The sequence below is a fragment of the Thalassophryne amazonica genome, chromosome 20 (assembly GCF_902500255.1).
Source record: "Thalassophryne amazonica chromosome 20, fThaAma1.1, whole genome shotgun sequence".
Lineage (NCBI taxonomy): Eukaryota > Metazoa > Chordata > Actinopteri > Batrachoidiformes > Batrachoididae > Thalassophryne > Thalassophryne amazonica.
In genome coordinates this window covers 15195850-15323822 of record NC_047122.1, presented here as the reverse complement: position 1 = coordinate 15323822, position 127973 = coordinate 15195850, and the positions used below count along the sequence as shown (strand labels likewise).

Below are 127973 nucleotides of genomic sequence, written 5' to 3'. Positions count from 1 at the left end.
AGGCAAAAAGCCTTCCTGATATCTTTATCCGGAATAGCAGAGATATAGAGGAACATAATAAAAACAAGTTTCACTGAAATCCATAGGGGATGCACTGAGATATGGCCAAATGAAAATCGCCAAATATCGCGTTCTTAACATAAAGAGTGCCACCTATGCAAAAGCGCCCTAACTAAGCCACCGCCATTCATGCAAATTTGGAAAGAACTTGTCCCAGTGTATCCAAATATGCATAAATGAGCAAGGCTTATTCAGGTCACAGGCCCAAATGTAGCCCAAAATGCCAAAAGTTGTGACTTGAAGCACCACCTATAGGCGGCGCCCTCAGTTAGCCTTGAAAAATATAATGCTAAATGGGAGAACTCCATCCATACATTCATATACCATAAGATCAATGAGGCTTACTGAGGGTGCACAAAGATATTCAAAGGTCAAAATCCACATTTTGACTATGTCACTGTTTTGGCCCCTTTAACCCCTACACTAAAAAGGGCTGTAATTTTCCGCCCGAAAGGATCTTTGGATAAAAAAAATGTAATTTTTTTTCCATTTGGACAATATATCTTCCCCTAAAAAAAGCTTCAGTGGCACTGAAACATGATCTATCACCCCCTTCTATAAACCATTCCACAGTTACAGACTATGGCTCTTAATGAACTTGGACAGACAAATAATGTGGGGTAAATTGTAAATTATCAAAAGTAGCCAATAGCTAATAACTGCCAACAGTAGCGAGCATTATCAATATTTAGTTTGCTAGCACCGGTTAAAAATAATATTAATGGATAGCAACAGTAAGAAGTTAATAGGCCTACTGGGTCTTGCACTAGTGTAAATTTAAGGTGTTTTGTTGTTTAGGCTACATATATTTATATATGATGTGATTAAAAAATTATTTTTTATTATGTGTTAGCAGAAAACCAGGAGTTCAACAAGCAGGGGATGGGCTGCTTGAATTCTGTTTTTATGAGATGGGTGAGCAAAGAAAATGGGAGGTGCATTTTCTGTCAAAAAGAAACTGAGGAACACCTTGTTTGCCCTCTTGCGAACCCAGTTGCCACTCATAGAGCGGGAGCCTACAACAAAATAATCAACCTTGTGAGTCAGTTCAGAGCTATTGGTGCTCCTCCCCACCCAGATATTGAACTACCAGATGAAGAATTAATGCAGCTAAGTCTCACTTTTATGAGTCTCAATTTATCCTTTTTTAATTAGCCTTGGGTTTTTGTTTACTTCACATCAGGTTTTCCATCATGAGATATTCTATAAGAGCAAATTCATAGAACGGAAATGTTTTTTCACTCAATTTGACATTGTATATTCAACTAAAATACGAATGTACACGAATGAGATTAATTTCTCTGTGATATACTCCATATTCCAGTGTAGCGTTTCAGATTTTTTTCAACCTGGTCCAGTAATTACTGAATAATAATCTGGCTGTTTCATGCTCCTTGTCTGCTTTCGACGTGCTGAAACCTACAAGCAAGTTGCAAAAGTTGGACATAAGCAAAGAGTTTATGATGATCAAACTCAAAACCATAGATTTTTCATTTTAAAATTACAAATGTTGAACATTGAAATTAACATTAACATTTCTGAAAAGAGTGCCCTGAACTTATAAACTGTGAAACTTACATATGGATGCATTCCTTTATGATAAAGTGCGGCGCATGTTTCTGTCCAAACTGTGGTATCCAACATCCTTTACCTCTTTGTAACTCGCTGAGGCTCTGGGACCAGTTGAAGACCATCTTTAGATCTGTACCAGAGCACGTTCATTCTCAATGGCCAGAAAATCCTCTTCTTGCCAACACGACTCATGGGTTATATCAAAGCACAGCCGTCAGAGCCAACACCCTGTATGCTGTCTGGATAAGGATCCCCATCATACACGACCACACACCATTTTCAAATCCGTCCCTCATGAAGGTCTGAGCTGCGGTGATAGGTGTATTTGTGGATGCAGGAGTCTCCGTATCACCAGTTACTTCCATCTCTGCTGTCTGGGGACACCTCACCCGTCAAGATCAGCTCCACCACCGAAGAAAACCCATGTAAGTTTTGTCTTTACATAAAAATACAGTAATAACAGAAAACTTTAGCTTTGGTTTACCACATGACATTTCAATAAAAATGTAAACAGCTGCTGACATTGACAATCAATGTATGTCAAAATGATGGATAGAAACTTTGCTCAAAGTCTCTCCCAACTATTCCCACCCCAGTGAAACACAGTTTATTTTGGGTAGGTCAGTTTAGCTGAACCTCAGTTTCATTTTATTTCCTTTATATAGCACCAAATCACAACAGAGTTGCCTCAAAGCACTTCACACAGGTAAGGTCTAACCTTACCAACCCCCAGAGCAACAGTGGTAAGGAAAAACTCCCTCTGAGGAAGAAACCTCAAGCAGACCAGACTCAAAGGGGTGACCCTCTGCTTGGGCCATGCTACAAACACAAATTACAGAAACAATTCACAGAACAATTCACGGACGAATATACAAGAATTGCTGTTGGTGCACAGGACAGGAGGGTCACCAACACAAATACAACTCCCATCTCTGGATGGAGCTGCACCTTAAACGGAGAGAAAAAACAGAATCAGGCATCAGAAAGACAAAAAATACTGTATAATTTGTCAGCATTAATCAACAAGAAAAACAGAAGAAATACTAAGGTGATCGCCGGCCGCTAGCCCTAGGCTTCACTAAAAGACCCAGAATTTAGGTAAAGTTGAGGCTGCGGCCCGCTACAATTACTAATAACATTAATTAAAAGAGTAAAAAGCGTAAAACAAAACTGTACCAGTATGCTAGCCATATGAAAGGGAAAAGAAGTGCATCTTAAGTCTGGACTTGAGAGTCTCCACAGAATATGACTGTTTTATTGACGCAGGGAGACCATTCCACAGAACAGGGGCACGATAAGAGAAAGCTCTGTGACCCGCAGACTTCTTATTCATCTTAGGGACACAAAGTAGTCCTGCACCCTGAGAACGTAAAGCCCAGGCCGGTACGTAAGGTTTAATCAGGTCAGCTAGGTAGGGAGGTGCCAGTCCATGAATAATTTTATAGGTTAATAGCAGAACCTTAAAATCTGATCTCACTGGGACAGGAAGCCAGTGAAGAGATGCCAAAATGGGTGTAATGTGGTCGAACTTTCTGCTTCGTGTCAAAAGTCTGGCTGCAGCATTTTGAACCAATTGGAGACCCCTAATGCTAGACTGCGGTAAACCAGAAAATAGAACATTGCAGTAGTCCAGACTAGAAGAGGTAAATGCATGGATCAGGGTCTCAGCATCAGCCATAGACAGGATGGGACGAATCTTCGCTATATTTTGCAGGTGGAAATATAACAAAATACCTCACCCCAAAATGCAGCTGACCACTGCTCCTAGTGGTTGGATTGTGTCCATCTGGTGAAGTCCAGATTGAAAATTTGTTCCTGCTGGCTTGGCTAGCAGGGAATTCCCCTTTGGCTTACCTGGTAGGGTTTTGTTTTTCAGTTCAAGCAGCCTGAGCCTGGTGTTCGAATCCCACTGCCATCCCAGCCACAAAGATCGATCCTCCGGTCACAAACATATATACAGTTGTAGGTAAAAGTTTGGGCACCCCTGATGATTTCCATGATTTTCCATTATAAATCACTGGTTGTTTGGATCAGTAATTTCAGTTAAATATGTCATATAGCAGACAAACAGTGCTATTTGAGAAGTGTAACAGCTTGGTTTACTGCTGCTGTGAACATCATGGATGTGGACTATCTGCACCAGCTGTTTTTACAGACTGTTTTTACAGACTGCCTGAACATGCAGATGTATGTCTCATACTGGGAAAAACTCAATAGATGCTACAACCCCTGGCAAAAATTATAGAATCACCGGCCTCGGAGGATGTTCATTCAGTTGTTTAATTTTGTAGAAAAAAAAGCAGATCACAGACATGACACAAAACTAAAGTCATTTCAAATGGCAACTTTCTGGCTTTAAGAAACACTATAAGAAATCAGGAAAAATAATTGTGGCAGTCAGTAACGGTTACTTTTTTAGACCAAGCAGAGGGAAAAAAATATGGAATCACTCAATTCTGAGGAAAAAATTATGGAATCATGAAAAACAAAATAATGCTTCAACACATCACTAGTATTTTGTTGCACCACCTCTGGCTTTTATAACAGCTTGCAGTCTCTGAGGCATGGACTTAATGAGTGACAAACAGTACTCATCAATCTGGCTCCAACTTTCTCTGATTGCTGTTGCCAGATCAGCTTTGCAGGTTGGAGCCTTGTCATTGACCATTTTCTTCAACTTCCACCAAAGATTTTCAATTGGATTAAGATCCGGACTATTTGCAGGCCATGACATTGACTCTATGTGTCTTTTTGCAAGGAATGTTTTCACAGTTTTTGCTCTATGGCAAGATGCATTATCATCTTGAGAAATGATTTCATCATCCCCAAACATACTTTCAATTGATGGGATAAGAAAAGTGTCCAAAATATCAACGTAAACTTGTGCATTTATTGATGATGTAATGACAGCCATCTCCCCAGTGCCTTTACCTGACATACAGCCCCATATCATCAATGACTGTGGACATTTACATGTTCTCTTCAGGCAGTCATCTTTATAAATCTCATTGGAAAGGCACCAAACAAACGTTCCAGCATCATCACCTTGCCCAATGCAGATTCGAGATTCATCACTGAATATGACTTTCATCCAGTCATCCACAGTCCACGATTGCTTTTCCTTAGCCCATTGTAACCTTGTTTTTTTCTGTTTAGGTGTTAATGGTGGCTTTCATTTAGGTTTTCTGTATGTAAATCCCATTTCCTTTAGGCGGTTTCTTACAGTTCGGTCACAGACGTTGACTCCAGTTTCCTCCCATTCCTTCATCATTTGGTTTGTTGTGCATTTTCGATTTTTGAGACATATTGCTTTAAGTTTTCTGTCTTGACGCTTTGTTGTCTTCCTTGGTCTACCAGTATGTTTGCCTTTAACAACCTTCCCATGTTGTTTGTATTTGGTCCAGAGTTTAGACACAGCTGACTGTGAACAACCAACATCTTTTGCAACATTGCGTGATGATTTACCCTCTTTTAAGAGTTTGATAATCCTCTCCTTTGTTTCCATTTACATCTCTCGTGTTGGAGCCATGATTCATGTCAGTCCACTTGGTGCAACAGCTCTCCAAGGTGTGTTCACTCCTTTTTAGATGCAGACTAACGAGCAGATCTGATTTGATGCAGGTGTTAGTTTTGGGGATGAAAATTTACAGGGTGATTCCATAATTTATTCCTCAGAATTGAGTGAGTCCATATTTTTTTCCCTCTGCTTGGTCTAAAAAAGTAACCGTTACTGACTGCCACAATTATTTTTTCCTGATTTCTTGTAGTGTTTCTTAAAGCCATAAAGTTGCCATTTGAAATGACTTTAGTTTTGTGTCATGTCTGTGATCTGCTTTTTTTCTACAAAATTAAACAACTGCATGAACATCCTCCAAGGCCGGTGATTCCATAATTTTTGCCAGGGGTTGTACTTTCAGGAGATAATGGACTCTCTAATTTGCCACAATAGTGACAGAAGTTGAGCTCGCTCATAATGTCTGATCACAACTCTGCCTTCCTGAGGACAAGTGGACCTGGATGTTCTCTGGCTGGGCATTGTAAAGAATAAATTAAAATATATGCTATTTTACTCATAATTAGCGTTGCATGTTAATAATGCTAAAAGTTACCGAACTGAATAAAAGGTCTTGTGTTCATTATTTTCAAAAAGTAACAAATGTTTTTGAAGTATGTACAATATACTTAAATGAACTAGGTATTGTATGGAATGAATGAAGTTGAATAGAGTGTATAGTTGTGCTATAATGTGTTTAAGGGTTTTATCATGATGTCAAATGAATGAAAATGTGTATGCCTATGCTTTGATGGGTGTTCAGTTGATTTATGATGGTTTTGAAATGATACAATATTATGCGGTTTGATTAATGACTGAAATATATGCTTATGATGAATTGTATTGAACATGTGGAACTGCTGACAGGTGTGTTGACTCTTAAATCAGTAAAGTGTTTAGTAACATAAGTAACATAGTAAGTGTTTAGTAACATATGCTTAAGTAGGGTGTAACATGGTTTTAAAACATGTCAGACATTGACTATTTTTAATAAAGTCATGAGTAATGCCTGACATGTTTCATGATATGTTCAAAGGTCATGAGGTCAAGATGTGTACTGCAAATAATATTGTTGTTGCCTCTGTTTATAATCAAAGGCTTTGTACATTTGTTTGAACTATGGTGATCAATAATGTACAGTTGAATGATTGTACTGTTGAAAAATTAATTGCTGCTTGCTGTATTCTGTAAAATGTGAGTGATCTCATACTTTGACTGTGTGAAAAAATTTTGCTTCTAGAGAGAAACAATGACTGGGTTATTTCTTATCTGAAGCCAACTTTGAGAGTGTCTGGAGAAATACAATAACGTCACTGTGAACTAAACTGAACTGAACATGGACCTGTTCTCATACGGAGCTGTAACAAGCTGAAGAGAGTAATTCTTTAACAGCCAATCTACATTAATTAGTTACACTTGCCGTGAAGGCAAAGTGGGGGTGTATGTGCTGGCAACCTCTGCACCCAGGGTGATTATCAAATCAGTTTCCATCACAACGAGGGACTAAGGATTAATAACAATGTTCCATCTCTACCATGAAGTACATTTTTGTGCTCAGACCAAGGATGTGTGGGACTGGGTGCCCCACCCTGACAGATTTCTGTACTACAAGTTTAAAAACAGTTTTTTGAAGAGTATTCAGTCTGCTGCACAATGCTGTGGATATTGGTTTTGTGGCATTATTAAAGATGTGTATGCATTCTGAATCCATTTTTACACAAAGATGAATGATTTTTGGTGACTGATCTGCTCTGCTGTTTTAATAAATCTGGTAGGATTAACTTGAATTCAGTTTGTCTGTGTTCTCTTGCACTGCCCATGGACTCACGAGGGGAAACCTGAGATTTTCTGTGTTTTAAGAAAGGATTTTTTCCCCCAACAGCATCTGTACCTGAGGAATAGAACTTGAAAATGTTCTCTGGCTGTCTATCTGTGCGAGGACTACTGGACCTTTAATCTTTTGGCTGGCAATCACATGTGTGGGGGCTTCTTTGATGTTGTGGACTTATTTTTCACCTTTTGCTTTGTGTTCCTTTCAATGAAAGTAAAAAAAATACATTTTTACTAAGCGTTTGATTTTAACAGGCTGTGTTCATGTCTAAATGGCCACAGGTGTACTAAACCTTCTCAGGGCTGCTGTTTTTACCATGACTGCATCAAAATTAAGTTATGACTTAAAAAGTCATCACAACATGAAATCACACTTATGTAAACTTTGGAATTAATCGGTGCCTCAATGTTAGCAGCTACATTCCATTGAAGCTGGGACGCTTCTAATAGTCTTGTCACCAGTGTCGGAAACGATTGAGTACTCATGAGTACTTCGTTTTTGGAAGTCTCCACAACTGTTTTTTGCGAATGGCGTATACCTTGAAACCGGTCACGGAAGTGCACAAAGTAATCCCGGTGGATCATCGAATGGTCACTAACTCTTCTAAATCTTAATTGTTATGATTTTAGTGCAACGTCCTTTAAGCAACCATGGGCTTAATATGCATCATTTTATGGCTTAAAACATCTTAACCTTAGAAGTTAGAAAAAAAACCCCATCACTCCCATGCAGTTGACATGGAGGAGGAAAGTATCTATAGAAACCAGGACTGTTTTTTTTGTACCAGAATGTAAACATGTTTATTGCTACTCCAAAGTTGGACATTTTAACGTGGACTTGTATTGCACCCTGCTCCCATTCAGGGGTGGTGGCCAAGTGGTTAGTGCACTTGCTTGCTTCAAACTCCACCCCTGCCACTTTTCTCCATGTAATATGGAGTTATATCAGGGAGGGCATCCAGCGCAAAACTTGCGCCAAATCAACAAGCAGATCCACCTTGCATCTGCTGTGGCAACCCCAAGTGAAAACAAGGGAGCAGTCAAAGGGAACCAGTCAAGGAACTGCAACATTTTCTTCCGAGACCATCTTTTTGAGACCTTTCTCCGAGACCATCAAAGTTTACCACTTGGGTGAGAAGAAAAGTGAAAGTTTAGGCCTCTGTGTAATAGGACATACCCACACAGCATGAACTCATGCCCCTTTCAGCTCGTGTATTCAGACTGTTCATAAAGTTCAAATTCAGATTGACCGCTTCTTGTCATTTATTCATGATACAGGTGTCTTTGAAACTAAATAAACGGCACAACCAGCAGACTCTCCTAGACATAATTACTGTAAATTATAAACAGACACAAAAATTACAACAATGACAAATGCAAAGAAAAAGTTCCACAAACAAAAATGTTTTTAACCCATTACAAATTACAGTCCATAATAACTAACAGAAGAGCATGGGACACTCACAAAGACAAAAATGTCCAAATAATAAAAAGGATCCAAAATAGTAAAGGGGAAACCATTAATAAAAAATAAGCTCATGAATAAAAAAAGCCAAGACCACAGCTGCATCAAAGATTCAGAGTGAATTATATGGAGGAAAAGGAACAGGAGAAAAGAGACATTCTTCAATAGGTGACTAAAAATCAAAACAGACATCATCCTCCAGTCTAAAATAACAAAAAACTATGCTTTCAGAACAATGATAAAGGACAGAGATAATCATAAGTCAGGAAAATGCATTACACCTGGTATGAATGTGGTAAGCACACAAACCTTCTCAGTGATGCACTTTAAGATTCAAGCGTCAGACATTCAAGATCAACTTTATGAACAAACCACTCTTCAATTACATAGTTAAAAAAAAAAAAATGTTAAAACACCCAGTCTGTTGCAAATTTGTTTCACACCACAATTAACATTAAATCTGACCTTTAATGTTCATGCTTCAGAAAATATAGTAGTAGTAAATATTTCCTTAATGTGATGAGATGGTCTGTGCCTGTTTCAAGACTGTTGTGGAAGAAGATGCGGATGATTTGCCAATACAAGAGAGAGAGAGAGAGAGAGAGAGGAAGAAAACAAAACAATAAAATGGACTAAAAAGGTGTTGAAAGTTTTGCAGGATGGTGAAAAATAAAGAAGTGTGTGAGGGGAAATGTGCATTATAATGACATTTCTGCAGCACAACAACATGCAGTCTGTGCAGGTCTGCAGTCAAAATAATAATTCCACCCTCAGTTATTTTCTGTGAGTGTCCGTGATATCAATTAAGGGATGAAATTGTAGGTGGGGAGAGTCCTCCACCTTATTAGACAAATATTAAGCAAAAAATGTTAACACATTCTACAGAATGCAAAATTAAAACAACTCTGCATATCAATATACTTGTCATGGCAGATTAATTATTGTTACAGAAAAAGCACACTATCAAAAATAAGAAAAGGTTCTCAGTACCAAGGAGTTTCTGTCCACTGTCAAACGGTGTTACATTTCATCAGGAAGTCAAGAGGACTACAGATTCCAGACCTGCACAGGCTGCAGTTCACTGCCATACAGTGGGACAGACAGATGAGGGCGCCAAATCTGTAAAACGAGTCAATTTCATGGTTCTCTGGGCAAAATATCCCATATTTTCCTCATTCCTGCTCTCGCTGAAATGAGTAAAACAGTGATTTGACTACAGCTTATAAATACGACCTGTTGTTCAGGTCAGTTGACAAACTAAAAGGAAGTACACTGGTACAGGATTAAATTTGTAATTTTAAGTTTGTTCCCTCACTCACACACACGCACACACACACGCACACACACACACGCACACACACACACACACACAAAAAGTTCACCCTTTGAGTTTGTTCAAATACTGAAGGATTATTAACTGAGCAAGCGAGGTTAATAATTTGTTTATTATATGGTTATTATATATACAGTGAGGCAAATAAGTATTTGATTTCGCAAGTTTTTCCACCTACACAGACTGGAGACGTCTGTAAAGTTTATTGTAGGTACACCCAACTGTGACAGAATCTAAAAAACAAAGACAATCACATTATGATTTTTAAGTAATTAATTTGCATTTTATTGCATGAAATAAGTATTTGATACAATAGAAAAACAGACCTTAATATTTGGTACAGAAGCCTTTGTTTGTAATTACAGAGGTCAGATGTTTCCTGTAGTTCTTGACCAAGTTTGCACACTGCAGCAGGAATTTTGGTCCATTCCTCCATACAGATCTTCTCCAGATCTTTCAAGTTTAGAGTTTCAGCTCCCTCCAACGATTTCGTATTGAGCTCACATCAGGAGACTGGCCAGGCCACTCCAGGACCTAGAAAAGCTTCTTACGGAGCCACTCCATAGTTGCCCTGGCTGCGTTTTTCGGATCATTGTCATGCTGGAAGACCCAGCCATGAACCATCTTCAATGTTCTTACTGAGGGAAGGAGGTTGTTTGCCAAAATCTCGCAATACATGACACAATCCATCCTCCCTTCACTACGGTGCAGTCGTCCTGTCCCCTTTGCAGAAAACACCCTCAGAGTATGATGTTTCCACCCCCATGCTTCACGGTTGGGATGATTTTCTTGGGGTTGCTCTCGTCCTCCAAACACGATGAGTTGATTCCAAAAAGCTCTATTTTGGCCTCATCTGACCACATGACCTTCTCCCATGCCTCCTCTGGATCATCCAGATGGTCACTGGTGAACTTCAAACAGGCTTGGACATGTGCTGGTTTGAGCAGGAGGACCTTGCTGCCTTGCAGGATTTTAATACATGATGGCATAGTGTGTTACTAATGTCATCTTTGCGTCTGTGGTCCCAGCTCTCTTCAGGTCACTGACCAGGTCCTCCCACATAGTTCTGGACTTTCTCAGAATCATCCTTACCCCACAAGGTGAGATTTTGCATGGAGCCCCAGACTGAGGAAGATTGACAGTCATCTTGTGTTTCTTCCATTTTCTAATAATTACGCCAACAGTTGTTGTCTTCTACCAAGCTGCTTGCCTCTTGTCCTGTAGTCCATCCCAGCCTTGTCCAGGTCTACAATTTTGTCCCTGGTGTCCTTAGACAGCTCTTTGGTCTTGGCTATGGTGGACAGGTTGGAGTGTGATTGATTGAGTGTGTGAACAGGTGTCTTTTATACAGGTAACAAGTTTAAACAGGTGCAATTAATTCAGGTAAAGAGTGCAGAATAGGAGGGCTTCTTAAAGAAAAACTAACAGGTTTGTGAGAGCCAGACTTCCTGCTGGTTTGTAGGTGATCAAATATTTATTTCTTGCAATAAAATGCAAATTAATTGTTTAAAAATCATACAATGTGATTTTCTGATCTTTTTTTTTTTAAAGATTCTATCTCTCACAGTTGAAGTTTAACTACAATAAAAATTACAGACCTCTGCATTCTTTGTAGGTGGAAAAACCTGCAAAATCAACAGTGTATCAAATACTTATTTACCTCACTGTATAAACACTAGTTTCTCTAAAAGCTGATGGCAGTTTTGGGCTCGTAGTCAGACCTGTTCGCCTTCTTCACCTCCATGAAGAACTTAACAGATGGTCCAGCTGTTAGCTGGTAAACTTTAAATCTGTGTGTTTCTTCCTATGTTGTTTAGATATTTATGGAGTATGTTCATTTCCAGCTTGGTTTTTCTAATCACATTTTTAGCTTTCTGGTTTGTAATTAAGTTTTCAATCTGTTATTGCCTGCTCAGAGCTGTGTATTCATTTTGTTGCATTTCATTTTACACATCCACTTTGAGCTCATTTGCTGTTAATTCCTCCATTTTCTCTGTTCGCTTTTTGTTTTACTGAGTGTTGTGGAAATTGTAAACAAAGTCACAAATCTAACACGCGATCCAGACTGACTGTCATGGTAACGGTCCCATATGGGAAAATATCAGACCAGAAATCAGCCAATCAGAGCACGCGTACTGCTGTAACCATATAATAAAACAATGTACTAAAATAAAAAAAGATTAGACTTTATTCTTCTTTTCAGTTTCAATATAACCGAGTCAGACCAATTTTTTTTTTTTGAATATCCTTTTGCTTTTTCATTCAAACATTTTTTTCAGTATTCAGAGCTTTTCCCCACTTTCAGATGATATTTTTCCTCCCGTTTCAAATCTCCTGTCCCTTATTTGACTTGGAAGGGTCTCTCAGGTAATACCACGCCTCCTTTCAGTTTCATTATTATTATTATTATTAGCATTATCAATTAATTTTTTTTTTTTTTTTTAATGGGTAAGAACAAACTTCCAAGTTCCAAATTTAATCCCATACAATTGGGCCTGATTACACAGTTTAAATATCTGATCACAGAGAAAGTTGGAGGTTTGAAAAAGCGATCAGCTGTGCAGTCCTTTGGGAAAACCTCAGGGGTTTCCCCCCCACAAAATTAAAATCGTTTTCAGCTGTGCACACTTCAGATGAAAATCTGAATACATATATATGTGTAGTTAATTTAAAATCAGTATTTGTAGCTTGAGTTGGTTTGGGGGTGACCACTTTGGGTCATTAGGTACACAGAAAAACAAGGTGGGTAATTCAAGCAAGTTATGCTTGTTGATGAAAGACTAATCAGCAACAGACTGCTGTATTTTTTATTTTTTTAAACCATGGTATATTTAAATCTGACGTAGCGTTTCTCCTTCTGGAGGTTATTTCAGCAGGAAGGCCATGGGCTGCAGGAGAAGCAGATTTCGTTTTGCAGTGTGGCTCAAACCATGATGTGTAGAAGAGGTGTTGCACATGGCTGTTTCCTGTAGGTGGATGGCAGTTTGAAGGTGAAAGGTTAGCGTGCTGGGGGTCACAGTGGAGATGATGGTGTTGTTAGATTCGAGGCAACTGCTTCTCAATGAATTCCTTTACATCAGACATCTCCTGCAGAAGAAAAATGGTTTAAGTGTTGTCAGGCAAAATCTAGTTTCTATCCGGAAATGATGCAGTCAGAGTAAAAACATGACATCAGACAAAGAGATTCAACTGACACACACTTCAACCTTTGAACTTTTGCAGAAGAAAAACAAGGTTTACAGGTGAGAGTACCAGGATTCAGTGTTTCAGGTTGTTTGAAATGATCCCCTCCTCCACATAGCACCCTCTAAAAAATGTTGAGAGCTAATCAAACCTAATCTCATTTTTTTTTGGGGGGGGGGGGGGGGGGGGCAGACATGTAAACACAAAGACAGACAGACAATCACTCGATAATAAAATGACTGTAAAGCCCGACTGTAAGATCATCATTCATTTTAAAAATCTGAGCAAAGGCCTAGTTTGTTTTGTGGGGCAATAAATGCATGAAGATGAACAAACACACACGGACACACACACAGTAACGGTGCAGTACCTCAGGACAGGAGCAGTGTACGAGCTCTGGGTAGATTCTGAAGCTGATCTTCTGAGGGTTGACTATTTCCTTGAGTTTTTTTGCTGTCCAGTCACCGTAGGCCACAGGGATCAGGGGATCGATCTGCCCGTGACACTGCAGAATCGGTATGTCCCTGTTGCCGCTATTACATGCTGCCTGGGCAGCGGAGACAGTGAAGAAGTATTTATGCAAACATTCATTCTATGCAATAACACAGACATGTAATTTAGTGCTCATTATAAAAAAAAGTTGCTCAACTTGTAGCCTGCAGAAAAGTGAATCAGTCTACATTAAACATTTTAAAATTGAAGTAATCCATGCATCATTTTAAATACTGTATTTGTGTGTCTGGCAGCCCAGGGTCATACATAAGCCCACACCCTTTTTTGAAGAAAGTTAAACACCACGTAATTTTTTTTTTTTTTTGGTCAACTAAAGTTTATTAAATGCCCACTTAAAATAAATGAATTCCACAATCCTCAACACATTGTAAAAAGCAATGTTATGTTTTTCTAGTCTCTTCTGCATGTGATGCGATGACGTCCTGTTTGACTCCGTCCTCTGTGCTCTTATTTTGAAAGATTCTTGTGCAAGAATCAAGTGTTCTGGGACAATGGCTATCTTTGTACAAGCCCCAGTCACACGGACTGATCAAGGAAACATATGAGTAGCGGATAATATCAAGTTTGCTTTTGTATCCACAAAATGAGTTCCTTGTCAGCTGATGTCCACAAAGTTCGTCAGAAAATTTTGTGCCTGTTCAAAACTTTGAGCGGAGTGGTGCCCACACATTTGTTTGCCATTTTGTGCTCTGCTTGTCTTATTTTTCCTGCTGCTGTCCAATAGATCATTCTGAGCTTTTGACTGATCAAATCTAAAGCAAGGGGACAAAGGACCAACACAACACAGGAAAGTAGGGGTGCGCAGTATATGTGGTAGACAGTATAAATGATATAAATTTGGCCTACAGTAGAGATTTGGACTCCACCGACCAATCACGATAACGCTTGTTGATGTAAGCACAGAAACCACGGAGCAGTGGTGTGCACTTCAAGCTCTATACCAGTTTTTAAATTCTGTTAATAGGCCTACTATAATGTGAATTATGATTAATAATTTCCGCAATGTTTTTTTTTGTGAATTTTATGGTCATATTTGATGCTTGTATTTGCAGAAAGCCTCAGCAACAAGTCTCCTTTCCTCATTCAGCTCCATCTCAGGGCAGGATTAAAAAAAAAAAAAAAAAGAGAAAGAGAGAGAACAGGCTATCCTCTTTGTCATTGGTGGAACCGCATGAATTAAGCCAATAAGGATCACCAACTCATATGGGTGGTCTCTGAAGACTTTCTTCCAGCTGGGCAGAAGAAGGAATGACAAAGTGTGATGTCATTCAATGTTCAAAATTGAATGTACAACCCAAGTCAGAGAGGTCTTGTTTTGGACAGGAATTGTTTTTCTGAGTGGAACAAATATAATTTGTGCGGCATCTTATTGTATATAACTTTTTTTTTTTGCTACATTTGTTCATGTTTTTGAAATTTACGATTTATATTTGCATTCTAAGTTATAAAAATGGTGTTTGTCTTCATTTGCACTGTTTTGCACCACAGAGTGCTGAGTTTTAGTTTTGAGATCTGCACAATAAATGTTCCCAAAATTACATTATATCTGTTTTGTTTTTGTTTATTTATATCAATTTAGCTTTGCTAAGGCACTATATAACCCATTCAGAAACACTTCCATTATAATTTTTACACTTAAGTTTATATCGCAATATATACTGTTACTGTGAAGGGATTCAATTTATACCGCAATATGAATTTTAGGTCGTATCGTACAGGAGAGCACTCTGTCTCTCTCAACAAGGAGCTATGGGCGTGCACTAAGTGAGGGAACGTGATGCCATGCTTGTAGACAGCCATACGCTGCTAAAATCCAGGATATTTGTCAATAAACTGGGAAAAACATTTTGCTACCTGCAGATTCTACATGGAAATGTGAAGTGGTCATGAGTGCCCCAACTTCACGGGAGAGTGGCGAGTTTGCCAAAGGACAAAATATTTAAATACTTTAATGTTTTTGCTCTGTCAGTCAGAGTGTGACACAGTGTGAGCACACGCATCGCTTCTGGACGAAAATACGGAGAAAACTGACTTCACGTTTTGACAGTCAGTGACAGTCTGGATGTTCCACTGTTTCACTTGAGAGGCTGACGGGAAAATTATGGATGTTTTATCTAACCAGGGGTCACAGACAGCAACAAAGATTATTTAACTCCAGCGTCACCTGAATTTAAACAAGGAGTAACTTTAGAAGCTTCAACGAGTTTCTGTCTTTAACATAATGCTGTGCAAAATGTTTCAGTGAAGTAAATTATCGTCCTCGTGGTTAATATTAAAAAATGACCATGCACAGCACGTTTTCTTGCTAAGGCCGAGATGAAAAATCAGTTTAAGAACTAGACATCATGTGACAAGGAACACATTTAATAAATGACAAAAGGACAGGACAAAAAGAGACACAGACATGTGATTTATTCTTTATTTGTGAGGAAGAGAGACATTTTATTGAAATGGGCTGTCTGAAAAATGTAATATTTGGTTCGTATATAAGTTCGTGTAAACGGCCACCTCCACTTCAAGCAGAATTTTGCCTGAAACGCTCAAACGCGCTAAGTATTTTTTACAGTTTTAATTCAGAAGGCAGAGGAATTGATTGATTTCTCTTCCACAAAACTGTGACTGTACCTGTGGAAAAGACTTGTATAGTGGAAGCCAGCAACTGAGAGCCACAACGCCAGCAAGCTGGTGCTGGCATGTCAAGGCGGTATACAAGGATAAAGCTCCACCCTGAGGGGAACAAGGCAACAGGAAGTAAAGTTTATGACAAGCAAGCCACCAGATGCAATATATTATTAAGCAACAAGAGAGACCTTCATTTCCTAATGTCCCACAAGGTGTGTCGTTAGACATCTACAAGACGATGCAAATATTTCATACACAAAGATTTCACCCTTTAAACATATCTCTCTCACACACACACACACACACACACACACACACACACACACACACACACACACACACACACACACACACACAGTAATATGATAAAAACTTTAGACGGTTTCGTAATTCTACCTGAGAGAAGCCACCGAGCAATATTCGGTTTGGAGGAATCCCATTTTTGACCTCATGATCAATTATCTCCTTTACTGCAGACAAACATGCGATAAATACACTTTATTGATGGGTAACATTCAAAACATGATGCAGATTGCAATTACATTGACATTTAAGTGTATCCACATAATAATGAGCAAACGTATTATTAACAGTCAGTGAGTCTACAAAATGTCTGTAAGCAACTCCCTAAAAACAACTGCATATTCAGCTCTGAAATTTTGGGTTCTGATCGATATGGGTGAGGACAGAACACAAGAGCTTATTTTAACAAACCCAATAACTACAACATACAATACAGACAGAAAGGCCACTCTTATTGTTTGTAAAACTCTGTTGCTAATCACAGGGTCACTAAATTCAGATGCACACTACACAACAATGTGATATGTAGGGAAATTCATGCTGCATTCCAGCTGATGGGATGTGTGTGTTGATGACATGAGTTCCGACCACATCGCAACAACTCAGCCATGCTCAAAAATCCTGCAATACAACCAGCACGACATTTGTCATTACATCATGACACACACTGCACGTGTTACATACCGTATGTGCTATTACAGGAAGAGAGATGCACATGCACCTTTGCACTTGATGACACAGACGCTCCATTTATTCCAATTTAGCGTGAGGTCCATGTGGCACAGCGCAGAGATACACATGTTGACTGCAAAAACTAATCAAACGTGGGAACTAATTTATCAAACTGGGGGAATACACTGCAATATTGTGCACACACATTTGAAGCACTCTTATTATTGCACTTTTTTGCAACACGCATTTGCTTTACGCCGGCGCCACAGTACTGTATCATATTATCGTGTCACATAGGACCAGCAAAAGGAAACCACTCCACTGCTTGTTTATTACATACGGATTAAAATGAGGTGGACTGATACAAAAGGTGCTACGTTCCATGTCATCTAACTCATCTAAATGTAAATACCAGGGGAAAAAATGATTACGTTCTGAACAGGAAATCATCCATTGATCGCAAACACAAATATCTTCAGTGTCTGTAAACAGACAAACGTAGCAGAAAATATAACCTCTGCTGCAAAGCTAATGAGCACACCAACAAACAATGGAAAATAATTAACTCACTGCTTTCTGCTGCCCCCTTGATTCCAGCTTCATCCTCTGGAGCATCGGGGCTAAGACCCTTTAAATCAAACCTGCACGTAATCAGATGTAAGGGTGGAAAGAAAACAAGCTGTAGAATTGTCAGTCATAAAACAGAAGCCCTGCTGTGGTTTCTAGGGGACAACGATGTCCACTGTCAAGCTTCTACAGATGTTTCTTTCAGTACAGCAACTCACCACGAGGGCATCGTCATTTTCCCGTTAAGAGTGACAGGGATTCGAGGCCTGCAGGGGTGAGGGTAGGAGGACGGGGAAAATGAGACCATGAAAGTCTTTACGGAAACTAAAAGCATCCAGAAATGCAGACAGATTGATTCATTACCTCTAACAGACAGCAAGGTCATACAGTTTAGAGTTATCGGTAAAGAAAATGTCAATCTAGGCAGCAAACAGACTGAATTAGCAGAGCTTCTGTTAATGAGTGAATCATTAATTCATTAAAACAGCAACAGCAAAATATCCTGATGTGCTCAAAGTTACAGTTATAGACATAAAATGAGATCTGTACAATGACTTACGCATGGGGGCAAATATATTTAACATGAGGAATCCTGATCCCTGCCATAGTATCTGCCCACCCATGACTGACAAAAAACAAAAAGAGAGAGAAAGTTTATCAACCAGTGTCAGAGAATCAAATCAGCATTTTTTAATCACACGTACAGAGGCTGAGCTGAGTGTTGGTGCTCACTCACTGGTGTTTTATTACGCTTCAGAATCAACAAATTGAGTGGAACGATTCAAAACATTCTTCTCAAAACTGTTGGTGACATAAGGCCCCGTTTAGCAGAGCGTATGAGGTGCTCCTTTCAAAACGGACAGCGTTCTGAAACATTCAGGAATTGTGATTGGAGTTGGCCATCATTAATCTGCAGTGCTGATAAAATGTTCTGCTATCATTCTCAACATAGTGCAACTTTTGTCTGATGCATCACCCATTATACAGTACAGATTCATGGTGGAGCAGCACAGAGAAGGGTTAAAAAAAAAAGGGGAAAACAAAAGACATTAAATTTCAGTTTGCCAGAAGGCACATGGGAGAAAGAAACCTCAATATTTTTTGCATGCAAATCAAAACAAAAACTGCACTGTGTAGTTTCAGAGTTGTCTGGGTGTCTTGGTGGCTTCCCTCACTAGGCTTCTTCTTGTATGGTCACTTGGTTCTTGAGAACCAGGTTAACACAATGTTTGCATTTCTTATCGAGTGAGGTAAATTAAGTTTGACGCATATTCAGAGACTTGGAAATGTTCAAGTATCCATCCTCTGGCTAGAACGATGATTCCTATTTACAATAACATTTAGCTTGTCCAATTACTTTGAGCTATGAAAATGGAGGTGATGTGTATTAAAATGGGTTTAATGTGACATTTTTGTTAAACCAATTGACTCAAAAGGACAAAAACGGCACCTCTGTCCAAATCCTTATGGACTTGTGCTTGAAAATGTCACTCACCCCGTGTCTCCCAAACCATGAAGAAAGATGACCTGGAACAAGGAACAAAGCATCAGTTTGGATTTTTTTTTCTTCACATCATTCGCAAATAAGTCACTGCGATGAGTCGAATGAGATCGGACACTTTATTTGTCATCATAGCTAAACAACAAAACCATGTTTTGTGTCTCAGCACCTGGCAGTGAGATAAACACTAAAACAAAATAAGGAACAAAAGGACAGATTACAAAACAAGCTACAAGAACTCAGATATAATATTAGTGTTCAAGGAAGGTCTGTGTGAGTGTGAGTGAGAGACAGAGAGAGAGAGAAAATGCAACTGCAAATGGACATGAGCTCAGAATGTCAAACTGCTTTCATATCAAGAAGTGCAGCAGTGACATTTCCTGCTCTAATGTAAATTAGGAGTGGATGGTATGAAGAGTATGTGAGTCGTGCGCTAACCAGCAGAGCAGGCTTCCACTTCATCAGCCACAGCGTCAGAGCTCACGCTGTTTTGTTTTGCAATTTATAAAATGCCAGAAAATGATGTGCAGGATGGCAGATAGGTGTACCATCTGTTACATAGACATGGTTCGGGCTTAAAGCTGCACAGCCTTTATTTTTAAATGTTCTGCAAAATTGCAGCTAATTTTAATGAAGAACATTTTTTAAAAACATTTATCATTTTTTTTCCCCAATCAGAAACAAAACACCAGCACATCGTCTTCAAAAGTAGAAGGACAACTAAAGAGAAAACAAACACGTACTACAACTCAAACACACATGAACATCCGATCCCAACATACCAACCATAGGCTCCACGAAACAACAAAACACACACATATGACAATCAACTCAATCAGGTCCAAAAGTTTTCAATGATCCAAGATAAATTATACAAGGCTGCCACAGTTAAACACAAGATCTTTCAATGATAAAGAAATGGATGGGGGACACAAAGTTTTCCAGGACAATAATATTCTGCATCGTGCTAACAATGAGGTAAAGGCAATTATGTACATCTGCCTGCTAGTTAGTAAAGGACAGTGGGGACTCCAGGAACTCCAAAAACAGTGATCAGTGGACAAGGATCCAGCCTGATGCCAAGAACGTGAGAGAAAACATCAAAATACGATAGCCAATATGGCTGAAGTTTGGGTAAAGAAAAACATCATCATCATCATTATCATCATCTTCAACTGCTTATCCAGGATCGGGTTGCAGGGGACCCCAGACTTCCCTTTCCCAGGCCACACTGACCACCTCTGACTGGAAGATTCCGAGGTGTTCCCAGTCCAGTGTGGAGATATAATCTCTCCACCTAGTTCTGGGTCTTCCCCGGGGTCTCCTCCCAGGTGGATGTGCCTGGAACACCTCCCTAGGGAGGCACCCAGGCCCCAGGGGGCATCTTTACCAGATGGCTGAACCACTTCAGCTGGCTCCTTTCAACATGAAGGAGCAGCGACTCTACTCCGAGCTCCCCACGGATGACCGAGCTTCTCACCTCACCTCTAAAGGAGACACCAACCACCCTCCTAAGGAAGCCCATTTCAGCCGCTTGTACCTGCAATCTAGTTCTTTCAGTCATGACCAAACCCTGATGACCATAGGTGAGAGTAGGAACGAAGATTGACCAGTAGATCGAGAGCTTCGCCTTTTGACTGAGCTCCCTTTTCATCACAACAGTACAGTAGAGCGAATGCAACACCGTCCCTGCTGCACCAAATCTCCAGGCCAATCTCACGCTCCATTGTCCTCTCACTCGTGAACAAGACCCCTAGGTAGTTGAACTCCTTCACTTGAGGCAAGACTGCATTCCCTACCCGGTTTCCTGCTGAGAACCATGGCCTCAGATTTAGAGGTGCTGACCTCATCCCACACGCTTCACACTCGGCTGCAAACCGATCCAGTGAGTGCTGGAGGTCACAGACCGATGAAGCCAAACTGGAAACCAGCAGGAAAAAAAACAGGAAGTCATGAGAAAAAAACACATATGACTTATACTGTAATCACAGAGAGAGTTACAGCTATCACAAATATCAGAGACATTGGGATGAATTTTGGATGAGTCGGGCTTTGATAAATGCAGCCTGTGTACTACATTAAATTGAATTAGGTGGAGCCTTGCACAAGCTGACGATGTACAAATTCTGTGAACTGCCTCATCTCAGAAACCTTCCCGGAACTCCAGCCCCAACTCTTATTCCCAATTACAGATAATTTTGTTTGCTGGATGATTGTCCATTGAAAGAACAACATTAGATATCCCTGATATAAGAGCTTTATTATGTGGCATAAGTTCAAAGAGGTTCTCCCAGGGATATTTAGGGGGCTGAGTGGGGAACTCCAGATAAATAGCAGATGCACAAGGTCTAATGAAGAACATATTTACCTGGTGGGAATTCCATAATGAATATTGTCGTTTCCTTTTAACTTCATCTGCAGGAGGAAGTGTGTGTGTGTGTGTGTGCGCATGCATGTGGTTTTGAAATTACCCGACGTTACCTTTGAATTCATGTGATGCGTGTAACACAAAGTGTACATGTCAACATCCATAAAATGTGTTGTAAATCACTTCAGAGGTGTTATTTCGTTTCAAAAATAGTGTTTTTCAATTTAGAAGTGCTTATTTCTTGCTAACTTTTACAAAATTATTAACTATTAGATTTATACAGAAATAAGGGTCATTCCATATGAAATCACCAAAGGTCTCAGTTTTATGGTTTTAGAATTGCCTGGTTTGATATATTTTGTAGCCAGTGTTGAGAGAAGAAGAATGGTCTTGGCGGCAGCTCAATATCTTGTTTCATTTAGATTCTATGGAGGTTTTAATAAGGGGCGTTTCCGTGTTAGCTCTCTGTGTTCCGTTTGTGACCATGTTTACTTGGCCATAAATCAAAAACTAGAAAAGATACTAACTTGATATTTTCAGAATTTGTTTATTCTGTCTTAAAGTTTATGTAAAATGTACAACTGAAGAAATTAACCCCCTGGGGGCCACAACATTAATGACCAAAAAAAAAATGGAATTTGAGAAAAAAAAAATGTTCAGAAAGTGTGCTGACTTTGATGTGCATTTAACCATATTTGCCTTGTCATGTAAAAAAAAATGCTGCTTGGCATGTTGGTAGTACTAATGTTAGGCTTCCTTGGGATGCAAAGAACACCACCACAATGTCCACAAATTTTGCCCAAAATTAACCCTTGTCCGGCTATTTTTACCAAATATGTTCTTTTGGCACCCCCTTTTGGGCATGTGGGCATCTTTTGATTTTTGTTTTGTTGGTCTCAGATGAAAGATCTTCATTGGAAGTTCAAATTAAACCTGGTACCAACATCTAACAAAGAGGCCTGATGGGAAAACAAGTGCCCTCTTTATTGGTAATCTTCAGTTTTCAGCTTAATCAAAATGTACATGAAAATGTACAGGAAATATATGACGGTCTATACGATAGCCATTCTGAAATCCATCCAGCATGTATACACATACATTGCTACATTATAAACAATGTCTGTATCACTGAATAAAAAAAGCACAGTAACTAACGTGTAGCTAGCTGTACATAAGCTATGCACATGCATGGACTAACGCAAGTTCATGCAAAGGTGGTTATTAATCATATGAATGGAATTTTTCCTTAATGTTGACTTCAGACTCACCTTGCATAGGTTTGCTTGTGACAGGGATCATTCTTAAAAACAAGAATGATCTCAATGTCCCTGCCGCCAAGACCATTCTTCTTCTCTTAACATGAGCTACAAAATATATCAAAACCAGGCAATTCTAAAACTATAAAACTGGGACTTCCCCTTATTTTGGATGATTTCATATGGAATGACCCATAAGCTGTTTTTGAACATTTACCACCACTGTCATGAACTACCATGCCGTTCCCATATAGTACTTTACCAGAAGAATTTATACTGAAATTTTAAGAAAAATATTCAGTGGTATCCATTTGTACTGCAAATTATACTGTGATATGAATTTAAGTCTGTCCACCCCAATTATAGTATTATTTTGACAGCTGAATTGAAGTGAAATTATAGATGAACTGACTGACATCAGTCTATATGATCAGAAGTGACAGGCAGTAAATAAAATCAAATAAATTCCACGGCTCAGATTCTATCTGTGTGTGGATTTTAAGGCCAACTCACTGCTGCAGTCTCTTTTTCGGTCCCAGACACTGTCACGGCCTCGGCAAGCAGCGGAACAGACATGTTGTTGCCACACATACACCGTAAAGGATGCTGAGGGGAGAAAAAAGAAGCCATTTTTTTTTTTTTTTAATCAGAGGAAAATTTAATCCATGGATTAATGTGGGGAACAAGACAGATAGAAACTCTCACAGATTGCTCAATGGTTAAATGAATTAATAAAGGCAGGAACCTACTATATTACAACTAAACCACTCCACGGAGAACATTCTCTGAATCACAGATGCATTTGTCATTTCAAAAAACTACTCAGCTTGCTTCTTTCACTGCTAATGAATAAACCAAAAGCTCTGAAGTCATTTGCATCGTGCTGCAAAAATGACATCTTCTCCGGCAGGCAGGGGTGGTGGCCAAGTGGTTAGTGTGCTTGGTTGCAGTGTGGAAGGTTCCCAATTCAAACCCCACCTCTGCCATATTTCTCCATGTAAAGTGCACTTGCGTCAGGAAGGGCATTCGCCATTCGGCGTAAAACCTTTGCCAAATTAACATGGCGACCCCGAGTGAAAACAAGAGAGCAGCGGAAGGGACTTACTTACAGACACAGATCACAAGATAGCTGAGTATGTAAGTAACACTGACCCAGACAATAACTTCTTTCATAATCTGTCAAATGACTGCATGTACTGCACAGATGAAAATAGTATGGTTGATTCATTAACAAATACCTAAGACAGTAAAAAAAAACACACACTATATATATATATATATATATATATATATATATATATATATATATATATATATATATATATATATATACATACATACACACACACACACACCTAATATACAAATTAGAATTTAATAAAAACTAGTGTGTTGCCTGTGGGGATCCACGGGCTCTAGATTGGGTAGTGTTTATAAAATAAGTAGCTGACATCTTTCAGCGGTGGTAATAAATCATGCAAAGTTTCATAAATGAGTTGGAATGGTGTGTGAGTCCAGAGTGTTTTTAGAAACTTAGACCTCAACAATTTTTAGAAGAAGAACTCAACCCTTTTACTTCCTGTTAATTACATATTTTTTACGTTAATTTGCCGTCTCAATGCATAAATTGTATAGGTTTATTATCATATACACACACTATTATTATCATCATCATCATCAGTAGTATCTATTATAATTATAGTATAGCATTATAATAGCCAAATGGCCTCTGTGTGCGTGTGTACAGCTTCGATCACGCAGAAACCAGGGAGAGCTGACATTTACTGTTTATGCTTATGTATTTTGGGTCATGGGTGCATGCTGTGAAAATGGAAAAATTGGAGAAATTAGCAATTTAACTAGCCAATAAACAATGGATTCTGTGCTGTAATACACCATGGGAGTTCAGGGTTTTGAGGTTTTAAATGTTATTAACTAAACTGACTAAACCAACTGAACTACAAAAACACAAATAACAGTATTAAACTAACATGAATCACAATAACACTTAAAACCCAAAACCACAAATTCTCATGGTGCATTGCAGCACGATGTCCATGGCATTTGGTACTTCAACATTTTCCATAATGCCCCTGGCAGCCCCCTGCGCTTCCCAGAATGCACCGCCATGCCAGCAGAATTCCACTGTCTCAGCGCATGTAAACAATGACTGACGACTAACGAAGATGTGGATGGCATTGATCCAGCAAGTTCACGGGCGATTATGATGATGACACGTTCTCCCAAGTTGAGATGGTTATGGAGAGGAGGTGTAGCACCTGTGATGGACTTCTGCTATGCCCCGATGTTGTCCTCTTGTCCATACTTCATGAGGTGTGTTTATGTTGTGCCCTTAACCGGAACTCTGCTGAAACTGATTTCATTCAGGCATAGATAGTTCAAACTATACCTTTTTGGAATATTTATGATCAGACAAATAATGTGGTATAATTTTCAGTATGTTTGGAGCATCTTTTAATTTTGACCCCTGTGTAATTCTTCAATTGACCCCTATGTGGCCGCGTCATGAAAATTCAACTGCAAATCGCTTTTTTCAAAGAGTAATGTCTAAGGAGTATCTGAGCTGAATTTGGTGCTTGTATCACCATTTGAAGGATTGCTTCAGTTATCTGCTGCACTATGAGTGCCCAGACACATCAGAATCAGAATCGCCTTTACTGTCATTGTAATTTGCATTACAATGAGATTTGAGTGCAACTCCATGAATAGAGTACTCCAAGAACATACCAATTGTGGTAGATGAACCGCCAGACAATTTGAAAATCCTCCTATTGGGCATTTTTAGACTGCCCGCTTAATCCCTCCACTCCTTTGCCATAGCCTCACAGATTTTTCTAGAAAAATCCCTGAGATGTACATATTTAAACCATGTAAAGCTAGACTTTTTTCCAGTGCAGAACAGTCAAATGGCCTGAGAAAAACAAAAACAAAAAAATACGAACTGGTATGTTTACACTGCTAAACAATCCTATCTGTGTCACTGGCAGGAAGTAAATAAATACCCAAGCTTAAAATCACTTCAACTAACAATGTGAATGCAGCTCAAATCTGCAGTCATGCTGTGCATGCATGCCGTGCACAGTGAGTCAAATGTAGTAACCGGTCAGGTTCAGATTTTACAGTCAACACGAGCTAAAGCCTTTGGACTTCTGTTGGTATAAAACAGGACAGAGTGAAGTGGGAGAGGCTGATAAATGTTTGGCTGAAAAATAAAGGTTAATGAGTAATCTCCAAGTGTTACATTTTCATTTGTTATGATAGACCAGCTTAATGCCATGCAAAGGCAAATTTATTTATACAGCACCTTTCATGCACAAAGCAACTCAAAGTGCTTCAGATGCAGATCTGGGTGTGGCTTTTACTGGATAGTATAATGTTAACCATGTACCAGAGAATGAGATTCCCCACGACACCAAAGCTTAGCATTTGGCGAATTCAAGTCCTTACCCCCTTTTTGGTTTTAACACCAACATACACCTACATGTTGCGTTTAAAAAGACGGAGGCACTGCTCTTACCGGTGCTGCAGACCGAAAGGTCCCCTTTATAAATCGGTCCGCCCTGCCTTCACTGTGCATGCGTCATTAGCCATGGTTCACAAATGATCACCTCATTTCTGCTTAAAACTGCACTCCAGTCATTTGTGTCAGCGACAGATATCTAAAGCTTTTGTACAACAATAATTTCCACATAAATTCAGCATCATTTCATCATAAAAGGCAGAGGAAGCGATCAGAGCATTGCGGCTATCCAAGCTGCTAGCTGATGCGTTCACTGCGCGTCAGTCATTTCAAAGCATCACCAAGTTTCGCCTTATTTCTGCTTAAAATGGCCTTGATTCTGCTTAAAACTGACTTTAGAATGATTTACGAGGTTTTACCTTGTCATCTGATGGTTAATAATCCCATTAATCCATTTGATCGCTTTGAGTGAAGAGACTGTCTCACAAGGGGTGGAGCTCTGAAATGACGCATGCACAGTGGAGGAAGGGCGGACCATTCAGTCTGCAACACCGGTGTCAGGTACAGACATTTAGAGATGCACTGATTTTTTTTTTAAACTTCCGATCTGATCCCGATCCCTGAATTTAGATATCTGCTGATACCAATACTATTCCGATACCAGAGCTCCATTTGCTTTAATATTATAAAAAAAAATCGTACATTGTGATTTCCGGATTTTTTTTTTTTTTTTTTTTTGATTATGTCTCTCACAGTGGACATGCAGTTAAGATGAAAATTTCAGACCCCTCCATGATTTCTAAGTGGGAGAACTTGCAAAATCGCAGGGTGTTCAAATACTTATTTTCCTCACTGTATATTTACATTTTCAAAGCAAGTGTTGGAGCAAAAACAAAAGTGCTCTCTCTCTGTCTCTCTCTCACCCTCCCCTTTTCATAGCGTTGTACAGCCTTGGGACGCCGAAGCAGCTGTTTTTTAGCACACATTTCTAGGTCATTTTTTCAGAAAATCCGTCCTCGGTTGCACAGACAATTTGAACCAGAGAGCCGGGCGTAAATTTGCCGCTACCCGTGGCTTAAAACCCTCGGCTGTGGTGCGCGGAAGAAACAGCTCGGCTTCAGCTCAGAAACGCCCCCCCCCCCCCCCCTTTCCGCTCAGCAGTAAACAGAGCAGAGAGCAAGCGCTGTTCAGAGGTTTCACAGATGTGGTTTTTCTCCAGTATTGGAAAATGATGCAGGTTGTATCTGTATTTTCCAATACTTGAATTATATTAGTATTAGAAGCTGATAACGATTCTGGACCTGATTGGTCCCATCCTTACTGAGATTACCCCGTATCAGATTTGTATAGTCATGACCTGCCCATGCAGGAAATATGAGAAGCTTATTCTGTACCGAGTTTACCCCTTTTGTGTGCAGACTAAAATCAGGTTTAATATGATCAATTCTGATTTTATTGCTGTGAAAACCAGGAAGTTTGTCAAATGGATTGTATTAATTTGTACACAAATTAAGAGTGGGGTACACTGGTAATTATTTTACTCCCCTATCAATAACTCTTGTGAATTTTATGCGTACTAAAAGTAGGCTTTACAGGTTTTCTATGTTAACATCATTTTGAGTCTTAAAGTAAATAAATATAAAATTGGTCACTGGATCCACTGGATATCTCTGGACATAAATAGAAATCAAGTCTGTAGTTTTTATCAAAAGCATTTCCTTTCAGATATTAATGAGACAAATGTAACTTCACAGTCTCTGAGCTGAGCTCTTGCAGCCGGCTGCGCTGCACATCAACATCAGTATTTCATAAAGAACTGAGGACATCTCATTTTGTGAGACAAAAATGGTTTTGGTCGTTGTAGTTTGTCTGTATTACAACATTTGGAAAGAGGTGTCATTTAATTTAAAATGGCAATTGGCTTTGAAGTTATTAATTCCGACCGAAAGTGTTTGGAGCTGCGCACTTAGAGTCCCACAAAACAGGAACAGAACAGAGGACGATTCTTGTTTCTCAAGAGTCCCAGTTAGTGACTTTAAGCTGCACAATGGTGACTCACGACTGACATATTTTAATGGCTTTGAGGAGGGTTAATGAAGAAATTGTGGACCTGTCACTTCAGAAAAGCAGCGAAGCAGAGAACCAGCAGCGGGTCGCAGCACTGCTTCGTTGCGTCACGCTGAGCAGCAGCAGAAGCAGTGAGTCTGCAATCGACATAGAGAAATATACGGAGCCAGACATGGTTAAATTTTTTGGCCCAGATTATTGCGTTCCCTCACAATAACCTAATATCATATTAAAACTTAGGCCTATCAGAGCACACAGTGAGTGGAATCAGGTGGGGGGAGACTGAACGCATATGCGCGCGCGCACACACAGCAAGAGGATTCACGAGAGAATGCGATCCAGTGAGATGAGGGAGTAAGAAAAAGGAAAAAAAAAAACAAACTGATAACAAACGGGGGCCCAAGGGGAGGAACCCCTTGAAGCTCACAGGTTTTGAGCATTTTAGAGGCATTTCGGGGCCACTACAGAGACCTAATTTCATGAACTTTCATTTTATATTTTGTTGTATGTTGGGGTATGTGGAAACCTTACTCTAATAAAAGAATCTGTCTATGTAGACCTTCTTTCAGTGATACCTGCCTCGTGCAATAGGCTATGTACTTACTATAAATGCCATAGCATTGGACAGATATCATTGAACCTATCAAAAGTAGGGATAGGTACTGATAAGATTTTATCGATACTGATGTCATTATCGAATATATATATAACGGTTTTATATGGCAAAATAAACATGGAACCAAATTTTGACAAAAATCTGTACACAAGTGCTGGTTTTGCAGCCCTGAATTTCACTTCAGTACATGTACAGTATAAATAATTGCACCACACTTAAAAATTTCAGTGACTGTAAACACATTTTAATTGGATGAATAGAATTATTGGACATCCACTAGATGTTCTGTCACTGACTGGTACAAGTGCTGGGGGATTTGGGGCTCGCTGTGCCTCTTCCACACTCTAATGGACCCAGGCAGATTAGTTCCTTTAATATTAACTTTTGGTGATATGTTTCGTCTTGCAGTCTTCTTCCAAGGTTTTGCTAATGAAATCCAAACATAGCATGCAGAGAGCTTTACTTGCGAGCTCAACCTTGTGGACAAATTCACAGTCTGGCCTTTGTCCCATCCACGTCCCACTCCAGCCATGTCCACTTAAACATATTTTTTTACACCACTATATCGATATCTTTAATGCGGTCTTCATCCTCTCTCTCTCTGTAATTTTAGCCATGTTAAAGTATTAGCTCGACAACCCAAACTTGCAGAAAATCCAAATGTCCATGTCTGGGTACTTTCAGTGTGTGTGTTGTCATTTCGGCTGCTCCTGTCTCGGGATGGGGTCACCACAGCAGATACAGCCAGATCCGCTTTGATAATTGGCACAAGTTTTACACCGGATGCCCTTCCTGACGCAACTCCAGTTTCACCCGGAGAAACACACACAGCCGCTGGTGTTCCAAAGAGGTCTCCCATCCAAGTACTAACCAGATGCTGCACTGCTTAGCTTCTGAGATCTGATGGGATCAGGCTGACACAGCGCAGACCAGCTGCGTCTGGGTACTTTCAGTGACTTTCGATATTACAGAGATTCTGATTGGCTGAAAGTTTGCCATCGTAGAAAAAGTAGCCAATGATATCGCGCATTTTAACTTGCAGTTCCAGCAATGCGGTTCCTGTGCATATGAACAAAGGTTTAACAAGCACAGCTGGCCCCGCTGCACCCCCACCCCCAATTTCTCTCAACAGATTGATGCAGATCATAGAAATGGCCCAGAAAACCAGAAAAAGTTGAAAATCCGCGAATCCGTGGAGAATTCCCATCCCTGGTAAAAGCAGCTACATGTTGGTGTGATAAGCCTCAAGTTATATATGATACAATTAGTCAACTAATTGCAAAAATAATCGGTGACTAGTCAATTATCAAAACAATCATTTGTGGCAGCCCTAATGTGGAGGGTGTACTTCCAGTGCAGAGGTTCTAAAAAAACTCAACCTTTGATGGGTTTGTGTTGTTAGAGCTCCAATCAGGGGAACATCTGCTCTCTGCTAAGAGTAGGGCCCATTGCGATGGCTGTACTGCGTCAGTATCCATTAACAAATAGTGTCCATGTCCAACGTAATATATTATAATGAGAATCAGGAGTAAAAGGGGGACACATACAAAGCAAATAGGTAGCTTTTACCTTGAACTAAAGAGCATCTGAATTAGTAGCACTAATTATTACTCATCTGTAGAAGTCTGCCACCTGAATTCTTGTAGCTTTTCCACTGCACACAATCAGGTATCCTCACTTGCTTGAGAAGGTGCATTCCTCCATGCTGCCGTGTCCTCGTCCCTGCCCTGCCCTCTGCCACAATGAAAACCACTGTAACACGCGCTGATATGGGTCAATGAGATGACGATAACTGGGAGTCTGCGTGAAGACATGTCTGCTGTCTCCTACAACCGGATCCCTTCTTCAAAGAACACTCGCATTTTCACAGGAGATGGAGTTTGGAATTTGATTTTTCTCTCTTTGAGCACCTTCTTTACCTGGCTGTCCTCAAAGTATTTCTAAAGGATTGCTGGTGGGTAATCATAATCCACGTAGTATCAGTTGTTGTCACAGAAAACTTGCTTCTTTTGCCAAGCTCTTCTTATAACCTCCTCTTTAAGCCTGAAGCTAGCAGACTTGGCACTGGTAATGACTGAGCGAGACTTTGAGGGGTCAGCGGACTTGGGTCCTAATGCTGTGTTTTTCAATCTTTACTTCAGCCTTTTTTTGCGGATGTGCAGATAGCAAATATACAAATCTGATATGGGGGTGTTCTCAGTTCTCGACACCGGTATATTTTCTACCACGCTCGTCTTTAAAGCTCTGAAGTGTATCGATGTGAGTGGTGGGAAACTTGATACAGTATTCTGGAAGTCACATCAGGCTGTATCAATTCCCCCCCCCCCCCCCCCCCAACCAAAAAAAAGGCATTCATGCTCACAGGGATAGCATGCAAACATTGCACACTAAGCATATGGGCACTGGGGGAAAATCAAACACCGGACCCTCACGCTGTGAGGAAAGAGCGCTAACCACTATTTCCCCATGCCAACAGCATTCACCAAAAATAAAAAACCGCACAGAAAAACGTGATAATAAATTAGATCTGCAAATGATCATTTTGCTATAAGAACCAGTGGAACCATTTTTCTCAACAATTTAATGCAACACAAGATAACTACAATCAGAAGTAGGAATTGTTGCTGAAGTAATTTCTCAAATTAATCAACTGCAGGCTGACAAACAAACAGCAGCAGAACATGTGGCAGTGACAGGAATCTACTGCATTTAAAACAGTGAAAAAACACAAAACTAACAGAGGTGAAGTCTAAAAAGTCTGACATTTTCAAATAAGAGTGGTTGCAAAACAATGATAGATGCAGAAAGGACAAGGACATCAAAGAGAAAAGACAATGAGGGCTTAGCTATGCTGCTATCATCAAACGACACTGAAGCTGGCTTCCGATTCAGCAGTTAAGGAGAACTACTAAGGGAAAATCTATAGGTACGGTCGGACATCCGGGTCCCTTATGCGCACGCACATAGCAACGCGCATAGTAACCAGCGAGCTGTTGAAAACAAACCGCTGTTGCGCTCATTTCCTACTTGACGCCCATCGCACTTGCATCCTTATGCCACCTTTTTTTCTACTTAATATATACTAGTTGTCACAGAGAATGCCACGATCGTGTGTTGCAGTTGGCTGTACCAACCACGATAAGTTAAAAGATCGAAAACTGAGCTTTTTAACTGCAGCAACTTTTGCACACCTATCAAGGCTCTCCACATACTCATACGCCATTTGCCATGACCAAATCGGCAGGACTTTGTGAATAAACAGTGGTACAGACAACTATATTAACATTGGTTGTGAGTGCGCGTAGTTTGTTTTCAGCGGCAATCCAAAATGGCAACAGAAGTGACGTAGGCCCAACCGTACCCACCAACGTATCTGGTTGTTAAGCGCTGATGTAACGCATCACGTGATAAATCTGTTTCCGGGTCCAAAGACCTCCAACATTATAATTAAAGTTACATCTGTTTGATCCTTTTAAGGATTTACAGTTTAAGTTTAGTTTGTTTACATTGTGTGCAAACCTCCGTCCCTCCCTTCTCCGCCTCCACCTCCGTTAACTGCATTCGTCTGGTTCTATGGTCAGAACACTTAATAAAACTTTTTTCTTTTACTTTACATATTTTATTATACACAGGTAAAATATACATGTTTGTTTGTTAATAAAAATTATTTATTACAATAAACAGGACGTTAAAGTGAAAACTTCACTTTCTCCCCGAACGACATGAACAGGAAGCGATAGCAGCTCGCAGCAAGTCCCATTGAAAATAACAGAGAAACAACCTGAGCGTCTGACATTTTTACATAAAACAAACGCAGTAACAACGTCTAAAAATCCAGTTAATATATCCAGGAGAATTTTAGACACAATATACAAAGAGTTTTATGTTGCGATGTTAATGCTGTTGTCCGTGTGCAACGGTGTAAGTGCAGCCTGATCAGATCGTCTCAGTGCAGTTCTCAATGTTAATGACAGCGCGCCTTTTTTGTTTGGAGCCGGAAGTTGAAAATCACATGATGCGCTACGTCACACTTAACAACCGGATAGACAGCGCTCAGCCACAGATCCTTTGTTTTTTGACCCCCACCTCCCCAAAGCGTTATGCACTTTTAAATAAATAATAAAGCCTTAGTGTTGTGTCAAATCCACTGTCAGGTGTGTCAAAGTGTTAGCCTAATTGTGAACGAACACACGCACACACAAATATTCATTTCAAAATGCCCAACAGACTTTGACAACAGTAAGAAGTGTGGGGAAAAAAACACGGAATCCCTCAGCGCTGTTAGAGGATTGTCCCTTAAATGCCCCCTTAAGTGCAGAATAGGAAGCTACCAATTGTAAACCAACTTCGCGTCATTATCATTTTCACTAGTGACGGCAGTCAGCAGCACAAAATCTCTCTAAAACACCGCAAATTGTAGCCTGTCCCTGACTGAAGGGTTTAATTGTCTATTAACCGACCACACAGACGTCTCCACCCTAAACGGCGCCGCATACAATGTCGTTAGCTTTGGGCTAATGGGCTCCCCTCCTCCCTCCCACTGCAGCCGGCGTCTCTCTCCCGCTGTTTCTACGACATGAACCGCTCAAACTGACATCACAAACACCAGCTTTCCTAGTCATACCAAACCCGACCCCGTCCAAAATGATATTAATGCAAAAACCGACACCCGCGGCCGGATAAGTAAGACAAATTCACACACTCACCGCCTGCTAGCCCAGGTCCTCTTCTTCGTGGCGGTGACAAACAACAGAACAGCGTCTGACCGCCGCCTGGTGGTACGGAATGAGGATCAGGCTCAAAGCCGCCGTGTAAAAATAATTACCTCCGCCAAGGAGGTTATTTTTTTCTGTCGGGTGTGTTTGTTTGTTTGTCTGTCTGTTTCTCAGCAGGATAACTCAATAAGTTTTCAACGGATTTTGATGAAATTTTGTGGAGTGGTTGGAAATGACAAGAGGAACAAGTGATTAAATTTTAGTGGTGATCCGGATCACGATCCGGATACCGATGCTAACGCGTTAGTATGTCTATGGCATTTTCAATGTTAAAAGTTGGCATTAAGCAGTTGCAGCTGTCATCACGTTCAGATACATTTGTTTTCAAACTGTAATATTTTCTTAAATTTATTTTTGTTTATATATTAATAATCTAATGATTATTATATACAATTTTAGAGAAACAGACAAAAAGAAATTAGATCACTGTGCCAAGGAGGGAATCTCTTTAGCGTCAGTGACCCTATGGCCTTGTTTAGAGAAGTGTTTAATAAATGTTAGAAAATTCATATATGAGGTCTATTAGAAAAGAAACCGACAGTTTTATTTTTTTAAAAAACTATATGGATTTGAATCACGCGTGATTACATCAGCCATTCTTGAACCCTAGTGCGCATGTGTGAGTTTTTTCACGCCTGTCAATCAATCAATCAATCAATCAATTTTTTTATATAGCGCCAAATCACAACAAACAGTTGCCCCAAGGCGCTTTATATTGTAAGGCAAGGCCATACAATAATTATGTAAAACCCCAACGGTCAAAACGACCCCCTGTGAGCAAGCACTTGGCTACAGTGGGAAGGAAAAACTCCCTTTTAACAGGAAGAAACCTCCAGCAGAACCAGGCTCAGGGAGGGGCAGTCTTCTGCTGGGACTGGTTGGGGCTGAGGGAGAGAACCAGGAAAAAGACATGCTGTGGAGGGGAGCAGAGATCGATCACTATTGATTAAATGCAGAGTGGTGCATACAGAGCAAAAAGAGAAAGAAACAGTGCATCATGGGAACCCCCCAGCAGTCTACGTCTATAGCAGCATAACTAAGGGATGGTTCAGGGTCACCTGATCCAGCCCTAACTATAAGCTTTAGCAAAAAGGAAAGTTTTAAGCCTAATCTTAAAAGTAGAGAGGGTGTCTGTCTCCCTGATCTGAATTGGGAGCTGGTTCCACAGGAGAGGAGCCTGAAAGCTGAAGGCTCTGCCTCCCATTCTACTCTTACAAACCCTAGGAACTACAAGTAAGCCTGCAGTCTGAGAGCGAAGCGCTCTATTGGGGTGATATGGTACTACGAGGTCCCTAAGATAAGATGGGACCTGATTCTTCAAAACCTTATAAGTAAGAAGAAGAATTTTAAATTCTATTCTAGAATTAACAGGAAGCCAATGAAGAGAGGCCAATATGGGTGAGATATGCCCTCTCCTTCTAGTCCCCGTCAGTACTCTAGCTGCAGCATTTTGAATTAACTGAAGGCTTTTTAGGGAACTTTTAGGACAACCTGATAATAATGAATTACAATAGTCCAGCCTAGAGGAAATAAATGCATGAATTAGTTTTTCAGCATCACTCTGAGACAAGACCTTTCTGATTTTAGAGATATTGCGTAAATGCAAAAAAGCAGTCCTACATATTTGTTTAATATGCGCTTTGAATGACATATCCTGATCAAAAATGACTCCAAGATTTCTCACAGTATTACTAGAGGTCAGGGTAATGAGTTTAAAAGCAGGAAATTAGAGGTCATCCATGTCTTTATGTCTGTAAGACAATCCTGCAGTTTAGCTAATTGGTGTGTGTCCTCTGGCTTCATGGATAGATAAAGCTGGGTATCATCTGCGTAACAATGAAAATTTAAGCAATACCGTCTAATAATACTGCCTAAGGGAAGCATGTATAAAGTGAATAAAATTGGTCCTAGCACAGAACCTTGTGGAACTCCATAATTAACTTTAGTCTGTGAAGAAGATTCCCCATTTACATGAACAAATTGTAATCTATTAGACAAATATGATTCAAACCACCGCAGCACAGTGCCTTTAATACCTATGACATGCTCTAATCTCTGTAATAAAATTTTATGGTCAACAGTATCAAAAGCAGCACTGAGGTCTAACAGAACAAGCACAGAGATGAGTCCACTGTCCGAGGCCATAAGAAGATCATTTGTAACCTTCACTAATGCTGTTTCTGTACTATGATGAATTCTAAAACCTGACTGAAACTCTTCAAATAGACCATTCCTCTGCAGATGATCAGTTAGCTGTTTTACAACTACCCTTTCAAGAATTTTTGAGAGAAAAGGAAGGTTGGAGATTGGCCTATAATTAGCTAAGATAGCTGGGTCAAGTGATGGCTTTTTAAGTAATGGTTTAATTACTGCCACCTTAAAAGCCTGTGGTACATAGCCAACTAACAAAGATAGATTGATCATATTTAAGATCGAAGCATTAAATAATGGTAGGGCTTCCTTGAGCAGCCTGGTAGGAATGGGGATACTCACTCAGTTGAGTGAGTATCTGAGAAATTGTTTAACAGCAGGGCATGTTCCAACTTGTCCTTAAGGCTTCCAACGGAGGTGTTTTTCCTGTGGCGGGCGAGCCGACGTGCCAATCTGTCTGCACGTCTTTCATTAAAAAAAATCTCCTTTAACAGTGGAATGTCTGGATAAACTGCTGATTCCGACCTCTTCTGAAAGTTCTCTGTTCTCTCACGACATCCTGGGTCTACAGAGGCTCAAATTTGGAGGTTTTCAGCTTGAAACAGGATGACGACGTCGCCTCGGAGCGCTGCGCGATGTCCCGCTCCGTGGGAAGTCCTTACAGCGATAGAAACAATCCAAAATCTCTCATCAGCCGTTAAAATTTTCACAGAAAACCAGCTGAATTTCTTAAATGGTGTCCACTTGGCTGTGCCTCACAGTTTTTGAAAAAATTTTGATCAAGCACAGCGCCAGTCTCTCAGCAACTTCTCAGACAATGAAAATCCGACGAGGGGGCTGGACCACTCCTTCCACAAGGCGTGCTCACAGGTGAATGACGTCACCGACAGGCGTGAAAAAACTCTCGCATGCCCATGAGGGTTCAAGCTTGGCTGATGTAATCGCACGTGATTCAAATCCATATGGTTTTTTAAAAAAATAATAAGGTCGGATACTTTTCTAACAGACCTCGTATTTGCAGTTTAGTTGAATAATAAATTGAATTTTGTCTCTTATTTGTTTTTGTCTATAAGCACATGCAATATCAATATCAGTGCTCAGATGACAGTAGCTTCTGGGAAAGGTGCAAGTTGCAATAAACTGTGATGCCAAGTGCTAAGGATACATGCTATCCAGTCACAGCAGATGAAACGTTTTTTTACTACTGAGCAAACATTGTTTTTTTAGGTTCAATGATTCCACGGCGTGTAGATGTTATGGCGTCAGTGACCCCATGGCCTTGGCGGAGGTTTGCACTCTCTGAGTGCTTCTAGTTTCATAGTGCAACAAATAGTGCATTTTTCTGATAAAAGTATGAAATTTGGCACACATATAATCAGCAGTATTCCAAGGTATACTGGGTAAGAACGGCCCTGTACAAAGTGAAAATGACTTTTGTCGTTGTTTTTGCTGTTAACTACCCTTTAGGAATGTTTATGATGAGACAAATAATGTGGTATATTGTTCAGTACGACTGGAACATTTTTCAATTTTCATATTGTAAAATGGCTGCTGTCGCGTTTGTTAAACACAGATGACTGCCACATTCTTTATCAAGTGAGAAAATTTATTGAAAACTTACAGATAAAAATACTGATACTGATTACAGAGTGAGAGCGCTCTGTTTTTCTCTGACTCTTCTCTCCCGTCTGCTTGCCACCCCTACTATATACAGGTGGCCTGGTGGTGTAGCGTTGATTCCACTTGGGAGGGTAAAGGTCAGCGCATCCTGATCCTTGCTTTCCAAACTGCCTTATGAAATAAACGGCTCTCCAAGTGGATTCTGTTAATGATGAGGCCTCCTCCTCCTTCAGTTGTGCCAAGGTTGGATCCCCTCTGCCTCTGTTTTCTTATTAAATGGTAAATGGACTGCATTTATATAGCGCTTTTCCATCTGCATCAGACGCTCAAAGCGCTTTACAATTATGCCTCACATTCACCCCGATGTCAGGGTGCTGCCTTACAAGGCGCTCACTACACACCGGGAGCAATAGGGGATTAAAGGCCTTGCCCAAGTGCCCTTCGTGATTTTCCAGTCAGGCAGGGATTTGAACCTATGATTTTCTGGACTGAAGCCCAACACCTTAACCACTAGACCATCACTTCCCCTGACCCATTAATTACTGATATGGACATTACATTTAAGAGCATAACACACGCTACTGAAAATAGCTTTCTGACCGACAGTGCAGCTTTCAGGAAGGTTGCATGACAATTTGTTGTGATTGGTGGTAGAGCCAGGAACAGAATCAGAATTTACCCCAAGATGCAGAGCAGCCATAAACACAGGATGGAGGAATTAATAGTTTATTTGAACACCAGGAAGAATCAATGAAAACAGTGTGCAGACAAACTAAAAGGTTCTCTCAAAGGGGTGCTGACAGGAACTCAGGAACTCTCTTCAGGCACAGAAGACCATGTTCAGAATTCTCTCTTCAGAGGTACAGAAAAAGGCAGATAATATCCTCTTGAAGTGCAAACCGAAACAGGATTCTTCTCTTAACAGAGCTGCAGGTAACTCAGGTAATATCAGCTTGAATAACTCAAATATCATCTTTAGTATCATTGCCACAAAGCTCAAATATTACCTTTAGTATCGGTGCAGGAAGACAGTGGTAACTTCAAGGTAAGTTCCCCCAAAGAACAACACACTCTTGCCAGGTGAGTTTAAAATCCACAGACACCCAGCCTTCTGGGACAAAGACAAGCAGAGGGATAAAGTCCAAACACTACCTCAACAGAGGAGGAGGAAAAACAAAACTTCTTTGCTCAACTGAGGGAGCATGTAACCCATAAGTCTACTTCAGGAAGTAGACACAGCAAGAACTAAAAGGGCAAGCCAAACTGTAGACACAGCTGGAACAAAAAGTGCAAAGCGAACCTTGTACTTACAACACCACAACAGAGACAAATTGCAGGGACTTGGCGTGAGCAGGATGCCAAAGGAAACCAAACTATAGAGTGATAATAGCAAATGGACCGGTGCTGGCTGGACAAACAACAGTGGCTTAAAGAGTAGGTGACACCAAAAAAAGTGCACAAATGACACTAAAAATGATGAAATGTTGATATTTAAAAAAAATCCTCAACAATAAAAGTCAATGACAAGTGCGCAGATGAAGGATAAACAACAGCTGTCTGAAGCCTGCACTGTATTTCAGCCCTCAGCGGCGGCCATATTGTTGCTACGTCATCACGAGAACGGGACCTGCTGATTCAAGCCCAAATCAGTATAGTCCAGTTGCCAGAGAGTGATACGTGGAAGTCGGGTATAACAAAGGTTTTTCAATGGATAGTCTTGAGGGTCCTTATGAAGAATCTGAATGATGCCAGGCTAGCATCATTGGGCAATTTTTTAAATTTGCATATTTCCAACATGGCCACCTAATGTACAAATTTCACCATATAGTTTACACTGCATGCACCTTTTGTAGCATGTAAGAGTGGTTTATGGTTACAGTTATGAAAAGACAATATTTAACTAAATCATATCATTTTAATAGATATGCATACTAAATGAGCTAATTTGAATAAAACGATACTGACAACCTAGAGTGATAATAGTCATTCATTTAAGCAATTATATGAAATACATGGATGTAAACTTCTCATATTACTGCTGTACTGCTGTATAGTTATAACTTGTAATTAGAATAAATTTATGATAAATAATAATCTAGATAATTAAGAACCACTAGTTGATGACAAATAATAATTATTGCATATTTAATGTTTTTTATAGCAACATTTATTTTAACTGGATACAACAAACTTTAGGAATACAGAATTCCTTTTAATTCATCATCACCTCACTCTCACCTAACTTTAAACTAAAACAGGGAAACAGTTAATATCATAACTCTTTCCATGATAAACCTAAATACTAGTCTAGCTCGTTGGTCAAAGAAATTTAAAATTGAATAATATTTCTCTTTAAGCTTTGAAGCCACGTCAAGGCCAGCTAGGTTGTTCAAAGTTTTTTTTTCTGTTTTTTATGAAGATAAGACAAAAACACTTACTCTAAAACTTGTAGACATCCATTAATTGCAATAACGGAGGATTGCATATATGAGGAAAATAATTTCCCTTACCAAAAAGTAGTACATGCAAGTATGTTTCAAGTATACTTCCAGTTTACTTTTTATATACTTATCAGTACTATTTTTTGGTAAGGGTTGTGATATGTAACATTATGTAAGCAAATTACAGACTGTATTTTTGGTGACTCTAAATGTGATTGTATCAAAATGTACTAGTAGCTTGATTGGAAATATGGTTTCATTGTCATAATCTGGCATCAAGTTGTAAACAGATGATGATTTACAACAAATCGTGTGAATCATTTTCATCATCAGAGTCAGTGCTGCACTCCACTGTATCAGGTGCAGCAACAGTTTGTGTGTACGTACATGTTTTGGCACTGAGCTTCTGCTCTGCACTTACAATAGGTTGTGCAAGATACCGCTGCAGCTGCACAAGAACAATTCTTTCTAGAACATGGGGCATTTCTAGTGCAGCAGATAACTGAAAAAAATGCTTCAAATGGTGATGCAAGCACCAAATTTGGCACACATACTCCTTAGACATTACTCTTTTAAAAATGCTGGGTACCCACGTGAACTTTCAATAGGCGGCCAAGAAGGGGTCAGTTGAAGTATTACACAGGGGTCAAAATTAAAAAATGCTCCAATCATATTGAAAGGTATTCCATATTATTTGTCTGATCATAAAGATTCCAAAAAGGTATAGTTTGGACTATCTGTGAATGAATGGTCTGGAGTTATGTGGTAAAAACAGCAAGAACACTGAGAAAGGTCAATTTCAGTTTGTACAGGGGTCAAAAGTTAAAGTTGCTCCAATTTAGGTAAAAAGTGGTACAAATTACTGGTTGAGCTAATAGGATTAATAAATGGAATAGTTTTTGACTGTGTTGCGTGCTTGGTTTGCAAAGTAAATATTAAACAATATCAGCATCCAGGGCTAGACTGGGGAAATTTTTCAGGCCGGGCATTTTTAACCAAGACCAGGCCACCACCAGGTATCGAGGAGACACATACATTTTAACAGTATAAGAAGCATTATGAAAAGTTCTCCCGAAATACAGTTATCATAGGCTTATCAAAAGTACGATCTATTGACAGTAGGTCACATTACTTTTTAGACATAATAAGCCGTCATTTCATTCAGCCTTGTTACTTAAATTTAGAAATAGAAATTATATAAAAACATTTGTTATAGAAATACTGTAGTCTATACTATAAATAATATATCATTACTTGTGTGATACAGTTCATCATATAAAGCAAGAAATGACTGGATGACTGGACCAATGACTGGATACAAAGGTCGAACTTTTGAAACTGCAATACACAAAAAGGCCACAAGATGGAGACAGTTGTCTATCTCACTACAAGCTACAATTAACATCAAGGATTTCTTTTATTACCAATTTGTGTTGCTAATCAACTTAGAGAATGACTCTCAATTTAAAGTAAAATGTTAGGTATGTGAAATTATGCCAGGACTTGGGAAAATACATTTTGGACAGGGATGCCATTATACCATGCCACCGCACCGCAGACTGTGCAAAACAGCATACTTCGTATGACCGACGCACGACCGTCACACAAATAGAATAAAGAATAAAGAAACAACCTGGCGGCGACAGCATGGTAGCTAGCCATGCACACCATTTGCACAGGTTACATTGCTAGGCTAGGTTACGTGACTGGCAGAGTTAGCACGAATGAAAATAATATCCAACCTTAATTCATATCTGAGTGACCCAGTTAGACAGGACTTTACTTTGGACCAGAAGATCAGATGACACACAGATGTCTGATTTATGAACAAGTTAGGTTACTGTTCATCAATTAACAGCTGAAGTTAACCACTTACCGTCATGGACGTAGTGGTCCCCGCCTCACTTTATAGTCACCCTTTCTTGACTTCAATGAAAATATATACTTGTTTTATAAAAAATAAAGACCTCTTTCTTGACCTCATATTTAACTGTTGACAGCACTGTAACAGTAAAACTTGTAATTTCTAACCTACATTGTTAATAAATGTAACTATTAAATTCTTTCTAACATTTTTCTAACATTTAAATTTTCTCTAAACATTTTACTTGTCGAAATTATTATTATTTTATGTAGTATTAGTAGTTGTACTAAAAAAAAAAGGCTTCAAAACTGGACCTTTAATCTAGGGGTGTTGTGAGGGGGGCACATCCTTGCCCCATGCCCCATTCCATCTGGATTCTCCCCTGCTTTGGCGTTTGAGCACAAAGAATGGATAACATTTATTTATGCAGAAAACATGACCAGATTTACAGGTCAGAAAGTTTTATTGCGTTTTCACATCATGCGCTCCCCAGAAAGAGAGTTTAGGTGCATTTGAGTGGAAAATAGTGTTAGTTGTTGATGCGTCGCGGAGGATCAGCTGTTTTAACATGCAGATACGGAGCGGCTCAGCTCAGCTCTAAATAGAGGAGGACAAAAAGCATAAAAATGTCTTTGTAAAGCTCAGTACAGGTGTGCTGTTGTCACCGCGCTTTAAGAGGTGACAACGAGTCGTAGCTGCTACAAAAAAAAAAAAAAAAAAAAAAACGCAGATGAAAAGCTCACAGCTCGCTTTACTTCGTAAAAAATAAAAAAAAAATCCGCAGGCCAGTAGGCCATCAGGCCAGCGGGCAAATGCCCGGTATGCAATACTATCAGTCCAGCGGTGTCAGTATCCATTGGATTCTATGACATGTGACATATGCTACCCTGTAACATGATAACTATGTTGTGAAAGTGTTGGAACACGGACCCACAACAGGGGGCGCAAATGAACGGACAATGGAGGAAGTCAAATAGCACTTTTACTGTTGTGAAATAAGCACAACAAGCACGACAGATCACAATAGAAAATAATAAAGTCAATTCACAAAGGTGTCATGTGGGCAGGCTCGAAGATAGAAGACGTCTGTCCAAAGCAGAACCGGAACCACACGATTTCCTCCGCCACCAAACCCCGGGGATACTGGAGCCGCCAAGTCCCGAACTCCCAGGTGGCCACTGCCTCCGCTTGTCGGATCTGGTACTGCTGGCGAGGAACAAAAACAGTTAGATGTGGGTGCGTTTGCACCCAGCAACACGGATGGTGAAAAAAAACACCTCCACCTCTTGTCAGGAAAATGTGAGTACTTATCAAAAAAGGTTCAATACAGTCTCCAGCTGCAAGTACTCACCAACCACTGTCAACACACAAGCAACAAAGTCACTGTCCGAAAGACAACACAACGGCTGAGTTCGTTACCTCCTCGGTAGAACGATATCTCGGCAAAGAGGTGGAGATGACGTCTTGCTGATATACCGATGCAGATCAGATGAGTGGTGACAGCTGTCATAGGTGATGAGTGTCAGCTGTCACCCTGGCTGCTCCTGTGAGGCGGCAGCGCCCTCTGGTGCCTGGAGCCCGCACTCCAGGCAGGGTGCCCTCTGGTGGTGGTGGGCCAGCAGTACCTCCTCTTCAGCGGCCCACACAACAGGACCCCCCCCTCAACGGGCGCCTCCTGGCGCCCGACCAGGCTTGTCCGGGTGGCGGCGGTAGAAATCGGCCAGGAGGGCCGGGTCCAGGATGAAGCTCCTCTTCACCCAGGAGCGTTCTTTGGGTCCGTACCCCTCCCAGTCCACCAAATACTGGAAGCCCCGGCCCATCCTACGGACATATAAGAGCCGGCGCACAGTCCAAGCCGGCTCGCCATCGATGATCCGGGCAGGAGGTGGTGCCGGACCCGGAGTACAGAGGGGTGAGGAGTGATGTGGCTTAATCCGGGACACATGGAAAACGGGATGGATCCGCAGTGAGGCCGGAAGCTGAAGCCTCACCGCGGCTGGACTGATGACCTTGAGGATTTTAAATGGGCCGATGTACCGATCCTGCAGTTTTGGTGAGACCACTTGGAGGGGGATGTCCTTTGTTGACAACCACACTTCCTGCCCTGGCCGATACGCAGGGGCCGGGGTCCGCCGACGGTCTGCATGGGCTTTCGTCCTCATCCGGGCCCTCAGCAAAGCAGAACGGACGGCACGCCACACCCGACGGCACTTCCGTAGGTGGGCCTGGACCGAGGGCACACTGACCTCTCCCTCAACCACCGGAAACAAGGGAGGCTGGTACCCCAGACACACCTCAAAAGGGGAGAGGCCGGTGGCTGACGACACCTGGCTGTTATGGGCATACTCGATCCAGGCCAAATGGGTACTCCAGGCCGCCGGGTGCGCGGCCGTCACGCAACGCAGGGCCTGTTCCACCTCCTGATTGGCCCGTTCTGCTTGCCCGTTGGTCTGGGGATGGTACCCGGATGAGAGACTCACCGTGGCCCCCAGTTCCCGGCAGAAGCTCCTCCAGAGTTGCGAGGAGAACTGGGGACCGCGATCGGAGACGATGTCTGTTGGAATCCCATGCAGCCGGACGACGTGGTGGACCAGGAGGTCCGCTGTCTCCTGGGCAGTCGGGAGCTTCGGGAGGGCCACGAAGTGGGCCGCCTTGGAGAATCGGTCCACTATCGTGAGGATGGTGGTGTTGCCCTGGGACGGTGGGAGGCCCGTGACAAAATCCAGGCCGATGTGGGACCAGGGGCGATGAGGCACGGGCAGCGGCTGGAGCAGTCCCGAAGCCCTGCGATGATCAGCCTTGCCCCTGGCGCAGGTGGTGCAGGCCTGGATATAGTCCCGGACGTCGGCCTCTAGGGACGCCCACCAGAAGCGCTGCCGGACAACTGCCACGGTTCTTCGCACCCCTGGATGACAGGAGAGCTTGGAGCCGTGACAGAAGTCCAGGACTGCAGCCCTAGCCTCTGGTGGGACATAGAGTCTGTTCTTCGGTCCAGTTCCAGGGTCCGGGCTTCGTGCCAGGGCCTCCCGGACGGTTCTCTCTACATCCCAGGTGAGGGTGGCCACGATAGTGGACTCCGGGATGATGGGTTCCGGTGGATCCGACAACTCTGTTTTGACTTCATCTTCATGTACCCGGGACAAGGCATCCGATCTCTGGTTTTTGGTCCCGGGACGGTAGGTGATCCGGAAGTCAAAACGGCCAAAGAACAGTGACCAGCGGGCTTGCCTGGGGTTCAGCCGCTTGGTGGTCCTGATATACTCCAGGTTCCGGTGGTCAGTGAAAACCGTGAATGGCACGGACGTTCCCTCCAACAGATGTCTCCACTCTTCTAGAGCCTCTTTCACCGCAAGGAGTTCTCGATTGCCGACATCATAGTTCAGTTCGGCCGGGGTCAACCTGCGGGAAAAATAGGCACACGGGTGAAGGACCTTATCGGTCCTCCCGCTCTGGGAAAGCACAGCTCCTATCCCTGAGTCCGAGGCGTCCACTTCAACCACTAACTGGCGACTAGGATCGGGCTGCACCAGAACGGGTGCAGAAGAGAAGCGCCGTTTCAACTCCTTGAACGCGGCATTGCAACGATCCGACCAGGTGAAGGGAACTTTTGGCGAGGTCAGGGCTGTCAGGGGGCTAACTACCTGACTGTAGCCCTTAATGAACCTCCTGTAGAAATTAGCAAAGCCGAGGAACTGTTGCAGCTTCCTACGGCTGGTGGGTTGGGGCCAGTCTCTCACCGCCGCGACCTTGGCCGGATCAGGAGCGACGGAGTTAGGGGAGATGATAAACCCCAGGAAGGACAAAGAAGTGCGGTGGAACTCGCACTTCTCGCCCTTCACAAACAGTCGGTTCTCCAACAACCGCTGCAGGACCTGACGTACATACCAGACATGGGTCTCAGGATCCGGAGAAAAGATGAGTATATCGTCCAGATATACGAAGACGAATCGGTGCAGGAAATCCCGCAAGACATCATTAACTAATGCTTGGAACGTCGCGGGGGCGTTTGTAAGACCGAACGGCATGACCAGGCACTCAAAGTGACCTAAGGGGGTGTTAAATGCCGTCTTCCACTCGTCTCCCTTCCGGATCCGAACCAGGTGATACACATTTCTAAGATCTAGCTTGGTGAATATTTGGGCTCCATGCAGGGGCGTGAACACTGAATCCAACAAGGGCAATGGGTATCGGTTACGAACCGTGATTTCATTCAGCCCCCTTAAATCAATGCATGGACGTAGTCCGCCATCCTTTTTCCCCACAAAAAAGAAACCTGCACCCATCGGGGAGGTGGAATTCCGGATCAGCCCGGCAGCTAATGAGTCCCGGATGTAGGTCTCCATTGATTCGCGCTCAGGTCGTGAGAGGTTGTACAGCCTGCTGGACGGAAACTCAACGCCTGGAACCAAATCAATGGCACAATCATACGGGCGGTGCGGGGGAAGGGTGAGCGCCAGATCCTTGCTGAACACGTCCACAAGGTCATGGTACTCCACCGGCACTGTCCCGAGATTGGGTGGGACTCTGACCTCCTCCTTAGCCTGGGAACCGGGAGGAACCGAGGAACCTAAACATACCCGATGGCAGGTCTCGCTCCACTGAACCACTACCCCGGACGGCCAATCGATCCGGGGATTGTGTTTTAACATCCAGGGGAACCCGAGAATCACGCGGGAGGTGGCAGGAGTCACAAAAAACTCGATCTCCTCCCGGTGGTTTCCTGACACGACCAGAGTTACTGGTGGTGTCTTATGTGTGATCAAAGGGAGTAGGGAGCCATCTAGTGCCCGTACTTGCACAGGTGAAGTAAGTGCCACCAGAGGGAGCCCTGCCTCCCTAGCCCATTTGCTGTCTAGCAAATTCCCTTCAGAGCCCGTGTCCACCAGTGCTGGGGCCTGAAGGGTTAAATCCTCATAAAGGATTGTAACCGGGAGTCGTGTGGCAATATGGGTGTGTCCCACGTGAATGTCTTGGCCCACCCCTAGCCCAGTTTCTAGGGGCAGGCGTTGGTGTTTAACCGCTCGGGGCAGTCCCTCACCTGATGCTCTATCGAGCCACAAACAAAGCACGCTCCGCGGACCAGCCTCCTCTGTCTATCCGGGGGTCTAAATGTGGCCCTGCTCGTGTCCATAGCTTCATCAGCAGGGGGAGCTGTAACCACACGGAGCATAGGGGCCGTGGAGCGTGGGGAGGGCGGAGCTCGGTCGGAGTTGGAAGGGAGAGGGACGGCGCGTGCCCGGCCACACCCTTCGTCTCGTTCCCGACGGCGTTCTTCTAACCGATTGTCTAATCGTATAACCAGATCAATAAGCCCATCTAAGTCCCGCGGTTCGTCCTTAGCCACCAGGTGCACCTTTAGGACCAACGACAGTCCGTTTACGAAGGCGGAGCCGAGGGCAGTGCTATTCCAGCCGGACCTCGCAGCCGCGATGCGGAAGTCGACTGCATAAGCAGCTGCGCTCCGGCGCCCCTGTCTCATTGACAGCAGCACGGCTGAAGCGGTCTCTCCTCTATTTGGGTGATCGAACACTGTTCTGAACTCCCTCACAAACCCATCATATGTCTGAAGGAGCCGTGAATTTTGCTCCCAGAGCGCTGTAGCCCAAGCGCGTGCCTCACCGCGAAGCAGATTTATCACATAAGCTATTTTGCTGGCATCAGTCGCGTACATGACGGGACGTTGTGCGAAGACGAGCGAACACTGCATAAGAAAGTCCGCACACGTCTCCACACAACCCCCGTACGGCTCTGGAGGGCTTATGTATGCTTCCGGGGAAGGTGGGAGGGGTCGTTGAACGACCTGTGGAACGTCACTGTTACGCACAGGGTCAACAGGAGGGACAGCCGCAGCAGCGCCCTGAGGGCGCGCTTCCACCTGCGCGGCGAGAGCCTCCACCCTGCGGTTAAGGAGGACGTTCTGCTCGGTCATTAAATCCAACCGAGCCGTGAAAGCGGTGAGGATTCGCTGCAACTCTCCGATCATTCCTCCTGCGGACGTCTGTGCGCCCTGTTCTTCCATTGGCCGTTCAACAGCCGGTTGACGCCCCTCGGGATCCATGACGTTGGCCGAGATATCCTGTTGTGAAAGTGTTGGAACACGGACCCACAACAGGGGGCGCAAATGAACGGACAATGGAGGAAGTCAAACAGCACTTTTACTGTTGTGAAATAAGCACAACAAGCACGACAGATCACAATAGAAAATAATAAAGTCAATTCACAAAGGTGTCATGTGGGCAGGCTCGAAGATAGAAGACGTCTGTCCAAAGCAGAACCGGAACCACACGATTTCCTCCGCCACCGAACCCCGGGGATACTGGAGCCGCCAAGTCCCGAACTCCCAGGTGGCCACTGCCTCCGCTTGTCGGATCTGGTACTGCTGGCGAGGAACAAAAACAGTTAGATGTGGGTGCGTTTGCACCCAGCAACACGGATGGTGAAAAAAACCACCTCCACCTCTTGTCAGGAAAATGTGAGTACTTATCAAAAAAGGTTCAATACAGTCTCCAGCTGCAAGTACTCACCAACCACTGTCAAAACACAAGCAACAAAGTCACTGTCTGAAAGACAACACAACGGCTGAGTTCGTTACCTCCTCGGTAGAACGATATCTCGGCAAAGAGGTGGAGATGACGTCTTGCTGATATACCGATGCAGATCAGATGAGTGGTGACAGCTGTCATAGGTGATGAGTGTCAGCTGTCACCCCGGCTGCTCCTGTGAGGCGGCAGCGCCCTCTGGTGCCTGGAGCCCGCACTCCAGGCAGGGTGCCCTCTGGTGGTGGTGGGCCAGCAGTACCTCCTCTTCAGCGGCCCACACAACAAACTAAGCATGATACATGATGTAAACTATTCCTTTTAAAACCTTATTCACTCAACTAATAATTTGCATCACTTTTACCAAAATTGGAGTAACTTTAACTTTTGACCCCTGTACAAATTGAAATTGACCTTTGTCACTGTTCTTGCTGTTTTTACCCCATAACTCCGGAACATTCATTCACAGATACTCCAAACTATACCTTTTTGGAATCTTTATGATCAGACAAATAATATGGAATACCTTTCAATATGATTTGAGCATTTTTAAATTTTGACCCCTGTGTAATACTTCAATTGACCCCTTCTTGGCCGCCTATTGAAAGTTCACGTGGGTACCAGGCATTTTTAAAAGAGTAATGTCTAAGGAGTATGTGTGCCAAATTTGGTGCTTGCATCACCATTTGAAGGATCCCTCAGTAAATATTCACTTATCTGCTGCACTATTCCTTTGCACATGAAAGATACGACTTGTAAGAGCTTACTGGGGGCAATCTTGCCCAACATTGTTACAGGAGCAGGCACTCCACCGGCCATCTTCCATCCAAATTTAGCTATCTCAAGGGAGGCCTGTGGAGGACCTTGCTTGTCTGCAGCCTTCCTAATCATGGTTTGCAGGTGGGCTCACATTATATGGTGCCCCAATGCTTCATCAATGGGAGGCAAGCTTTTGATTGCAGGTGCCATGGCTTTTCAGAAAGAAACCAGTTGATAGCATAGCTCATTCATTGTAACACATTTCATTTATTTACCTCTGTATAGCCTTGCAAAAAAAAAAAAAAGCCTTTCCATTTTCAGTGACATCTTTTCTGTCACTCTGAACTTCACCAATTTTATTTAGGCAATGATCATCACTTTGTGTCAGGACATTCAGACTAGTGATTTTTCCTTTTCCATATGGGTACAGAGTCACAACCTGACATGGTGTGCATTGCCAACAAGTCTAAAGGTTTTTCTCCCACACTTTGTGCACTGGCATTGATATCAGTTACTGTTGGGAAGGTGTCGTAGCACGGACCCACAACAGGGGGGGCAAATGAACGGACAATGAGTAAGCCAAAAAGTAACAATTTAATGTTGTGATAATACACAACTAAATTTACAGAAATTTGCACAGTCAATTAACACCAGGTGACGTGTGGGCAGGCTCGAAGATAGAAGACCCCCGTCGAGAGAGAAGCCGCATCCCACACGGCCTCCACCACCAACGGTCTGAAGAACACCGGAGCGCCAAGTCCCGAGTCCCCAGGTGGCCTCTGTCTTCGGCTGTCGACCCTGGTACTGCTGGCAGAAAGCAGAGATAAGATGAATGAGTGTGAGTCCGCACACTCAGTAATCCACAGTCCATACACAGTTAGGAGGGAGCACCTCCACCTCCAATCACACACTCGTGCAGCTCCTGGTTAACCACTTATCTGGGTTGGGGTGTGAGGCGAAGCCGTCGCTGTCACACCAAACGCCAATTCCCCAGACAAGGCAACACTCCAGGAAAACGGCTGCAACAGAAGTTCAGGTTATACACACAAAGTGTCAGTCAGCAGAGAAATTACCTCTTCAATAGTAGTCGATTTCTCGGCGAGGAGGTGGAGTTGCAGTCCGGCATTTATGATGGTGATGAACGAGTGACAGCTGGTGCAGGGGATGAATGACAGCTGTCACTTCTTCTGGGTCTGGCGCCCTCTCGTGCTTGGAGCCCGCACTCCAAGCATGGCGCCCTCTGGTGGTGGTGGGCCAGCAGTACCTCCTCTTCAGCGGCCCACTTAACAAGTTACCTTCCTATTGGTTTTCTTCATTGTAATCTTTGCATCCAAATGGTATTTGTGACAGAAATGAACTAACAACACAAAAATGTCTGTCATCTGCTGTTACCTGTATCCTTTTTCTACCCTGTTTCGCAAGCTCCAAAAGATATGCCACTATACTCATATCTGCCTCCTCATGGTCATACTTACACTACTCATCTGATACATTTTGTCATCTTGTTCTGTATCACATAAATGCCTGATCAGTTGTTCTTTGTTCTTTGAACTCTTTCTGATACAATCCCGTGTAGGGAGAATGGGGTTTTGCTGCAAATCATGCTCTTCTGGAATCATTCTTCCTGCACGCCTACTACATTCATGAGTTTTCACTGAAAATTTTCTATATCTGTCAAATATGACATACACATCATGTGACTTTCCACCAACAAACTTGATCAGTTTATCTGCCAAGTCATTCACTGTTCCACCTTTGGGCCAGGTCACATGGTACAAGAGTTTGTTACCATGAAGCAGTTCAACATCAAGACGAGAGGGACTTTCACAATATTTTACCAAATTAAGAAATGGTGCCTTTGAAGATTTTCGCAAGTCTCCATATTTGGCAAAAAGGGAACTAGGTACTGAAGAAAGCTTGTTCCTCTTTTGTGAAACTGTTTTACAATTACAAAGAGAGCAGTTTATTCATTATCACAACAAAGCTGTAACATAAGATCACGTGCATATCTGGGTTTACCGGTAACTAGAATTGTCTGGTAGATCGATTGAAAGGAATAAACTGCAATAATGCTGCCAATGTTAAAATACAAGATAAATTTGTTATTTATTTATTATGTACAGAACAAGCACGAAATGTAAAGCCTTTTATAGATGATTTTTTGGCAAATAGGATATGCACTTTTGGAATAGTGAAGAATAATGGGTAGAGGTGAGCGGTTCGATCCTAATATTGATAATATCGATACCAGTGCTGGTATTGATATTGAACGATCCTTGTGTAAAAAGATAGATACTCGAGCTTTTTTCTCTCCCGCACGCATTGACTGCTGCGCATGCAGAATCATCAAAGTCTACTCTCTGTAAGAGCAGCGCACCTAGAGGACAAGTTTGGACATGTCCAGCTCTCCACAAGTTCTCTTATACTCACTCTACTGGTAAGCACTGAAAGCCGAGATAGACATGTCTAAACTTGTCCTCTGACACGCCGAAACGGAGGTGTTCCTTTGTCTCGCTTCATCAGCGAATCGGTCTTTGCTGAGTGAACGCCCTGCAAATCCTCGGCAGCCCACCTCCAGAGGCTCATAGCGAATTATCCAGCCATGCCTCCTGCACTCTTCCACCAGCTCCTGGTACTTGGCACGCTTCCTCTCATTGGCCTCGTCCATGCGCTCTTCCCAGGGCACTGTGAGCTCCAGCATGATCAACTGCTTGGTGGAATCTGACACAATGATCATGTCTGGTCAGAGTCGTGTTGCTGTTATCCTGGCTGGGAACTTCAGCTGTTTGCCAAGGTCCACTTCCAGTTGACAGTCGGTGGCGGAAGTGAGGAGGCCAAACTTTGCCTGTGGTTGAGATTTGGGCTTCTCTCCGGCTCTGTGGAACATGATAGTCTTTGGCTTGTGGTGGCCCTTGATGGCGTTAATAGCAGTGGCTAGGCTGTCAGCAATTGCCCTAAGCACCTGGTCGTGGCGCTGGCAATAGCGCCCATCTCCAAGGGCTTTCGGCAGCTGCTGAGGTGGTGTTCCAGGGATCCCCGTCCCGATCATCGAGGACAGGATGGTGTTTCGGTTTTGCCCCAGACGTGGAGGTTGGCTGGACTTGGTAGGATGTCATAAACAGCCTGGACTAAAAACCTGATGCAATGGAAGTCTGCTTTCCAGATGTCGGACCATGCAGAACATTCTCCCATTTAGCCCATGCTCCTTGCTGCCCCATTCCCACCATCCTGCTGGTTCGCACTTCCTCCACACCTGCCCGCACTTCCTCCAGAACGAGATGCTGCCGCTCTTTGCCTTTGGCGTTTTCAACCCTAGTTGCCGGGAAGTAGCCAATGCCTGCGTGCCCTGTGGCTATGATCCCACCAGCACCTTCTGCCTCAGTCGTGACTCAGCCACCTCCAGAGCTTCATCTGCCCTCCATTTCCTGCCTGTTCGCACCTGAATACCAGCCAATTGTTGTGTGGGCCGCTGAAGAGGAGGTACTGCTGGCCCACCACCACCAGAGGGTGCCCTGCCTGGAGTGCGGGCTCCAGGCACCAGAGGGCGCTGCCGCCTCACAGGAGCAGCCAAGGTGACAGCTGTCACCTATCAACCGAGACAGCTGACATCCATCAGCAGAGGGGTATATCAGCTGGACGGCATCTCCACCTCATTGCCGAGATATCGCTCTACCAAGGAGGTAACGTATCCAGCCCAACGAATTGTCTTCTGACTATTGAATACTTTTGCCTTTGCACAGAAAGAGAGAAGAACAGCAGGAGACTGTATTTTGGGATAAGTACTCGCATTCCTGCACTACAGTGTTGTTGTTGATTAGAGGTGGAGGTGGTGTTTCCACCCTACGTGTTGCTGGGTGCAGCCGCACCCACATTTGACTGTTTCTGTTCCTCGCCAGCAGTACCGGATCCGACGAGCGGAGGCAGTGGCCACCTGGGAGTTCGGGACTTGGCGGCTCCAGTATTCCCGGGGTTCGGTGGCGGAGGAAATCGTGTGGTTCCGGTTTGACTCGGACAGACATCTCCTATCGTCGAGCCTGCACACACGACACCATTGGAATTGGTTATAACCACAATTGTAATCTGTTGTGTTTGTTGTGCGTATTCACAACAGTAAAGCTTTGTTATTTGACTTTCTCCATTGTCCGTTCATTTGCGCCCCCTTGTTGTGGGTCCGTGTTCCTACACTTACACAACAGGATATCTCGGCCAGCGTCATGGATCCCGAGGGGCGTCAACCGGCTGTTGAACGGCCAATGGAAGAACAGGGCGCACAGGCGTCCGCAGGAGGGGTGATCAGTGAGTTGCAGCGGATCCTCACCGCTTTCACGACTCGGTTGGATTTGATGACCGAGCAGAACGTCCTCCTGAACCGCAGGGTGGAGGCTCTCGCCGCGCAGGTGGAAGCGTGCCCTCCGGGCGCCGCTGCGGCTCTCCCTCCCGTCGACCCTGTGCGTAATAATGACGTTCCACTGGTCGTTCAACGACCCCTCCCTCCTTCCCCTGAAGCATACATAAGCCCCCCAGAGCCGTACGGAGGCTGTGTGGAGACGTGCGTGGATTTCCTTATGCAGTGTTCGCTCGTCTTCGCACAGCGTCCCGTCATGTACGCGACCGACGCTAGCAAAGTAGCTTATGTGATAAATCTGCTTCGTGGTGAGGCACGCGCTTGGGCTACAGCGCTCTGGGAGCAGAATTCACGGCTCCTTCAGACATATGATGGGTTTGTGAGGGAGTTCAGAACAGTGTTCGATCACCCTAATAGAGGAGAGACCGCTTCAGCCGTGCTGCTGTCAATGAGACAGGGGCGCCGGAGCGCAGCTGCCTATGCAGTTGACTTCCGCATCGCGGCTGCGAGGTCCGGCTGGAATAACACTGCCCTCCGCGCCGCCTTTGTAAACGGACTGTCGATGGTCCTCAAGGAGCACCTGGTGGCTAAGGACGAACCGCGGGATTTAGATGGGCTCATCGATCTTGTCATACGATTAGACAATCGGTTAGAAGAGCGCCGTCGGGAACGAGACGAAGGGTGTGGCCGGGCACGCGTCGTCCCTCTCCCTTCCGGTTCCGACCGCGTTCCGCCCTCCCCACGCTCCACGGCCCCTGCGCTCCGTGCGGTTACAGCCCCCCCTGCTGACGAAGCTATGGACACGAGTAGGGCAACATTTAGGGCACCAGTTACACAAAGGAGGCTGGCCCACGGAGCGTGTTTTGTTTGTGGCTCGATAGAGCATCAATTAAGAGACTGCCCCGAGCGGTTAAACGCCAAACGCCCGCCCCTAGAAACTGGGCTAGGGGTGGGCCAAGACATTCACGTGGGACACACCCACATCGCCACACGACTCCCAGTTGCAATCCTGTATGAGGATTTAACCCTGAAGGCCCCAGCACTGGTGGACAAGGGCTCAGAAGGGAATTTGCTAGACAGCAAATGGGCCAGGGAGATGGGGCTCCCTCTGGTGGCGCTTACCTCACCTGTGCAGGTACGGGCACTAGATGGCTCCCTACTCCCTCCAATCACTCACAAGACACCACCAGTAACCCTGGTGGTGTCGGGGAATCACCGGGAGGAGATCGAGTTTTTTGTGACTCCGACCACCTCCCGTGTGATTTTAGGGTTCCCCTGGATGTTGAAACACAATCCCCGGATCGATTGGCCGTCCGGGGTAGTGGTTCAGTGGAGCGAAACCTGCCATCGGGTATGTTTAGGTTCCTCGGTTCCTCCCGGTTCTCAAGCCAGGGAGGAGGTCAGAGCCCCGCCCAATCTAGGGACGGTGCCGGTGCAGTACCATGACCTTGCGGAGGTGTTCAGCAAGGATCTGGCGCTCACCCTTCCCCCGCACCGCCCGTATGATTGTGCCATTGATTTGGTTCCAGGCGTTGAGTTCCCGTCCAGTAGGCTGTACAACCTCTCACGTCTGAGCGGCGAATCAATGGAGACCTACATCCGGGACTCTTTGGCTGCCGGGTTGATCCGGAATTCCACCTCCCAGATGGGTGCGGGTTTCTTTTTTGTGGGGAAAAAGGATGGCGGATTACGTCCATGTATCGATTACAGGGGGCTGAACGAAATCACGGTTCGTAACCGATACCCCTTACCCTTGTTGGATTCGGTGTTCACGCCCCTGCATGGAGCCAAGATATTCACCAAGCTTGATCTTAGGAATGCATATCACCTGGTTCGGATCCGGAAAGGGAGACGAGTGGAAGACGGCATTTAAACCCCCGTTAGGTCATTTGAGTACCTGGTCATGCCGTTCGGTCTTACAAACGCTCCCGCGACGTTCCAAGCATTAGTTAATGACGTCTTGCGGGACTTCCTGCACCGATTCGTCTTCGTATATCTAGACGATATACTCATCTTTTCTCCGGATCCTGAGACCCATGTTCGACATGTACGTCAGGTCCTGCAGCAGTTGTTAGAGAACCGGCTGTTTGTGAAGGCGAGAAGTGTGAGTTCCACCGCACTTCTTTGTCCTTCCTGGGGTTCATCATCTCCTCCAACTCCGTCGCTCCCGATCCGGCCAAGGTTGCGGCGGTGAGAGACTGGCCCCAACCCACAAGCCGTAGGAAGCTGCAACAGTTCCTCAGCTTTGCTAATTTCTACAGGAGGTTCATTAAGGGCTACAGTCAGGTAGTTAGCCTCCTGACAGCCCTGACCTCGCCAAAAGTTCCCTTCACCTGGTCGGATCGTCGGATCCCCCGGATCCCATCATCCCGGAGTCCACTATCGTGGCCACCCTCACCTGGGACGTGGAGAAGACCGTCCGGGAGGCCCTGGCACGAAACCCGGACCCCGGAACCGGGCCGAGGAATAGACTCTACGTCCCACCAGAAGCAAGGGCTGCGGTTCTGGACTTCTGTCACGGTTCTAAGTTCTCCTGTCATCCGGGGGTGAAAAGAACCGTGGCAGTCGTCCGGCAGTGCTTCTGGTGGGCGTCCCTGGAGACCGACGTCCGGGATTATATCCAGGCCTGTACCACCTGCGCCAGGGGCAAAGCCGACCACCGCAAATCATCGGGATTGCTACAGCCGCTGCCCGTACCTCCATCGCCCCTGGTCTCACATCGGCCTGGATTTTGTCACGGGTCTCCCGCCGTCCCAGGAAACCCGTCATCCTCACGATAGTGGACGATTCTCCAAGGCGGCCCCTTCGTGGCCCTCCCGAAGCTCCCCAACGGCCCAGGAGACAGCGGACCTCCTGGTCCACCACGTCGTCCGGCTGCATGGGATACCATCAGACATCGTCTCCGATCGCGGTCCCCAGTTCTCCTCGCAAGTCTGGAGGAGCTTCTGCCGGGAACTGGGGGCCACGGTCAGTCTCTCGTCCGGGTATCACCCCCAAACCAACGGGCAAGCAGAACGGGCCAACCAAGAGATGGAGCAGACCCTACGTTGTGTGACAGCCGCGCACCCGGCGGCCTGGAGTACTCATCTGGCCTGGATCGAGTACGCCCACAACAGTCAAGTGTCATCCGCCACCGGCCTCTCCCCTTTTGAGGTGTGTTTGGGGTATCAGCTCCCATTGTTTCCGGTGGTTGAGGGAGAGGTCGGTGTGCCCTCGGTCCAGGCCCACCTGCGGAAGTGCCGTCGGGTGTGGCGTGCCACCCGTTCTGCTTTGTTGAAGGCCCGGATGAGGGCGAAGACCCATGCAGACCGGCGGCGGACCCCGGCCCCAACGTATCGCCCCGGGCAGGAGGTGTGGTTGTCCACCAAGGACATCCCACTACAAGTGGCCTCCCCGAAACTGAAGGACCGCTACATAGGACCATACAAGATCCTCAAGGTCATCAACCCCGCCGCAGTGAGGCTTCAGCTTCCGGCCTCACTGCGGCTCCATCCCGTGTTCCACGTGTCTAGACTCAAACCACATCACACCTCGCCCCTCTGTACTCCCGGTCCGGCGCCACCCCCTGTCCGGATCATCGATGGCGAGCCGGCTTGGACTGTGCGCCGGCTTCTGGACGTCCGACGGATGGGCCGGGGCTTTCAATATCTGGTGGACTGGGAGGGGTACGGCCCCGAAGAATGCTCCTGGGTGAAGAAGAGCTTCATCCTGGACCCGGCCCTCCTGGCCGACTTCTACCGCCGCCACCCGGACAAGCCCGGTCGGGCGCCAGGAGGCGCCCGTTGAGGGGGGGGTCCTGTTGTGTGGGCCGCTGAAGAGGAGGTACTGCTGGCCCACCACCACCAGAGGGTGCCCTGCCTGGAGTGCGGGCTCCAGGCACCAGAGGGCGCTGCCGCCTCACAGGAGCAGCCAAGGTGACAGCTGTCACCTATCAACTGAGACAGCTGACATCCATCAGCAGAGGGGTATATCAGCTGGACGGCATCTCCACCTCATTGCCGAGATATCGCTCTACCAAGGAGGTAACGTATCCAGCCCAACGAATTGTCTTCTGACTATTGAATACTTTTGCCTTTGCACAGAAAGAGAGAAGAACAGCAGGAGACTGTATTTTGGGATATGTACTCGCATTCCTGCACTACAGTGTTGTTGTTGATTAGAGGTGGAGGTGGTGTTTCCACCCTACGTGTTGCTGGGTGCAGCCGCACCCACATCTGACTGTTTCTGTTCCTCGCCAGCAGTACCGGATCCGACGAGCGGAGGCAGTGGCCACCTGGGAGTTCGGGACTTGGCGGCTCCAGTATTCCCGGGGTTCGGTGGCAGAGGAAATAGGGTGGTTCCGGTTCGACTCGGACAAACGTCTCCTATCGTCGAGCCTGCCCACACGACACCATTGGAATTGGTTATAACCACAATTGTAATCTGTTGTGTTTGTTGTGCGTATTCACAACAGTAAAGCTTTGTTATTTGACTTTCTCCATTGTCCGTTCATTTGCGCCCCCCTGTTGTGGGTCCGTGTTCCTACACTTACACAACACCTTTGGATCTCTGAATTCCCTGTACTGCAATGACTCCTGTGTTCTTAACACCATGAACATGAGGTGGGCTTCATAGATAATTGGCAAAGCTTCTGGGGAAAACCTGGTCTTGTTAGGAGAGACGGCATCCATCCCACTTTGGATGGAGCAGCTCTCATTTCTAGAAATCTGGCCAATTTTCTTAAATCCTCCAAACCGTGACTATCCAGGGTTGGGACCAGGAAGCAGAGTTGTAGTCTTACACACCTCTCTGCAGCTTCTCTCCCCCTGCCATCCCCTCATTACCCCATCCCCGTAGAGACGGTGCCTGCTCCCAGACTACCAATAACCAGCAAAAATCTATTTAAGCATAAAAATTCAAAAAGAAAAAATAATATAGCACCTTCAACTGCACCACAGACTAAAACAGTTAAATGTGGTCTATTAAACATTAGGTCTCTCTCTTCTAAGTCCCTGTTGGTAAATGATATAATAATTGATCAACATATTGATTTATTCTGCCTAACAGAAACCTGGTTACAGCAGGATGAATATGTTAGTTTAAATGAGTCAACACCCCCGAGTCACACTAACTGTCAGAATGCTCGTAGCACGGGCCGGGGCGGAGGATTAGCAGCAATCTTCCATTCCAGCTTATTAATTAATCAAAAACGCAGACAGAGCTTTAATTCATTTGAAAGCTTGTCTCTTAGTCTTGTCCATCCAAATTGGAAGTCCCAAAAAACAGTTTTATTTGTTATTATCTATCGTCCACCTGGTCGTTACTGTGAGTTTCTCTGTGAATTTTCAGACCTTTGTCTGACTTAGTGCTTAGCTCAGATAAGATAATTATAGTGGGCGATTTTAACATCCACACAGATGCTGAGAATGACAGCCTCAACACTGCATTTAATCTATTATTAGACTCTATTGGCTTTGCTCAAAAAGTAAATGAGTCCACCCATCACTTTAATCATATCTTAGATCTTGTTCTGACTTATGGTATGGAAATAGAAGACTTAACAGTATTCCCTGAAAACTCCCTTCTGTCTGATCATTTCTTAATAACATTTACATTTACTCTGATGGACTACCCAGCAGTGGGGAATAAGTTTCATTACACTAGAAGTCTTTCAGAAAGCGCTGTAACTAGGTTTAAGGATATGATTCCTTCTTTATGTTCTCTAATGCCATATACCAACACAGTGCAGAGTAGCTACCTAAACTCTGTAAGGGAGATAGAGTATCTCGTCAATAGTTTTACATCCTCATTGAAGACAACTTTGGATGCTGTAGCTCCTCTGAAAAAGAGAGTTTTAAATCAGAAGTGTCTGACTCCGTGGTATAACTCACAAACTCGTAGCTTAAAGCAGATAACCCGTAAGTTGGAGAGGAAATGGCGTCTCACTAATTTAGAAGATCTTCACTTAGCCTGGAAAAAGAGTCTGTTGCTCTATAAAAAGCCCTCCGTAAAGCTAGGACATCTTTCTACTCATCACTAATTGAAGAAAATAAGAACAACCCCAGGTTTCTTTTCAGCACTGTAGCCAGGCTGACAAAGAGTCAGAGTTCTATTGAGCTGAGTATTCCATTAACTTTAACTAGTAATGACTTCATGACTTTCTTTGCTAACAAAATTTTAACTATTAGAGAAAAAATTACTCATAACCATCCCAAAGACGTATCGTTATCTTTGGCTGCTTTCAGTGATGCCGGTATTTGGTTAGACTCTTTCTCTCCGATTGTTCTGTCTGAGTTATTTTCATTAGTTACTTCATCCAAACCATCAACATGTTTATTAGACCCCATTCCTACCAGACTGCTCAAGGAAGCCCTACCATTATTTAATGCTTCGATCTTAAATATGATCAATCTATCTTTGTTAGTTGGCTATGTACCACAGGCTTTTAAGGTGGCAGTAATTAAACCATTACTTAAAAAGCCATCACTTGACCCAGCTATCTTAGCTAATTATAGGCCAATCTCCAACCTTCCTTTTCTCTCAAAAATTCTTGAAAGGGTAGTTGTAAAACAGCTAACTGATCATCTGCAGAGGAATGGTCTATTTGAAGAGTTTCAGTCAGGTTTTAGAATTCATCATAGTACAGAAACAGCATTAGTGAAGGTTACAAATGATCTTCTTATGGCCTCGGACAGTGGACTCATCTCTGTGCTTGTTCTGTTAGACCTCAGTGCTGCTTTTGATACTGTTGACCATAAAATTTTATTACAGAGATTAGAGCATGCCATAGGTATTAAAGGCACTGCGCTGCTGTGGTTTGAATCATATTTGTCTAATAGATTACAATTTGTTCATGTAAATGGGAATCGTCTTCACAGACTAAAGTTAATTATGGAGTTCCACAAGGTTCTGTGCTAGGACCAATTTTATTCACTTTATACATGCTTCCCTTAGGCAGTATTATTAGACGGTATTGCTTAAATTTTCATTGTTACGCAGATGATACCCAGCTTTATCTATCCATGAAGCCAGAGGACACACACCAATTAGCTAAACTGCAGGATTGTCTTACAGACATAAAGACATGGATGACCTCTAATTTCCTGCTTTTAAACTCAGATAAACTGAAGTTATTGTACTTGGCCCCACAAATCTTAGAAACATGGTGTCTAACCAGATCCTTACTCTGGATGGCATTACCCTGACCTCTAGTAATACTGTGAGAAATCTTGGAGTCATTTTTGATCAGGATATGTCATTCAAAGCGCATATTAAACAAATATGTAGGACTGCTTTTTTGCATTTACGCAATATCTCTAAAATCAGAAAGGTCTTGTCTCAGATTGATGCTGAAAAACTAATTCATGCATTTATTTCCTCTAGGCTGGACTATTGTAATTCATTATTATCAGGTTGTCCTAAAAGTTCCCTAAAAAGCCTTCAGTTAATTCAAAATGCTGCAGCTAGAGTACTGACGGGGACTAGAAGGAGAGAGCATATCTCACCATATTGGCCTCTCTTCATTGGCTTCCTGTTAATTCTAGAATAGAATTTAAAATTCTTCTTCTTACTTATAAGGTTTTGAATAATCAGGTCCCATCTTATCTTAGGGACCTCGTAGTACCATATCACCCCAATAGAGCGCTTCGCTCTCAGACTGCAGGCTTACTTGTAGTTCCTAGGGTTTGTAAGAGTAGAATGGGAGGCAGAGCCTTCAGCTTTCAGGCTCCTCTCCTGTGGAACCAGCTCCCAATTCAGATCAGGGAGACAGACACCCTCTCTACTTTTAAGATTAGGCTTAAAACTTTCCTTTTGCTAAAGCTTATAGTTAGGGCTGGATCTAGTAACCAACCAACTCCGTTAGTCATCGTGACAAGATGCTGAAGAAAATCTTGCCTTCGACGCTTAGCAGCGAGATGGTTCTGAACTGACTGATGTTCTTGGCGTTATCTTCCTTGGGGATCCACACAACCTTGGCGTATCTCCATTGGTCTGCAAATTTTCCTCTGCACCAGATCACCCTGAGGATTTTCCAAAGGTGACCAAGGAGTTGCGGGCAGCGCTTGTACACGGTGTATGAAACACCGCTGGGGCCTGGGACCGAAACTGTTCTGGCTTTCTTCACCACCTCCTGAAACTCTGTCCAGCTGGGCTCCCTCAATACAAAGTCCACTGTTGGAGGTTGTAGGCTTTTGAGGGCCCTCTGTGGCCCAAGCTCCTTGTCTCCCCCTGGGTCGCTCAGGGTGTTATGCAGAAAGGAGTTTACATCCTCAGTTGAGCACAGGAAGCTGCCGCTGTGCTTGTCCCCCAGCAGCTTCTTGGTGAAGGTGAAAGGGTTGGAGATGAAAGCGGCACGCTTCCTTGCTCTTTCCTTCCCCCGCCTTCGGTGCCACTCTGCCTGGCGCAGCGTCATGAGCTTCTTCCTCAAGATGTTGCGAAGCTCAGCAAGTGGTTGCTTTTCTTCTTTGCTAGCCACCTTGTGCTGTTTTTTGAGGCTTCTAAGTTCTTGACGCAGTTTGTGAATCTGGGTGGGTCTACGGTTCATTGTGTAGTTGGACTTGGTGTTCCTGCTCTCGATGTGGCCAAACCTCTCGGCCGCATAGCTGAATATGATCGCCGTCATAGTCTCCAGCCACCCGTCCACCTCTCCCTTGGCTGTGATTTCCAGGATCTGACTCACATCGGTGTCAAACTGTGACCACACTGCCTGGCTGTTAGCTGAAGGCCACTTGATCCTCTTCTGTTGGACTGTTCTGCAGGGATTGGGGGGCTCTACTGCTTGGAGGGACTGGGCTCTGTGGGGTGATTCCTGGCTGGGCTCCTCCTGCGTCTCACCAGTACGCTCTCCTGCTCCCTGCACTTCATCCTGGCCTGATGTATTTTTAGGCCACGCGGGTTCTTACACACTTTTCCTCAGATGCAGCTCACATTCATGGTCGATATTCCGTTTGCATGGGTCGATACCGTTGGGTCCGTCCGGTTGGGGCTCTCATTCTCCCCCCTCTCGGGCTCCCCTGGAGGTATGTCTGATATTAAGTTCTGAGATTCCGTAGATTTTGTATCATTTGTTCCCAAGGTACTAAAGGAAATTCCTCTTCAGTCTGGTTTAAAGTTAGAATTATTGTAATGTGCTAAAGCTTTAGATTTATTTCTTGTTGCATTTGCCAATATTCTGTCTTTCTTATCAATATAACTCACGAGGTCCCATGTCCCCCGACTTTCAGTATAATCAAGGGTTCATATTTCATCATCAATTTTTAGTATCTGTTCTTCATCCATCCGCTCCTTTACGAGGGCTGTCAATAAAGTATAGGTCCTTTTTATTTTTTTCAAAAACTATATGGATTTCATTCATATGTTTTTACGTCAGACATGCTTGAACCCTCGTGCGCATGCGTGAGTTTTTCCACGCCTGTCGGTGACGTCATCCGCCTGTGAGCACTCCTTGTGGGAGGAGTCGTCCAGCCCCTCGTCGGAATTCCTTTGTCTGAGAAGTTGCTGAGAGACTGGCGCTTTGTTTGATCAAAATTTTTTCTAAACCTGTGAGGCACATTGAAGTGGACACGGTTCGAAAAATTAAGCTGGTTTTCGGTGAAAATTTTAATGGCTGATGAGAGATTTTGAGGTGATACTGTCGCTTTAAGGACTTCCCACGCAGTGGGACGTTGCGCAGTGGTCCCAGGCGCCGTCGTCAGCCTGTTTCAAGCTGAAAACCTCCACATTTCAGGCTATATTGATCCAGGACGTCGTGAGAGAACAGAGAAGTTTCAGAAGAAGTCGGTTTCAGCATTTTATCCGGATATTCCACTGTTAAAGGAGATTTTTTTAATGAAAGACGTGCGGACGGGTCCGCGCGTCGGGACGCAGCCGGCGCGGTGCGGTGGCACAGGAAAAACACTTCCGTGTTGATAACCATTTCTAAAATCCAGGCGGCTTTTGATGGCTTTCAGTGGAGTGAGTATCTGAGAAATTGTTTAACAGTTGGGCATGTTCCAACTTGTCCTTAAGGCTTCCAACAGAGGTGTTTTTCCTGTGGCGGAGCGTCGTGGCGGCTGCAAGCCGACGCTGCAATCCGTCCGCACGTCTTTCATTAAAAAATCTCCTTTAACAGTGGAATATCCGGATAAAATGCTGAAACCGACTTCTTCTGAAACTTCTCTGTTCTCTCACGACGTCCTGGATCAATAGAGCCTGAAATGTAGAGGTTTTCAGCTTGAAACAGGCTGACGACGGCGCCTGAGAGCGCTGCGTGACGTCCCACTGCGTGGGAAGTCCTTAAAGCGACAGTATCACCTCAAAATCTCTCATCAGCCGTTAAAATTTTCACCGAAAACCAGCTTAATTTTTCGAACCGTGTCCACTTCGATGTGCCTCACAGGTTTAGAAAAAAGTTTGATCAAACAAAGCGCCAGTCTCTCAGCAACTTCTCAGACAAAGGAATTCCGATGAGGGGGCGGGACCAGTCCTTCCCAAGGAGTGCTCACAGGCGATTGACATCACAGGCGTGGAAAAACTCACGCATGCGCACGAGGGTTCAAGCATGTCTGACGTAAAAACATATGAATGAAATCCATATAGTTTTTGAAAAAAATAAAAAGGACCTATACTTTATTGACAGACCTCGTATATGAATCTTATTTTTATTTATTTAGATATTATCCTTGATTTTTATTATTATTGTTATATATAACCTCCTTACTTATTTAGTTTTCCTAGGTGATCTTTTTCGTACCACCTATCTGCTTTTCCCAGATGAAATTACCCTGCAGAAAACTCCACAAAAAACAACAACAATAAACTTAGCAGTATTAAACTACCAAAGACTATGTGTCCTCTTGTGGACTCATTTATTAGTTCTCAATTACCTCAATTTTATTTAAAGTTCAATTCACTTATAATCCATTTAATACAGTTGAACAGTGTATTCAGTACCACAGAAATGCAAACCTGCAAAACACTACGTCTTGAAATGATTTCTTATTAATTTAGTGCAGGACAGCTTACCGCTGTGACAACTCAACAAATTTATACTGTCCAGTAAGGCAATTTCAAAGTCGCATACCTTATTTGGTGGCCGTCAGTTGAGTTTCCACTGTCGGTCCGTTAGTCCCTGCTGAAACGTCTCTGTATCAAATGGATCAGCCAGCCACCATCACGTCAGGGTCACTAGTCATTTCTGTTGCATTTGTTAATCATGAATGACTGCCACACTTTTTATCAATCAAGAAAATTTATTGAAAACTTATACAGATAAAAATACTGATTACAGGGTGAGAGCACTCTTTTTTTTCTGCTGTAGCTGGTTTTTCTCTGACTCTTCTCTCCCGTCTGCTTGCCACCCCTACTATATACAGGTGGCCTGGTGGTGTAGCGTAGATTCCACCTGGAAGGGTAAAGGTCAGCGCGTCTGACCCTTACTTTCCGAACTGCCTTATCAAATAAACGGCTCTTCAAGTGAACTCTGTTAATGATGAGGCCTCCTCCTCCTTCAGTTGTGCCAAGTTCGGATCCCCTCTGCCTCTGTTTCCTTATTACTGATGTGGACATTACAATTAAGGGCATAACACATGCTTCTGAAAATAATCAGGATTTCCCCCTGGCCTCAGCCCTGAACTCTGTTTTTAACTTCTGCCATGTGTTTTGCACCCCACTAGATGGCAACCTCAGTTTTATTCTATCACCTGAATTGAGTGACTGATTTTGTGACAGACTATATAAACTGAACTGCTGTTAAAATTTTGTCATATACTTCCATGAGCCATGCCTGGTGCTTCTTAGATCCAGAGACGTGCATGTTTTTGCTGTTTGTACCTTGCTTTCCTGGCTTTTTCCGAGCCTCGTCCATGATCAAGACAGAGAACCGAAGGACCAAGCCTGACTGCTGACCTTCCAGCTGTGCACTCACAACGCCGAAGTTTCCTGCACTTTAAGCTCAGGTAACACTGACCTCTCCATCTAATTCCCACATTAGAGCAAACTGTCTTTTCCTGATGTTCCAGACAATTCCAGTACAGCTTACAACTGGACCTGGACCCTGGTACTAACTACCTGCACAGCAACTCCTCGGCTCCCAGCGTGGAGTGCTTCTCAACTAAACGCCAGTTAAGGTCCTTTCATCTCTGTGAGATCCCGTTCTCACCAGTTTCTGTTTGTGACTGTGCTATAAAGAACTGTTTTAAGAACTCTGCCGAAGAACTGCATGAACTCTGATATCAAACAATTGAAAACCCAGCCCAGCTATATCAAGTTCTGCCTAATTGGCACTGTGCTTCAACATGCAGCACTTGACCTCTGACCTTTGGATACAAACTATGAACAATTGCTGAACAGCGAACTGTATTTCTTAAGAAGAGAACTTTATTTCTTGAACTCTGCAACAACCTGTGTTAATCCTGTTTTTGAACTGTGACTGTGAGACTTCAGCGTTAGGAGTGCATTCCACTCACTCATTATGTCTTCTTCCTTAGTTCCTGGTTGCAGAGGCGAGCGTCCACCTCGCCCTGGTCTCAAAATCCTTTGTTGACATATTCCTTCAAGACTAGCTTGGGAAATTGCGGCTCCCTATTTTCACAGCTAGAGGGCGGGCCACTCTCCATACTGCAGGCACTCCCCAGTGCAGCTATTTTTGTTTATTTATTATAAATAAATATCATTTCCTTTTGTACTCCTTTCCGTGCGTTTGGGTCCATAGTAACAGAAAATAGCTTTCAGCAAGGTTGCATGACAATTGTTTCATAACAAAACTAACATACCTATGACACTGCCATGGGTGACATCTTGAAAATTCATGAGGCCCAACATCCAGTTTTATTTGGAATGCCTTTGGCTATACGTGTATCAAATTATATGCTTTATCACAAAATGCACAATTGTTATAGGAATTGTAACTAAGCTGCACAACTATCAACCTGATTCCTGAAATCTGACCTAATTCGGAGGTGATGGTCTAATGGTTAAGCACTGGTCATGAGACCAGAGGTTCCTTGGTTCAAACCCCAGCCAGACCAGACAATTGCTAATAAGGCCCCTAGACAAGGTCCTTAATCCCTGACTTGCTCCCAGTGTGTAGTGAGCAGTGCTGCCACACTAACTTTGAAAAGTTAATTTATACAGTTACATTTTACAGTTACTTTATGCATTTACTTCATTAGCAGCTGAGGAGAACTTGTCAGCAGCTGCTGAATGTAACTAGTAATCTCACTTGGTTATTTTTATGACTGAGTAATCAGCAAAGTAGTTACTTAGTTACTTAGTAGTTACTGGTACCACTCTGACACGGTGTGTGAATGTGAGGCATCATTGTAAAGTGCTTTGATCGTCTGTTTCAGATGGAAAAGTGCTATGTAAATATAGTCCATTTACCGTTCCCATGTTTGCTCAGAGTAAATTAGAGATTCTTGCCAACTTTGTGTTGATAATGTTCTGTTGTTTTTGTGATTGTGACATTAAAGCTATAGTGTGTAGGATTTAGTGTCATCTCGTGGTGATGGTGCAGATTGCATAATGTCATGAGTGGTTCTTCACGTTTTAGTTTCTTTGTTGACAGGGATTTGTGCTCTGTCACCTTCTCTTATGATAAGTAACAGGTCTGATCTTTTGGTTCACAGAAATGAGACTTCTTAGTTTAGTAAACCTGCACTAGTGACCACAGACGGGTTACAGGGGAGTGATCACCGCGACTCTTCTTTTTTCTTCAGTCTTCCAGCCATGCTGAAAGATCTAAAAAGTTGAGCAAGTTATGGGGTGTTTTTTAAATTTTTATTTTTGTAGCTGCTTGATACTAACCGGAGAAGGAATTTGAGGCCTGATAACGCTGAAGTTTGTCAGCGACAAACCCACTGGCTTCACTTCCTGTTATAATGCATTGTGGGAAGAGCTGCCAGTCAAACGCTGGGGAAGCCACTGACAAATTTTGTTCTGAAGTGCAGTTTGAACACTGAGCAGTTCTTGATGCCATGTTGTCATGAGACTGTTGACCTGCTTCACACTTGTCCAGGCCAGCTGTTTGTATCAAGGTATCGAATCACTTTTATTATGTAAAACCTTTTAAAAAGCCACAGAATCTGTTGTTTGACTTAATTTCAGAAAAACTGAATATATGTTGTGTTTTTGGAAGAACATTGTTCAAATATCTTACGGCATGAGTGGTTTTTAACATAATTTGTGGCAGTTTGACATCAGCAGTGTACAGTTATTAAAATATAAAGAGAATAAACAGCTGAAAGAAGCTAAAATCATTACTGAAATTGTGTATTTCCTGGGAGTTTAGAGATCCCTTTCACTGCAGACCATCTAAACCCTTTAAAGATAGATGCTATTACAAGACGCAAAGTTGAGTTTTAACCAACTAGTTAATGAATGGGGTTAAACAGCTAGTTTACGCGGGTAAAATTGATTTAAAATGGGCAGATGCAAGATAAAGTGGTTTTAAATGGTTGATGAAATCAAACAGACTGCATTTGGTTTTTGAATTGTTTGGATAAAAATGGTCATTTGAAATTGATGAGTTTGTGATGGGCTTCTTTTCTCTAATTTCCGACACTTAATTAAGTCAACAATCATATCAAAATCATCAGCAAACCCCTGGACCTGTTAGTTGCACCCCTCTTTCTTTCTTTCTTTCTTTCACGTTGGAAATGTGTTGTAAAACTGATCATCGCATTTCATAGAAATATTTCAGCAGCTCACTGCGATGAAACTAAATTGCATTTTCGTCAAGTTATTCACAAGTTATCACTCTCTGAAATGAAATATGTTATCTACGCAAAATCTGCTTTTATGTTTCCCATTTAAACGATCAAATAACACATAATTGAAGTAAATAGACTTTCCAACCCTGGAATATAGAAGAAAACGGCCTGACCTCCTTCAAGCATACAAAATCCTGCATCACATAGACCAGATCAACCAGGACAGTAATTGTCCAGCCAAGAGCCAGTGACGGCATCAGGGGACACGGGCCCAAATCCATCCGTTATCACAGACTTTATCTGCCGCCACTGTGCATGCAAGCAGCATTAACAGTTTTAAGGTTAAACTCCACAAAGACTGGTTGGCACTTATTGGGCATACCGTTATGTCCTTACCTACCAATCATCTCTGCCAGTCTCTCACTACCTTCAAACGTAACTATTGACTGTGCAAGAGGTGAGTCAAATACATCATTTCATTTCTTACAGTGAAGTTATGTTAAATAAAGCTATACACAGTGGTTTAAATATTATTAAGCTCAGTAGTCAGTTTTAGTGTTTCATTTATTTGTATAGCTAAAGCTTAAAAATGACTAATTATATTGTCACCCCATCATGTGCTTTATAAACTTTCATTAATTCATTCATTTTCTACACCTGCTGACTCCAGTCAAGGGTCACTGGGGCGCTGGAGCCCATCCCAGCAGGCAAAGGGGAGAGGTGTGGGTCACCCTGGACAGGATGTCAGTCTATCACCGACATGTATTTGGAAGTGGGAGGAAGCCGGAGCACAAGGACCCTAACCCACACAGAAAGGACCAGGTGGGACGCGACCCCACAACTTTCTTGCTGTGAGGCAACAGTACTCACCACTAATCCACCTTGCCGCCCACTAAGTAAATAATTTAATGAATTTTTACGAGACTTGTTGCGGTGGGAAAAGTCAGGTAATCTAAATTTTGCACACTAATATAAAATTGATAATAAATATTCTGGAAAGCATCATCATAATGTTAAGAATAGATAAAGATGAAGATAAATATTCTTTCTATATATATATATATATATATATATATATATATATATATATATATGCAGCACAAAGCATTTAAAAGAAAAGTGAAAATTACAAGAAATTAGGAAGATGATGAAAGCAGGAGGTTTGTATCAAATGTGGTGAAGAATACACATCGACTAGATTAAACCGAGAACAACTTTATTCACAAAGTGCTTCATTAAAATACAAAAGAGGTTAAATTATTACCAGAAAAAGAAAACAAGCAAGTCGATAAGAATGGGGACCAATAAATAAATAAAATTAACTAGAAACACAAATACGTTCACAGAAAATAAATTTGGAATGTTCTGTAATTTTGGATAACAGAAAAGGTGAAATTTAAGTTTGAATTTAAATGCTTCAAAATGAATTCATGTCTCATATTGTGAGGAAGAACGTTCCACAAAGTTGGACTGTGACAAATAAAAGTTCCACATTCTGTCGACGTCGTATTTGCTTGAGGAAACATACGAAGTCTGTCCATAAAGTATAGATGTATAAAGTATAGGCCGACGTGTGAATCCGTCCGCTGAAACTGACTTCTTCTGAAACTTCTCTGTTCTCTCACGACGTCCTGGATCAACAGAAGCTTAAATGTGGAGGTTTTCAGCTTGAAACAGGCTGACGACGGCGCCTGGGAGCGATGCACGACGTCCCGCTCCGTGGGAAGTCCTTAAAGCGACAGAATCACTTCAAAATCTCTCATCAGCTGTTAAAATTTTCACCGAAAACCAGCTTAATTTTTCGAACCGTGTCCACTTCGATGTGCCTCACAGGTTTAGAAAAAATTTTGATCAAACAAAGCGCCAGTCTCTCAGCAACTTCTCAGACAAAGGAATTCCGACGAGGGGCGGTACCAGTCCTCCCACAAGGAGTGCTCACAGGCGAATGACGTCACCGACAGGCGTGGAAAAACTCACGCATGCGCACGAGGGTTCAAGCCTGTCTGACGTACAAACATATGAATGAAATCCATATAGTTTTTGAAAAAAATAAAAAGGACCTATACTTTATGGACAGACTTCGTACAATCAACTGGCAAGGTTTGTGTCATAAACCAGTTCGGTGAGTTCATGTGGTGCACAAACACTCTGTGGTTTGAACTCTGCCCTCGGGTGAACATCGAGGTTAACAACACTATCACCCAATTTCTTAATTCTGATCAAAATTTTACTAGTGGTTTTCTGTATAATTTGGAGACTTCTTTCCTATGAAGTGGGAAGCCAAAAATAAATAAATAAATAAATATTTTTAAAAAATCACGTTCATAAATTCTGGGAGACCCAAAGACATGAATCGGGTCCTCTCCTTCAGTTGCAGACACGATCAGTCTCATCACATCAACATCATCGCTTCGCCAATATGCAGGTCAAAAGATGAAGGCTGATCAAAAAACCATCAAGAGTTTTATCTGTTTCACTGAGTTGAATCACACACTCAGAGATGGTGTCTTCCTCATGTAGATGTTTCAGAATAACTGAAGATATGCTGTGTTTTTGGAAGAACATTGTTCAAATATATCTTATGGCATGAGTGGTTTTTAACATAATTTGTGGCAGTTTGACATCAGCAGTGTACAGTTATTAAGCTGAAAGAAGCTTAAATCATTACTGAAATTAACGACTGTGCCCACAGGAGCAAATGTCCTGCTTCTTACTGCAGCCAATCAGGACTTTAAATTTGCTGAGACCCATTACCTGCTAGACAGGCACGTATGCCTGCATAATATATATATATATACAAGGTCGATTAGATAATAAACCGACCCTTTTTTTTTTTAACTATATGGATTTGAATGACATGCGATTACACCAATCATGCTTGAACCCTCGTGCGCATGCGTGAGTTTTTTCACGCATGTCGGTGACGTCATTTCCCTGTGGGCAGGCCTTGAGTGAGATGTGGTCCCGCCCTCTCGGCTGAATTCCTTTGTTTCACACGCTGCTCGAGGCGTTGCTTTATCAACATTTTTTCTGGACCAGTGAGGAATATCCGAGTGGACACTATTTGAGAAATTCAGCTGGTTTTCGGTGAAAAGTTTAATGGCTGATGAGAGATTATGGGGTGTTTCTGTCGCTGTAAGGACTTCCCACGGAGCGGGACGTCCTGCAGCGCTTCCAGGCGCCGTCGTCGGCCTGTTTCGACCTGAAAACATCCTAATTTAAGGCTTAATTCACCCAGGACGTCGTGAGAGAACAGAGAAGATTCAAAAGAGGCCGGCATGAGGAGTTTATGCGGACATTCCACTGTTTAAGGACATTTTTTAATGAAAGACGTGCGCGCAAATTCGCCGAGTCATTTCCGTGACGACTCGGCAAATCTGTGTGCGCCGCGACAGGAAAAACACCTCCGTGTTGAAAACCATTTGTAAAATTCAGGCGGCTTTTGATGGCTTTCAACAAGTGAGTAACTGAGAAATTGTTTAACAGCTTGGGCATGTTCCAACTTGCCCGTTAAGGTTTCCAACGGAGGTGTTTTTCCTGTCGCAACCCCCCGCGGTCGGGTCCGTCCCGACATGCGACTCTGCCCGCACGTTCTTTCATTACAAAATGTCCGTTAACAATGGAATGTCCGAATAAACTCCTCATGCCGACTTCTTCTGAAAGTTCTTTGTTCTCTGACGACTTACTGGGTCAACAGAGCCTGAAATGTGGAAGTTTTCAACTTGAAACGGCGAGACGCTGCCTCGAAGCGCAGATCGCCGTCAGGCGCCGTGGGCCGTCCTTAAAGCAACACTACCAGACCAAAATCTCTCATCAGCCGTTAAAATTTTTACCGAAAACCAGCTGAATTTATCGAATGGTGTCCACTCAGTTGTGCCTTACAGTTTTGAAAAAATTTTGATCAAACAAAGCAGCAGTCTCTGAGCCATTCCTAAACAATGAAAAAAATCGACGAGAGGGTGGACCACTCCTCACTCAAAGACTGCCCACAGGCGAATGACGTAACCGACAGGCGTGAAAAAACTCTCGCATGCCCACGAGGGTTCAAGCATGTCTGATGTAATCACACGTGATTCAAATCCATATGGTTTTTGAAAAAAATAATAAGGTCAGATACTTTTCTAATAGACCTCGTATATATATATATATATATATATATATATATATATATATATATATATATATATATATATATATATAGAGTGAGGAAAGTAAGTATTTGAACACCCTGCGATTTTGCAAGTTCTTAGAAATCATGGAGGAGTCTGAAATTTTTATCTTAGGTGCATGTCCAATGTGAGAGACATAATCTAAAAAAAAAAAAAAATCCAGAAATTACAATGTGTGATTTTTTTAATAATTTATTTGTATGTTACTGCTGCAAATAAGTATTTGAACACCTACCAACCAGCAAGAATTCTGGCTCACACAGACCTGTTAATTTTTCTTTAAGAAGCCCTCTTATTCTGCACTCTTTACCTGTATTAATTGCACCTGTTTGAACTTGTTACCTGTATAAAAGACACCTGTTCACACACTCAATCAATCACACTCCAACCTGTCCACCATAGCCAAGACCAAAGAGCTGTCTAAGGACACCAAGGACAAAACTGGTGGTTGGCTCTCACTGCGGTATTGTATCACTTCCTGTTCCGGAGCACAGTGGTGTTTTGCTGTATCTGTTAGCTGTTTAATCTGCGTAGTTAGATTGATCTAGTTAACTAGATAACAATTTGTTTCACAGTGTAATCTTCACGTGCGTTAACTAAAGCACTCCCTCTGCTGTATCACCTCTAAATTATTTACACATTATTCACTTTGTGTGTTTTTAGGAATCCGCTAGCTTAGCGCAGCTACTAACTCTTAGCCGGTTTAGCATGGCGGCTTCTCCTGTCTCTCCCGCACTTTTCTGTGCTGGGTGTGAAATGTTTAGTTATTCCTCGGCCTCCTTTAGCAGTAATGGTACTTGTAATAAGTGTAGCTCATTCGTAGCTTTGGAGGCCAGGCTGGGCGAATTGGAGATTTGGCTCCACACCTTGGAAAATCCTACAGCTAGCCAGGCCCCTGTAGTCGGTGCGGACCAAGGTAGCTTAGCCGCCATTACCTGTCCCCCAGCGGATCCCGAGCAGGCGGGAAAGCAGGCCGGCTGGGTGACTTTGAGGAGGAGGTGTAGTCCTAAACAGAAGCCCCCTGTACACCACCAACCCGTTCACATCTCTAATCGTTTTTACCCACTCGGCGACACACCCACCGAGGAACAAACTCTGGTGATTGGCGACTCTGTTTTGAGAAATGTGAAGTTAGCGACACCAGCAACCATAGTCAATTGTCTTCCGGGGGCCATAGCAGGTGACACTGAAGGAAATTTGAAACTGCTGGCTAAGGCTAAGCGTAAATTCGGTAAGATTGTAATTCACGTCGGCAGTAATGACACCCGGTTACGCCAATCGGAGGTCACTAAAATTAACATTGAATCAGTATGTAACTTTGCAAAAACAATGTCGGACTCTGTAGTTTTCTCTGGGCCCCTCCCCAATCGGACCGGGAGTGACATGTTTAGCCGCATGTTCTCCTTGAATTGCTGGCTGTCTGAGTGGTGTCCAAAAAATGAAGTGGGCTTCATAGATAATTGGCAAAGCTTCTGGGGAAAACCTGGTCTTGTTAGGAGAGACGGCATCCATCCCACTTTGGATGGAGCAGCTCTCATTTCTAGAAATCTGGCCAATTTTATTAAACCCTCCAAACCGTGACTACCCAGGGTTGGGACCAGGAGGCAGAGTTGTAGTCTTACACACCTCTCTGCAGCTTCTCTCCCCCTGCCATCCCCTCAATACCCCATCCCCGTAGAGACGGTGCCTGCTCCCAGACCACCAACAACCAGTAAAAATCTATTTAAGCATAAAAATTCAAAAAGAAAAAAATAATATAGCACCTTCAACTGCACCGCAGACTAAAACAGTTAAATGTGGTCTATTAAACATTAGGTCTCTCTCTTCTAAGTCCCTGTTAGTAAATGATATAATAATTGATCAACATATTGATTTATTCTGCCTTACAGAAACCTGGTTACAGCAGGATGTGTTGGGAAAGTGTCAGTACACGGACCCACAACAGGGGGCGCAAATGAACGGACAATGGAGAAAGTCAAATAACAAGGCTTTACTGTTGTGAACGTGCACAACGAATACAACCAATCACGAAATGGACAACAGTCAATTCACAAAAAGTGTCGTGTGGGCAGGCTCGAAGATAGGAGACGCCTCTCCAAGGTAAGACCCGAACCACACGGCTTCCTCTGCCACAGGACCCCGGAAATACTGGAGCCGCCAAGTCCCGAACTCCCAGGTGGCCACTGCCTCTGCGTGTCGGACCTGGTACTGCTGGCGAGGAACAAAGAACAGTTAGATGGGGGCGCGTTTGCACCCAAGACTCCGAACAGCAGGGAAGTTACCTCCACCTCTCGTTGGAACAGTACTCCACAAGCTATACACTAATCCAAAAGGATACACTCCGTCAGCTTTGATACATTACCTCGTAGGTAGAAACGATATCTCGGCAATGAGGTGGAGGTGCCGTCCTGCTGATATACCCCACAGATGATTGCCGTCAGCTGTCTCAGGTGATGGGTGACAGCTGTCACCGTAGCTGCTCACGTGAGGCGGCGGCGCCCTCTGGTGCCTGGAGCCCGCACTCCAGGCAGGGCGCCCTCTGGTGGTGGTGGGCCAGCAGTACCTCCTCTTCAGCGGCCCACACAACAAGGATGAATATGTTAATTTAAATGAGTCAACACCCCCGAGTCACACTAACTGTCAGAATGTTCGTAGCACAGGCCGAGGGGGAGGATTAGCAGCAATCTTCCACTCCAGCTTATTAATTAATCAAAAACCCAGACAGAGCTTTAATTCATTTGAAAGCTTGACTTTTAGTCTTGTCCATCCAAATTGGAAGTCCCAAAAACCAGTTTTATTTGTTGTTATCTATCGTCCACCTGGTCGTTACTGTGAGTTTCTCTGTGAATTTTCAGACCTTTTGTCTGACTTAGTGCTTAGCTCAGATAAGATAATTATAGTGGGCGATTTTAACATCCACATAGATGCTGAGAATGACAGCCTCAACACTGCATTTAATCTATTATTAGACTCAATTGGCTTTGCTCAAAATGTAAATGATTCCACCCACCACTTTAATCATACTTTAGATCTTGTTTTGACTTATGGTATGGAAATTGAAGACTTAACAGTATTCCCTGAAAACCCCCTTCTGTCTGATCATTTCTTAATAACATTTACATTTACTTTAATGGACTACCCAGCAGTGGGGAATAAGTTTCATTACAGTAGAAGTCTTTCGGAAAGCGCTGTAACTAGGTTTAAGGATATGATTCCTTCTTTGTTATGTTCTCCAATACCATATACCAACACAGTGCAGAGTAGCTACCTAAACTCTGTGAGTGAGATAGATTATCTTGTCAATAGTTTTACATCCTCATTGAGCACAACTTTGGATGCTGTAGCTCCTCTGAAAAAGAGACCCTTAAATCAGAAGTGCCTGACTCCGTGGTATAACTCACAAACTCGCAGCTTAAAGCAGATAACCTGTAAGTTGGAGAGGAAATGGCGTCTCACTAATTTAGAAGATCTTCACTTAGCCTGGAAAAAGAGTCTGTTGCTCTATAAAAAAAAGCCCTCCGTAAAGCTAGGACATCTTACTACTCATCACTAATTGAAGAAAATAAGAACAACCCCAGGTTTCTTTTCAGCACTGTAGCCAGGCTGACAAAGAGTCAGAGCTCTATTGAGCCGAGTATTCCTTTAACTTTAACTAGTAATGACTTCATGACTTTCTTTGCTAATAAAATTTTAACTATTAGAGAAAAAATTACTCATAACCATCCCAAAGACATATTGTTATCTTTGGCTGCTTTCAGTAATGCTGGTATTTGGTTAGACTCTTTCTCTCCAATTGTTCTGTCTGAGTTATTTTCATTAGTCACTTCCTCCAAACCATCAACATGTCTATTAGACCCCATTCCTAACAGGCTGCTCAAGGAAGCCCTACCATTAATTAATGCTTCGATCTTAAATATGATCAATCTGTCTTTATTAGTTGGCTATGTACCACAGGCTTTTAAGGTGGCAGTAATTAAACCATTACTTAAAAAGCCATCACTTGACCCAGCTATCTTAGCTAATTATAGGCCAATCTCCAAACTTCCTTTTCTCTCACTAACTGATCATCTGCAGAGGAATGGTCTATTTGAAGAGTTTCAGTCAGGTTTCAGAATTCATCATAGTACAGAAACAGCATTAGTGAAGGTTACAAATGATCTTCTTATGGCCTCAGACAGTGGACTCATCTTTGTGCTTGTCCTGTTAGACCTCAGTGCTGCTTTTGATACTGTTGACCATAAAATTTTATTACAGAGATTAGAGCATGCCATAGGTATTAAAGGCACTGCGCTGCGGTGGTTTGAATCATATTTATCTAATAGATTACAATTTGTTCATGTAAATGGGGAGTCTTCTTCACAGACTAAGGTTAATTATGGAGTTCCACAAGGTTCTGTGCTAGGACCAATTTTATTCACTTTATACATGCTTCCCTTAGGCAGTATTATTAGACAGCATTGCTTAAATTTTCATTGTTACACAGATGATACCCAGCTTTATCTATCCATGAAGCCAGAGGACACACACCAATTTGTTAAACTGCAGGAATGTCTTACAGACATAAAGACATGGATGACCTCTAATTTCCTGCTTTTAAATTCAGATAAACTGAGGTTGTTGTACTTGCCCACAAATCTTAGAAACATGGTGTCTAACCAGATCCTTACTGTGGATGGCATTACCCTGACCTCTAGTAATACTGTGAGAAATCTTGGAGTCATTTTTGATCAGGATATGTCCTTCAATGCGCATATTAAGCAAATATGTAGGACTGCTTTTTTACATTTGCGCAATATCTCTAAAATTAGAAAGGTCTTGTCTCAGAGTGATGCTGAAAAACTAATTCATGCATTTATTTCCTCTAGGCTGGACTATTGTAATTCATTATTATCAGGTTGTCCTAAAAGTTCCCTGAAAAGCCTTTAGTTAATTCAAAATGCTGCAGCTAGAGTACTGACGGGGACTAGAAGGAGAGAGCATATTTCACCCATATTGGCCTTTCTTCATTGGCTTCCTGTTAATTCTAGAATAGAATTTAAAATTATTCTTCTTACTTATAAGGTTTTGAATAATCAGGTCCCATCGTATCTTAGGGACCTCTTAGTACCATATCACCCCAATTTAGCGATTCGCTCTCAGACTGCAGGCTTACTTGTAGTTCCTAGGGTTTTTAAGAGTAGAATGGGAGGCAGAGCCTTCAGCTTTCAGGCTTCTCTCCTGTGGAACCAGCTCCCAATTCGGATCAGGGAGACAGACACCCTCTCTACTTTTAAGATTAGGCTTAAAACTTTCATTCTTGCTAAAGCTTATAGTTAGTGCTGGATCAGGTGACCCTGAACCATCCCTTAGTTATGCTGCTATAGACTTAGACTGCTGGGGGGTTCCCATGATGCACTGAGTGTTTCTTTCTCTTTTTGCTCTGTATGCACCACTCTGCATTTAATCATTAGTGATTGATCTCTGCTCCCCTCCACAGCATGTCTTTTTCCTGATTCTCTCCCCTCAGCCCCAACCAGTCCCAGCAGAAGACTGCCCCTCCCTGAGCCTGGTTCTGCTGGAGGTTTCTTCCTGTTAAAAGGGAGTTTTTCCTTCCCACTGTCGCCAAGTGCTTGCTCATAGGGGGTCGTTTTTACCGTTGGGGTTTTTCTGTAATTATTGTATGGCTTTTGCCTTGCAATATAAAGCGCGTTGGGGCAACTGTTGTTGTGATTTGGCGCTATATAAATAAAATTGATTTGATTTGAAAACTGTAGACCTGCACAAGGCTGGAATGGACTACAGGACAACAGGCAAGCAGCTTGGTAGAAGACAACAACTGTTATGATTATTTATTAGAAAGTGGAAGAAACACAAGATGACTGTCAATCTCCCTCGGTCTGGGATTCCATGCAAGATCTCACTTTGTGGGGTAAGGATGATTCTGAGAAAGCTCAGAACTACATAGGAGGACCTGGTCAATGACCTGAAGAGAGCTGGGACCACAGTCACAAAGATTACATTAATAACATATGATGATGTCATGGTTTAAAATCCTGCAGGGCACCAAGGTCCCCCTGCTCAAGCCAGCACATGTCCAGGCCTGTTTGAAGTTCACCAGTGACCATCTGGATGATCCAAAGAAGGCATGGGAGAAGGTCATGTGGTCAGATGAGACCAAAATAGAGCTTTTTGGAATCAACTCCACTTACCATGTTTAGAGATGAGAACAACCCCAAGAAAACCATCCCAACCGCGAAGCATGGGGGTGGAAACATCATACTCTGGGGGTGCTCTTCTGCAAAGGGGACAGGACGACTGCACCATATTGAAGGGAGGATGGATGGGGCATGTATTGTGAGATTTTGGCAAACAACCTCCTTCCCTCAGTAAGAGCATTGAAGATGGGTCATGGCTGGGTCTTCCAGCATGACAATGACCCCAAACACACAGCCAGGGCAACTAAGGAGGGGCTCTGTAATAACCATTTCAAGGTCCTGGAGTGGCCTGGCCAGTCTCCACACCTGAACTCAATCGAAAATCTTTGGAGGGAGCTGAAACTCCAAATCTGGCTGATCTAGAGAAGATCTGTATGGAGGAGTGGACCAAAATCCCTGCTGCAGTGTGTGAAAACCTGGTGAACAACTACAGAAAACGTTTGACCTCTGTAATTGCAAACAAAGGCTACTGTACCAAATATTAACATTGATTTTCACAGGTGTTCAAATACTTATTTGCAGCAGTAACATACAAATAAATTATTTAAAAATCATACATTGTAATTTCCGGATTTTTTTTTAGATTATATCTGTCACAGTGGACATGCACCTAAAGCCCCGTTTACACATAGACAGTAAACTCTCCCAGAAGCGACCCGGCAGAGATTTTGCCCCTCTGGGCCGTTTTAGGGATCAAACGCCGTAGTTAACGCCGGCGCATGGGGGCGTGGTTTGGTTCTGGCTTCACCGGGAATCATCGAAAAAAATTATTCAAAAATTATTGGCAGGAACTGGTACACGCTGTCGTATACGCCGACTAGGATTGGTTCACAAGACACCATGACAAAATGAGGCAGAGGAAATGTGACCTGGCTCGGAGGAAGTCTGGGGCCTCTGTCTGGAGCCAAGCCTGGATGGAGGGCCCATCAGTGAGTGCCTGGTGGCTGGGCTTGCCACAGCCCAAAAAGGCAAAGTGGATCTTCTGTCTCCACCCTGTGGGCTCACCACCCACAGGGGGAACCGCTGGTGTTGGGTGCACTGTCCCATGGGTGGCAGTGAAAGTCAAGGGTCTCGGCGGCGAAAATTCTGACTGTTGTTTGTGCATATGCACCGAACAGCAGTTTGGGGTAGTTGGCCTTCTTGGAGTCCCTGAATGGAGTCCTGTATGGGGCTCCAGTAGGGTCTATATTGTTCTGCTGTGGGACTTCAACACACATGTGGGCAATGACAGAGACACTTGGAGAGGTGTGATTGGGAGGAACGACCTCCCTGATCTAAACCCGAACAGTCGTTTGTTATTGGACTTCTGTGCTAGTCACAGACTGTCCATAATGAACACCATGTTTGAACATAAAGCTGCTCATAAGGGTACATGGTACCAGAGCACCCTAGGTTGAAGATTGATGATCAATTTTGTGATCGTATCATCTGATCTGAGGCCCCATGTTCTGGACACTTGGGTAAAGAGAGGAGCAGAGCTGTTAACTGATCACCATCTGGTGGAGAGTTGGATCAGAGGGAAGAGGAGGACGTTGGACAGACCTGGTAAGCCCAAACGGATAGTGCGGGTGAACTGGAAACATCTGGAGGCGCCCACTGTGACAGATGACTTGGTTTGGACAAAAAAGCAAGGCTCACACAGGCAGCTCTGGTTGTTGAAAGACTTTTGTGGTGAAAACAGCAATGGTCGGTACACAGGAAGGCGGTCCAAAAAACACAGCAGCAGTACAAAAAACATCAGGCTTAGACAAGTTTGGAATAAACAGGCTGGAGGTCAAGAACACAATGAGGCAGGCAGGACAAGAGAATACAAAAACTGAGAGCTGGAAAGAAGGCACATGGCGCATTAATCTGATGAAGAAACAGAGCAAAATAAGCAGTATATATACATCCCGGTGATAAGGAGCAAATTGACAACAGGTGAGTGTGGAAGGGCCCAGAACAAGGGTGTGGTCAGGGAGAGAGAGACACGCCCACCACCAAGAGAGACAGATAAATGGGAGAGCAACCAAACAGATCAAATGTTGTTCAAATATTTTGGAACTCATTAACAGAGAAAACAAAATCTGTCAAATTCTTGGGGACTTTAATATAAATTGTTTAATAAGAAAACACATTGAGTAATGATTTTTAAAATAATATTCATGCAAATTTTTTTTTCCTTCAATTACTAAATCTACAAGAGTTACTGAACATTCTGCAGTCCTAATAGGCAATATTTTATTTAATACGAGTGAAGCAACGCACAGCGGTGCGAAGCTCGCTCATGGTACACTGTGGCCCAAACAGGAAGTGCCAAATTCTTAATCCACAGTGAAACAGGAAATGTCAAATGTCAAACACTTCCTGGATTGACAGACGAGATCCCATGGAATTTTGCGGGAACTCATTGGCAAGCTCACACTCAAACAGGAAGTGCCAAATTTTTAGTCACAGTGAAGCAGAAAATGTCAAATGTTGAACAGTTCCTGGCATGGGTGGAGCTAGAGGGGAGGCCAGGGTTGCATTGGACTCTAGGGCTGGGAATCGATCCGAATTTCCAGGATCGATTCGATTCCGATTCATAAGGTCACGATCCGATTCGATCCACGATTCGATCCGATTCGATTCGATCTATTTACATATTGCTGGATTGTCACTTTAAAAAAAAAACTGTCTCATAGACAAAACAGCCCCATGTGTGTTTGTGATTGTATCTGTGTATGTGTAAGAGGGACACACAGAGAGAAGAGTCAAGAATTTAAAGCAATTATTTTGGAATGAACAAAAATCCAAGTTTTATTTGAAATTTAAATCAAAACCATGACATTTGGTGGCCCTCTTTTAGTTGAATAACATACCCATGGCAGGGTTTCTGACCACAAAGAAAAAAAAAAAGTAGTTCAGCAGCCACAGCAATTGTGTAAGAAATGATGCTTGACTGATAAGTCTCAGAGTGTAACCTTGACAGTTGGTGCCACCAACTGTCAACTTGGTGGCCATCTCTTGGTTGAATAACATACCCATGGCAGGATTAAAACAATGACCAGAACATCAATGACCACAAAGAAATTTTAAATAAATAAATAAAAAAACAGTAGCTCAGCAGCAACTGTAGCTCAGTAGGTCAATTATTTAAGAAATGATGCTTGACTGTCTCCAAATCTAACCATAAAAGTTGGTGGCCCTCTTTTGGTTGAGTAACATACCCATGGCAGGAGTATAACAATAATGACCAGAACTAACCAACCATGACCACCAAAAAAACAAAACAAAAAAAAAAACAGTAGCTCAGCAACAACAGCAAATTATGTAAGAAATTATGATTGACTGATAAGAGTCCTAGTCTTCAGGAATTCTGTAATTTTTCTGGAGAAAAAGGAGCTGGTCTACGTGCTGTGGAGTGAGGCAGCTCCTTTGAGCACTAACAATGTCTCCAGCGGTTGAGAAGACTCGCTCAGATGGAACACTGGTCCCAGGTATGCAAAGGTACTGCTTTACTAGGCCTGCCAGAAGAGGAAAATCCCCTGCATGCACCTGCCACCATGTCAGTGGATTTTGAGAAAGAGGAATAGATGGTACTTTCCTGTAGGTGGCGACCTCTTCCTCAGCCCTTTCAGTGGGAGTAGTTTTCCTTTGTAGTGGAGTTTCTGGTGGTGTGTAGGCTGACCCCAGTAAAGCCATCAGAGCAGATGAGTCTTTTTGCCTCTTTGGTTGAGTTGGTGCAGGCACAGCCACATCAGTTGAACCATGGGAGGTGTCTTCTTGCTCTGGTGTAGTTTCCTGATGCAGAAAAATATTACAAAATAATACACAAATTAACCTGAATTCAGTCTTTTGCTGCCCAATTTAAAAAACTAGTCTAAATATATTCAAATGTGCACACTATATAATCTGCAAACTTACATCAGTTGATGGGTTCAGATGAGCAGCTTCAGAGGTCAATTTCAAGAAGACAGCATCACGTGCCTCACCAGACAGGAATAGTAGGGTCTTGAAACGTGGATCCAATGATGATGCTACACACAAGGTCTCCGTCAGGGCTTCATATCTATATAGAGGAACGGACGGACGGACGGACGGACGGACGGACGGACAGACAGACAGACAGACAGACAGACAGACAGATAGATTAAACATGCATCCATTGTATAGAGCAGGGTAGACCTACAGTAAATGCATACAGATGGAACAGTCATGCAAACACACTAGTATGAATTGTACAGTCTAAAATCACTGCTCTATTCTAAGTAAGAAAATGTGAATAAAATCAGACAAGTATATTAAAAAACTATAGACTAATGCATTTCAATGCTACTACTACACAGCCATGTTAAATGAACATACCTTGAGTTCAAGTTGTTATGAACTGCTGTTTTGAGCTCCTTAATCACAGAAGAGTCTTCAGTAGTACATGTCATCTGACTCAGAAGCTGAAACTGCAGTGGTGCAACCATGGACATAGTTGGAGATGCCTCCTCGGAGATGGCGAGCGTGGCCGTCTTCATTGGTGCTAGGCATTTCACCACGTCCTCTGCGGTGGTGATGTCTGTCTCCGTTAAAGTGCATATATCGCTTTCCCTCCTGCGGACGTCAGGTGACAGCAGCGCTGCAGAGATGGCTGGCTGCTGCTCGAGGAAACGTCCCAGCATATCCAGGGAGCTGTTCCACCTGGTCGTGACGTCCACAATGAGCTTGTGTTGTGGCAATTGAAGGAGCTGCTGCTTCTCTTTTAGTGTGTGGCTCGCAGTGGGGCTTCGGTGAAAAAACGCCACAATTCGCCTTACCTGCCCCAGTAAGCGTGCGATAGCAGGAGTTTTTAGTCCTGCTTGGGATGCCAAGTTGATGAGATGCGCAAAACAGCCCATGTGAAAATGGCCCATTAATTGCACCGCTCTCACGATGTTGGCTGCATTATCCATAACAATTGCGGGGTTTTTGTCAGTGATTCCCCAATCCTGTATGGCTTCGGTGAGCAGATCAGCGAGATTACTTGCAGTGTGGCTCGTTTCAACTGCTCTGGTCTGTAGAACACTAGAAGCTAGCCTCCATTCCTCATCAATGTGATGGCACGTAATAGTCAGATAAGACACGGTATTTCTGGAGGTCCAGCAGTCGCAGGTCAGTGCCACTCTCTCGGCAGATTTCAGCGAATGTGCAAGGGTATCTTTTGATTTCGCATACATTTGTGGAATTACCGTTTCGCTCAGATGTTTGCGACTGGGCAGGACATAGCGTGGTTCTAGTCTCTTGATCAGTAGTTTGAATCCAGCATTTTCTACCACACTGTAGGGTCGTAGGTCTTTACTAATAAATATTCCGAGACCCTCGGTTATGCTCAAGGCACGCTTAGAATTCGAGGGAAATTTAACACCAAATGCCTTTTCCAGTGCTGTTTGGTTCGCGACAGGTTTAGCTGTGTCGGCGTGGTGCCTGGATAAGTGGTTGCGGAGATTGGTGGTATTGCCACTATATTTTACCTCTATTTGGCACAGTTTGCACACTGCTTTTGTTCTGTCTAGTTCATCTTTGTCCTCGTAACGTTTGAATCCAAAGTATTGCCAAACATCAGCTTTCATTCCAGGTGGTGATTTTAGCTCTGCAGCTTCGGCCATCTTGCTTTCTTAAGTTTCGGTTTCGTTTAGCCGGCACCCGCTTTTTATTTTGCTCCTTCCGCGTCAAAGAAAATAGTCCCTATAGCCACCTGGAAAAGATCGATCCACATATTTTTGGATCGATATCTTATTTTTGAGCGTGAATCGATTATCGGATCGTGGATCGATCTTTTGAACACAGCACTGTTGGACTCCCCTGAAATCTGATTGGACGCAGATGATTGACATGTCAGGGCACCGCACATCTGGTTGATAGAGCTGCATTTTGAAATTAGTGAGTCACACTGACTGCTAGGTTCCTCCTGCCCAGTAGTTGGTGCTGCTGTGTACCACAAAAAGTTCTAATCCACCTTAGTAGAAGAAAAATGCTTGACTCAGATTTGAACTGGACACGTTGTTTGAACTATGGACTTCTAATCACACCAAATTTATATTGGTGAATAACTGACCATATTTTATGCCAGAAATGAGGTTGTTAAAAGCAGCATTTCTCCTTTAATTTGGGGGGTCTTATATGCACATGGTTAAGCTAACAAACAGCAGCTGATTCATGCTCTGTTGGCTTATTAGTGCAACAGATAACTGAAACAATCCTTCACATGGTGATACAAGCATCAAATTCTGCACAAATACAGCTTAGACATAACACATGGATGCTTATTTGCCGTCTTTGGACGGATTTCCGTCTTTTTGCAAAATCTCGCTGTCTAAAAGAACTAGCAAAAAGTTAATTTTTATTTCCTCAAATCCATACATGTCAACCTATACGGATTGTCCGTAAATTATACAGATTCGGAGTTTCAGAGTCATACGGACGTGCGAATAAAGTCTTATGGATATTCAGGGTTTGGTCTGCAGCGGCCCTGTAATCAACCGTTTCTGCAGCGCGACTCCACTTTGATGCGTGAGCCATTGAAGCAATGCTTCGAACCACTGGCTCGTGGTTCTTTGATTCGCTGCTCTTCAAGCGGTACGTCCGCTTCTTAACTCCTCTCAAAGCCATTAAAATATTGTGAGTCGCTTTTGTGTGGATTAAAGTCACTAACTGGGTCTCTTGTCATGTTGTAGTCAAAAAACGAGAATTGTCCTCCGTTCCGTTGACACAAAATTGCCGCTTTAAATAAAATGACACCTCTTTCCAAATGCTGTAATACAGAAAATAAATAATTTCTTCCCAAAATGAGACTTCCTGTGTTCTTTATGAATTAAACTGATGTTGACATACAGCACAGCCAGCTGTAAGAGCTCAGCTCAGATATATGGAAAGACATTCATGCCAAAATATAGAATGACTGATTAGATGCCATGTCAGTGTTCAGAGCAGACAAATAGGCTGACTGTATATGTATTTACTCTAATAGTATGTATACATGGTAATGTCATCTGTGATGGCATACAAAAGTGAACTGATCCAATAAGCAGAATCTCATCAGTATTATGTTGTTATGTATCTTTATCTAGTCTGAAAATAATTATCTAGTCTCTAGTCTGAAAGCATTTTGAAGTTAACTAGTTCTTTGAATGTTGAGATTTTAATTGCCTAGTCTTTGAGCCCAGTCAAAAACAAACTAAATCAATAAAGTTTTTTGCATGAGTTAGCTATATTTCTAAACTATTGTGTTGTTATATTCTGTATATACTCCTACAGGATGGTACAACATGCCATACTGCATGAGATCACAAGAGAAATTTAACAGCTGTTTCAAGTCCAAATTTAATCCAAATAATGCACCAAAATGCACCACAGGGCACTTAAATTCTTAAAATTTCCTGGGGGGGCAAACCTCACCAGACCCCCCCCTTTCCGACCGCCTTTGGCGGTCAGGTTTTGCGGCTTCGCCACAAATAGTTGCTGTCTTTTAATTTACCAAGACTTTGGATTGCTGTCTTTTTTTTTTTCATCCTAAGCATCCATGATAACACTTAAAAAAAAACGACTGGCCACTTGAATTTTCAATAGGTGACCAGGTAGGGGTCAATTGAAGAATTATACAGGGGTCAAAATTTAAAAATGCTCCAATCAAATTGAAAACTACATCACATTACTTGTCTGATCATAAAGATTCCAAAAAGGTATAGTTTGGACTATCTAAGACTGAATGTAATGGAGTTTTGGGATAAAAACTGCAAGAATGGTGACAAAGGTCAATTTAACTTTTTACAGGGGTCAAAAGGTAAAGAGTTGCGCTAATTTTGGTAAAAGGTGATGTAAATTATTGGTTGAGTTAATAGAATTAAATAGAATACTTGTTTAAAAAACCTGGCAATAAAACTAATGATTATTTACAGGCTTTATCAAATTTTAGAGATTTGCTTTCAGTTTGAGTTTGAGGAAGATAATTTTAGAAATTTTTATTCTTTATTTTTTGTTTTTCTTGTATTTAAAATGGCATAAACAAATTCAAATGTGTGAATTTCCAAGTGTTCCAATACTTTTGGAGGGCACAGTATCCTAACCTTGTGATGAGTGCAAAATGAGTGTGGTATTATTACTGTTTTTTTTTTTTAAGAATGTTTAATTTTCACTGTTGCTGCACTTTGTGTGTAATCATAGTCATATCTATATCATATTGATATGACAATGTTGAGATACAATAATTTGGCCATATTGTACAGCCCTACTGTCAACTAGTTGAAAAGTTTGAATATTAATTTACATCTACATTTAAAAAAATGCTTAAAGGAGCAGGGGGTTAAGAGGGCTGTAATTAGGGGGGTCAGCTGAAAGGCAAAAGACAGGGGCTCCGTCCCCCCAGAAGCTGAAAGGTTTTAGCCATGCTTATGCTCCCCTGAAGCATTTACTCAGAGAAAAAAAAAAAAAAGTCTGAAGGACCTAAATGACATGGTGAGGCATGTTGATATATACATATAATTTAAACTATGTAACTAAATCTGGAATATTGTTTACTGACATTTCAGATCATTTTCCAATATTTCAAAATGTGGAATTGGAAAACTGCGATATGCTGAATAAAAAATCAACTACCTATACAGACAATTTAATATTACAAATAAAATAATTCAAGCAATTATTGGAGAGTATTTCTTTTGAAAAAAATGTATATGGAAACAGATCCTAATTCAGCCTATCAGGTGTTTATGCAGATGTTTAATGAAGTTTTCAAAAAAAAAAAATCATTTCCAATCATTAAATCATCTGGGGATGCGTCCAAAAAGCAAAACCCATGGTTTTCTAGAGGACTACAAAAATCCTTACTCAATAAATAAATAAATAATAAAATTGCACAAAAAATATTTATTATCTCCTTCACCCTTAAATTTATCAATCTATAAATTCTATAAAAATAAATACAACACTCTTCTCAGGGTTGCAAAGAAAAAATATTTCAGCGATCAGTAAACAACGTTAAAGGGACTTGGAAAACAGTCACTGAAGTTCTTAAAAGAACAACATGTTCATTAAAATATCCGTCAACTTTTTCAGATGGATCTAGATGTTTTTCTGATCCCTTTGACATTGCTTGCAAGTTTAATATTTTTTTCTCAAATGTTGGTGCTTCTCTTGCAAAGAAAATTGACTCCACAAATGTAAATCCAGTAGATTACATCAAAGATTCATTTCCTTCTGTGAGTGAATTTAAACCCTCAAATTCCAATGATTTTAGCGGTTTACCCGGGAACCCGTGGCACCCTACTTTGGGGGAATCCACCTTTTTTATTTCATAACTGTACAGAAATCTATCAAATTTGGACAAAATTTGCGCAGAATTGGACTTTCTGAGACCGACACATACACAAAACGTCATCAAAAAATGTTCTCTGTTTGTAATGCCGCGTTTTATTATACACAGATCAAATGGAGCGTTTTTGAGGGAAGAGCGAACAGTAGCCACCGGAGAGGTTTTTTTTTTTTTTTATTTCTCTACGTTCGCGCGTGAGCAAATCATCCGTGAAGATTATTTTATTTATTAACTACACAGATGTATAATAAAAGCAAATGGTGACTGGTTTATAAACACAATTATGACAGAGTTTTTGAGGGGAAGAGCTGCCTTAGATTCTGAGCTTAATTCTGATTCTGAGGAAGAACACCTTGAAGTGCTGCAGAGAATGGCAGATGACCATGATGACTGCTAATAGATTTTCTGTAATCACAACAAGTGTAATCAACACTCATGGCAGCCATGATTGTTAATGGGCTGGATATTTAATAAAACATCGGCAGCTGAGATGACCCCATGCCAATCTGCCTGTGCATATTGACATGGGGTCATCTCAGCTTCTGACAAGGTTAGAAAATTTCGAAATTTCCGAAAATATTACTCCAAAAACACAAAAATTCCCTTCCATAATTTCATCCTGTCTGATGAAGGGCGAGGCCCAAAACGTCACCTTTGGTGTGTTATTAAAGGCTTGTTTGGGAGCTAACTGGCTGAGCGGATCTCTTTCGTTTTTTGTTCTTCCATAATTTCACCCCAAATCTGCCCCAGATATCACCAGAATGCACAATTTGCATCCTTTTATATCACAATTTTGTGGGGGGCATGCCCCCAGACACCCCCTAGTTGCTTTGCCGCTATGCTGCGTAGCGGTAGGTTTAGTACTAAACTTTTCAGATTTTGGTGCCCTTAAGGCACAACTATTTATTCTAAAAGGCAAACCCTGACTACGTCTATCTGTATCTGGCCATGATGGAATAAGTACTTCTATTGTCAAAAGTGTTACACAAAAAATTTCCGAACCACTTACACATATTTTTTCATACTCCTTGAAAATGGGCAGAGTACCTTCTGATTTAAAGATTGCTAAAATCATACCTTTGTTTAAAAAAAGGTGATCCAGCATCATTTTCAAATTATCGCCCTATTTCAGTTTTGCCATGTTTTTCAAAGATTTTGGAGAAACTTGTTTATAAAAGATTAAATGATCATTTGCTTAAGAACTCAATTTTATACACCTATCAATAGTAGAGAAGCTTGAATCTTCGACTGGACTGGGTTGCTTGACATGAGGACGTTTCGCTTCAAATCGCAGAAGCTTCCTCAGCTAAAATTCTTGCTCTGGTAGTCTGACTTCTGTCTTGACTCTTGTCTACATAGGTGAGACTAAGCAACCTTTACACAAAAGGCTATACCAGCACTGCAGAGAGGGCGCCAGTGGACCTCAGTCTGCAGTTCATCTCCACCTGAAAGACACTAACCACACCTTTGAGGACAAGGAAGTTAAAATCTTAGTCAGAGAGAAGAAATGGTTTGAGAGAGGTGTCAAGGAAGCATTCTTTGTAAAACAGTTGAAACCCAGCCTTAACCGGGGAGGGGGTCTCAGACACGCTTTGTCCCCTTTTTACAATGGGGTACTCAGGTCTAAGCAGTTTCAGTCTTTTGTTCATGGTAATGAGTCATTCATGTCATCAGGAGAGTCGTCAAGGGAGCCATCAGGAGAGGCTTCCGTCCCATCATTATGAGGGACAGCTGCCCGGTCATTAGGAGGGTGCTAACTAGAGCACAATAGGTGCTAATTAGAGCTATTGTTTAGTCACTAGCCTATAGCAGTCGGCCTCTCAGTAGGAGGGGTCTGGTTAGGTTAAAAACTCCAGCTTTTGTTGGCTTCTGTTTTATTCTTCTCTACAAGAGTCAAGACAGAAGTCAGACTACCACAGCAAGAATTTTAGCTGAGGAAGCTTCTGTGATTTGAAGCGAAACGTCCTCACGTCAAGCAACCCAGTCCAGTCGAAGATTCAAGCTTCTCTACTATGGAAACCACCTGGACAACTGAGAGCCTACACAGAAATACCTATCAATATGGATTTCAGAAAAATCATTCCACATATATGGCCCTGATTGAACTGATGGATAAAATTCATTCAGCTTTAGACAACAATGAATTTGGAATTGGTGTGTTTTTAGACCTTCCTAAAGTGTTTGATACAGTAAATCATGAAGTTTTGCAATAAAAGTTAAATAAATATGGATTTAAAGCAACTGTACATAAATGGCTTTGTAATTATTTATCAGAGAGAAAACAGTATGTTTTTCTAAATTTGGAAACAGAAATTAATTCTATAGCGTGTGGAGTTCCTCAAAATTCGATTTTGGGACCGCTATTATTCATAATATATATATCAATGATTTTGCATCCGTTTCTACTACAACATTCCCATTGCTGTTTGCTGATGACACTAACATTTTTATTTCCAGCAAAGATATAGATGGTTTGGATAAAAGTTTAAATAATGATCTCTTGAATTATTCAGTGTGGTTCAAAGTTAATAAATTATTGTTAAATATAAAAAGTCTAATTTTATGCTATTTGCTGGCAATAAAAAATGCAATCATGATCAAATTCAATTCAAGAAATATCAAGGGTCTCTTCTACATGTTTCTTGGGTGTGTGGATAGATGACAAATTGTGTTGAAAAGGACATACTGAACATGTTTGTTTTAAAAAACAACTAAGTCACTAGGAATCATAAGCAAAATCAGACATTGAGTACATTACAAATGTCTTTTAACATTATATTACAGTTTAGTTTATCTTTACTGCAATACTGTATGGAGAAGTACCTTTGCAACTTATATAAACTAATTTTTTTCTTTTACAGAAAAAAAAAATTGTTCGATAGCTGCTCTTTCGAAACCCTGTGCTCCAAGTGCACCTTTATTTTTTCAAATTGCAGCTCTTAAATATCTTTCATATATCTTCCTGTCCTGTACATTTGTTTTCAGAGCTCTTTATGATACTAACTGGCCTTCTTTTATCAAATATTATTTTGTGCATAATCATCAAATTCATAATTATCTGACAAAGCAGAGCTCACATTTATCTTTGCATAGAACGACGCGTTATCAGTGTCTCATCAGATATCATGGTGTTAAATCTTGGAATGATACGGTACATCTTGTAAATCCACCCATCACTTTATACAGATATAAAAGTGGACTAAAACTAAAGCTCCTGCATGAGTATTTATAATGACAAATTAATATTATCTGGTTTAATTGATTTAAATGTTTTAAGCTTTTGTATACCATTGTGATATTTAGTTTTTTGTTTGGAAGTGGGTCTTTGATAAGTCTCTTTGACTTCTACCATTCCCTTGCATATTATGCTCATATTGTATCTTTTTTAATTTTTTTTTTTTTTTATTGTTCCATGTATATACAACCCCTGGCAAAAATGATGGAATCACCAGCCTCGGAGGATGTTCATTCAGTTGTTTAATTTTGTAGAAAAAAAGCAGATCACAGACATGACGCAAAACTAAAGTCATTTCAAATGGCAACTTTCTGGCTTTAAGAAACACAATAAGAAATCAGGAAAAATAATTGTGGCAGTCAGTAACGGTTACTTTTTTAGACCAAGCAGAGGGAAAAAAATATGGACTCACTCAATTCTGAGGAATAAATTATGGAATCACCCTGTAAATTTTCATCCCCAAAACTAACACCTGCATCAAATCAGATCTGCTCATTAGTCTGCAACTAAAAAGGAGTGATCACACCTTGGAGAGCTGCTGCACCAAGTGGACTGACATGAATCATGGCTCCAACACGAGAGATGTCAATTGAAACAAAGGAGAGGATTATCAAACTCTTAAAAGAGGGTAAATCATCACGCAATGTTGCAAAAGATGTTGGTTGTTCACAGTCAGCTGTGTCTAAACTCTGGACCAAATACAAACAGCATGGGAAGGTTGTTAAAGGCAAACATACTGGTAGACCAAGGAAGACATCAAAGCGTCAAGACAGAAAACTCAAAAATCGAAAATGCTCAGCAAAACAAATGAGGAACGAATGGGAGGAAACTGGAGTCAACGTCTGTGACCGAACTGTAAGAAACCGCCTAAAGGAAATGGGATTTACATACAGAAAAGCTAAACGAAAGCCATCATTAACACCTAAACAGAAAAAAACAAGGTTACAATGGGCTAAGGAAAAGCAATTGTGGGCTGTGGATGACTGGATGAAAGTCATATTCAGTGATGAATCTCGAATCTGCATTGGGCAAGGTGATGATGCTGGAACTTTTGTTTGGTGCCGTTCCAATGGGATTTATAAAGATGACTGCCTGAAGAGAACATGTAAATTTTCACAGTCATTGATGATATGGGGCTGCATGTCAGGTAAAGGCACTGGGGAGATGGCTGTCATTACATCATCAATAAATGCACAAGTTTACATTGATATTTTGGACACTTTTCTTATCCCATCAATTGAAAGGATGTTTGGGGATGATGAAATCATTTTTCAAGATAATAATGCATCTTGCCATAGAGCAAAAACTGTGAAAACATTCCTTGCAAAAAGACACATAGGGTCAATGTCATGGCCTGCAAATAGTCCGGATCTTAATCCAATTGAAAATCTTTGGTGGAAGTTGAAGAAAATGGTCCATGACAAGGCTCCAACCTGCAAAGCTGATCTGGCAACAGCAATCAGAGAAAGTTGGAGCCAGATTGATGAAGAGTACTGTTTGTCACTCATTAAGTCCATGCCTCAGAGACTGCAAGCTGTTATAAAAGCCAGAGGTGGTGCAACAAAATACTAGTGATGTGTTGGAGCGTTCTTTTGTTTTTCATGATTTCATGATTGTGATCTGCTTTTTTTCTACAAAATTAAACAACTGTATGAACATCGTCCGAGGCCGGTGATTCCATAATTTTTGCCAGGGGTTGTATATTTTTGTAAACTGTAACATTTTGTTATGAATATCTATTGTGCTAATAAAACATTAGCTGCCAATTGGTTGGGCTCTATTTAGCACTCCTACTGGCCTCGGACAAATTCTGTACAAAATAATATTAAATGCATAGAGAACGACTCTCAAGTCATTCGGAAAGTATTCACGGCGCTTCACTTTTTCCAAATTTTGTTATGTTACAGCCTTTTTTCAAAAATGGAGTAAATTCATTGTTTCCCTCAAAATTCTTCTCACAACACCCCATAATGACGACATGAAAAAAGTTATTTTTTAAATTTTTGTATATTTATTAAAAAACAAAACAAAACTAATAAATCACATGTACATAAGTATTCCCACCCTTTGCTCAATCCTTTATTGATGCACCTTTAGTAAATCTTCTTGAATATGATGCCACAAGCTTTGGGCAGTTTTGGGCAGCACCTCTCAAGCTCCATCGGGTTGAATGGGGACCGTTGGTGCACAGCCATTTTCAGATCTTTCCAGAGATGTTCAATCAGATTCAGGTCTGGCCTCTGGCAGGGCCACTCAAGGACATTCAAAGAGTTGTCCTGAAGCCACTCCTTTGATATCTTGGCTGTGTTTAAGATCAGTGTCCTGCTGAAAGATGATCCGTCGCTCCAGTCTGAGGTCAAGAGCGCTCTGGTTTTCATCCAGGATGTCTCTGTACATTGCTGCATTAATCTTTCCCTCAATCCTGACTAGTCTCCCAGTACCTGCCACTGAAAAATGGTACCTGGTTTCCTCCAAACATGACGCCTGCCTTTCATGCCAAAGAGTTCAATCTTTGTCTCATCAGACCAGAGAATTTTGTTTCTCATGGTCTGAGAGTCATTCAGGTGTCATTTGGCAAACTCCAGGTGGGCTGCCATGTGCCTTTTACTGAGGCATGGCTTCCGTTTGGCCACTCTATCATACAGGCCTGATTGGTGGATTGCTGCAGAGATTTTTGTCCTTATGGAAGGTTGTCCTCTCTCCACAGAGGAATCCTGGAGCTCTGACAGAGTGACCATCAGGTTCTTGGTCACCTCCCTGACTAAGGCCCTTCTCCCCTAATTGCTCAGTTTAGACGGGCGGCCAGCTATAGACAGAGTTCTGGTGGATCTGAACTTCTTCCATTTTCAGGTGATGGAGGTCACTGTGCTCACTGGGACATTCAAAGCAGCAGAAATGTTTCTGTACCCTTCCCCAGATTTGTGCCTTGAGTCAATCCTGTCTTGGAGGTCTGCAGGCAATTCCTTTGACTTCATACTTGGTTTGTGTTCTGATATACACTGTCAGCTGTGGGACCTTATATGTAGACAGGTGTGCGTCTTTCCAAATCATGTACAGTTAACTGAAGATACTCCAGGTGGACTCCAGTTAAGCTTTAGAACCATCTCAAGGATGATCAGTGGAAACAGGATCCACCTGAGCTCAGTTTTGAGCTTCATGGCAAATGTACTTATGTACATGTGATTTCTTTTTTTTTTTTTTTCATTTTAATAAATTTGCAAAAAAAAAAAAAATCTTTTTTCACATTGTCATTAATTTTGAGAAAAAAAAATTAAATCCATTTTGGAATAAGGCTGTAACATAAAATGTGTAAATAGTAAAACCCTGTGAATACTTTCTGGATGGTCTGTACAGTAGTGTTCAGAATAATAGTAGTGCTATATGACTAAAAAGATTAATCCAGGTTTTGAGTATATTTCTAATTGTTACATGGGAAACAAGGTACCAGTAGATTCAGTAGATTCTCACAAATCCAACAAGACCAAGCATTCATGATATGCACACTCTTAAGGCTATAAAATTGGGCTATTAGTTAAAAAAGTAGAAAAGGGGGTGTTCACAATAATAGTAGCATCTGCTGTTGACGGTACAAACTCAAAACTATTATGTTCAAACTGATTTTTTAGGAATCCTGTGAATCACTAAACTAGTATTTAGTTGTATAACCACAGTTTTTCATGATTTCTAAAACATCTGCGAGGCATTAATTTTGTTGGTTTGGAACCAAGATTTTGCTGGTTTACTAGTGTGCTTGGGGTCATTGTCTTGTTGAAACACCCATTTCTAGGGCATGTCCTCTTCAGCATAAGGAAACATGACCTCTTCAAGTATTTTGACATATCCAAACTGATCCATGATACCTGGTATGCGATATATAGGCCCAACACCATAGTAGGAGAAACATGCCCATATCATGATGCTTGCACCACCATGCTTCACTGTCTTCACTGTGAACTGTGGCTTGAATTCAGAGTTTGGGGGTCGTCTCACAAACTGTCTGCGGCCCTTGGACCCAAAAAGAACAATTTTACTCTCATCAGTCCACAAAATATTCCTCCATTTCTCTTTAGGCCAGTTGATGTGTTCTTTGGCAAATTGTAACCTCTTCTGCACGTCTTTTATTTAACCGAGGGACTTTACGGGGGATTTTTGCGAATAAATTAGTTTCACACAGGCGTCTTCTAACTGTCACAGCACTTACAGGTAACTCCAGACTGTCTTTGCTCATCCTGGAGCTGATCAATGTGAGAGCCTTTGCCATTCTGGTTATTCTTCTATCCATTTTGATGGTTCTTTTCCGTTTTCTTCCATGCGTCTCTGGTTTTTTTGTCCATTTTAAAGCATTGGAGATCATTGTAGATGAACAGCCTATAATTTTTTCCACCTGTGTATAAGTTTTCCCCTCTCCAATCAACTTTTTAATCAAACTACGCTGTTCTTCTGAACAATGTTTTGAACGTCCCATTTTCCTCAGGCTTTGAAAGAGAAAAGCATGTTCAACAGGTGCTGGCTTCATCCTTAAATAGGGGACACCTGATTCACACCTGTTTGTTCCACAAAACTGACAAACTCACTGACTGAATGCCACACTACTATTATTGTGAACACCCCCTTTTCTACTTTTTTTTTTTTTTTTTTTTTTACTAATAGCCCAATTTCATAGTCTTAAGAGTGTGTATATCACGAATGCTTGGTCTTGTTGGATTTGTGAGAATCTACTGGTACCTTGTTTCTCATGTAACAATAAGAAATATACTCAAAACCTGGATTAATCTTTTTAGTCACATAGTACTACTATTATTCTGAACACTACTGTATATTGTGAAGAGCTGTGAGTGCACGTGTGAGTGCGTCTGTGTGAGTGCTGAGGTTTATGCCTGCAGCTCGCTCACAGTGTGCCTCCTGTCATGTTTTGCCCGCACTGCCCGGAGAAATCAGATGCTTGGTCACATGGTTAATCTTCAAACATCTTGCTTTGCTGATGGTTGTTTCACACGTTTGATGTGGTGGATTCATGTTTTGATGATTTTAGTGACTGATTTAATGCTCACCAGGGGCCTCATGTACAAAGTGTGCTTACGCACAGAAACCTGCTGTATGTCTGTCTCTACGGCAACGTTCAGATGTATCAAAAGTGAAATGACCGTGGAAATGTGCGGTGTGTCACGCAAAAATCCAGGCTGGCGTACGTACGTTTGTACAGCTATTGTTCCACTGTGGACATGTAAAGGTCATGCTGGGAACCATTAGTGTGAAAACAAGAAGTCATCAGAGTGATGTGCACATCAGAGACACAGAGATGAGCAATTAACGCACCCACGTGTTTTCAATTATATGGATGGATATAAAATCACTCACAAAGTGATGCTTAAAATGGCACTAACAGTGGTATTAGTAAATTAGTGTTGTTAGAGGACCTTGAAAATGGTGCAATCTGACGTGAACGTGTATTTGGAAAATACAAGGATTTACGTCCAAATGACGATAATTGTCTCAAAAACTGATTTCAGTTACCAAGGCCACTGTTACTGGAGTTGCGCACAGAACTGTGGCCGGCCCAGAGCGCAATACGGGGACAAGCCAGGGGTTGTCTGTGCCCACACAGGTGCTGACCATGCTGGGCGTCCTGGCATCATGGGCATTCCAGTGTGACCTGGCTGATCAGTCAGGCGTGTGCCAGTCAACCTTGTGCCGAACTGCAATCATTCAGATATCATCATGCATTCCAACATTATAGCACATTTTGCAGCAAGAGCCGATTTCCCGAATGTAATCAGAACTGTTAACTGCACACATTTTGCTATAAAGGCTCCATCACATGATGAGTTTGTTTCTGTTAATAGGAAACATTTTCATTCCTTCTGCTTTTATCACAGTGAGTGATCTTCAAAGAATTGGGCAGGAAACGGACTTCAGAGTTTAGATGTTGTATTATAAAGAGTTGTGACCCTGATACAGAGAATCATCTCAGCGTTGGGATCTTTTCACCAGGTCACATGCAAACACCTGGGACAAAGAACCCAGATTTCCACTCTACGCTACCATTTGTTCCTTCAGCCTAAGCCACCCCCATATGGGCAGTCCTTAATTTGGCTTGAATCAGTGTCTATGTGAGATGGCTGGCGTCTGTTCGCGTTGCGTTCAAGGTTGTTATGTAAAAATCTTATAGTGTGTGTTTATGTCTGTAATGTAGTGTAGTGTCACGCAATAAAACAGAGTGTTCCATCATGCTGATTGGTTTTATCAAACATCTATAGAAAGACAGTTTTATCAAATACAGGGACATTTTTTGCGTCAGCCATTTTGAAAAGCAGGTAGGTTAAGATCAGATAGTTACAAGGACATTTTGGATGTGTGTCACCCATTTTGTGTTATGCATCAAGGAACACCTTAACAATTCAATGTTCAAATCATATGTGGAGGCTACACGGTGCGCGATGGGTGGGGGGGTTTGTGTTTAAATGGTTTATTTGTGTAATTGTTCCGAAAGGAAAACCAGAGCATGCACATTTGGGGATGTCCGCATTCAAATATGTTTTAATTATTATTATTAATGTCTTTTTTATTTTTGCTTGATGGTGAGCTGCAGAGCTTCTTAACAGGCTTCTTGTGTTCAGTATTTGTCAATAAATGCGTGTGTAAATTGTGAATGTCACACTGTCAGCGGAGGCACACCTCACCTTTTTAACATTAGTGTGTTTGTGCTGTTCAACGTGTGTGTGTGTGTGTGTGTGTGGCCTCACACACTCCCAGTTTCATGATTAATCCGTTTAACAGTGTACCAAATAAACTGCCCCTGCGTGTCTCTACATAATTTCCAGTCACCTGTAGTATAATTTCTTTTCTGTGTTCATGTTGTCTGATGTATGTCGTCGGGAATCCCTGCTCCAAGGGCCTAGTTACTTGAAATTGCATATTTAAATGGGGCGTGGCCAGGGAGGAATTTGGTTCCACACTCAATTCCACGTTCAGTGGGATGTACAAACGGAAACATGCGTGAATTCATGCCTACGCACACTTTCATACATCTGAATATATTCAGATGTATATATATGTATATTTTCCTTTAGAACAATTTCAGAAATAAACTATTTAAACACAAGCCCCCCCCCCGCATCGTGCACCGTTCAGCCTCCACATATGATTTGAACATTGATGGAATGAAAATGTTTCCTATTAACAGAAACATATTCATCACTTGGTGGTGCCTTTATAGCAACATGTGTGCAGTTAACAGCTCCAATTACATTCGGAAAACCGGCTCTTGCTGCAAAATGCGCTGTAATGTTGGACTGTACCTGATGACATTTGGATGATTACAGCTTGATGCAAGGTTGACTGGCACATGCCTGACTGATCAGCTAGCTCACCTTGGAATGCCCATGATGCCAGGAAGCCCAGCGTGGTCAGCAGCTGTGTGTGCACAGACAACCCCTGGCTCTTCGCCGTATTGCACTCTGGGCCGACTGCAGTTCTGTGCGCAACTCCAGTAACAGTGGTAATCAAAATCGGTTTATGAGACAATTATCGTCATTTGGGAGTAAATCCTGGCATTCTCCAAATACACGCTTACGTCAGATTGCACCATTTGCAAGGTCCTCTGACAACACTAACGTAGCCACTGTTAGTGCCATTTTATGCATCACTTTGTGCATGCTTTCATATCCATCCATATAACTGCAAACACGTGGGTGTGTTAAATGTTCATCACTGTGTCTCTGATGTACACATCACTCTGATGACTTAACAGTTCCCTGTAAATGTTGGAGAGCACAATAGCTGTAGAAACATGCAGACGTCAGCCAGGATTTTTGCGTGACGCGCCGCACATTTCCACGCTCAAGTCACTTTTGATATATCTGCACGTGGACGTGGAGATGGGCGAACGCCAGGATTTTGTGCGTACGCACACTTTGTACATGAGGCCGCTGGTCACTGAGCATTCATCAGTCATTTCTCTTTTCATTTCAGCTTTTCAGTCAAATCAAACTGCTGATGGAAATCACACAGAGGAGAGCAAAGGTTAGTGACCTCTTCTATATTTTAGGTCAGTGAAGTGTACTCTATATCGTAGAAACCTTAAACCCTGTGATGTGCACAGTGTTCATCCATTATATCAAGACAATGCTCAGGCTGAATAAAGTCATCAGGTGGTTTGTGTGTCTTTGTTGATATTGTCACAGGATGTGGGGCGACCTGCAGTTGAAATAGACCTCACTAAATTTTGCAGGTGCAAATAAGACTGTGAGAGAGGAAACATTCTCCCACGCAGACATGTTTGCTCTGCACGCCGTCTCTCTTGCTGGTTGCATCTGTGGCTTCTTGCTCAACTCTACAATCATCATGATGCTGTTACCTGAACTTTTAATTTCTACAAAAAATAATCTGACAGAATAGATTGATTATGAAGCAAATCAATAATGAAAACTAGCATGAAGTCACAGAAAAATTCCACAAGAAGATATGGCTAGAAAATAGCATATTTGGACAATAGCATATCAAGGACAAAGGTCAAATCTGTAAGATTCGTAAGAACTCACTTTTACAAAATTCATTTAGCTTATCGATCATTTGAAAGAGGTTTTCCAGATATAACAAGGATCAGACATTTTTATGAAATCTAACTTCAACTTGGTGGTGATGTCACAAAGAGATTTTATAACAGAGGTCTTTAACCTAACAGGCTAACTAACTAATTAAGAAAATAAATATTTAATTGAATTAATTAATTAATTAAAATATTTATATATGTATTTGTTTCATTTTTTTGCAGTTTAATCATTTTTGACTGAAAAAAATCACATCCATTTTAAACTGTCTGTCATGTTAAACAACAAAAACTTCAATAAAAATGGAAATTAAAAACAAAATCGAACATTTTTTTTCATTTCTCTTTGATGTTTAAGTTAAATAGCCCCATAAATAAACAAATAAATAAAAGACACATAACATTTAATTTTACACATAAACCCTGATAATTTGTCAGATTAGAGAGCTCTTTACAGCATGACACAAAAAAGATTGGATTAGAGAGGTCTTAAACAAATTGCTAGCTAAACATTATTTTGTGTTTATGGTTATTGCAGCTCATATTTTTTTTCATGGAAAAAATTCTAATCCATTTTAAATTGATATCTGTCACATTAACAACAGGAAAAGTAAAAATAATCTAAAAAAAAAAAAAAACTAAAATGTGAATGATTTTTAATTTTATTTCAGTTGTGTTTTTGATGTGAAAATTAAGTTCCCAAAAATGACATACAATTCACTTTTAAACCATTATAGAATAGAATAGAATAGAATTTATTTCAGCAACAACACAGCAGCATAAAGACAACATATCAAACAAATCAAAAAAACAAGACCAAATTAAACACCGTGTGCCTGAAAAGGGGGTGGGAAGAAGCAAAGCTTATAAATTACCCACCCCTCATACCCCATCCCAAAAGTCCAAGTCCAACATATAATTACACTTATGCTCACACTCCTATATATACAAATAAGCAAATTAAATACATACATCCACAAATTTATACATCTTTTTTTTTATGATTTTCTTTATATCCAGAAATTATTAATTTCTTATAATGTTTCTTAAAACAGACAAAAGAACTACATAATCTAATTTCCACAGGACATTTGTTCCAAATCTTCACCCCTTTAACTGAAACACAAAAACCCTTGACATTAGTACGTACGGGAGGCTTCTTAAAAACCATACATCCTCGTAAACTGTATTCAGATTTCCTGATCTTGAACAGGCTCTGGACATAAAGTGGCAAGGCCTGGTTATTAGCTTTGTACAAAGTTTGTATGGTGATATAATCCACTAAATCTCTAAATTTCAGTAAATTTAAAGTCATAAACAGAGAATGCATTGGCTCAAGATAAGGTTTATTACAGATGATTCTGATGGCATGTTTTTGTAAAAGAAATACATGATTGGTATTTGATTTGTAAGTATTACCCCAGAGTTCGATACAATATGTCATATATGGCACAATTAAAGAATAATATAATCTAAGTAGCCCATCCTGGGACAATATGTCCTTGACCCAGTACATGATAGCGATAGATTTTGACATTTTAAATTTTATATAATTTATATGAGGTTTCCAGCTGAGTTTATTGTCAATTATAACACCTAGAAATTTGTTCTCAGTTACTATCTGTATTTCCATATTGTTAATGGTTACACTTTTACATTTAGGCACAAATTTATTTCCAAAAATCATACATTTGGTTTTCCCAAGATGAAGTGACAATTTATTAGCATCAAACCAAGCCTTAAATTTATCCAGTTCGTTTACCACCGTGTCAAGAAGCTGTTCAAGATTATCACCACTGCAAAATACAGTTGTGTCATCTGCAAAAAGAACACACCTCAGTACCCGTGACACATAACATATATCATTTATATATAAAATAAATAACAAAGGACCTATAATTTAATTTATAATTTGTCAATGTCCAGCGGAAGGACCTTCATAACTTGTTACTAAGAATTTGTCAGATATGACAGCGATGAAAGTCAACCTTGACCTTTAACCTTGGATAAAGGACACACTGCTTGTAAAATAGGCTGAAACCAAACCCAAATGTTTCATATTGATGAAGCTGAAGGTTGAGGTCAAAGGTCAAAAGGTTTTTGCTACTCATTGTTTTCATTGTGGCATTTTAGAATTTGTGAAGTTCTTCACTTTCAAATGTAAATTTCATGGCAGAAACATAAATTAATCAAATGTGATTTAGAGAATATTTTGGTTCAGGAAGAAGTCCAACTGTTTTCTGTTTCAGGTGACTTTTACGTGGCGAGGCGAGCTGACGGATGCAGCTGGACTCTCAGGGTGTCCGGAAACAGCAGTTCGGTGGTGCCCCTGACAGCGGGCACCAGAGAAGCCCTGGTCCAACAGATCTGTCAGGACCTGAACTGTGGCAGCGTTTTTCACGTAGACGAAATCCACGTATCTGCCAGTGATGTCTGCTTCCACGGCTGTTTACACCACGACGGGTGGCTCCAGAACTGCTCGCAGAGTCTGCAGAGTAACTGCAGCGTGATTACTGAAGCTGTGTGTGGTAAGAGTCTGACTTGTTTGAGTAAAAATCCACACACCTGTGAAAAATTAAAGCTATACTTTGCACAGAAGCTGCTGGTGTGATCAAAAAGGGGCATTTTTCAATTTCTTCAAAACTACATGACAAAATCAACAGTCTGTTGTTGGAGAACCAGTTGCACGGTTGTCTGTGAGCTCCAGTGAGAATGTTCTGATGGTGTTGACGTCTTCAGGCCACCAGGCGCTGCAGCTGGTGGGAGGAGCGGACAGATGTGCTGGACGGGTGGAGCTCTGGAGGAACGGGGAATGGGGCACAGTGTGCGATGACCAGTGGGACCTGCGGGATGCCAACATTGTTTGCGCCCAGCTCGGGTGTGGTTACGCCCTCAGTGTGGCCGGACAGGGCGGCTCCTTCCCCGCTGGCAAAGGGCCCATCCACCGGGATGAGCTGAACTGTACTGGGTCCGAGAAGAACCTGTGGGCCTGTTCTGCTGCAGAGGGCGACCATGACTGTGGACACAAAGAAGATGCTGGGGTCGTGTGCTCAGGTCAGACTCAAAATGTTCCAATAACATTCTTCTTTCAAACTGAGGTGGTTTTTATTATGTAGAGTAACTCTAAAAATGACCAAAATCTGCAGTACGTCTTATGTTTACAAACAACAAAACAGTGAAAATTCAAAGTGAACAGACCTGCTGTTGGGTCTCAATCCATAGCGACCCTCAGCTGCTGATCAAAGGTGTGATTGGCCAAGAGGTCAAGGACATGTACTAAGTTCTTTCCAGCCTCTCAACCCTGGGTGATTTTGAAAGGTCAAACGATCTTAGAATGGCTTCTTCAAGGGAATGGTGCCACATACACGTATGATTTCAGTGAAACACTAATGTGAAGTCCGATACCACCTTTCTTTTGGTCATATGACATGTGACCCTGAAGGCTTAAACCCATGTAGAATGGTCATTTTGAGGAATGTGTTACACACACACACACACACACACACACACACGCTTATGATTACCAGTGGTGGGCACAGCTAACCAAAAAGTTAGCTCCGATAACCATTAATCTGATAACTGAAAAGCTATCTTTTATGACACTAAACCGATAAACTGCTAAAAAATGTATTTCTATTACCAATAATCGATAACTTTTACTATTGATTCGGACGCAGCCACATCAGATTACACTGTCGGCTTCTGATAAACCAGTTTCACTTTCACTTTTCGCTGCTGGGTAAATTCAAGGATCACAAACACATAAAAATGAACAAAAAATGAATGAATAAAAAATAAAACCTCAAACACTGTCATCATCTTTCAAAAGCAGTAAAACACAGTATTAGAAGAATAAATAATCCACATAAAGCATCCTTAAAAAAAAAATCCCAAACAGTGTCTAAACAGTGAAGAAAAATCCCTCTGAACACACAGCTGCGCCATGAGAGCTCCTCTCCCCACCGAGTCTTGGCGATTAAATTATACCGTCAGCCACAAAGAAATAACATAAAATAATGTTAAAATTTGTCTATTTTCTTTTTGTGTCGAGCCGATGATAACACTCACTGTAACATCCAAAGTGAACCTGAACTACACTACCCACAATGCTCCCTGCATCGACAGGCCAATCACGTATTGTGTTTAATGATGACATCATCAGCAAGCGACAGGTAGCAAACACACAACAGACGGAGTAAAATGTGTGATTTTAGGGTTTACAAACATTTTTGACTGTTAAACTTTGCTCACTTTACCAGCAAAAATGCTATTGGACTGAAAGTTATCGGAACTAAATTTATCGGAAGATAATTGGTCCGATGATGGTTTTAAAACTTATCTGAAAAGCTAATCTGCTAGGAAAATTATCGTTAACCTTTATGCACCCTTTGTGAGTTTAGCTTTGGTCGTAGACTGATCCACTCATTGCTTGTATTTTCTGTGTAGAGATGAAAGCCATCAGACTGAGTGGAGGTCTGGACCGCTGCGCTGGTAAGGTGGAGATCCACCGGAACGGCAGCTGGGGGACGGTTTGTGATAACGGCTGGAATGAAGACATGGCCTCCATGGTGTGCTCCATGCTGCAGTGTGGCACCAAACCGAGGAAATACACTCAGTTCCAACCTCGTCTCACTCACAACAACGGGACCCTGTGGTTCTACAATTGCGATGAGGAACCAACCCTGTGGCAGTGCGGGGAGTTTGCTAATCGAACAAACCTGTGTACGACCTCAAACGCCGCCGGGCTCATCTGCAGTGGTTAGTCACACACGTTTCACAGCTTCTGAGTCCAAAATGTCTCAAACATTCAGATATTAGCTCAAATGTCACTGTACGTGGAGGGCAGTAGCCTCTAAAAATTAAATATGAAGGTCAAATGAAAATCTATCTACTCTAATCTAAATCTAATCTACTACTTTTGCAGTTGAATTACAAAAATTAAAAAAGGTGAAGTGCAGGGAGTCACATGTCACAGGCACATGGCGGCCTAGTTGATCGAGCTCTGCAGCACATGCAGCCTACTTGCTTGAAAAGCAGCTTAAATTGACCTCATGCCTCTGCTCAGTTTGCTTTGCTTACCCCTGGAGGGAGGAATATTTTTCACATGCAGACCAAAAATCTCACTCTTCGTCACCAAGCTGGAGCTACTGCTGGCAAGGAAAGCTCGGCTAAGGCAGTTGAGATCCACATATGTCAGTCGCTATTCACATTATTGGCAGAATTATTGGGGGGGCTGAGGGGAGCTTGGCTCATTATTGGGGGGGGCTTAAGCCCCCCCTTGGCGTCGCCACTGCTTATAGGGAGAAACGATCAACACTGATGATAAATCTGACTTCAGAAATCAAATCTACGTATCTGAATTGACCAAAGCACAAGTTTTCACGTCTTAAATGTAAATAATGGTGGAGAAATTGGCCAGCGAATCTCCAGTGATTACAAGCACAAAGCATGCATTTTCCAGTGACAGCGCGAGACCGCTGCAGCGCTTCAGCCTTCCAAGATGGGTGGGTCAGGGCTCCAGGTCACATGACCATAATGCCATAATTTCGATCCTCTCACTGGGTAAATTTACATTGTGGTTGGTTTTGATTTTGTTTAAATGTTCTATCTTTACCATGTTTGTTGCCATTGCCCATTTGCTCACTGTTTTGTATCTTCAATTGCATATTTTACATATTATATAACGGCTGAATGGATCCCTGTCATTTAATTGGTGCTTTGTGTGTGTCACATGACATGGATTAAGTTGTCTCATTTGTGTTGCATTGCATTTAGAGTGCAGTTTGGTTCCATTTAGGGTGCAAATTTGGTTCCATACATTTGGTACCATTGCACTCTGCACGCACGTGCGCACGCACACACACACACACACACACGCACGCACACACGCCTGTACGCGCACACACACAAAACAAATCCACTTTGCCGTCTGGAGGCTGTTTGCAGGAAGTTAGAATGAAAAGCTGGACTAATTTCCGAGTGATTTTTTTTTCGCTGCACTGATTTTTACTCAACAAAAATATAAACGCAACACTTTTGGTTTTGCTCCAATTTTGTATGAGATGAACTCAAAGATCTAAAACTTTTTCCACATACACAATATCACCATTTCCCTCAAATATTGTTCACAAACCAGTCTAAATCTGTGATAGTGAGCACTTCTCCTTTGCTGAGATAATCCATCCCACCTCACAGGTGTGCCATATCAAGATGCTGATTAGACACCATGATTAGTGCACAGGTGTGCCTTAGACTGCCCACAATAAAAGACCACTCTGAAAGGTGCAGTTTTATCACACAGCACAATGCCACAGATGTCGCAAGATTTGAGGGAGCGTGCAATTGGCATGCTGACAGCAGGAATGTCAACCAGAGCTGTTGCTTGTGTATTGAATATTCATTTCTCTACCATAAGCCGTCTCCAAAGGCGTTTCAGAGAATTTGGCAGTACATCCAACCAGCCTCACAACCCTAGACCACGTGTAACCACACCAGCCCAGGACCTCCACATCCAGCATGTTCACCTCCAAGATCGTCTGAGACCAGCCACTCGGACAGCTGCTGAAACAATAGGTTTGCATAACCAAAGAATTTCTGCACAAACTGTCAGAAACCGTCTCAGGGAAGCTCATCTGCATGCTCGTCGTCCTCATCGGGGTCTCGACCTGACTCCAGTTCGTCGTCGTAACCGACTTGAGTGGGCAAATGCTCACATTCGCTGGCGTTTGGCACGTTGGAGAGGTGTTCTCTTCACGGATGAATCCCGGTTCACACTGTCCAGGGCAGATGGCAGACAGCGTGTGTGGCGTCGTGTGGGTGAGCAGTTTTCTGATGTCAATGTTGTGGATCGAGTGGCTCATGGTGGCGGTAGGGTTATGGTATGGGCAGGCGTCTGTTATGGATGAAGAACACAGGTGCATTTTATTGATGGCATTTTGAATGCACAGAGATACCGTGATGAGATCCTGAGGCCCATTGTTGTGCCATACATCCAAGAACATCACCTTATGTTGCAGCAGGATAATGCACGGCCCCATGTTGCAAGGATCTGTACACAATTCTTGTAAGCTGAAAATGTCCCAGTTCTTGCATGGCCGGCATACTCACCGGACATGTCACCCATTGAGCATGTTTGGGATGCTCTGGACCGGCGTATACGACAGCGTGTACCAGTTCCTGCCAATATCCAGCAACTTCGCACAGCCATTGAAGAGGAGTGGACCAACATTCCACAGGCCACAATTGACGACCTGATCAACTCTATGCGAAGGAGATGTGTTGCACTGCATGAGGCAAATGGTGGTCACACCAGATACTGACTGGTATCCCCCCCCAATAAAACAAAACTGCACCTTTCAGAGTGGCCTTTTATTGTGGACAGTCTAAGGCACACCTGTGCACTAATCATGGTGTCTAATCAGCATCTTGATATGGCACACCTGTGAGGTGGGATGGATTATCTCAGCAAAGGAGAAGTGCTCACTATCACAGATTTCGACTGGTTTGTGAACAATATTTGAGGGAAATGGTGATATTGTGTGTGTGGAAAAAGTTTTAGATCTTTGAGTTCATCTCATACAAAATGGGAGCAAAACCAAAAGTGTTGCGTTTATATTTTTGTTGAGTGTATATAGTTTTTTGTAGTGCACCGCGTGCATGCGGGACAACACCACAAGTGAGACGATTTGATTGAACTAAACTGTGCTAGTTCTTTTAACACACACACACACACACACACACACACACACACACACACACACACACACACACACACACACACACACACACACACACACACACACACACACACACACAATCCATTCTGCTGTAAGCTGTCTCGAGGCATGAAGAGCTGTTCAGATGAAAAGCTGACGTGATTTTTGGCTGCACTGTGGAACTACACAAAGTCTTTTTTTTTATGGAATTCCAAAGTCAGTGTCAGCATCACGGACTACACGTCACAATTTGGACTTTAGCAGCAGTGGAACACCAAAATATAAGTCCCTTTTCTGTTGTTTATAAATTAATAAAATATCAAATGACAAGGATCTATTTTAGCTGTTATATAAAACAAATAATGAATGTTTTTACATTCTTTCAATGGAACGAATATTTAATTCAGTGAAAGCTGGAACACACCGTTCAACTCGGCTTCATCTTGTTGAATGGTATGTTCCAGCTTTCACCTCGTGAAATATTCATACCATTGAACTCATAAACATTCATTATTTGTATTATGTTTGTGTTTGCTAAAGTTAATAAAGTTCAAATCATGAAAGAAAAGGTGAAGCGGGCTGTTTTATTGTTGATTTCTATAAAATCAAAGTAAATGTTAGTGAAGCTTGTCAGTAAAAATGTGAAATTCATGAATTCATTGATGGAAAATAACAATAACAGGTTTAATAAACAGTTTATTTTCTCTCAGCTCACATTAAAAATGTACTGAATAAGAACACGTTCTTTGTGTTCCGTAGGTTCGCTTGGGTTTCCTCCAGCCACCACACCTGATGCACCTTCACACACCAACTGGACAACCGGTGAAGAGCTTCTCTGTTTCCTCTTCATCTTTTCGCAGCTGAGTTCAGGCAGCATGTTTCAGGATGGCACAGTCTTAAAGTGTAAAAGCAGCAGCTGTTAAAGAGTATTCTTCCACTAAATATAGATTTTTATTACAGCTCAACAGTTTTGACTTTTGGGTGGTTGATACTGATACCAATATTAGCGAGTAAAGAAATGAACAATACCAATATATCTTCATTATATGCATAAAAAATTGGCAATTATTTCTAACATTTTGTGATCAAACCCTTATGACAAATGAATGTAACTGAGGTTTGATGTTTTACAGTTCAAACATGAATTTTATTTGCAATGGTGCAGCATATAAGCAGAAAGGTACTTCAGTTTGTTAAAGAATCATAAAATTTGGTGCAATTGCTCATTAAGACCCACTATTTTGACAATTTTGGATAGCAACACAAAATTTCAATATGGCCGGCATTTTTCAAGATGGCTGGCAATTGTACCAATTTCGGTCAATTTCCGTGTTTACATGTGAAAAAAAATACTCAATTAAGCATTCAAACCCTGTCCTACTATGCAGAACAGGCAATTGAAAATGCCACAAAGTAATATATTTAGTATTGTGATTAAAGATAGCATACAAAATGACCACCGAGAGTCTCTTGGTGTTTAATAACAGGAAGAAAAACTAAAATCTCTTTTCGACGCCTTCATTTCTTCATTTATAAGGTAAGAGAATTTGCTTCTAGAATTTGTATTGATATGCATAATAAATGATCCTAAATAAAGAGCATACCAGCAAACCACAATAATCAAGTATAATAACAAAGTATCAAATTGGTATTTGAATGCTTTCGCGCAGTGTCGCCTTATTTTTAGAACCTATTCTTAATGCAAGAGTTTTGATATACCTATAGTAATCTTTGCATGTCATGAAATATTTGCAAAATTCATGAATACAAAGATGCACCACGGATATCTAGGAAAAATATAATAAAGAACAGATTAAAAAAAATTCTACTACTGAAAAGTGTGTATTCTTGTTGTGTATAGCTCAGTTTTTCTAATGCGAGCTAGGAGATCTGCATTATGTGAGTAGCAATCTTGCTGGATAATGACATTAGGTAATGAGCATCTTAGCAGGAAAATAGAATAGCCAGCTTCACTTTGTGCGACTTTGAATGTATCGACTTCTACAAATATTAGCAATTGAAGAAAAAGGAAATTCATGCCAGGTAGGAGGAAGAAGTTGTGTCCTTTTCAGAAAGGTATGTGGTCAACTATACCAAATCAATAAAAAAACAAACAAACAGACAAACAAACAGAAAAACAAAACAAAAACATGAGCTCATTCAAGAGGTTGCTTATAGCTCACACTTGCAGCTACACAAAGCTGTACAAGTTAGTCCAAGCCTGTAGCATGTGCATCTGCCAGATTTGCAGCCACATTTAGTAAGTTCTTCACAACTCTTTGCAGTGAGTGAGTTGGCTGTCCAGTAGACTTTCCACTCATCACCAACATTCTCCCAGCCCCAGTCAGCTGGACACTCTGCTTCTGGCTGATGCAGAATTGCCTGAGCCCATATGCATCCTGCCTGGTGTGCTGCACGTTTGGTGTGTTGAAGCAAAGCTGCTCTGGTAGGAGGGATGGCTTCATACAAGTCTGGCCTCATCTACACTGTCAAAAGTGCTGGACCTGTCATACATGAGGACCACAAACTTCTCCAGAATCTCTTTGTCTGCATCCTCGATGGTTGGTGGGTACTTGATCAGTTTGGAAAATACTGGGGTGGCCTCTGGAAACATATCCCATGTTTCCCAAGTGGTCTTCTTTCCTTTGTTTCTAAAGGCTGAGACCACATCACAACCTGTAAAAGCATGGAAGAACAGCATTCCTGTGGCCTTCTCTTGGCCAGCACTGTTGAACAGGTCATGAATGGGAATCCAACGAAGGCTCTGACCTTAGCCAAATGTAAGCCACAGCTGCTACAGATCCATGCCTTACAGAGTTGGAAACAGACTCAAGCCAGTGACCAGAACATCTGTGTTACTGGCTTTGACCATGACAGACTTACTGCCCTGTCCTGCAGTATACCTGGCATGGACAAAGAGGCGGCTGTCTGCCTCCGTGTGAGAACATTTGTCCAGCATCTGCAGGCTCACTTTGTGGTTGCTGAGTGCTTGGTTTCCCTTGGTCACAATTACTAAGTTTGGTGAAGACAATCCTTTAATTTTGTCTGCCAGGAAACCAAACAATTCTGACTTGTTTTCATTGTTTCTGAGGAAGGTTTGCCAGCTTGAAGGAACAGTGTTCTTTTCTGTCACTTTGCGTTTCCCTCCAGATCCTCTTTTGGATCGTGTGTCTGCTTTCAGACTTGATGCACATTAAACATCAAAGACAACAAAGACAGCAAAGACAACATTTGCTCTGGTCAGTTTTTCTTCCACTTGGGATTTGATTCAAATTTGCCATTGTGAGACTAAGGCCGAGGGGCTATCCTTTTACCACCTTAATCTGATAAGCACCTTGATGTATGGGATACAACTAGGTTTGGATGACTTTCCCCTAGCCCGATCATTCGTCCAGTGCCATTTAAGTCCCCTGTGATCTGTACACCATCCGGGTAAGTACATGGACAAACCATGTAGCCCCTTTTACCCTTGGCTCGGCTCTCCCACGCTGGCACATCCTGTCAATTCAGGTGTGGCTGTCTAAGTAAATCTACCAACTACTTTCTACCAGCTAATTGATATGGGGCTATTAGACAGCATTTGTGACACTAAACTAAGCTAAACTACACCAAAACTAGTACTATTCTACCATATTGGAGTTAGTAAAGCTACATGAAGCATTAGTAAAGCAGGATTAGCTGACAGTGGCTACGTTTACATGCTGTTAATATTCGGGTTAAGGTCAATATTCCGATTTCTCAATCATTAGGAATAACCCATTTACATGCTTAAGCAGACAGAGTTACTCCTCTATACATGGTCATTGGTATCATTTGGAATATCCCCATCTAAACAGTGACACACGCCTTCCACCGGTGCTTGATTTGGTCTGGCTTTCATGCAAATCTTGCTTCGCATAACTTTTCGGCCACCTTCTTGTAAATGTCGCTATCTCGGTACTTTCTACCATCAATAAAAGACATTATATTCATGTCTCTCACGGTACTAATGAAGTACTCGTTTTCCTCTTCGCTCCAAAAGTGTGGTGCTGTGCTGCTGCATCTGGATTTCCCCATGCTTGTTTACCTCTGCTTCTGTGGTGTCCAGTGGGTTGCACATGCAGCATTCAAGTAGTTGCCGTACTCAAAAGACCAAGATTCCTTGCGGATAGGACATGCGCAGAACACAAAATAATGTTCCTTTCTATGGGGATATTCCAATGCGCATTTATATGACCTGATATTCGGGTTAGAAAAGGAGTAACCCAGGGGTCATATTCGGGTTTTTGCGGGTGTTTACATGGCCGTGCGCAACCGGGTTATTGCTAATATTCCGGTTATGAAAGGGTTATGAAAGGGTTATTGGCTGCATGTAAACGTAGTCACTGAACCCCATGCTGAGTTTCACAGCAGTGAAGTCACCAGTGTGCCCTGATTGTGTGCTGACATTCACTCCTTCAGACTAAATATATCACTAACACCACCATCTAAATTGTACATAGACATGACTTAATAGCCACAAAGGTATGTGTTACAATGACATACATAGAACATTCTCACATTTCACAAACTTTTTTGTTTCAACTGAAATATGAGAAAGAACAAAGGATTTTGGCTGCCATATTGGCTGCCATCTTTGTTTATATATGCTAAATCAAATCTTTAACAAAAATACATAATGCTCCTGTCCATTGACATTGCATAGGCTATATAAAACCAACAAAAATTCATAAACACATGACCAGAAGCACATAACCTGTGTGATAAAAACGTGATTGGTGGCCATCTTGAAATTGTGAAAGGCTATCCAGTAAATCTGTAGACTTAGTCTGAGGAGAAGATGTGCAAAAAAATTTCATGCTGCTTTGTCTAACTGAAGAATTTCCTGATAAAATTGATTTATGTGCTGCACTATAAGTAACTATAAATATAACCAACCAAAGTACATCACTCTGCCTTCACTCAGATTGGCAGGCATTGTGTTGCATCACTCATTTGCATAAAATACACTTCTCATTAGCCCTGCCTTGCTGACAGCATACTGACTGCTTGTGGCTGTAAAGCGCACTTTCTGAATGAAATTGAATGCAGCTGGTCACTTTTCCTCTGTCTGTTGTAGCTAATGCGGTGATGGGGGTCCCAGCTATGCTTGACAGCATTGTAAACAATGCCACTGGAGGGCCCTCTGCTAAACGAACTGCATAATGACACCATTTCCAACAGCCAAAGGGGATTTTTTTTTTTTGCGTTATTTATTCAATGAAATAGTTTTTCACATCTGCAAAAATAACACAGATATGCAATAAACTACCAAATCAAGTCGCAACTAGAGACATCAAACACATCGAATGATGTGATGTGACAGGCTGACATCGGCCGATATTATCAGTCAACCGACGTATTGAATGGGGTCTTTTTTATCCAGTTCTGAACAAAATTTAATTTGTACATCATTTATTATGTGAGACAGAGGTTGTCAAGTTTCCATTAGTTTTCGACAATTAACAAATTTTTTGTTTTTAAATCTCCCTGATGTCACAATGTAAAAGAACATCCTCATCACCAAAAACCGGTTTACTTTTGAGAACTGTTGTGAAGCGTGGCTGGAACCTTCGATGTGTGATGTTCGAATGATGGAACGTGTTGTATTTTCTTTTCCTAGCATCCATCCTGGCAGGCAACACCACAGCTGTCTCTTCTGAAGGTGTCCAGATGGACACTTTGTCTACGGAGCTGCTGGTCTGCTGTCTTTTGTCTGTCCTGCTGTTTGTATTTCTGACCTCGACCATTGTGCTGTGCTGCCATTACAGACGACAACACGGTTGGTTCCTCAACACTCACAACACAATAAGTCATCATGCAGTGATTTTAGCACAAGATCTGCTTTTTGTTGGTCAACTAAATATGTGTAAATTTGGATTTATTTATTTTGAAATTTTGAGACTTTGTTTTTCCATGTGGAGGCAGTGATGTGGAGATGATGACTTTAATCTGGAAACAAAGCTTTATCTGAGACAAGAGGCTTTGTTTCTAATTTATGATTTATTCCTCCAAAATATTTCCAGCTGTAGCATTAGTGTGTTCATATTATTTTTGTCATGTTACTCACAACTGTTCTCACTTGATCAAACAACAGCACTCTGAGATTTCTGATGGCCGCCACCTCCAAAATTGAATGATGTCTTTCATGCCCTAATATGTATCTGTGGTGCAAATTTGATGAGAATCTGTGAAGTAATTTTGAAGTAATCCTTCAAAGCCTATATAAAGTGAAATCTTGATCCAGAATCTGGATCCAGATCCAGATCACCTTCAAAATTCAGTGGAGTCTTCCATGCCCTAATATCTATCTGTCGTGCAATTTTGGTGAAAATCCATGAAGTCGTTTTGACTTAATACTTCAAAGCCCATATAAAGTGAAATCTTGATCCAGAATCCAGATCGGGATCCGGATCACATCCAAAATTTAATGATGTCTTCCATGACCTAATATGTATCTGTGGTGAAAATTTGGAGATAATCTTTGAAGTAGTTTTGACGTAATCCTGCTAACAGACAGACAGACAAATAAATAAACACAGATGGTTTTATTATGTCCTTGGCGGACGTAACAAACAAACAAACAATGAAAACAAATGTACATTGACTCAAAAATAACATTTTTTCAGACGTTTAGTTGACCACTGAGCAAGTTGAAGTTTGTGGCCAAAAACACTCCGTAGACACTGAGGTGATATTACTGACTGCATATATAATAAAAACAGTTTCTGCACCTGTTGCTTGAAATGGAATGGAGCTGCTTCTGGCCACGCCCCCTTCCTTGCAGGAAGTGGGAGACTGAGCGGTGTAATGTCTGGGTGTGTCACAGAGAGACAGTTCATTTTTTGATGAAACGTTACCAGTTGCTCTTGTGCACAGCACTGTTGCTGCAGCAGATTCGCTGCAGTCCGTCGGTCACCTCTGGACTTCAGTCCAAAAACCACCATAACGCTGTGGATCTCATCAAGGTCACCACCAACCCAGAGAAGACAGATGGTCAGTGACTCAATGTCTTATAAATGACTTTATCAACAACAAGATTTCACAGTTGTGTTCAATAAGAAGAGAAGTTACTTTGTGTCGGCACCTTTTGTGTGAGACGTGTGCACACTGGTGAGAAAGTTGTGGAACTCTGCATCACATTGTTTCATTCTTTGTGTTTGCTAAGTCCCCTCCAACCCCAGGTATCTTTGGACCCAGCTTAGTAGTGTTGACAGCACGTCAGTAGATACAGACTATGAGCAGTTTGACCCACGAAATGACCCGTCTGTGCTTTTATCCACCTTTCGGAGTGAGCCATCTCCTTTTTTTCCCTCTCTTTGACCTCATTGATTCCAATCTTTCTGATTTTTCGCTTTTTCTGTTTTGAAGTTCTTCATAATGTGCATCTTTGCAGCCTCTTTGCTCTGAATGTCTTTGATTTTAAACCTGCATCATTTTGAATCCAGATTCGAAGCGGTACAGGACAGATGCAAACCCTCTGATGGGACCTTCATGTCTCATTAGCCTCTCTGAGGAAGGTGAGTGCAGAGACATCAGACACACAAAAATCACGCCGCACCTCTAGTGTCCATCAACAGGTACAGAAACACAAAGAGAACATTTAACATAGAAACATAGAAATGAACTTAATGTTGTTTTCAGTGTTTAATTTTATATTTTAATTCCAGGTGCTGTACCAAAAAATGAAATGACGCCAGTTCTTACAAATGTCACCGGCTTTCTCCCTGCAGCTGTATATGGAAAAGTGTTGGAAAAGCACAGCTGCAGCTGCAGCGATGGTAAATATTCTGTTAAAAAAATTAGAAAAAAAAATTCAAACCCATGCTTCACAAAACTGGAGCAAAACTCTCTGTAGGAACAGTGAAGGTGGAAACCAGAAGGGCACTCAGCAGAGTGCATTCTTCCACCGAGGCCGACCATCCAAGATCACTTGCTATAAATATGTGTATTGATCTGCAACAAATTATACCTTTTCATAGATATTACTACATTGAATTCAACTGATTTTTACCTTTGCCAGTGAGCTTATGTTTTCATCACCTGTTTTTGTGGTTTTCTGAATGTCAGCAGGGTTACATTAAAACTAGCAGGTCAGATTTTCATTAAACTTGCTGCAGGAGAGGAGCACTGGCCAAAGAAGAACCCAATAAATTTAGGCACACATCCAGGAAATATCTTTTTTATTGTCTTTTTCAGCAGTTTCCGAAGAATACATGTTTTTATTAATGAAAAATCCTGTTATTTATAATGATATCAATGAAGGTGTAGGATGTAGTGTGCATCTGGATAAAAATTTGGATTTCATGGCACAAAATACTTTTCAGTCACTGTAGGGTAACAAATAGGATCAGAATCACATCATAGGAAAGTGGACTTTCCTAGAAAGAAGAAAATTCCGAATGTGACAAACAAGAAACAGGTGTTGTAAACAAGTCAATGCTGCTAAAAATACAAACTTGCAGAAACAAAGATACTATTCTGACATGGTTTTGCACATAAGACTGGCATAGCAGGTTTCAAGTACACACATACAGTAGTGTTCAGAATAATAGTAGTGCTATGTGACTAAAAAGATTAATCCAGGTTTTGAGTATATTTCTTATTGTTACATGGGAAACAAGGTACCAGTAGATTCAGTAGATTCTCACAAATCCAACAAGACCAAGCATTCATGATATGCACACTCTTAAGCCTATGAAATTGGGCTATTAGTAAAAAAAAAAAGTAGAAAAGGGGGTGTTCACAATAATAGTAGTGTAGCATTCAGTCAGTGAGTTCATCAATTTTGTGGAACAAACAGGTGTGAATCAGGTGTCCCCTATTTAAGGATGAAGCCAGCACCTGTTGAACATGCTTTTCTCTTTCAAAGCCTGAGGAAAATGGGACGTTCAAGACACTGTTCAGAAGAACAGCGTAGTTTGATTAAAAAGTTGATTGGAGAGGGGAAAACGTATACGCAGGTGCAAAAAATTATAGGCTGTTCATCTACAATGATCTCCAATGCTTTAAAATGGACAAAAAACCAGAGACGCGTGGAAGAAAATGGAAAACAACCATCAAAATGGATAGAAGGATAACCAGAATGTCAAAGGCTCACCCATTGATCAGCTCCAGGATGATCAAAGACAGTCTGAAGTTACCTGTAAGTGCTGTGACAGTTAGAAGACGCCTGTGTGAAGCTAATTTATTTGCAAGAATCCCCCGCAAAGTCCCTGTTAAATAAAAGACGTGCAGAAGAGGTTACAGTTTGCCAAAGAACACATCAACTGGCCTAAAGAGAAATGGAGGAATATTTTGTGGACTGATGAGAGTAAAATTGTTCTTTTTGGGTCCAAGGGCCGCAGACAGTTTGTGAGACGACCCCCAAACTCTGAATTCAAGCCACAGTTCACAGTGAAGACAGTGAAGCATGGTGGTGCAAGCATCATGATATGGGCATGTTTCTCCTACTATGGTGTTGGGCCTATATATCGCATACCAGGTATCATGGATCAGTTTGGATATGTCAAAATACTTGAAGAGGTCATGTTGCCTTATGCTGAAGAGGACATGCCCTTGAAATGGTTGTTTCAACAAGACAGTGACCCCAAGCACACTAGTAAATGAGCAAAATCTTGGTTCCAAACCAACCAAATTAATGCCTCGCAGATGTGAAGAAATCGTGAAAAACTGTGGTTATACAACTAAATACTAGTTTAGTGATTCACTGGATTGCTAAAAAAGCAGTTTGAACATAACAGTTTTGAGTTTGTAGCGTCAACAGCAGATGCTACTATTATTGTGAACACCCCCTTTTCTACTTTTTTTTACTAATAGCCCAATTTCATAGCCTTAAGAGTGTGCATATCATGAATGCTTGGTCTTGTTGGATTTGTGAGAATCTACTGAATCTACCGGTACCTTGTTTCCCATGTAACAATAAGAAATATACTCAAAACCTGGATTAATCTTTTTAGTCACATAGCACTACTAGTATTCTGAACACTACTATATATGTCAGAAGGTGGGGGGACATACCATATTCTGTCCCCCCTGGTTGAAAAGGTGAGGGGGACATGTCCCCCCTATCCCCCACCAAATTGCACCCATGAAACTTCTGACATGGTTCTGGCTCGGGGGTCCTGGTCCTACAGTCACGGATTGACAAGGACTAGGAAGTAGGACCCAAATGCAGGGAGCAGTAAAGGTAGGCATGGTGAAAAACAATAGGTTTATTGAACAAAAAAGGAACTGTGCAGTGGGAGAACTAAACCAGGAGGGACCACAAGGACCTGACCAATGAGACTGACTGGACAGGTAGGACAGGGACTGGAATCAGGGGGTGCGAGCCTGCGGATCTGCTGGGGAGAACAAGAGGACAGATGACGTTGTGCAGATGCACTCGTACACACATCCAGCTATAGAAAAGTCAAAGCTAAACTCAGATGAGTTCATTCAGGGTTTTGGTTCAGATCAAAGTTCAGGGTCAAAGTCTCAGTTCTAAGTGCCACGCCCCGGAGGCGAGCACACGTGGCAGACAGATGAAGTCAGATGACAATGGTCAGGAAGCGCGCAGAGCGCATGTCAAACTGCAGCACAGCGAAAGTCCGAGATCTCTGCGTGGCTGCACCCAGAGAGAGAAAACCATAGCTGCATTCACTGAGGATCAGCAGATGCATGCAGACCCAGTCCCAACTGTCTGTAGATCCGATCACTGAATGTACAAATTGACTTAATAGTTCAGCCAGCGGAAAAAACTAGATTACTGCGTACATTGCTCCAAGACAGCATGGACGCGCACAGACTCTGATAACTGAATAACAGCTGATCATACTAAACGCCGACTGTGATGACACACCAAGCGGACAGTGGAATACGGCATGGTTGAAGTAAAAGGCATAATAGTGGCACTGCAGAAAAACATGAATGATCAACTTTAAATAACATAAGTAATGTCAAGAGCTGGAAGCTCACAGCAGAAAACATGATTGATTAACTTTAACATTAAGAATCTGAACGGTCGCAGAGGAATATACGGCGTGTTAGAGCCTGGGAGCTCACAATGGAAAAACACGGAAGGTTACGGAAAAACATGACTGTGTCATGATCTGGCCCTTTAGTCCCTGCTGGTATTGTTCTTGACCCTGTTCATCTTCTATGCTCTGAGCCTTCTGTGTTTAGTCATGTCCAGTTTTCATGGTCATGCTTCGGTTGTAATTGTTTTGTTTGATTTACTCTCTGTGTATCATTTGCTTACCACATTTATAGTTTTACTTTACTGCTTATTGTTTTGCTTTCACTCTTGGTCCCTTTAGTTGTTTTAGTCTTAGTTTTGTTCTGTTCATCACATTTATTGTTTTATGCTTTAGTCTCAGGTTTTGGTTATTTATCTCGTAGTGTTTCTTATCAGGTTAAGTTCTGTTTGTTATTTATTGTGCTTTTCTATAACCTCTGGTTTTGTTTGCTTATCATTTATTTTCTAGTTAGTCATTTGTCTCTTTGTCCTCTTTAGACTAGTCACAGTATTTCTTAGTTCTGCCCCTTTTTGTTTTGCTCACGCATTATTGTTTGTCTAGAACACATCACGTTATTCTGTTAGTTCTTCTGTCACCTACTTATCTTGCTTTGCACCACTTTTGTTTTGCAATCCTGCACGCTCTTGCCTTTTTTCTCTCTTCTTTGTTCACTTAACCACACCTCTTTCCAGAACCTTCCACACACCTGCTTCACATCAACCTGATTAGGTTGCTCCTCTTTAAAACCCTCACAGTTCCACCGCTCTCTGCCCGATTGTTGACTTTGTTCAATTTCTAGCCTCTCGTTCTTGTCCAGTTTGTTCGTGTGTGTTTTGACCTTGCTTTGTTGCTCCGACCTCCGCCTTGCCGTATCCTGAACTCTGCCTGTATTTTGACTCTGCCTTTGTTTTGCCTGCTATATACCTCGACGCTGTGTGAACGAACCCTGCCTGGTTTATGGACCACGTCCCAGCCTGTACCATGTCTGATACATCTGCTTCCATGTCTGACTACCTGTGTACCGAACCCAATGCCTGGTTTCAAGATAAAGCCTTTATTCAACTAAACCAACCATGCCTGTGAGTCTGCATTGGTCTCCCACTGCTTCCAGTTTCAGCCCACCACCAGCCCTGACAGACTGGCTACGTTCAGAGCCTGGAAGCTCACAGCGGGAAAGCACGGCAGGTTAATATTAGCTCCATGAACGGTGATGGACGCCAAACCAAGATAACTAAACAGACAGACATTAAGACCAGGTTACTGGCTGGGTGCATTGTAGAAGCACTGGTGGAACCTGGTGGAAACCCGGTAGCCACCCGGAGATTCTGGCCCCAAATCAATGGAAGATCCGAGGTTAAAGGACATGTCACACCAAAATCATAACAATTTAGATTTAGGCTGTTAGTGACCATCCAATGATCCACTGGGATTACTTTGTGCTCCTCCGTAACCGATTTCAAAGTATATGGCATTCACAACAAACAGCTACAGAGACGTCCGAAAACAAAGTACTTGTGAGCACTCGGGTGTTTCTGACAAATGACGTCGCAACTAGAAACGTCCCAGCGTGCACTTCAATGGAATGTAGCTGATAACGTTGAGAACTGATGCACAGATTAAATCCAAAATTTACATAAGTGTGATGTTGTGGATGGAGTCCACCTCTCCAACACTCACCTGGCACACCAACACCACGGCTGTCATCAAGAAAGCCCACCAACGTCTCTATTTTTTGAGGAAATTGGGAAGGGCCGGACTGAACACCGAGGTCCTCAGGGCCTTCTACAACTGTGCAGTGGAGAGTGTGGTGTCCTGCTGCCTCCCTGTGTGGTATGGTGGCTGCACGGTGGAGGAGAAGAAAGCGCTGCAGCGGGTGGTGAAGTCTGCATGGAGGACCATCGGATGCAGTTTCCCACCCATTGGGGACATCTACGTCTCCAGATGTAGAGACAAAGCCACCTGCATCCTCTGAGACTCCACCCACCCTGCGCACAGTCTGTTCACACCCCTTACCTCTGGAAGGAGGCTGTGCTGCATCCTGGCAAAAACATCCAGACTGAAAAACAGCTTCTACCCGAATGCTGTCAGACTGTTGAACAGTTCAACATCCACAACCAAACTGTGAACATTGCACTACATGCACATTGTCACCTTAATACTAATACTTAATACTCTAACACTGCTGCTGCCGACCCTGTGCCTTGTATATATATTCTATGGCCACAGGGGTGCGCATATTGCACATTGCAAAAGTTTATATTGCAAAAGTTTATACAATAGGTTAGGTGAAAAAAAAAAAAGCTGCGGCTCCACGAAGGTTGATGTGCACCTGCATAAATGCAGCCTGTAAACAACCATCTCTGCTGCAGGATCAGTTTTGTGCACGATTAATTATGAGTGTTATCAATAAAATGTAAAAAAAAAAAAAAAATACATCTGCTGCCGGGGCAAAACAAGCATCATGTAAGCTGCACAGTGCACAGGTGCGCGCACACACACCCACACAAACACTGCGAGCTTCACAGCACACATACATACACACATTCCAGCTCCAAATTTACAGTCTCTCAAAGTTAAAAAGTAATCTAGCCACAAAACAGGTAAAATCCTGAACATGCCAGACTCACCGTCGTGTTATGGATTAATTTCCTAATGTAAACTTCATGCGATCAAAGAACCGTGCGTGCTCCTGTGAAATTGCCGGTTGCAGCTCTGCCTCTCTCTTGATCGTGGCACATAAAATAACAGCCATTAACTCATGGAAATAATGTTTTCTGTCTTTTTCCAGTGTAACAAATCCATCTCTGTGTCCAGGCAGTCTGTTAAAAACAGTGTCTGATGTCCCGACATCCACATCAGCTTCAGTAACCAGCATCCAAAAAACAGCGCGTCACCACACTTTAGGCTTCAAAATAAGTATTTTGGGGTGAAGCGTGTCATCTCCTGTCTGTAAATCCGAGCCGTCACTTTCGAATGGCAGCTCAGAAGTTTTGTTTTTGGACGGAGCAGGTTTGTTTAACATAAGTAATCTGGATTTAATCTGTTTATCTATACATGGAGAGGTTGTATTTATTGGTGTACCTTTACTCATATATAGACTTTTTTTTATGTGTGTATAGACTTGACCATGTATGACGATTAATTTGATTGGAATTTTTTTTTTACTTTTTTTTTGTCTTCTATACTTTTGAATGCATTTTTGATTCATGTTCATTGTGTTTGTTTGACCCCAGGAATGGGGATCCTAATAAATAAATAGATTACACTTTCAGCAGAAGTGCTCAATGTAATAAAACATCAAAACACAACAAACAAAATTCTGCATCCATAAGAACAGCAAAGACTAAACATACAACATAGGCTTAATAACAATAAGTTATAAACCATAAACCATAAAATGAATAAGTTTTAGGGTTAGTTGAAAACATTAAAAAGAAATGGACTTTCTAATAACAGACAAACTGTGAGGCAAACTAGAAACATGTCAGCCGGCTGACTTCTTCTTCACTTGGGGTCTACAGAATGATTCTGAGCCAGTAGCCTGTGACCACAGGGCATGAGAAGGCACATAAGGTTTAACAGAAAGCCTTAAGTGCCTGATAACTCAGCAGCAAAACCTTAAAATCTGCTCCTACACTCATGGAGACCCAGTGAAGGTGTGACGCTCAAATCTCCTGGTGTTAGTCAAAACCTTCTTCCTATCTGTCCTGCCTGTTGCAGAGGACTCGTTTGAATCCTCCAGTACTTCTTCGGGGGAAGGCTATGAAAACACATCGAATATGGATGCAGCAGTCGCTCCTGGTCAGTCTCTGTCATCCACACACGTCCTTCACACCTTCAAACATCATCCCAGGTTAGAATGTGTTCAAATCTGTGGTCTGTTGCAGATTCCTGCATTATTTATCCATGTGACCCAAACTCATCACATCTACACAACTCAGGTGAACGCAACAAAACAAACAGTGTTACAGCTCCATGAAAGAGTTTAGAAGATGTTTACTGACTGCTGTTGTTTCTGAATGTTTAGGTGATGACCACCTGTACACCACTGTAGGTACGGACTGCAAGTCGTCATCATCTGACGACGACTATGATGACATAGACAACTAACGCAGATGATGGAGGCGACCTGAACCAAGGCTGCCCCAGACTGAACCTTGACGACCACTCACGGTTCCCTGCAAAGAAGAGAACTCTATTGTGAAACCCGAAACGTGGCTCGCAATATGTAAACAGCTGGAACGTGACTTAGATACTTTTGGTAGAATGTGCGGTTACTCTCTCAGTTGCGATTTAAAAAACAAAATAAAACTAGAAGCACTCAGAGTGCAAACCTCCGCCAAGGCCATGGGGTCACTGACGCCATAAGATCTACACGCCGTGGAATCATTGAACCTAAAAAAGTCTAACAATGATGTTTGCTCAGTAGTAAAAAAAAGTTTAATCTGCTGTGACTGGATAGCATGTATCCTTAGCGCTTGGCATCACAGTTTATTGCAACTTGCACCTTTCCCAGAAGCTACTGTCATCTGAGCACTGATATTGATATTGCATGTGCTTATATACAAAAACAAATAAGAGACAAAATTCAATTTATTATTCAACTAAACTGCAAATATATGAATTTTTTAACATTTATGAAACACTTCTCTAAACAAGGCCATAGGGTCACTGACCCTAAAGAGATTCCCTCCTTGGCACAGTGATCTATTCAACAATTCAGTGTTACAACCAAAACTATGATACATACACTTTTCTTTCCTTTATATTTGACATCCTTGACCATGAAAACATACCACTAGAACTTGGAATCACTTTTATGTCTTTATTAGTTCAAAAGTTATTGTATAAAAACGATTTTTCGGTAATGGCGGTTTTCTTCTGGATCTAGCTCCATAACATTTGAAGCTACATCAAATCTGATGACACCTTACTGAATCAGTACAGATTCAGCTACAATTTGGTGTTAGTTGTGCATCTCTAGCTTCATTTGTCACCTCACACTGACACATTTTCTATTTTCCCTATATTTTTTGCATATTCTGGATCACCAGATCTTGAATCCGGATCCGATCATCACCAAACTTTGCTGTTTGATAGAACATTTGACTATGTTACACCCTAATTTTTTTCAAGCCTTTCTGCCTTGTTTTTGTGGAGTTAGAAACTAGAATGTCAAAATTCCCCCTATCCCGCAATGGTGAAGAATCCTTTAAAAAATTCCTGGATCCGGATCGTGATCCAGATCACCAATAAAATTTAATCACTTTTTCCTCTTGTCATTTCCAACCACTCCACAAAAGTTCATCAAAATCCGTTCAAAATTTTTTGAGTTATCCTGCTGACAAAGAGACAGACAAACAAACAAACGCGACTGAAAACATAACCTCCTTGGCGGAGGTAACAAACTCTCAGCTTGCTGTTGTTCAGTGATTGTTGCTACTGAGTGTAGAGGCCAGTGAAAAATGCTGTTGCCAAAAGCAATAAATTAATAATAGATGGATTGAAGAAAAAGTACATCTTTCATCAAAAGCAGTCCTTATCAAACTGAATTCTGTTACATCTAAGCAGCCTGAAATGCATTTTTTTTCTCAGTGTTGGCAGCTTCAGGCAAATTAATGCATTTTTTCTTCCTTTTTTATGATGGTAAACTAAAATGTTAACAAATTGTGCATCTTCTTATAGTTATGAAAATCTATATTCTTTAATGTGAACATGAAAACAAATGTTGACAACATGATCTACATGAAAATACTGTCCCATCGTCTTTCTTCAATGACTGATTTCAGTGATGTTTGTGGAGCTCCTCGGTTGTCTGAAGTCTGTCTGTGTAAAAGTAATTTAGTTTGAGTCTACCAAAGGGATGCTCTGCTCACTGTCGCAGCAGACTGAAACAGTAACCATGGAGAGGCTTGAGTATGAGACCAAGAGGATATGATACACCTGTGGAGGAGAAAGCGAGAAGGTAACATAAAGGATGGCCTGAAGTGGAGTGGAGGAGTGAATAAAGACGGGACCCGGCAAAAAAATGAAGCACAAGTTGCCCACTGAAGAGACCCTGGAAACTACCAAAACAAAGGCTGCTGAAGTACACAAGGCAAGCTGAGGCCAAGTGGTCTCTTGCTCAGAAAACCATCCAAGCAGACATCCAACGACGTGACCTGCTCCTACTGCCTGAAGATGCTAACAACACTTCATGAGTCCCTGAAAGCACAAATAAATCAGCTGCTAACAGCAAGGCCACACTTGGACGGGCGAATACAGGAGAGGACAATAATGACCATGAAGGTCTGAAACTCCATCTGCTGCATCATCACAAAAACTGGAAATGCACACAGGTTCAGTATTAGCATGACCATGAGCTACACCCTCTACATGGACGACATTGAACTGTACGCAGAGTGAACAACACATTGACTCACTGATAATGAAAGCAGCTTTCGGATCTACTGACTACGTCAGGGCAACTTTTGGATCATTAATGATTATAATTATACCAGTACAAATATTTATTCATATTATGGGCATTGTAGGCTAAAAAAGAGTGGAGGCAGGTTATATTTTTGAGAAAAAACTCAAAATTTCTGAATTTAAACTCTTAATTTTTAAACTCTGATTTAAAGGCTTAGACTGCAGGAGTGGTGGCCAAGTGGCTAGTGTGTTTTGGCTTAAGTGCAGTCGGTTCCCAGTTCAAACCTCACCCCTGCCACATTTCTCCATGTAATGTGGAGTTATGTCAGGAAGGGCATTCGGCGTAAAACTTGTCAACTCAACAAGCAGATCTACCTTGGATCTGAAGGGGTGACCCTGAGTGAAAAACAAGGGAGCAGCCGAAGGGACATGAACTTACAACATTCCTTCGTGAGGCGCGTGTCTGTGCCTGTTGTCCTCACGTGGAAATACATAAAAACATATATCGCTTTTGTGACAGGCTGGAGAGCGCGCACATTGACAGGTGTGTCCTGTGAGTGGTGCGGCGCAGGACTATATGACAATCCAACAGTGCGACAAATATGCCACTTTCAGTCACATACTGTATCAGTAGAAATACATCGTAACAAATGCTGTTTGGTCAGTTATCACAATGTTTTTTTCCTCTTTTTAAAAAAAAATATGTTTATCTGCTTGTTGATTTTAGCCGTTTTATGCTCCTGCTATAACAGTGATTCTAGGGCAATGGTAAAATTTTCGTCTGGTAATCAGAGCTTATAGGTTTGAATCCTGTGAGTGGCATTTATTTTTTATTTAATCAGGGTTATTTAACTCCTGGGTTCTGTATTGCATCACTTTTATGTATCATTCATATCAACCCAGTGATAGTCACTAATTATACAGTTGGTTTTTATTTTCTTCCACATCAGCGGCACAATGTGGTGCATCACGTCCCAGCTGCTCACAATGTGTTCCTGCTGTCATGACACCATTGCGTGAACGATGCCGTTGCAGCTGAACGTGCACGCTTGCCCGTCAGCTTGATGTTTTCGTGGTTCGCACATATGAGCTGTTCCGCCGTAATTCACCCTGATTTGTACTTATTCGCACTATGTGTGAAGGGGCCCTTAAGTTGTGGGTTCTCGTTGGCCTCCAGATTCTGAGCCTTCAGTGTTTTTATTCATGTCTTGTCAGGTCTTTATGGTCACGCTCAGTTAATTATTGTTTTTGTTTCATTTATCTTCTGTATATCTCATTTTTGCTATTTGTGCAGTTCTGCCTCAGTTACTGTTGTTTTTGTATTCTTTTACTCTTGGTCCCTTAAGTTACTTTAGTCTTAGTTTAGTTCTGTTTATCACAATTATTGTATTATGCTTTAGTCACTGGTTTTGGTTATTTTTTTTATCTTCAGTGTTTCTTATCTGATTACATTCCATTTGTTATTGCAATCTCTGTTTGTCATTTATTTTGTTTTATTACTCTGTAGTCTCTGGTTTGTTGTTCTGTTCATTTATTTTCAGTGTAGTTTATGTGGTCATCTCATTATCGGTTTTTGCATTTACTTTTATACTTTCATCAGTATCAGTTCTGTTCTAGTTTTGATTATCATCATTGACCTTCTTGTTCTCCGCTTTTTAGATTAGTATTGTCCCTTTGTTTTGTTCACGTTAAGTATGGCTTTTCTTGACCACATCACATTTGGCACCATTAGTTTTTCTATCACTTATTTATCTTGCCCCAGTCTGGTTTGCGTTTTATCTCACTGCACTCTCTTGCACCTGCCCTTGTCTTTTTCGGTGATGCCACTTCCAGCGCCTTCCTCACACCTGTCCCTTGTTTACACCTTGATTAGCCTACTCCCTATTTAAGCCCTCACAGTTCCACAGCTCACTGCCAGATTGTTGATTTTGTGTCACTCTCCAGCCTTTGTCCCTAGCTTCGTTTTGTCCTGTATTGCCAACTGGTATTTTGACTTTGCCTTGTTTTTGACCTCGAGTTTGTCTTGCCTCTGATAGCCATAACACTGTGTATTTTGACCTACGCCTGTTTAGTGAACCACACCTCAGCCTCTCGTCTGTCTGCTACCTTTGTCTTACTGCTGGACCACCCGTGTACTGACCCCCTGCATGTTGTGCTTATTACATCATTTTGAACTCTATCAGTCATGCGAGTTTGCAGTTGTGTCCTTCCAGTTTGTGCCACGCCTGATGTGTTCATGTTGTGCTGCCTTCTTGAGCAGGTCACTCTTGAAAAATAGATTTTTAATCTCAGTGAGGCTTTTACCTGGTTAATGAAAGGATATAATAAATGTATATATATTTAAATAAAATCTACCTGGCCAAGGAGCTGTTCGGTAGCTGTGTTCTATCATCACAGCTGAAGCTGCTGTGTTCTCCACTTCGTCCTCACACAGCAGCTCCTCCACAGTCAGAGCAGAGTGATCGTTATGGTCTAAGCACTCACCTTCTTCTTTTGGAGACTTTTTTCATTGAGGAAGGAGTGAATGCTGAGGTACAGCTGTGTTTGTTTGTTGGAATTGCAGAGCGGCACGGAGTAGTCAAATCAAATCAAATCAATTGTTGTGAAAGTGTAGTGACACGGACCCACAACAGGGGCGCAAATGAACGGTCAATAGATGAGCCAAAAAGTAACAATTTAATGTTGTGAAGGTGCACAACGAATACACAGACAATCTCAGAATATGATAACAGTCAATCCACAACGGTGACGTGTGGGCAGGCTCGAGGATAGAAGACGTCTGTCCTGAGAAGAGCCGGAACCACACGATTTCCGCCGCCACCGAACCTGGTGAATACTGGAGCCACCAAGTCCCGAATTCCCAGGTGATCACCGTCCCCGACTGTCGGATCTGGTACTGCTGGCGAAGAACAAAGACAGTCAAGTGTGGGTGTGTACACCCCGTAACAACAACGGTGGGAATGCCACCTCCACCTCTAACACACACTCGTGCAGCGTCTGTTTAACCACTTATCTGACGGACGTAGGACGAAACAGTCGCGACCCACGCCGGTCCTCTGGTTGACAGCTGCAATACAATAGCTCTTAGAATCAATTACTACAGGCAGAGAAAGTTACCTCCATTGAAGTACGATATCTCGGCAACGAGGTGGAGATGATGTCTGGTCTTTATGGAGTGAGATGATGTAGAGTAGATGGGTGACAGCTGTCAAGAGATAATGAGTGACAGCTGTCACCCCCGGCTGTGTCCGTGGCGGCAGCGCCCTCTC

General features: G+C 42.2%; 2 protein-coding genes across 4 annotated transcripts; one reads left to right on the top strand and one right to left on the bottom strand.

Annotated features, from left to right (window-relative positions):
* Positions 1-12479: 12479 nt before the first annotated feature.
* Positions 12480-33744, bottom strand: lypla2 (lysophospholipase 2). The gene is made up of 10 exons (XM_034160654.1): positions 33669-33744; positions 23312-23404; positions 19169-19200; positions 18233-18298; positions 17892-17939; positions 17677-17747; positions 16528-16601; positions 16135-16236; positions 13367-13543; positions 12480-12900 (listed from the first exon to the last, which is right to left on the bottom strand). The coding sequence occupies exons 2-10, from the start codon at positions 23387-23389 to the stop codon at positions 12850-12852; spliced, it is 699 nt and encodes a 232-aa protein (XP_034016545.1). The 5' UTR covers positions 23390-23404; positions 33669-33744; the 3' UTR covers positions 12480-12849.
* Positions 33745-67361: 33617 nt separating this feature from the next.
* LOC117502216 (T-cell differentiation antigen CD6-like) lies at positions 67362-122697 on the top strand. Of its 3 annotated transcripts, XM_034161250.1 has the most exons (14): positions 67362-67447; positions 98987-99037; positions 101813-102091; positions 102303-102617; positions 104010-104321; positions 108038-108100; positions 112920-113078; positions 114176-114292; positions 114465-114587; positions 114745-114816; positions 114967-115077; positions 122014-122094; positions 122181-122234; positions 122321-122697. In XM_034161250.1, the coding sequence occupies exons 1-14, from the start codon at positions 67396-67398 to the stop codon at positions 122401-122403; spliced, it is 1872 nt and encodes a 623-aa protein (XP_034017141.1). In that variant the 5' UTR covers positions 67362-67395; the 3' UTR covers positions 122404-122697. The 3 variants fall into 3 exon arrangements, with proteins under 3 accessions (XP_034017141.1, XP_034017140.1, XP_034017142.1); XM_034161249.1 differs by lacking the exon at positions 67362-67447 and having other exon boundaries at positions 98820-99037; XM_034161251.1 differs by lacking the exons at positions 67362-67447; positions 114465-114587 and having other exon boundaries at positions 98820-99037.
* The last annotated feature ends 5276 nt before the right edge of the window (positions 122698-127973 follow it).

Coding starts and splice junctions, on each gene's coding strand:
- lypla2 (XM_034160654.1), bottom strand. CDS start 23,389: ATGTGTGGCAACAACATGTCTGTTCCGCTGCTTGCCGAGGCCGTGACA. Junction 19,201..23,311: donor CCGAAAAAGAGACTGCAGCA/GTGAGTTGGCCT, acceptor TCCTTGTTCCAG/GTCATCTTTCTTCATGGTTT. Junction 17,940..18,232: donor AAATATATTTGCCCCCATGC/GTAAGTCATTGT, acceptor TCACCCCTGCAG/GCCTCGAATCCCTGTCACTC.
- LOC117502216 (XM_034161249.1), top strand. CDS start 98,893: ATGGGCGAACGCCAGGATTTTGTGCGTACGCACACTTTGTACATGAGG. Junction 99,038..101,812: donor TCACACAGAGGAGAGCAAAG/GTTAGTGACCTC, acceptor TTTCTGTTTCAG/GTGACTTTTACGTGGCGAGG. Junction 114,588..114,744: donor GCTTTTATCCACCTTTCGGA/GTGAGCCATCTC, acceptor TTTTGAATCCAG/ATTCGAAGCGGTACAGGACA.